This window comes from Nerophis lumbriciformis, linkage group LG04 (assembly GCF_033978685.3).
Source record: "Nerophis lumbriciformis linkage group LG04, RoL_Nlum_v2.1, whole genome shotgun sequence".
Taxonomy (NCBI): Eukaryota; Metazoa; Chordata; class Actinopteri; order Syngnathiformes; family Syngnathidae; genus Nerophis; species Nerophis lumbriciformis.
In genome coordinates this window covers 65,929,176-66,052,500 of record NC_084551.2, presented here as the reverse complement: position 1 = coordinate 66,052,500, position 123,325 = coordinate 65,929,176, and the positions used below count along the sequence as shown (strand labels likewise).

Genomic DNA, 123,325 nt, shown 5'->3' with positions numbered 1-123,325 from the left:
CTTTTGCCGACTTTTCTCCACGCCTTCCAGTGCGACTTGGCTGGGTGAATTTTGGACATTTTTGGGCACCCGGGGACTTGCGCAGCGGGACTCGAACCTTGGTAGGTATTTTGAACATTTTTGAGACTTTTGCCGACTTTTCTCACTTTTCTCCCCGCCTTCCAGTGCGACTTTGCTGGGTGCGTTTTGGACATTTTTGGGCATCCCAAAACTTGCGAGACTGGAACCTGGGTAGGTATTTTGAAAATTTTTGGGACTTGCCGACTTTCTCACTTTTCTCCCCGCCTTCCAGTGCAACTTTGCTGGGTGCGTTTTGGACATTTTGGGCATCCCGGGACTTGCGTGGCCGGCGGCAGGACTTGTGGGACTCGAAACTGGGTGTGATGTTTGAACATTTTTTGGACTTTTGCCGACTTTTCTCCCCGCCTTCAAGTGCAACTTTGTGGGACTTGGCTGGGTGAGTTTTGGACATTTTGGGCATCCCGGGACTTGTGGGACTCGAACCTGGGTGTGATGTTCGAACAATTTTTGTACTTTTGCCGACTTTTCTCACCTTTCTCCCTGCCTTCCAGTGCAACTTTGCTGGGTGCGTTTTAAACATTTTTGGGCATCCCGGGGCTTGTGCAGCTGGACTTGTGGGACTCGAACCTGGGTAGGTATTTTGAAAATTTTGGGGTCCTTTGCCGACTTTTCTCCCCGCCTTCCAGTGCGACTTGGCTGGGTGAATTTTGGACATTTTTGGGCACCCGGGGACTTGCGCAGCGGGACTCGAACCTTGGTAGGTATTTTGAACATTTTTGAGACTTTTGCCGACTTTTCTCACCGCCTTCCAGTGCGACTTTGCTGGGTGCGTTTTGGACATTTTTGGGCATCCCAAAACTTGTGGGACTGGAACCTGGGTAGCTATTTTGAAAATTTTGGGGACTTTTGCCGACTTTTCTCACTTTTCTCCCCGCCTTCCCGTGGGACTTGCCTGGGTGCGTTTTGGACATTTTTGGGCATCCCGGGACTTGCGTGGCCGGCGGCGGGACTTGTGGGACTCGAACCTGAGTAGGTATTTTGAACATTTTGGGGTCCTTTGCCGACTTTTCTCCCCGCCTTCCAGTGCGACTTGGCTGGGTGAATTTTGGACATTTTTGGGCACCCGGGGACTTGCGCAGCGGGACTCGAACCTTGGTAGGTATTTTGAACATTTTTGAGACTTTTGCCGACTTTTCTCACCGCCTTCCAGTGCGACTTTGCTGGGTGCGTTTTGGACATTTTTGGGCATTCCAAAACTTGTGGGACTGGAACCTGGGTAGCTATTTTGAAAATTTTGGGGACTTTTGCCGACTTTCTCACTTTTCTCCCCGCCTTCCAGTGCGACTTTGCTGGGTGCGTTTTGGACATTTTTGGGCATTCCAAAACTTGCGGGACTGGAACCTGGGTAGCTATTTTGAAAAAAAATTGGGACTTTTGCCGACTTTCTCACTTTTCTCCCCGCCTTCCAGTGCGACTTTGCTGGGTGCGTTTTGGACATTTTTGGGCATCCCAAAACTTGCGGCACTGGGACCTGGGTAGCTATTTTGAAAATTTTTGGGACTTTTGCCGACTTTCTCACTTTTCTCCCCGCCTTCCAGTGCGACTTTGTTGGGTGCGTTTTGGACATTTTGGGCATCCCGGGACTTGCGTGGCCGGCGGCAGGACTTGTGGGACTCGAAACTGGGTGTGATGTTTGAACATTTTTTGGACTTTTGCCGACTTTTCTCCCCGCCTTCAAGTGCAACTTTGTGGGACTTGGCTGGGTGAGTTTTGGACATTTTGGGCATCCCGGGACTTGTGGGACTCGAACCTGGGTGTGATGTTCGAACAATTTTTGTACTTTTGCCGACTTTTCTCACCTTTCTCCCTGCCTTCCAGTGCAACTTTGCTGGGTGCGTTTTAAACATTTTTGGGCATCCCGGGGCTTGTGCAGCTGGACTTGTGGGACTCGAACCTGGGTAGGTATTTTGAAAATTTTGGGGTCCTTTGCCGACTTTTCTCCCCGCCTTCCAGTGCGACTTGGCTGGGTGAATTTTGGACATTTTTGGGCACCCGGGGACTTGCGCAGCGGGACTCGAACCTTGGTAGGTATTTTGAACATTTTTGAGACTTTTGCCGACTTTTCTCACCGCCTTCCAGTGCGACTTTGCTGGGTGCGTTTTGGACATTTTTGGGCATCCCAAAACTTGTGGGACTGGAACCTGGGTAGCTATTTTGAAAATTTTGGGGACTTTTGCCGACTTTTCTCACTTTTCTCCCCGCCTTCCCGTGGGACTTGCCTGGGTGCGTTTTGGACATTTTTGGGCATCCCGGGACTTGCGTGGCCGGCGGCGGGACTTGTGGGACTCGAACCTGAGTAGGTATTTTGAACATTTTGGGGTCCTTTGCCGACTTTTCTCCCCGCCTTCCAGTGCGACTTGGCTGGGTGAATTTTGGACATTTTTGGGCACCCGGGGACTTGCGCAGCGGGACTCGAACCTTGGTAGGTATTTTGAACATTTTTGAGACTTTTGCCGACTTTTCTCACCGCCTTCCAGTGCGACTTTGCTGGGTGCGTTTTGGACATTTTTGGGCATTCCAAAACTTGTGGGACTGGAACCTGGGTAGCTATTTTGAAAATTTTGGGGACTTTTGCCGACTTTCTCACTTTTCTCCCCGCCTTCCAGTGCGACTTTGCTGGGTGCGTTTTGGACATTTTTGGGCATTCCAAAACTTGCGGGACTGGAACCTGGGTAGCTATTTTGAAAAAAAATTGGGACTTTTGCCGACTTTCTCACTTTTCTCCCCGCCTTCCAGTGCGACTTTGCTGGGTGCGTTTTGGACATTTTTGGGCATCCCAAAACTTGCGGCACTGGGACCTGGGTAGCTATTTTGAAAATTTTTGGGACTTTTGCCGACTTTCTCACTTTTCTCCCCGCCTTCCAGTGCGACTTTGTTGGGTGCGTTTTGGACATTTTGGGCATCCCGTGGCCGGTGGCGGGACTTATGGGACTCGAACCTCGGTAGGTATTTTGAACATTTTGGGGACTTTTGCCGACTTTTCTCCCTGCCTTCCTGTTTACATTTTTATTGTACTTAAAATCTCTCAATAATTCAAACCCTAAACCAGGTGTGAATGAATGATGGGTTCCCACTTCTCTGTGAGCACTTTGAGTATCTAATAATAGAAAAGCATGATATAAAATCTAATCCATTATTATTATTTTTTTTAAAAAGTCAAACAAGTTGTTTTTTTGTTTTTTTAACCCTTTAGATCAAATGTCACAGTTTTCAGTTAATATTAATCTGCATTAGTTATTGTAATAAAATTTTCAAAATAAAAGTTTTTGTAAAACGTCAATGTCCTGTCACGTGCAGGTGTTCTTGATGACGCGCGCTTCCTTCTGACCCCGCCCCTGGCTGTGACGTCACGGTCCTCCCCCGGGAGTCACGTGTGATTAGTCAAGTTCCCTCGCAAGTCCCAACAACATCACTTTTTTTTTTCTTTTTTTTTTATGGAAGCCGGAAGTCCTCCTGAACATCCTGTTTGCGTCCTGCCATATGTCGGCGAGGTGACGCGCCCGGCCGCCCTCCATCGTTTCCCGCCCACCTGCGTCCGAGTGGCCGGATGGACCCCACCTTGTGGCAGTACCAGTTCCGGGTGATCATGCTGGGAGACTCCACGGTGGGCAAGTCGTCGCTGCTGAAGCGCTACACGGAGGACGCCTACCTGGAGACCCTCGACGAGACGGTGGGCGTGGACTTCTACGTGCACTTCCTGCAGGTGGAGCCCGGGGTGAGGGTCAAGCTACAGTTCTGGGACACCGCCGGACAGGAGCGCTTCCGGTGAGCGGGGAGGGGGCGTGGCCTAACTCGTGTACTGTATGTATTGAATTACCAATCATTCACACTTATTTTGTTATTGATACGCACACACAAACTATAAATATATCATCAAATATAAAGAAGAAACACTAAATAATTGCGTGAATAAAACGAGAAAGAAAATATATAATGAAAAAGAACATTTTATGCTGAAGTTGAACTGAAATGCTGACAGGATGTAGAATGATTGTTGGAATGTTGAAGAGTTTGAATTTCCAGGAAAACTGGAATTTGGTTTGGAACTTGGGAAAGTTGTTAGTTTGAATGTCCAGGACGAGTGGAATGTGTTGATGTTGGAATGGTTTGAATCGGTTGAAAACTGTGGGATTTGTGGACGTTTGAAAAATGGATAATTCATTTTATATGGGGAAAATGTTCTTAAAAACTGGGAATTTTAGGAAAACTGGGAATTTTTGGAAATTGTTCGTAGGATGAGTGAAATGTGTTGATGTTGGAATGGTTTAAAAAGGTTGGGGGGAAAACAGAAATTCCAGGAAATTTGTTGAACCTGGTGTTTCAATTTCCAGGATGAATTGAATGTGTTGATGTTGGAATGGTTTGAATCGGTTGCAAAATGTGGAGTTTGTGGAAGTTTGAAAAATGGATAATTCATTTTGAGTGGGGAAAATGTTCTTAAAAACTGGGAATTTTAGGAAATCTGGGAATTTTTGGAACTTGGGAAATTGATAGTAGGATGAATGGAATGTGTTGATGTTGGAATGGTTTAAATAGGTTGAAAAATGTGAAAGGAGTCATCGCGCTAAAAAAAAAGGTTAGGAATAAGGTTGGGAAAAAAACAGAAATTCCAGGAAATTTGTTGAACGTGGAAAAATGGTTGTTTCCATTTCCAGGATGAATTGAATGGGTTGAAGGTATAAAAGTTTGAAAAATGGCTAATTCATTTTGAGTGGGGAAGATGTTCCTAAAAACTGGGAATTCTAAGAAATCTGGGAATTTTGTGTTGATGTTGGAATGGTTTGAATAGGTTAAAAAAAGTGAAAGGGGTCATCGCTCTAAAACAAAAAAAAGGTTGGGAAAAAACAGAAAGTCCAGGAAATTTGTTGAACATGGAAAAATTGTTTCAATTTCAGGATGAATTGAATGTGTTGAAGGTTTGAATCGGTTGCAAAATGTGGGAATTGTGGAAGTTTGAAAAATAGATAACTCATTTTGAGTGGGGAAAATGTTCTTAAAAACTGGGAAATCTGGGAATTTTTGGAAATTGGGAAATTGTTAGTAGGATGAGTGAAATGTGTTGATGTTGGAATGGTTTGAATCGGTTGGGGAAAAAAACAGAAATTCCAGGAAATTTGTTGAACGTGGTGTTTCAATTTCCAGGATGAATTGAATGTGTTGAAGGTTTGAATCGGTTGCAAAATGTGGGAATTGTGGAAGTTTGAAAAATAGATAACTCATTTTGAGTGGGGAAAATGTTCTTAAAAACTGGGAATTTTAGGAAATCTGGGAATTTTTGGAAATTGTTAGTAGGATGAGTGGAATGTGTTGATGTTGGAATGGTTTGAATCGGTTGAAAAATGTGGGATTTTTGGACGTTTGAAAAATGGATAATTCATTTTGAGTGGGGAAAATGTTCCTAAAAACTGGGAATTCTAGGAAATCTGGGAAATTTTGGAAATTGTTAGTAGGATGAGTGGAATGTGTTGATGTTGGAATGGTTTGAATAGGCTGAAAAATGTGAAAGGAGTCATCGCGCTAAAAAAAGGTTAGGAATAAGGTTGGGGGAAAAAACAGAAATTCCAGGAAATTTGTTGAACGTGGAAAAATTGTTGTTTCAATTTCCAGGATGAATTTAATGGGTTGAAGGTATACAAGTTTGAAAAATGGGTAATTCATTTTGAGTGGGGAAAATGTTCCTAAAAACTGGGAATTCTAGGAAATCTGGGAATTTTTGGAAATTGTAAGAAGGATGAGTGGAATGTGTTGATGTTGGAATGGTTTGAATCAGTTGAAAACTGTGGGATTTTTGGACGTTTGAAAAATGGGTAATTCATTTTGAGTGGGGAAGATGTTCTTAAAAACTGGGAATTTTAGGAAATCTGGGAATTTTTGGAACTTGGGAAATTGATAGTAGGATGAATGGAATGTGTTGATGTTGGAATGGTTTGAATAGGTTGAAAAATGTGAAAGGAGTCATCGCGCTAAAAAAAAGGTTAGGAATAAGGTTGGGGAAAAAAACAGAAATTCCAGGAAATTTGTTGAACGTTGAAAAATGGTTGTTTCAATTTCCAGGATGAATTGAATGGGTTGAAGGTATAAAAGTTTGAAAAATGGGTAATTCATTTTGAGTGGGGAAAATGTTCCTAAAAACTGGGAATTCTAGGAAATCTGGGAATTTTTGGAAATTGGGTCATTGTTAGTAGGATGAGTGGAATGTGTTGATGTTGGAATGGTTTGAATAGGTTAAAAAAAAGTGAAAGGGGTCATCGCTCTAAAACAAAAAAAAGGTTGGGAAAAAACAGAAATTCCAGGAAATTTGTTGAACATGGAAAAATTGTTTCAATTTCAGGATGAATTGAATGTGTTGAAGGTATAAAAGTTTGAAAAATGGGTCATTCATTTTGAGTGGGGAATATGTTCCTAAAAACTGGGAATTCTAGGAAATCTGGGAATTTTTGGAAATTGGGAAATTGTCAGTAGGATGGGTGGAATGTGTTGATGTTGGAATGGTTTGAATAGGTTGGGAAAAAAACAGAAATTCCAGGAAATTTGTTGAACGTTGAAAAATGGTTGTTTCAATTTCCAGGATGAATTGAACGTGTTGAAGGTATGAAGGTTTGAATCGGTTGCAAAATGTGGGAATTGTGGAAGTTTGAAAAATTGATAATTCATTTTGAGTGGGGAAAATGTTCTCAACAACTGGGAATTTTAGGGAATCTGGGAATTTTTGGAACTTGGGAAATTGATAGTAGGATGAGTGGAATGTGTTGATGTTGGAATGGTTTGAATAGGTTGAAAAATGTGAAAGGAGTCATTGTGCTAAAAAAGGTTAGGAATAAGGTTTGGGGAAAAAACAGAAATTCCAGGAAATTTGTTGAACGTGGAAAAATGGTTGTTTCAATTTCCAGGATGAATTTAGTGGGTTGAATGTATAAACGTTTGAAAAATGGGTAATTCATTTTGAGTGGGGAAAATGTTCCTAAAAACTGGGAAATCTGGGAATTTTTGGAAATTGGGAAATTGTTAGTAGGATGAGTGGAATGTGTTGATGTTGGAATGGTTTGAATTGGTTGAAAAATGTGAAAGGAGTCATCGCGCTAAAAAAAAGGTTGGGAAAAAACAGAAATTCCAGGAAATTTGTTGAACGTGGAAAAATGGTTGTTTCAATTTCCAGGATGAATGTAATGGGTTGAAGGTATAAAAGTTTGAAAAATGGGTAATTCATTTTGAGTGGGGAAGATGTTCCTAAAAACTGGGAATTCTAGGAAATCTGGGAATTTTTGGAAATTGTTAGTTTGAATGTCCAGGATGAGTGGAATGTGTTGATGTTGGAATTGTTTGAATAGGTTGAAAAATGTGTAAGGGGTCATTGCGCTAAAAAAAAAAGGGAAAATAACAGAAATTCCAGGAAATTTGTTGAATGTGGAAAAATGGTTGTTTCAATTTCCAGGATGAATTGAATTTGTTGAAGGTATGAAGGTTTGAATCGGTTGGAAAATGTGGGATTTGTGGACGTTTGAAAAATGGATAATTCATTTTAAGTGGGGAAGATGTTCCTAAAAACTGGGAATTCTAGGATATCTGGGAATTTTTGGAAATTGGGAAATTGTTAGTTTGAATGTCCAGGATGAGTGGAATGTGTTGATGTTGGAATTGTTTGAATAGGTTGAAAAATGTGTAAGGGGTCATTGCGCTAAAAAAAAAAGGGAAAATAACAGAAATTCCAGGAAATTTGTTGAATGTGGAAAAATGGTTGTTTCAATTTCCAGGATGAATTGAATTTGTTGAAGGTATGAAGGTTTGAATCGGTTGAAAAATGTGGGATTTGTGGACGTTTGAAAAATGGATAATTCATTTTGAGTGGGGAAAATGTTCTTAAAAACTGGGAATTTTAGGGAATCTGGGAATTTTTGGAAATTGTAAGTAGGATGAGTGGAATGTGTTGTTGGAATGGTTTGAATAGGTTGAAAAACGTGAAAGGGGTCATCACTCTAAAAAAAAAAAGTTGGGAAAAAAAACAGAAATTCCAGGAAATTTGTTGAACATGGAAAAATGATTGTTTCAATTTCCAGGATGAATTGAATGTGTTGAAGGTATAAAAGTTTGACAAATGGGTAATTCATTGTTAGTGGGGTATATGTTCTTAAAAACTGGGAATTTTTGGAAATTGGGAAATTGTTAGTAGGATGAGTGGAATGTGTTGATGTTGGAATGGTTTGAATAGGTTGAAAAATGTGAAAGGAGTCATTGTGCTAAAAGAGGTTAGGAATAAGGTTGGGGAAAAAAACTGAAATTCCAGGAAATTTGTTGAACGTGGAAAAATGGTTGTTTCAATTTCCAGGATGAATTTAGTGGGTTGAATGTATAAACGTTTGAAAAATGGGTAATTCATTTTGAGTGGGGAAAATGTTCCTAAAAACTGGGAAATCTGGGAATTTGGAAATTGTTTGTAGGATGAGTGAAATGTGTTGTTTGAATAGGTTGGGGAAAAAACAGAAATTCCAGGAAATGTGTTGAACGTGGTGTTTCAATTTCCAGGATGAATTGAATGTGTTGAAGGTATGAAGGTTTGAATCGGTTGCAAAATGTGGGAATTGTGGAAGTTTGAAAAATAGATAACTCATTTTGAGTGGGGAAAATGTTCTTAAAAACTGGGAATTTTAGGAAATCTGGGAATTTTTGGAAATTGTAAGTAGGATGAGTGGAATGTGTTGATGTTGGAATGGTTTGAATCAGTTGAAAAATGTGGGATTTGTGGACGTTTGAAAAATGGATAAATCATTTTGAGTGGGGAAAATGTTCCTAAAAACTGGGAATTCTAGGAAATCTGGGAATTTTTGGGATTTGTTAGTAGGATGAGTGGAATGTGTTGTTGTTGGAATGGTTTGAATAGGTTGAAAACGTGAAAGGGGTCATCACCCTAAAAAAAAAAAGGTTGGGGAAAGAAACAGAAATTCCAGGAAATTTGTTGAACATGGAAAAATGGTTGTTTCAATTTCCAGGATGAATTGAATGGGCTGAAGGTATAAAAGTTTGAAAAATGGGTAATTCATTTTGATTGAGGAATATGTTCTTAAAAACTGGGAATTCTAGGAAATCTGGGAATTTTTGGAAATAGGGAAATTGTTAGTAGGATGAGTGGAATGTGTTGATGTTGGAATAGGTTGTGAAAATATCAAATTCCAGCAAACTGTGTGTTAATCTTATTCTACAAGATTGGCTAAAAGCAAACTAAAGTCTGACATTCCATTCCAGGTCCGTGACCCGCTCTTATTACCGTAACTCAGTGGGAGCCCTGCTGGTGTTCGACCTGGCCAACCGGGCCTCCTTCCAGCACGTCCGGGAGTGGCACGCCGAGGTGTGCGAGCGAGTGCAGCCTCACCGGGTCCTCTTCGTCCTGGTGGGCCACAAGAGCGACCAGGCGGAGCGGGCGGTGAGTCGGGAGGAGGCGGAGGAACTGGCCCTGCTTTTAGGGACGCCCTACGTGGAGGCCTCGGCCAAGACGGGGCAGAACGTCAAGGCCGCCTTCGAGACGCTGGCTCGCGGGGTCTACCAGGGTCTGGTGAGCGGGGAGGTGGAGCTGCAGGAGGGCTGGGACGGGGTTAAATGTGCTGCCCCGCTGGCTCTGCACAGGACCGCCCAGCCTGGTGTGGAGCGCGAGGGAAAACACAAGTGCTGTAAATAAAAGACAGCTAAAATGATCACTGTTAAAGTCACGATGTTTTTTTTGGTCTGACATTTTAATAAATATTAGCCGTCGATTAAATATTTCTGTATTTTTCAGTCACATTTTAAAAAAATGACATTGCTTTGAAATGTAAATACTCAACTTACATTGGATACATAATAAATAAGAAGTATTTTATAGTATATTTTGCATTTAACAATAATTTAGTGATGGTAAATTATTATTTACCGTATTTTCCGCACTATTAGCCGCACCTAAAAACCACAAATTTACTCAAAAGCTGACAGTGCGGCTTATAACCCGGTGCGCTTTATATATGGATTAATATTAAGATTCATTTTCATAAAGTTTCGGTCTCGCAACTACGGTAAACAGCCGCCATCTTTTTTCCCCGTAGAAGAGGAAGTGCTTCTTCTTCTACGCAAGCAACCGCCAAGGTAAGCACCCGCCCCCATAGAACAGGAAGCGCTTCTTCTTCTACTGTAAGCAACCACCCGCCCCCATAGAAGAAGAAAAAGCGCGCGGATATTACGTTTCATTTCCTTTGTGTGTTTACATCTGTAAAGACCACAAAATGGCTCCTACTAAGCGACAGGTTTCCGGTTCATGAAAAGACGCAATCTCTCCATCCGCATACGGACTACTATTTCACAGCAACTGCCTAAAGACTTTCAAGAAAAGCTGGCTACTTTCCGTGCATATTGTAAAAACAAGATAGCTGAAAAAAAGATCCGGCCAGAGAACATTATCAACATGGACGAGGTTCCACTGACTTTTGATATTCCTGTGAACCGCACTGTGGATACAACGGGAGCACGTACGGTGAATATTCGCACCACAGGGAATGAGAAGTCATCCTTCACTGTGGTTCTAGCTTGCCATGCTAATGGCCAGAAACTTCCACCCATGGTGATATTCAAAAGGAAGACCTTGCCAAAAGAGACCTTTCCAGCCGGCGTCATCATAAAAGCTAACTCGAAGGGATGGATGAAGAAAAGATGAGCGAGTGGTTAAGGTAAGTTTATGCGAAGAGGCCGGGTGGCGTTTTTCACGCAGCTCCGTCCATGTTGATATACGACTCCATGCGCGCCCACATCACGCTGGTTTTAATATATTATTAAAGTTTGACTGACCTATCTGACTGTTTTTTTGACATTCCTTTAGCGCAGTTAGATGCGGCTTATAACACGGGGCGGCTTATAGGTGGACAAAGTTTTGAAATATGCCGTTCATTGAAGGCGCGGCTTATAACCCAGGGCGCCTTATGGTGCGGAAAATACGGTAGTTTGTCGCTACATCTGTAAGTCCAAGTTAAAACTCTTACTATGCAAAGCGAAAGCAATTTATCAACAACACCCAGAAACGCCGCCGGCTTCGCTGGGCCCGAGCTCATCTAAGATGGACTTACGCAAAGTGGAAAAGGGTTCTGTGGTCTGACGAGTCCACATTTCAAATTGTTTTTGGAAACTGTGGACGTGGTGTTCTCGGGAACAAAGAGGAGAAGAACCATCGGCGCAAAGTGTAAAAGCCAGCATGTGTGATGGTATGGGGGTGTATTAGCGCCCAAGACATGGGTAACTTACACATCTGTGAAGGCACCATTAATGCTGAAAGGTACATACGGGTTTTGGTGCAACATATGGTGCCATCCAAGCAACGTTATCATGGACGCCCCTGCTTATTTTAGCAAGACAATGCCAAGTTACGTGTTACAACAGCGTGGCTTCATAGTAAAAGAGTGCGGGTACTAGACTGGCCTGCCTGTAGTCCAGACCTGTCTCCCGTTGAAAATGTGTGGCGCATTACGAAGCCTAAAATAGCACAACGGAGACCCCCGGACTGTTGAACAACTTAAGCTGTACATCAAGCAAGAATGGGAAAGAATTCCACTTGAGAAGCTTAAAAAAATGTGTCTCCTCAGTTCCCAAACGTTTACTGAGTGTTGTTAAAAGGAAAGGCCATGTAACACAGTGGTGAACATGCCCTTTCCCAACTACTTTGGCACGTGTTGCAGCCATGAAATTCTAAGCTAATTATTGTTTGCAAAAAAAGTTTGAACATCAAATATGTTGTCTTTGTAGTGCATTCAATTGAATATGGGTTGAAAAGGATTTGCAAGTCATTGTATTCCGTTTATATTCACATCTAACACAATTTCCCAACTCATATGGAAACGGGGTTTGTATTATGAAATTTCTTATATATCGTGCAGGTGTACCTAATGTAGTGTCCAGTCACTAATTTGCTCGGCATCCGACGACGCCGGCGAGCGATGGTTTCGCGCTTCGATGTTGACAATTATTTAAAAAAAAGAGCGCCCCCGGGGTGCATTTGGATATCGTGGCGGAGTGATGTTTGAGAAGTCTTCAAGGCAATTACTGTCGCTCGGCGTGACGAACGAGCCTCCCGCGTCCCCGCAACCAATTTATTTTGCCTGGAAGACACCTTCTCCCCGAAGACTCGCTGGAGCTGCTGTGCTGTGCAAGATGGCTCTTTGTAAATAAACAGCAAGTGAAGTGATTAAATGTCACTTGATGCCCCTTAAAGTCACTCCAAACACCAATGAAGCCCCCGTGTGGTACATTAGTCCACTACTTTTACCTTAACAAGCTTTTCTGGTGGACACAGGCCAACGCTACGTCTCACAACTTCTTAGATATCCACTTCCTGTTTATGCATTTTTAATCTAATTCATGCTTACTGGTCGTTTTGTTATATTGCAAATGCATCCTGACAATAGAAGTACAGATCTGAAAAGGTCTTGCTTTTTAATCGCTACCAAACGCTATCTACCTACCGGTACTATATCGCCCCCTGCTCTGGAGATGTGTGCTTCTACCATTACATCATCATTTGAAGATAAACGTATTCGGAAAACATTTGCAGATTTGAAACGCTCTCACCACAACCTTTAATTTCAGGTATGACTCGATATGTTTTGTCTCAAGTTGTTTTTTTATTGCTACCAAATGCTAGTTAGTTGCTATCTACCTACTCTATCGCCACCAGCTTTGGAGATGTGTGCTTCTACCTTTACATCATTTGAAGATGAACGTATTCGGAAAACATTTGCAGATTTGAAACGCTCCAACCACAACTTTTAATTTGAGGTATGACTCGATATGTTTTGTCTCCAGTTGTTTTTTGATCGCTACCAAATGCTAGTTAATCGCTATCTACCACTTTGAAGATAGACGTATTAAGAAAACATTTGCAGATTTGAAACGCTCTCATCACAACCTTTAATTTGAGGTATGACTTGATATGTTTTGTCTCAAGTTGTTTTTTGATCGCTACCAAACGCCAGTTAGTCGCTATCTACCTACTCTATCGCCGCCAGCTTTGGAGATGTGTGCTTCTACCATTACATCATCATTTGAAGACATATTAGGAAAACATTTACATATTTGAAACGCTCTCACCACAACCTTTAATTTGAGGTATGACTCGATATGTTTTGTCTCCAGTTGTTTTTTGATCGCTACCAAATGCTAGTTAATCGCTATCTACCACTTTGAAGATAAACGTATTAAGAAAACATTTGCAGATTTGAAACGCTCCAACCACAACCTTTAATTTAATGTATGACTTGATATGTTTTGTCTCCAGTTGTTTTTTGATCGCTACCAAACGCCAGTTAGTCGCTATCTACCTACTCTATCGCCGCCAGCTTTGGAGATGTGTGCTTCTACTATTACATCATCATTTGAAGACGTATTAGGGAAACATTTGCAGATTTGAAACGCTCTCACCACAACCTTTAATTTGAGGTATGACTCGATATGTTTTGTCTCAAGTTGTTTTTTGATCGCTACCAAACGCTAGTTAGTCGCTATCTACCTACTCTATTGCCGCCAGCTTTGGAGATGTGTGCTTCTACCATTACATCATCATTTGAAGACATATTAGGGAAACATTTGCAGATTTGAAACGCTCCAACCACAATCTTTAATTTGAGGTGTAACTCGATATGTTTTGTCACCAGTTGTTTTTTGATTGCTACCAATTGCTAGTTAGTCGCTATCTACCTTCTTTATTGCCACCAGCTTTGGAGATGTGTGCTTCTACCTTTACATCATCATCATTTGAAAACAAACATATTAGGAAAACATTTGCAGATTTGAAACGCTCCCACCACAACCTTTAATTTGAGGTCTGACTCGATGTTTTGTCTCCAGTTGTTTTTTGATTGCTACCAAATGCTAGTTAGTCGCTATCTACCTACTATATCGCTGCCAGCTTTGGAGATGTCTGCTTCTACCATTACATCATCATTTGAAGACATATTAGGGAAACATTTGCAGATTTGAAACGCTCCAACCACAACCTTTAATTTGAGGTGTAACTCGATATGTTTTGTCACAAGTTATTTTTTGATCGCTACCAAACGCTAGTTAGTCGCTATCGACCTACTCTATTGCCACCAGTTTTGGAGATGTGTACTTCTACCATTACATCATCATTTGAAGACATATTAGGGAAACATTTGCAGATTTGAAACGCTTCAACCACAACCTTTAATTTGAGGTATGACTTGATATGTTTTGTCTCAAGTTGTTTTTTGATCGCTACCAAACGCTAGTTAATCGCTATCGAACTACTCTATTGCCACCAGTTTTGGAGATGTGTGCTTCTACCATTACATTATCATTTGAAGACATATTAGGAAAACATTTACAGATTTGAAACGCTCCAACCACAACCTTTAATTTGAGGTATGACTCAGTATGTTTTGTCTCAAGTTGTTTTTTGATCGCTACCAAATGCTAGTTAGTTGCTATCTACCTACTCTATCGCCACCAGCTTTGGAGATGTGTGCTTCTACCTTTACATCATCATTTGAAGATGAACGTATTCGGAAAACATTTGCAGATTTGAAACGCTCTCACCACAACCTTTAATTTCAGGTATGACTCGATATGTTTTGTCTCCAGTTGTTTTTTGATCGCTACCAAATGCTAGTTAATCGCTATCTACCACTTTGAAGATAAACGTATTAAGAAAACATTTGCAGATTTGAAACGCTCTCATCACAACCTTTAATTTGAGGTATGACTTGATATGTTTTGTCTCAAGTTGTTTTTTGATCGCTACCAAACGCCAGTTAGTCGCTATCTAGAGATGTGTGCTTCTACCATTACATCGTCATTTGAAGACATATTAGGGAAACATTTGCAGATTTGAAACGCTCCAACCACAATCTTTAATTTGAGGTGTAACTCGATATGTTTTGTCTCCAGTTGTTTTTTGATTGCTACCAAATGCTAGTTAGTCGCTATCTACTGTCGGAGGCAGATATTTACATATATCCGTATTTAAGTGTTACTTCTTTATTTTCATAATCATATTACAAAACAGCTAGTGTTTTTCTTCCAATTGTGGTCTTTTGGTTGTCTGCAAATACTGTGTGCTAACCTTGACTTTGGAATGTAAGGAGGAGAGATACTCCTTTTCCTTATCTGTTCTTGTGTCCAGCTGCGGAGGACAATGGGCATGTGTTTGGGCTGGAAAGACAAGACAACGAGGGTGGGAGGGAGAGAGACTTTATAGAAGAGAAGGTTTCCATTTTTTAGATCAGACCATCTTAGCTGCGCGATTGAATGTTCTATGCTGGACTGGTCTAATTTTATCTCCAAAGCTTTGGAAATATATAAGCTACCTTCTTTATTGCCACCAGCTTTGGAGATGTGTGCTTCTACCATTACATCATCATCATTTGAAAACAAACATATTAGGAAAACATTTGCAGATTTGAAACGCTTCAACCACAACCTTTAATTTGAGGTATGACTTGATATGTTTTGTCTCAAGTTGTTTTTTGATTGCTACCAAACGCTAGTTAGTCGCTATCTACCTACTCTATTGCCACCAGTTTTGGAGATGTGTGTTTCTACCATTACATCATCATTTGAAGACAAACGTATTAGGAAAACATTTACAGATTTGAAACGCTCCAACCACAACCTTTAATTTGAGGTATGACTTAATATGTTTTGTCTCAAGTTGTTTTTTGATTGCTACCAAACGCTAGTTAGTCGCTATCTACCTACTCTATTGCCACCAGTTTTGGAGATGTGTGTTTCTACCATTACATCATTATTTGAAGACAAACGTATTAGGAAAACATTAACAGATTTAAAACGCTCCAACCACAACCTTTAATTTGAGGTATGACTTGATATGTTTTGTCCAAATTTGTTTTTGATCGCTACCAAACGCTAGTTAGTCGCTATCTACCTACTATATCGCCCCCAGCTTTGGAGATGTGTGTTTCTACTATTACATCATCATTTGAAGACGTATTAGGGAAACATTTGCAGATTTGAAACGCTTCAACCACAACCTTTAATTTGAGGTATGACTTGATATGTTTTGTCACAAGTTGTTTTTTGATTGCTACCAAACACTAGTCGCTATCTACCTACTCTATTGCCACCAGTTTTGGAGATGTGTGTTTCTACCATTACATCATCATTTGAAGACAAACGTATTAGGAAAACATTTACAGATTTGAAACGCTCTCACCACAACCTTTAATTTGAGGTATGACTCGATATGTTTTGTCACAAGTTGTTTTTTGATTGCTACCAAACGCTAGTTAGTCGCTATCTACCTACTATATCGCCCCCAGCTTTGGAGATGTGTGCTTCTACTATTACATCATCATTTGAAGACATATTAGGGAAACATTTGCAGATTTGAAACGCTCCAACCACAATCTTTAATTTGAGGTGTAACTCGATATGTTTTGTCACCAGTTGTTTTTTGATTGCTACCAATTGCTAGTTAGTCGCTATCTACCTTCTTTATTGCCACCAGCTTTGGAGATGTGTGCTTCTACCTTTACATCATCATCATTTGAAAACAAACATATTAGGAAAACATTTGCAGATTTGAAACGCTCCAACCACAACCTTTAATTTGAGGTCTGACTCGATGTTTTATCTCCAGTTGTTTTTTGATTGCTACCAAATGCTAGTTAGTCGCTATCTACCTACTATATGGCCCCCTGCTCTGGAGATGTGTGCTTCTACCATTACATCATCATTTGAAGACATACGTATTAGGAAAACATTTGCAGATTTGAAACGCTCTCACCACAACCTTTAATTTGAGGTATGACTCAGTATGTTTTGTCTCAAGTTGTTTTTTGATCGCTACCAAATGCTAGTTAGTCGCTATCTACCTACTCTATCGCCACCCGCTTTGGAGATGTGTGCTTCTACCATTACATCATCATTTGAAGACATATTAGGGAAACATTTGCAGATTTGAAACGCTCCAACCACAATCTTTAATTTGAGGTGTAACTCAATATGTTTTGTCTCATTGTTTTTTGATTGCTACCAATTGCTAGTTAGTCGCTATCTACCTTCTTTATTGCCACCAGCTTTGGAGATATGTGCTTCTACCTTTACATCATCATCATTTGAAAACAAACATATTAGGAAAACATTTGCAGATTTGAAACGCTCCAACCACAACCTTTAATTTGATGTATGACTTGATATGTTTTGTCTCCAGTTGTTTTTTGATCGCTACCAAACACTAGTTAGTCACGATCTACCTACTATATCGCTACCAGCTTTGGAGATGTGTGCTTCTACCTTTACGCCATCATTTGAAGATAAACGTATTAGGAAAACATTTGCAGATTTGAAACGCTCTCACCACAACCTTTAATTTGAGGTATGATTTGATATGTTTTGTCTCAAGTTGTTTTTTGATCGCTACCAAATGCTAGTTAGTCGCTATCTACCTTCTTTATTGCCATGGTAGAAGCACCAGATGTGTGCTTCTACCATTACATCATAAACATTTGCAAATTTGAAACGCTCCAACCACAACCTTTAATTTGAGGTATGACTTGATATGTTTTGTCACGAGTTGTTTTTTGATCGCTACCAAACGCTAGTTAGTCGCTATCTACCTACTATATCGCCCCCAGCTTTGGAGATGTGTGCTTCTACCATTACATCATCATTTGAAGACAAACGTATTAGGAAAACATTTACAGATTTGAAACGCTCCAACCACAACCTTTAATTTGAGGTATGACTTGATATGTTTTGTCACAAGTTGTTTTTTGATTGCTACCAAACACTAGTCGCTATCTACCTACTCTTTTGCCACCAGTTTTGGAGATGTGTGTTTTTACCATTACATCATCATTTGAAGACAAACGTATTAGGAAAACATTTACAGATTTGAAACGCTTCAACCACAACCATTAATTTGAGGTATGACTTGATATGTTTTGTCTCAAGTAGTTTTTTGATCGCTACCAACGCAAGTTAGTCGCTATCTACCTTCTTTATTGCCACCAGCTTTGGAGATGTGTGCTTCTACCTTTACATCATCATCATTTGAAAACAAACATATTAGGGAAACATTTGCAGATTTGAAACGCTCCAACCACAACCTTTAATTTGAGGTATGACTCGATATGTTTTGTCTCAAGTTGTTTTTTGATCGCTACCAACGCAAGTTAGTCGCTATCTTACTACTATATCGCTACCAGCTTTGGAGATGTGTGCTTCTACCATTACATCATCATTTGAAGACATATTAGAGAAAAATTTGCAGATTTGAAACGCTTCAACCACAACCTTTAATTTAAGGTATGACTCAATATATTTTGTCACAAGTTGTTTTTTGATCGCTACCAAACGCTAGTTAGTCGCTATCTACCTACTATATCGCTGCCAGCTTTGGAGATGTGTGCTTCTACCATTACATCATCATTTGAAGACATATTAGGGAAACATTTTTAGATTTGAAACGCTTCAACCACAACCTTTAATTTGAGGTATAACTTGATATGTTTTGTCTCAAGTTGTTTTTTGATTGCTACCAAACGCTAGTTAGTCGCTATCTACCTACTATATCGCCCCCAGCTTTGGAGATGTGTGCTTCTACCATTACATCATCATTTGAAAATAATACTTGCAGATTTGTAAAGCGCTCACCGGCACCTTTAATTTGAGGTGTGACTCGATATGTCTTGTCGTAACTTGAATAGCAGCGAGTTAGCAAAGTCGCAAACTACTTACTGTGTGGCCAAGGAGCAGCAGCACAAACACAGATGATTAATGTTTAATAACACGAACTGAAACAAAAATAAAGAGTCAAAGGAGATACATTAGTACGGGAGCGGGTTGGCAATACAAAATGAGGAAGACGATGAAATGCTAACGTCAACAAATACAAATCTCCTTCGCCAATCCTTGATACTTTACCTGGGAAAACAAAACCAACAAAGGGGGGGGGGGTGTAAATTGACGCAGAGAAAAAAAAAAAAAGGGACCCTTGCTATTTTTTGGTCGTCTTGCGAATCAGAGCCATCCTCTGAAATAACAGAACATGCAAAATATAAGGAGGAGTTATCCACAGTTGTTATTATTACCATTAATAATGGTGTTACCTGTTTGTGAGCCTCTGTGGTGCACGCCTTCTTAAACGGCCGGATCTCGTCTGAGCCGTAACCCGGAATCCACATGTTCCACTGGCGCTCTTAGGGGAAGCGGGAAACGAATGGTTTTAACATTCCCAGAACCAACTGACCACACTCATCCATAGACACTGAACACAAATATAAACATTTTTGGTTTTGCTCCCATTTTTCATGAGTTGAACTCAAAGATCTAAAACGTTTTAAACACAATACCTTTTCCTCTCAAATATTTGCCCACAAATCTGTCCACACCTATGTTAGTGAGCATTTCTTCTTTGCCAAGATAATCCATCCCACCTCACACAGGTGTGGCATATCAAGAAGCTGATTAAACAGCATGATTATTCCATAGGTGTGCCTAATGCTGCCCACAATAAAAGGCCAGTCTGAAATGTGCAGTTTTATCACACAACACAATGCCACGGATGTCGCACGTTTTGAGGGAGCGTGCATTTGGCATGCCGACTGCAGGAATGTCCACCAGAGCTGCCCGTGACTTGAATGTTAATTTCTCTACCATAAGGCGTTTCAGAGAATTTGGCAGTACATCCAACCGGCCTCACAACCAGCCCAGGAGTTGCGCCACCATGATCGTCTGAGACCAGCCACCAGGACAGCTGCTGCAACAATTGGTTTGCATAATCAAATAATTTATTCACAAACTGCATGCTCCTCGTCACTCATCGGGGTCTTGACCTGACTGCTGTTTGTCGACTTGGGTGTGCAAAATGCTCACGTTCGATGGCGTCTGGCACGTTGGAGAGGTGTTCTCTTCACGGATGAATCCCGATTTTCATTGTTCGGGTTAGGGATGTCCGATAATATCGGCAGTCCGATACAATCGGACATCCCTAACCCGCTTTAAAATGCAATATCGTAAATTATCGGTTTCAAATTTATCGGTATCAAAAAGTGAAATGTAGGACTTTTTAAAACGCCCGTAGGGAGAAGTACAGAGCACCAATAAACCTTAAAGGCACTGCCTTTGCGAGCCGGCCCAATCACACAATATCTACGGCGTTTCACACACACAAGTGAATGCAATGCATACTTGGTCAACAGCCATACAGGTCACACTGAGGGTGGCCGTATAAACAACTTTAACACCGTTACAAATATGCGCCACACTGTGAACCCTCACCAAACAAGAATGACAAACACATTTCGGGAGAACATCCGCACCGTAACACAACATAAACCCAACAGAACAAATACCCAGAACCCCTTGCAGCACTAACTCTTCCGGGACGCTATGATATACACCCCGCTATTCCCCCCCCCCCCCACCTCAACCTCCTTATGCTCTCTCAGGGAGAGCATGTCCCAAATTCCAAGCTGCTGTTTTGAGGCATGTTAAAAAAAATAATTGAGTGTGCTTTTATCGTGGGCAGCCTAAGGAAAACCTGTGGAATAATCATGCTGTTTAATCAGCATCTTGATATGCCACACCTGTGAGGCGGGATGGATCGTCTTGGCAAAGAAGAAATGCCAGTAAACTAAAAGCCATCTAGTGGTAATGTAAGACATGACATGTGTTCCTAGTAAAACGGTAAGAAAGAGCAACTCACCGAGATGCAACTGCACATCTTTCACCTCCAAGGTGTTGGACTTGCGATGGCGTGCCAGTTGACAGGCGGCCGTCACCACGCTCTCGATGAAGTCGTCTGCGATTTGCAGCAGCATCTGTTGAAGGCACGTTCAATCTTATAGATACATACTGTGTGTGTGTATATATATATGTATATATATATGTTCTTTTAAAAACAGTCTTAAAATCATGCGACACGTGTGAGTTGAGCAGGCTTTACCTCCTCCACGTCCTCATCCAGCTGCTCGTTGGGGTCGATTTCTCTCACCAGGTCTTGTAGCTTTTTCTTGCTAAGAACCTGAGACCAATGTGGGGTTAATAACAAATACACAATTATTAACAAACAACGACAAATGGTGCCTCTATATATATATATATCCATCCATCCATCCATCCGAGGTCGGGTCGCGGGGGCAGCAGCCTAAGCAGGGAAGCCCAGACTTCCCTCTCCCCAGCCACTTCGTCCAGCTCCTCCCGGGGGATCCCGAGGCGTTCCCAGGCCAGCCGGGAGACATAGTCTTCCCAACGTGTCCTGGGTCTTCCTCGTGGCCTCCTACCGGTCGGACGTGCCCTAAACAACTCCCTAGGGAGGCGCTCGGGTGGCATCCTGACTAGATGCCCGAACCACCTCATCTGGCTCCTCTCCATGTGGAGGAGCAGCGGCTTTACTTTGAGCTCCCCCCGGATGGCAGAGCTTCTCACCCTATCTCTAAGGGAGAGCCCCGCCACCCGGCGGAGGAAACTCATTTGGGCCGCTTGTACCCGTGATCTTGTCCTTTCGGTCATAACCCAAAGCTCATGACCATAGGTGAGGATGGGAACGTAGATCGACCGGTAAATTGAGAGCTTTGCCTTCCGGCTCAGCTCCTTCTTCACCACAACGGATCGATACAGCGTCCGCATTACTGAAGACGCCGCACCGATCCGCCTGTCGATCTCACGATCCACTCTTCCCTCACTCGTGAACAAGACTCCGAGGTACTCGAACTCCTCCACTTGGGGCAAGATCTCCTCCCCAACCCGGAGATGGCACTCCACCCTTTTCCGGGCGAGAACCATGGACTCGGACTTGGAGGTGCTGATTCTCATCCCAGTCACTTCACACTCAGCTGCGAACCGATCCAGTGAGAGCTGAAGATCCTGGCTAGATGAAGCCATCAGGACCACATCATCTGCAAAAAGCAGAGACCTAATCCTGCAGCCACCAAACCGAATCCCCTCAACGCCTTGACTGCGCCTAGAAATTCTGTCCATAAAAGTTATGAACAGAATCGGTGACAAAGGGCAGCCTTGGCGGAGTCCAACCCTCACCGGAAACGTGTCCGACTTACTGCCGGCAATGCGGACCAAGCTCTGACACTGATCATACAGGGAGCGGACCGCCACAATCAGACAGTCCGAAACCCCATACTCTCTGAGCACTCCCCACAGGACTTCCCGAGGGACACGGTCGAATGCCTTCTCCAAGTCCACAAAGCACATGTATATATAGAGGCACCATAAAAAAAGACTTCGATCACCGAAAACAGCGAATGTTGTTGTGACGACGTAAACGAGACGCACGCGATTGTCTGTAGTGATGGGATCGGCAGTTCTTTTGACTGTACTGAATCACTAGAATCAGTTCCTTAAATTGATTCGTTCAAAAAATTCGTTCACCGAATCACTTCTGCAGCAGCAGTTCTGTGGGCAGGTCGGCGAATCATGAGTCAGTCAGTAACAGCTTCCCCAGCGGCAGATCTCGGTGTGTGTCAGTTCGTGAACGACACAAGCCCTCAGCACCCAATGAACGACGCGCACAGTGACTGAACGAGAGCCTCAATGTGACGTCCTCCTCCGCGACACAGTCACTTCTCTGTGTCAGTAGGTTCGCGAGTCCTGTTGTTAAATATGTTTTATTGCACTGAAATGAAAATAAGAAATAAATAAAAGTGGGAAATAAAAAAAATAGTTATAGCCTACTAAAATGCTTGCAATCAACAGTTAAATAAATAGGCCTCGTTTGTTTAGTGCAAAAACAAATATTAAATTAAGAAACCCTTAACAAATGCCAACATAAAAACTAAATGTTCTGTAGCAAAGAAAATGTAAACTTAAATATGCAAACAAAAAGAAAAAAAATACCTTCAAAATAAAACAAATAAATTAGGAGCCAGAAATGCCAACATAAAAACTAAATGTTCTATAGCCTACGTTTAAAAATATAACAAAGAAAATATTAACTTAAATGTGCAAACAAAAAGAAAATAAATAGGCTACCTTAAATAAAACAAAACAAATATTAAACCAAGTGCCAGAAAAGCCAACATTAAAACTAAAATTTCTGTAGCTTACATTTAAAAATATAAAAATGGAAATATCAACTTAAATGTGCAATAAAAAAGAAAATAAATAGCTTAAATAATATAAAAATCAAGATAAATAATAGCCTATGTATGTACATACACTAGTTATTATTTTTATTTTAAATCTTCTCAAACAGCCTGCCCTACACTTTACCCCCCGCCCCTCCCCCTCGCGTCGCTGCTGCTCAGCCTTGCCCTGCACTGACTTTCTTTCTGTCTCCTCTACTCTCATAACGTTATGTGTTGAGATAATGGGGACGGTGTTTGTTTTCATGTGGCTTGAGTCAACATTAGCCGTTAGCTTGGAGAATGAATGGAGAACGGATGCCAATGGCATGAAACATATCCCCGCGACGGGAGGAGAATCACTCGCGGCATTGGGGCAAGCAGAGCAGAGAGTGAGAGCGTTGTCGTTCACTGAGTGATTCATGTCGTTAATCCGCGGTGAACGAATCGTTCACTCAGTCCCTCCCCCCGCCCCCATGATGAGTAGCTGGCTGCGTCGTTCGCCGACGTCACAGAATGCGCCAGTTCCACTCATACCGGCATGGTCGCGGCGGAGCTCAACTGAACTGAGAAAGGAACGAATCAGTTCATGAAGTGATTCGGTTCAGTACGTTCACTCAAAAGATTTGTTCGTTCGAACGAATCGTTCGCGAACGACACAACATTAATTGTCTGGCACGTAGTCAGCATGTCTGCTGTGTGGATGGAACTTCAATATTCCCAGATAAAACCGCAGACAGCCATCTACAAAATGTGCAACCGTTAAGGGGACAGTGGCGACTTTTAAAGCGAGAACGTCCAACTAGAGTAGCGGCGCGAAAGCAAGTGTGACGTCAAGCACGCTGCAGCTTGCTTTTTGTCGCGGACATCGAGGGACAGAAGCAGAGTCTCTAAACACCGAGTGCATTCTATAATGACGGCAGAAAAAGATGCTAGATTTGTTGCTAGTACTTTTAAATGATTAAAAAAATACTCTTGACACTTGAAAAAATATGATATAAAATATATATGTTAGGTCAGGAAAAAACACAGAGGCCATATCATCCCTACAAGCCTGTTTTGCAGCTTTCCCTGCTCGCCGGGGGATTTTATTAAAATAATAAAATAAAATAAAATCCCCTGACGGGCAGGGAAACCTGCAAAACAGGCTTGTAGGGATGATATAGCCTCTGTGTTTTTTCCTGACCTAAAGTATATTCCGCTCCACCCTGGCATTGAGCACTGTATAACGGATAAACCACAGAAACCTCGACTAATATAAAATATATGTAATATTGATTAATAATAACAGATTTGTTTTGAATGTATGCAAGCCTCGAATTTGAACTTTATGGTCAAGGCAAGTGTTGCCTTAAAGGAGGGCTCATATCATAGTGCACCAAGGCAAACATTATTTTCTTTCAAGGCAGGAGATATATATATATATATATATATATATATATATATATATATATATATATATATATATATATATAATATATATATTAGGGATGTCCCGATCCAGGTTTTTGCACTTCCGATCCGATACCGATATTGTTTTTGCACTTCCGATCCGATACCGATACTGACCGATACTGGCCTATCCGAGCATGTATTAAAGTTTAAAGTTATTTATCCTACTTAGTTGTCAGAATCATGTTGAAAAGAGTTTTAGTACTCTTGATAACAACTAGCCAGCTGAATTAGGGGAGTTTGAATAATACACAATGGTTGGTAACAAGAAACTGACCTGTTTATTCAAGGAGAAACACAAAATAGACAAAATTATACATGGCAAACAGAAATGGCATCATTGAAACTAGGGCTGGGCGATATGGCCTTTTTTTAATATTTTAAGGCCATATTGCGATACACGATATATATCTCGATATTTTGCCTTAGCCTTGAATGAACACTTGATGCATATAATCACAGCAGTATGATGATTCTATGTGTTTTGATTGATTGATTGAGACTTTTATTAGTAGGTTGCACAGTGAAGTACATATTCCGTACAATTGACCACTAAATGGTAACACCCCAATAAGTTTTTCAACTTGTTTAAGTCGGGGTCCACTTAAATTGATTCATGATACAGATATATACTATCAGATATATATATACTATCATCATAATACAGTCATCACACAAGATAATCACATTGAATTATTTACATTATTTATAATCCAGGGTGTGGAGGGGGGCGCCGGATGTAAGTGTCAAAAAGACGGCCAAAAGAGTTTGATATGAGAATAAAACTAAAGTTAAAATATAGGGTAGAAATGCACCCATTTGCAGGAAATGTAGTCTTGATTTTCAACATTTTCTTTTAAGGCTTGCATGTCTACATTAAAACATTCTTCTTCATACTGCATTAATATATGCTACTTTTAAACTTTCATGCAGAGAAGGAAATTACAACTAAAAAAATCACTAATTTTTTCATACGGTGTTGATCTGGAAATTTTTGCCTCTGCATTTTGATGGTGTGGACGTGTGGCACCGAACGGAGATAAGCGTCTCGACAGACGTTATAATATTTGAACAATGATGACGAAAACTGTTTTCTCTGTCGTGTCCGTGTGTCGAAAATTGTTATGCGCTTATTTTTTTATTTGATTTTGTGCGTGGCATGTAATTGCTATGCGCAGAGGACGTTTAAACAGTGCGCAATTGCACAAGCGCGCACCTTAGAGAGAACGTTGGTCACACGGCTGCGCTAGCATCACAGCTAACGTTAGCCATGCTGCTACCTCTCTGCTCGGGGAGGGCTTATACGTATGTGACGTATGACGTGACAGTATGTGACGTATGTCGTAACAGTATGTGACGTGTGTAAGAAGGTGCGCTTGCTGTCTGTAAGAGGGAGACACAGGAAAGAGTGAGAAGAGCCTGTCGTGTAATGCCAGCAGCTAAAAGCAACTGAGTTAGAATTCACAGACCTGTGGATGTGTTGAAGGTGTGCTGGAAAATGCGGAACGGAAATTATAGGGAGCAGCAGAAAAGTGGAATGTACTATTTAAATAGGTGCGTTGGAAAACACGGAGCAGAGTTTTTTTTTAACTGGATCTGGATCGGCATTTTCCCATGCCTTGCCGATACGCATTTTTTTGCAAATATCGGTGGCCGATCCGATCCAAATATCGGATCAGGACATCCCTAATAATATATATATATATATATATATATATATATATATATATATATATATATATAACCTCCACCTGATGGGACAACTTTGACAAGCAAGACTTTTTGCTCTGGGTCATAAGAAAGGTGCAACATTATATTATGTTTTTAGTCCTTGTTTAACGACAAATCATGAACTTAACTTACGTGTCTTGCTTGCATTCTTGGAGATGACCGTACTCACACGTAAAAAGCGACCAAGCAAAAAAAAAAAAAACATAATGTAGCGTCCTCCCTGTAGTGTGTACTGATGTTAAAGACAATATACACTTCATTGCACCTGTACCATATCGCTATATTGATGATTAAATGCTTTATAATTCCATGAGAGTTTTGCAGCGGCACACACAAGTCCGTGTGTGCAAACATGCAAAAGGGATTCCTTGGCTCGTTAGTGCGTGCTGATTTTAGAAATAATGTAGACTTCACTGCACACGTAATACATCACCATGTTGCTGAACATGTTATAAGTAGAAATATCCGATAATGGCTTTTTTGCCAATATTCCGATATTGTCCAACTCTTAATTACCGATTCCGATATCAACCGATACCGATATATACAGTCGTGGAATTAACACATTATTATGCCTAATTTTGTTGTGATGCCCCGCTGGATGCGTTAAACAATGTAACAAGGTTCTCCAAAATAAATCAACTCAAGTTATGGAAAAAAATGCCAACATGGCACTGCCATATTTATTATTGAAGTCACAAAGTGCATTATTTTTTTTAACATGCCTCAAAAACAACAGCTTGGAATTTGGGACATGCTCTCCCTGAGAGAGCATGAGGAGGTTGAGGTGGGCGGGGTTGAGGGGGCGGTGTTGAGGTGGGGGGTAGGGGGTAGCGGGGGTGTATATTGTAGCGTCCCGGAAGAGTTAGTGCTGCAAGAGGTTCTGGGTATTTGTTCTGTTGTGTTACGGTGCGGATGTTCTCCCGAAATGTGTTTGTCATTCTTGTTTGGTGTGGCGCATATTTGTAACAGTGTTAAAGTTGTTTATACGGCCACCCTCAGTGTGACCTGTATGGCTGTTGACCAAGTATGCGTTTGCATTCACTTGTGTGTGTGAAAAGCCGTAGATATTACGTGACTGGGCCGGCACGGAAAGGAAGTGCCTTTACGGTTTATTGGCACTCTGTACCTCTCCCTACGTCCGTGTACACAGCGGCGTTTTAAAAAGTCATACATTTTACTTTTTGAAACCGATACCGATAATTTCCGATATTACATTTTAAAGCATTTATCGGCCGATAATATCGGCAGTCTGATATTATCGGACATCCCTAGTTATAAGTGTTGGGTTTCAGCAGCACAGCCGTGCACATCTGCACCTTAACACAACATAAACACAACATAACAAATACCCAGAATCCCATGCAGCCCTAACTCTTCCGGGCTACATTATACACCCCTGCTACCAACAAACCCCGCCCCCACCCCAACCCTGCTCCCCCACACATCACCCCCCCCTCTCCGTGCGTCGGTTGATGTGGGCGGGGTTTGGTAGCGGGGTGTATAATGTAGCCCGGAAGAGTCAGGGCTGCATGGGATTCTGGGTATTTGTTCTGTTGTGTTTGTGTTGTGTTACGGTGCAGATGTTCTCCCGAAATGTGTTTGTCATTCTTGTTTGGTGTGGGTTCACAGTGTGGCGCATTATTAGTAAGAGTGTTAAAGTTTAAACCGCCACCGTCAGTGTAACCTGTGTGGTTGTTGACCAACTATGCCTTGCTGTCATTTACGTGAGTAAGCAGAAGTCTCATACCACGTGTGGCTGGGCCGGCACGCTGGATGTAGTGGGCGCTAAATGCTGTACCATTCGTGAGAATAGTTGCCTTGAATTTCGTAGTATGCTGGAAAATTGGGAGGTTGACAAGTATGACGCTGTCAAGCGCCATTCATACAAAACTCGAAACCCTTGGTTTATACACAGCACAAAGCAAAAAAAAATGTGTATGCAGTGTCATTTCATTTTAAAATTATAAAGAATATAGTGGCTCCCATTGATTTCTTTGATTTGTGAAACTGGTCAAAATGGCTCTTTGACTGGTAAAGGTTGCCGACCCCTGATCTAGTATATCAAAATAAACACAATAGGTGATGTAATGCCACCAACTCAGCTATTGCAGCTTTTTTCAGGCTTCTGATTGGACAAAATGTGCATGACATGAATGTGTAGACGGCGACAGTTTTGAAACCACACTTGTGTGGATGGAGATTGTTTTAACCCCAAATACGTGTTTTTGAAACTTTCCCGTGTTCGTGTGGACGTAGCCTTAGTTTGAAGGGTGAGGACGTCAGAGGAGGGTACGTCATACTGACCTGGGATCCTTCGGGGCTGCTTCTGCCTGCAGGACCCGGAGCCCCGATGACCTTCACGGCCGTGTTGGTACTGTTGGCCATGCTCGGGGCCTCACTCAGGAAGATTGATGCAAAACTTGTCGTCGTCCTCTTTCACGTTTAGAATCGACACGGTGGTGGATTATCTTCGAAGCAGGACCGCGTCCATATACACCTGTGGACCAAGACATGTCGACGTAAGGTACAATACGTCATATAACTGGTGTTAAGTCCATGCAGCGTAGCTCGGGTCGGTGGAGCGGCCGTGCCAGCAACCTGAGGGTTCCAGGTTCGATCCCAGCTTCTGCCATCCTCGTCACAGCAAGACACTTCACTGCTCCCAGTGCCACTGGTTTAAAAATGTAACTTAGATAATGGCTTTCATTATGTAAAGCGCTTTGAGTCACTAGAGAAAAGCGCTATATAAATATAATTCACTTCACTAAATTGAGTTGAGCACCTGCTGCAAAATATCGTAAGATCCTCATAAGTGCCACGGTTTAGTTATGTTTATTCAGTGTGCGGTTAAAAAAAAGTATTGAATTTGATTAAAAATACATGAAAAACGTGCAAGTAAATGTGTAATTAGTGCAAAGAGCGACTGTCTTATGCTAAAAACAATAGCAACTGCTTAGCTTCGACGTTAGCCTGCTAAGCTAACATTAGCATCCACTATAACGTCTCGTCTCAAAGCGTCGCACTGATTTCATCCACTTACCCAGCTACGCAAACATCATCTCTCCATGTTTTATCGTCGCCTTTGACGATAGTAACGTTATCTAAAGACACAAAAATAAACGGCTTGAAAGTAGAGGAAGTCGCGAGTATTTTTTTTTTACCCTAACTTCCGGTCACTGGATTGGTCGTGACGTCACTTCCGTTGGCTTGGAAAGCGTTGTTTTCGCCTGTGGAAATGGTTTTAATGAGGATTTTGGTAAGACTTAAGTGTATAATTCATAAAATATTCCGTAATTATAGAAAACAAGATGTTGAAGCGACAAAAAAAAAAAAAAAAAAAAAAAAAACCGCAGGGAAGATAGCTGTAGTGCCATGAATTGATTAACGTCGACCCCGACTTAAACAAGTTGAAAAACGTATTTGGGTGTTACCATTTAGTGGTCAATTGTACGGAATATGTACTGTGCAATATACTAATAAAAGTTTCAATAAGTCGCTCGCCCGAGTCTTCAACGCTTGTCAAGAAAACCTCGTTAATATAAACTAAAATACATATTTCATATGCTGCATATTCCATTGCGACCACTTTTGAAAATTCTAATTTCAAACCGACTTTACTATTTTTTGTTTTTTTAAAACAGAAAAAGCAAAATGTAGCGAGTATTTTTTTTTACCCCACTTCTTGTCTACTTCCGGTGATTGAAATAGCTGTATTGGACGTGACGTCACTTCCGTTTTCTCCGTACGATAGACCAGAAAGTCAAGTGAAAGCTGTTTTCGCCTGTGGAAATGGTTTTAATGAGGATTTTGGTAAGACTTAAGTGTATAATTCATAAAATATTCCGTAATTATAGAAAACAAGATGTTGAAGCGAAAAAAGAAAAAAAAAAAAACGCAGGGAAGATAGCTGTAGTGCCATGAATTGATTAACGTCGACCCCGACTTAAACAAGTTGAAAAACGTATTTGGGTGTTACAATTTAGTGGTCAATTGTACGGAATATGTACTGTGCAATATACTAATAAAAATAATAAATAACTAATAAATCAATCAATCAGTCGCTCGCCCGAGTCTTCAACGCTTGTCCAGAAAACCTCGTTAATATAAACTAAAATACATCTTTCATATGCTGCATATTCCATTGCGACCACTTTTGAAAATTCTAATTTCAAACCGACTTTACTTTTGTTTTTGTTTTTAAAACAGAAAAAGCAAAATGTAGCGAGTATTTGTTTTTTTACCCCACTTCTTGTCTACTTCCGGTGATTGAAATAGCTGTATTGGACGTGACGTCACTTCCGTTTACTCCGTACAATAGACCAGAAAGTCAAGTGAAAGCTGTTTTCGCCTGTGGAAATGGTTTTAATGAGGATTTTGGTAAGACTTAAGTGTATAATTCATAAAATATTCCGTAATTATAGAAAAAAAAGATGTTGAAACGACAAAAAAAAAAAAAAAAAACGCAGGGAAGATTGCTGTAGTGCCACGAATTGATTTTACGTGGACCCCGACAAGTTGAAAAACGTATTCGGGTGTTACCATTTAGTGGTCAATTGTACGGAATATGTACTGTACTGTGCAATCTACTAATAAAAGTTTCAATAAATCAATCAATCAATCAATCAGTTGCTCGCCCGAGTCTTCAACGCTTGTCAAGAAAACCTCGTTAATATAAACTAAAATACATCTTGCATATGCTGCATATTCCATTGCGACCACTTTTGAAAATTCTAATTTAAAACCGACTTTACTATTGTTTGTTTTTTTAAAACAGAAAAAGCAAAATGTAGCGAGTTTTTTTTTAACCCCACTTCTTGTTTACTTCCGGTGATTGAAATGGCTGTATTGGACGTGACGTCACTTCCGTTTACTCCGTACAATAGACCAGAAAGTCAAGTGAAAGCTGTTTTCGCCTGTGGAAATGGTTTTAATGAGGATTTTGGTAAGACTTAAGTGTATAATTCATAAAATATTCCGTAATTATAGAAAAAAAAGATGTTGAAACGACAAAAAAAAAGAAAAAACGCAGGGAAGATTGCTGTAGTGCAGTGATCCTCAACAGGCGGACCGCGGTCCATGTCCGGACCCAGCGACGTGTCCGTCCGGACCCAGCACAAATTAAAGTAAAAAAAAATAATAATAATAATAATAATTTTTTTTATAATTATAATTATTATAAAAATATATAATAATTGTATTTATCTTTGAGTTATTGCTAGCGCAAGTCAACGTTATTTGTTGTTTTTAGTCAAATATCTCCACGTTTCGTTTACACTTCTCCGTGTCTCACTCACTCCGTCTCTCTCTCTCTCTCTCTGAGAGAGAGAGAGAGAGAGACGGAGTGAGAGCGAGAGAACGCCACTCTGATTGGTTGATTCCGGGGTATGGGTTGTCATCTCTATCACAACGACGCGCTGATAGGCTGTTACCACCTGGGTCATACACATGTGCACAGTGCATGGAACCTTTCGCTGCAGGCACACAGTTGTCTCGTATCGCTACTTCGCTAACTGTTCACTCGTCAGTCACTGAATGTGAATCAAATCACAATGGCATGCTCCAAGTTGGCTCAGGCTGGTAAAAGAAAGGTGGACAGGGAAAACCGACGTTTCAAGGAAGAATGGACAGAGCAATATGTTTTCATCCTACCTACTGCAAGTACCAGACCAATGTGTCTAATATGCAACAGTACTGTTGCTCTGGTGAAAAGTGAAAATCTGAAACGTCACTATCTGAAAGAGCACCGCGAATTTGAAGAGACATTTCCTCATGATTCAGAGCTAAGAAAAAAAGAAATCACGAGGCTGAAAAAGTCATATGAAACATCAAGCAAGATTTTTGTTAAATCTATGACACAACAACAAATAGCAACAGAGTGCTCACTCAGAGTGGCATGGGTTTTGGGTAAACACAAGAAGCCATTCTCTGATGCAGAAATAATTAAAGAATGCTTGACTGAAGTGATGGGTGCCATGTTTGAAGGCAAAGAAAATGAGGAAATGACAGCTAAAATAAATCAAATCCCACTCTCTGATGCCACAGCTACCAGACGTCTTGGCTTCAACCCCAAGAGCCCAATTCTCCCATTGAGCAGCTGTGTTTTACACAATGGGGATGTACTGTACCATAATTATATTTGCACATGAATGAGATCTGTTGAGGTCATTTGTTTACCAGGGATAGGAGGGTTGTGTTTAAAAGTATTTATTTTTTGTTAAAACTGAAAGTTTTATTTAAGTTCTTATTTATTTTTGTTTCAAACAAAATCTTTCATGTATTTTATTGGATATTTATTTTATTTTTGTTAATTTTAAGAAAATGTTAAACTACTACCTACCTCCTGCTACTATATAAGCTTGACCGATAATAAACGGACCCAGCCTGTTTCAAAAAAACATTTGTGGACCTTCAAGATATGTACTTGAGGACCCCTGCTGTAGTGCCACGAATTGATTTTACGTGGACCCCGACAAGTTGAAAAACGTATTCGGGTGTTACCATTTAGTGGTCAATTGTACGGAATATGTACTGTACTGTGCAATCTACTAATAAACGTTTCAATCAATCAATCAATCAATCAATCAGTCGCTCGCCCGAGTCTTCAACGCTTGTCAAGAAAACCTCGTTAATATAAACTAAAATACATCTTTCATATGCTGCATATTCCATTGCGACCACTTTTGAAAATTCTAATTATAAACCGACTTTACTATTGTTTGTTTTTTAAAACAGAAAAAGCAAAATGTAGCGAGTATTTTTTTTTTTACCCCACTTCTTGTCTACTTCCGGTGATTGAAATAGCTGTATTGGACGTGACGTCACTTCCGTTTTCTCCGTACAATAGACCAGAAAGTCAAGTGAAAGCTGTTTTCGCCTGTGGAAATGGTTTTAATGAGGATTTTGGTAAGACTTAAGTGTATAATTCATAAAATATTCCGTAATTATAGAAAAAAAAGATGTTGAAACGACAAAAAAAAAAAAAAACGCAGGGAAGATTGCTGTAGTGCCACGAATTGATTTTACGTGGACCCCGACAAGTTGAAAAACGTATTCGGGTGTTACCATTTAGTGGTCAATTGTACGGAATATGTACTGTACTGTGCAATCTACTAATAAAAGTTTCAATCAATCAATCAATCAGTTGCTCGCCCGAGCCTTCAACGCTTGTCAAGAAAACCTCGTTAATATAAACTATATTAATACATCTTTCATATGCTGCATATTCCATTACGACAACTTTTGAAAATTCTAATTTCAAACCGACTTTACTATTTGTTTTTTAAAACAGAAAAAGCAAAATGTAGCGAGTTTTTTTTTTTACCCCACTTCTTGTCTACTTCCGGTGATTGAAATGGCTGTATTGGACGTGACGTCACTTCCGTTTTCTCCGTACAATAGACCAGAAAGTCAAGTGAAAGCTGTTTTCGCCTGTGGAAATGGTTTTAATGAGGATTTTGGTAAGACTTAAGTGTATAATTCATAAAATATTACATAATTAGAGAAAAAAGATGTTGAAGCGACTCAAACAAACGCAGGGGAGATTGCTGTTGTGTTGAACCTGTTGGTCTGTCGAATGGGGCTCGAGTCTTCAACGCTTGTGAAGAATATATATATATATATATATAAACTAGATTAATACATCTTTCACATGCTGCAAATTCTAATGTCAAACTGGCTTACTATTGTTTCCGTTCCAAAACAGAAAGGTTTCTTAAAAATTTGAGTAGGTATTTGCTCAAGTCATATTTTAAGTGTATAAGACAGACTTCCCCAAACTACGGCCCGCGGGCTGGAGACAGCCCGCCAGCGTCCAAAATCTGTCCCGCGGGAAGTCCCAAGTTGACATTTTTTTAAATTAGATTATTGTTTCTCAGTCTTTTTTGCCGCATGTGCCAGCTTTTTTGAAACATGTTGCAGGCATCAAATTCCGAATGAGCTAATATTTGCAAAAAATAACAAAGTTTTCCAGTTAGAATGTAAAATATCTTGTCTTTGCTGTCTATTCAATTGAATATAAGTTGAAAAGGATTTGCAACTTCACTGGTTTTGGGTTTTGTAAACGTTACTACCCGCCTCTGCGTGTGGCCCACTGCTTTTTTTTGTCTCTACTTTGCAACAAGAAAAGTCCAAGTCAGCAAAACGTAGTTGACGAAGTGTCATTGTGTCCTTACACAAACATATCAAATTAAAACACAAAGTTTGTGATGCTTCTCAACTTTCACTACTGTCAAGGGTTTTATTTAGTGTTGTCACCATTGTTTGCCATGAATTGATTTACGTGGACCCCGACTTAAACAAGCTGAAAAACTTATTGGGGTGTTACCATTTAGTGGTCAATTGTACGGAATATGTACTGTACTGGGCAATCTAATAATACAAGTTTCAACCAATCAAGCAAAGTCAGAGCAGGTTTGACAGCTTGTCATGCGTGGGTGCATTTGCAGTTTTGTTTTCAGTCTTCCAGAAGGTCTTATCTACGTCATCATACTGCAGGTCTACATATATATATGCCTGACATCCGTTGGGACATATTTAGTGGAATGGGACAAAAGGATCGGGTTGTCTACGTTGTACTGACCACCCTGACTCGCAGCCTCTTTGGTAAATATACTTGAGTTAATATTCAGTGTTTTACGCTTAATAGTCGAGTCTTCTTGTTGTTGTTATATTCTGCAATGTATTTCCCATTTGTTGTGTGTGCATTTTGTGTGGTTTGGTTGTTTACTGCAGACCATAAGGTCTCCAAAGCTTGGGGTCCTCACCCCTAACCGGGCTCTGCGGCAATTTGAATATGGTCGCAAATCGTTGCTGGACAATTCTGTAAGCTATTTGAAATCGTTAAGGAGGCGATTTAAACAAAAATATAAAAATGCAGTTGCAGACAAGATATTTAACGTTTGAACTGAGAAACTTAATTTTTTTTTCTCTCAAATAATCATTAACTTAGAATTTAATGGCAGCAACACATTGCAAAAAAAAGTTGGCACAGGGGCATTTTTACCACTGTGTTACATGGCCTTTCCTTTTAACAACACTCAGTAAACGTTTGGGAACTGAGGAGACACATTTTTGAAGCTTCTCAGGTGGAATTCTTTCCCATTCTTGCTTGATGTACAGCTTAAGTTGTTCAACAGTCCGGGGGTCTCCGTTGTGCTATTTTAGGCTTCATAATGCGCCACACATTTTCAATGGGAGACAGGTCTGGACTACAGGCAGGCCAGTCTAGTACACTCTTTTACTACGAAGCCACGTATATAACACGTGGCTTGTCATTGTCTTGCTGAAATAAGCAGGGGCGTCGATGATAACGTTGCTTGGATGGCAACATATGTTGCTCCAAAACCTGTATGTACCTTTCAGCATTAATGGTGCCTTCACAAATGTGAAACTAATTAGCGTTTTCTGCAGGTGATCAGCATTAAGGACAACGACAACCTGGCAGCGCGTCTCGCCGTGGAGATGAGGGCCGACCTGCTAATTGTGCTCTCTGATGTGGAAGGTATGTGTTACCCATGTCTTGGGCACTAATACACCCCCATACCATCACAGATGCTGGCTTTTCAACTTTGCGCCTATAACAATCCGGATGGTTCTTTTCCTCTTTGTTCTGGAGGACACAACATCCACATTTTCCAAAAACAATTTGAAATGTGGACTCGTCAGACCACAGAACACTTTTCCACTTTGCATCAGTCCATCTTAGATGAGCTCGGGCCCACGGAAGCCGCCGGCGTTTCTGGGTGTTGTTGATAAATGGCTTTGGCTTTGCGTAGTAGAGTTTTAACTTGCACTTACAGATGTAGCGAAGAACTGTAGTTACTGACAGTGGTTTTCTAAAGTGTTCCTGAGCCCATGTAGTGATATCCTTTACACACTGATATCGCTTTTTGATGCCTGAGGGATCGAAGGTCCGTAATACCATCGCTTATGTGCATGGATTTCTCCAGATTCTCTGAACCTTTTGATGATATTACGGACCGTAGATGGTGAAATCCCTAAATTCCTTGCAATAGCTCGTTGAGAAATGTTGTTCTTAAACTGTTGGACAATTTGCTCACGCATTTGTTCACAAAATGGCGACCCTCGCCCTATCCTTGTTTGTGAATGACTGAGCATTTCATGGAAGCTGCTTTTATACCCAATCATGGCACCCACCTGTTCCTAATTAGCCTGTTCACCCGTGGGATGTTCCAAATAAGTTTGATGAGCATTCCTCAACTTTCTCAGTCTTTTTTGCCGCATGTGCCAGCTTTTTTGAACCATGTTGCAGGCATCAAATTCCAAATGAGCTAATATTTGCAAAAAATAACAAAGTTTTCCAGTTCGAACGTAAAATATCTTGTCTTTGCAGTCTATTCACTTGAATATAAGTTGAAAAGGATTTGCAACTTCACTGGTTTTGGGTTTTGTAAACGTTACTACCCCGCCTCTGTGTGTGGCCCACTGCTTTTTTTTGTCTCTACTTTGCAACAAGAAAAGTCCAAGTCAGCAAAACTTAGTTGACGAAGTGTCATTGTGTCCTTACACAAACATATCAAATTAAAACACAAAGTTTGTGATGCTTCTCAACTTTCACTACTGTCAAGGGTTTTATTTAGTGTTGTCACCATTGTTTACCATGAATTGATTTAGGTGGACCCCGACTTAAACAAGTGGAAAAACTTATTGGGGTGTTACCATTTAGTGGTCAATTGTACGAAATATGTACTTCACTGTGCAACCTACTAATAAAAGTTTCAACCAATCAAGCAAAGGCAGAGCCGGTTTGACACCATGTCATGCGTGGGTGCATTTGCAGTTTTGTTTTCAGTTTTCCAGCAGGTCTTATCCAGGTCTACATGTATATATCCCTGACATCCGTTGGGCCATATTTAGTGGAATGGGACAAAAGGATCGGGTCGTCTTCGTTGTACTGGCCACCCTGACTCGCAGCCTCTTTGGTAAATATACTTGAGCTAATATTCAGTGTTTTACGCTTAATAGTCGAGTCTTCTTCTTGTTGTTATATTCTGCAATGTATTTCCCATTTGTTGTGCGCGCATTTTGTGTGGTTTGGTTGTTTACTGCAGACCATAAGGTCTCCAAAGCTTGGGGTCCTCACCCCTAACCGGGCTCTGCGGCAATTTGAATTTGGTCGCAAATTGTTGCTGGACAATTCTGTAAGCTATTTGAAATCGTTAAGGAGGCGATTTAAACAAAAATATAAAAACGCAGTTGCAGATTTTGCAATAAACTGCTATTTATTAAAAAGTGTTGTGCAAGTCTACTCTTAAACAAACACCGAATGTGACAAAACCGGTTGAACAACCTGTCCTCGCTGTCAAGTTACAGTTGGTTTATTTATAATTTTAGTTGTTTGCAAATGTACCAAATCATTGCATTTCAATATTTTTGATTCAATAACTAAATGGTTTGTATGTTCTTGGTATCCAAAAGTATGTATTGTTCTAAGTGACCTCTTTTGTAAACACTGTCAGTGAATGACGCATACTCTAGTGTTTATTTCCTCATATTTCGACACACTCCACAGCTTGTTGATAATGAAAGTTTGTCTAAGTCTAAGAGAATATGCAGTGATTTTTGGTCCAGAACATATTCAGCTTTGTTTTTTAGTGAACTATTTATTGCCACTTTGTGTTGTCTTGTTTTTTTTTACATAAAATTTCCAGTTCATTTTTATCATCTATTAGAATGGTTTTCAAACTTTGTTTCACCAAGTACTAGGGATGTCCCGATCCAGGTTTTTGCACCTCCGATCCGATATTGTTTTTGCACTTCCGATCCGATACCGATACTGACCGATACTGGCCTATCCGAGCATGTATTAAAGTTTAAAGTTATTTCGCCTACTTAGTCGTCAGAATCATGTTGAAAAGGGTTTTGGTACTCTTGATAACAACTAGCCAGCTGAATTAGGGGAGTTTGAATAATACACAATGGTTGGTAACAAGAAACGGACCTGTTTATTCAAGGATAAACACAAAATAGACAAAATTATACATGACAAACAGAAATGGCATCATTGAAACTAGGGCTGGGCGATATGGCCTTTTTTTAATATTGCGATATTTTAAGGCCATATTGCGATACACGATATATATCTCGATATTTTGCCTTAGCCTTGAATGAACACTTGATGCATATAATCACAGCAGTATGATGATTCTATGTGTTTTGATTGATTGATTGAGACTTTTATTAGTAGGTTGCACAGTGAAGTACATATTCCGTACAATTGACCACTAAATGGTAACACCCCAATAAGTTTTTCACACTTGTTTAAGTCGGGGTCCACTTAAATTGATTCATGATACAGATATATACTATCAGATATATACTATCATCATAATACAGTCATCACACAAGATAATCACATTGAATTATTTACATTATTTATAATCCAGGGTGTGGAGGGTAAGTGTCAAAAAGACAGCCAAAAGAGTTTGATATGAGAATAAATCTAAAGTTAAAATATAGGGTAGAAATGCACCCATTTGCAGGAAATGTAGTCTTGATTTTCAAAATTTTCTTTCAAGGCTTGCATGTCTACATTAAAACATTCTTCTTCATACTGCATTAATATATGCTACTTTTAAACTTTCATGCAGAGAAGGAAATCACAACTAAAAAAATCACACGGTGTTGATGTGGAAATGTTTGCCTCGGCATTTTGATGGTGTGGACGTGTGGCACCGAATGGAGATAAGCGTCTCGACAGACGTCACAATATTTGAACAATGATGACGAAAACTGTTTTCTCTGTCATGTCCGTGTGTCGAAAATTGTTATGCGCTTATTTCTTTATTAGATTTTGTGCGTGGCATATAATTGCTATGCGCAGAGGACGCTTGAGCAGTGCGCAATTGCACAGGCGCGCACCTTAGAGGGAACGTTGGTCACACGGCTGCGCTAGCATCACAGCTAACGTTAGCCATGCTGCTACCTCTCTGCTGGGAGAGGGGGCGTATACGTATGTGACGTATGACGTGACAGTATGTGACGTGTGTAAGAAGGTGCGCTTGCTGTCTGTGAGAGGGAGACACAGGAAAGAGTGAGAAGAGCCTGTCGTGTAATGCCAGCAGCTAAAAGCAACTGCGTGGGAATCCATAGACCTGTGGATGTGTTGAAGGTGTGCTGGGAAATGCGGAACGGAAATTAGGGAGCAGCGATTATTTAAATAGGTGCCTTGGAAAACACGGACCGGAGTTTTTTTTAAAACTGGATCTGGATCGGCATTTTCCCATGCCTTGCCGATACGCATTTTTTGGTAAATATCGGCGGTCGATCCGATCCAAATATCGGATCGGGACATCCCTACCAAGTACCGCCTCAGAAAAAACTTGGCTCTCCAAATACTACCATATAGACCAACATTAAAATACAGTAGCGTAGTAGACCTTCCTATCCATTAAAAACAAGGCAGAGGTTTTATTTTACAAGTATATTTAATATGTTTGGCCACTGTAACATTACACAAAGTTTGAATATAGTAAAATAAAACTCTGTACTTTAATCAAGTGATTCTAGATGGAGCCAGCGTACCACTAGATCAGTTTGAGAATTACGAATCTACAAGACCCAAAACCAGTGAAGTTGTCACGTTGTGTAAATGGTAAATAAAAACAGAATACAATGATTTGCAAATACTTTTCAACCTATATTCAATTGAATAAACTGCAAAGACAAGGTATTTAACGTTCGAACTGGAAAACGTTGTTATTTTTTGCAAAAATTAGCTCATTTGGAGTTTGATGCCTGCGACATGTTTCAAAAAAGTGCCAAAAAAGACTGATAAAGTTGAGGAATGCTCATCAAACTTATTTGGAACATCCCACGGGTGAACAGGCTAATTGGGAACAGGTGGGTGCCATGATTGGGTATAAAAGCAGCTTCCATGAAATGCTCAGTCATTCACAAACAATGATGGGGCGAGGGTCACCACTTTGTCAACAAATGCGTTTAAGAACAACATTTCTCAACGAGCTATTGCAAGGAATTTAGGGATTTCACCATCTACGGTCCGTAATGTCATCAAAAGGTTGAGAAAATCTGGAGAAATCACTGCACGTAAGCAGCAAGGCTGAAAACCAACGACCTTTGATACCTCAGGCGTTACTGCATCAAAAAGTGACATCAGTGTGTAAAGGATATCACCACAAGGGCTCAGGAACACTTCAGAAAACCACTGTCAGTAACTAAAGTTCGTCGTTACACCTGTAAGTGCAAGTTAAAACTCTCCTATGCAAAGCCAAAGCCATTTATCAACAACACCCAGAAACGCCGCCGGCTTCTCTGGGGCCAAGCTCATTTAAAAATGACTGATGCAAAGTGGAAAAGTGTTCTGTGGTCTGACGAGTCCACATTTCAAATCATATTTATAGAAACTGTGGACGTGGTGTCCTCCGGAACAAAGAGGAAAAGAACCATCCGGATTGTTATAGGCGCAAAGTTCAAAAGCCAACACAACGCGCCAACTTCACTGGTTTTGGGTTTTGTATTATTATACCTGGAAATTTGGTTTCTTGTACCCTTTCAACGTCTACTATTTGTCCCCTAATTCAGTGGTTCTCAAACTTTTTTTTGTCATCCCCCACTTTGGACAAGGGGGAGTTTTCAAGCCCCACCTGCCCCCATCGCCCCAACAGAGCGCTAATGCCAAGCTTTAACATTTTCAAATTTATTGAACATCAAGTTGTATACATTCAAACTCAATAACATAAAATAACATCAAGTTCAATAATAAATAACATAACTGTGCAGCTGTGGTATAACTTGCATCAAGTTCAATAATAAATAAAATAACTTCCATCAAGTTCAATAATAAATAAAACAAAAGTGTTATAACTTGCATCACGTTCAATAATAAATCAAAAAAAGTGTTATAACTTGCATCAAGTTCAATAATAAATCAAAAAAAGTGTTATAACTTGCATCACGTTCAATAATAAATCAAAATAGTGTTATAACTTGCATCAAGTTCAATAATAAATCAAATAAAAGTTTTATAACTTGCATCACGTTCAATAATAATAATAAAAAGTGTTATAACTTGCATCAAGTTCAATAATAAATCAAAAAAAGTGTTATAACTTGCATCACGTTCAATAATAAATCAAAAAAAGTGTTATAACTTGCATCAAGTTCAATAATAAATCAAATAAAAGTGTTATAACTTGCATCACGTTCAATAATAAATCAAAAAAAGTGTTATAACTTGCATCACGTTCAATAATAAATCAAAACAAGTGTTATAACTTGCATCAAGTTCAATAATAAATCAAATAAAAGTGTTATAACTTGCATCAAGTTCAATAATAAATCAAATAAAAGTGTTATAACTTGCATCAAGTTCAATAATAAATCAAATAACTTGCATCAAGTGCAATAATAAATCAAAAAAAGTGTTATAACTTACATCAAGTTCAATAATAAATAAAACAAAAGTGTTATAACTTGCATTAAGTTCAATAATAAATCAAAAAAAGTGTTATAACTTGCATCAAGTTCAATAATAAATCAAATAAAAGTGCCACTTTGCAATCTTTGCAAAAAAAAAAAAGGAGGAGCTATGCATTTGGCAAGACAGGGCAAGTGACAGCACTTTTCCCCGGGAGAGGGAAAAGTGGGCAAAAGACACACACAAACACCACCTTGCTTCACTGTGAAACAGCACGGCTGTATGATCAGCTCCCATTTCCTCACACAGTGCAGAGAACAGTCGCACTTTCAGTGGTCGTGTTTTGATCAAATTTACCGCGCTCACAACATCTGTTAAAACCTCATTGAGTTCGGGGCTGAGCTGCCTTGACGCGAGTGCTTCCCGGTGAATGACACAGTGTGTGCCCGTCACATTTTAGTTTCTCTGCAGGCGCTGGCTCTGGCTCGACGACCTTTGAGGTGCGAGTCACAAATGTATATATTTGTGTGATTGTGGTCCACACATTAGCCTGCTACCTATCCGCGCGAAAGTTTGTTCCGCTTAGCCCCGCCCCCATTAGTTACTGTTGCTATGTCTGTCAAACTTTCGCTCCTACCGAGAAATTTAAAGCCTACAGTAAAAATAAGTACCGGTAATTTCCATTTATTTATATAGCGGATTTCACAGACAAACTCACAAAGTGATTTACAGTGTGTATAAAAAAATGAAAGCATAGTAAAAAAAAAATCTAAGAATATAATAATAAAAAAAATGTTTTAAGTGAAATTTCCTCCCGTTCCTCGCGCCCCACCTGTCATGTCTCTATTCCCCACCAGTGGGGCGCGCCCCACACTTTGAGAAACGCTGCCCTAATTGTTGAAAATTATTTTAGTTTTGTCCTGGGATTGACTGACGACGAGTCCAAGGTGTACTCCGCCTCTCGCTGCTCCAGGACTGCAGTTCTTGGGGAAGCTGACAATGTTGTTGTTCAATTTTTGTGTGACCTAGTGGTTACCATGTAGTCCACAAAGTCAGGACATTTGGTTTAAAATCGTAGTTTTTGCACGTTTTTTTTTCTGCATACTCCAGCTTTCTCCCACATTCTAAAAATATCCCTGTTGGGTACAGACTGTATAAAGTAAAACTAGGCCATGTCAGCGTTTACTCACAAACGAGGAACTAGAACATTTATATTATGCGCTCTGTGTCAGTAGAAATGTTCACATTTCAGCCGACAAAAACTCCTCTTCTATTTAGAGAAATCATGTTGCAATAAGTTGTAGGTTTTATTTTTTTAGAGTAGAGTCAAGTAGAGTCAAAAGTGTTCCTGAGCCCTTGTGGTGATATCCTTTACACACTGATGTCACTTTTTGATGCAGTACCGCCTGAGAGATCGAAGTATTCAGGGCAGAATCACGTTTTAATCACGTGACTAAATTTGTTAACAACTTCTACCATCAACTATAGTGACCCAGTGAAGTTGGCACGTTATGTAAATGGTAAATAAAAACAGAATACAATGATTTGCAAATCCTTTTCAACTTATATTCAATTGAATAGACTACAAAGACAAAATAATTAACGTTCGAACTGGAAAATTGTGTTATTTTTTGCAAATATTAGCTCATTTGGAATTTGATGCCTGCAACATGTTTCCAAAAAGTTGCCACACGTGGCAAAAAAGACTGAGAAGGTTGAGGAGTGCTCATCAGACACTTATTTGGAACATCCCACAGGTGAACAGGCTAATTGGGAACAGGTGGGTGCCATGATTTGGTATAAAAGCAGCTTTCATGAAATGCTCAGGCATTCACAAACAAGGACGGGGCGAGGGTCACCACTTTGTGAACAAATGCGTGATCAAATTGTTTAAGAACAACATTTCTCAACCAGCTATTGCAAGGAATTTAGGGATTTCACCATCTACGGTCCGTAATATCATCAAAAGGTTCAGAGAATCTGGAGAAATCGCCGCACGGAAGCGATGATATTACGGACCTTCGATCCCTCAGGCGGTACTGCATCAAAAAGTGACATCAGTGTGTAAAGGATATCACCACAAGGGCTCAGGAACACTTTAGAAAACCACTGTCAGTAACTACAGTTGTCGCTACATCTGTAAGTGAAAGTTAAAACTCTACTATGCAAAGCGAAAAGCCATTTATCAACAACACCCAGAAACGCCGCAGGCTTAGCTCGGCCCCGAGCTCATCTAAGATGGACTGATGCAAAGTGGAAAAGTGTTCTGTGGTCTGACGAGTCCACATTTTAAATTGTTTTCAGAAACTGTGGACTTCGTGTCCTCCGGACCAAAGAGGAAAATAACTATCCGGATTGTTATAGGCGCAAAGTTCAAAAGCCAGCATCTGTGATGGTATGGGGGTGTATTAGTGCCCAAGACATGGGTAACTTACACATCTGTGAAGGTTTTAGAGCAACATACAGGTAAAAGCCAGTAAATTAGAATATTTTGAAAAACTTGATTTATTTCAGTAATTGCATTCAAAAGGTGTAACTTGTACATTATATTTATTCATTGCACACAGACTGATGCATTCAAATGTTTATTTCATTTAATTTTGATGATTTGAAGTGGCAACAAATGAAAATCCAAAATTCCGTGTGTCACAAAATTAGAATATTGTGTAAGGCTAATACAAAAAAGGGATTTTTAGAGATGTTGGCCAACTGAAAAGTATGAAAATGAAAAATATGAGCATGTACAATACTCAATACTTGGTTGGAGCTCCTTTTGCCTCAATTACTGCGTTAATGCGGCGTGGCATGGAGTCGATGAGTTTCTGGCACTGCTCAGGTGTTATGAGAGCCCAGGTTGCTCTGATAGTGGCCTTCAACTCTTCTGCGTTTTTGGGTCTGGCATTCTGCATCTTCCTTTTCACAATACCCCACAGATTTTCTATGGGGCTAAGGTCAGGGGAGTTGGCGGGCCAATTTAGAACAGAAATACCATGATCCGTAAACCAGGCACGGGTAGATTTTGCGCTGTGTGCAGGCGCCAAGTCCTGTTGGAACTTGAAATCTCCATCTCCATAGAGCAGGTCAGCAGCAGGAAGCATGAAGTGCTCTAAAACTTGCTGGTAGACGGCTGCGTTGACCCTGGATCTCAGGAAACAGAGTGGACCGACACCAGCAGATGACATGGCACCCCAAACCATCACTGATGGTGGAAACTTTACACTAGACTTCAGGCAACGTGGATCCTGTGCCTCTCCTGTCTTCCTCCAGACTCTGGGACCTCGATTTCCAAAGGAAATGCAAAATTTGCATGGTTGGGTGATGGTTTGGGGTGCCATGTCATCTGCTGGTGTCGGTCCACTCTGTTTCCTGAGATCCAGGGTCAACGCAGCCGTCTACCAGCAAGTTTTAGAGCACTTCATGCTTCCTGCTGCTGACCTGCTCTATGGAGATGGAGATTTCAAGTTCCAACAGGACTTGGCGCCTGCACACAGCGCAAAATCTACCCGTGCCTGGTTTACGGATCATGGTATTTCTGTTCTAAATTGGCCCGCCAACTCCCCTGACCTTAGCCCCATAGAAAATCTGTGGGGTATTGTGAAAAGGAAGATGCAGAATGCCAGACCCAAAAACGCAGAAGAGTTGAAGGCCACTATCAGAGCAACCTGGGCTCTCATAACACCTGAGCAGTGCCAGAAACTCATCGACTCCATGCCACGCCGCATTAACGCAGTAATTGAGGCAAAAGGAGCTCCAACCAAGTATTGAGTATTGTACATGCTCATATTTTTCATTTTCATACTTTTCAGTTGGCCAACATTTCTAAAAATCCCTTTTTTGTATTAGCCTTACACAATATTCTAATTTTGTGACACACGGAATTTTGGATTTTCATTTGTTGCCACTTCAAATCATCAAAATTAAATGAAATAAACATTTGAATGCATCAGTCTGTGTGCAATGAATAAATATAATGTACAAGTTACACCTTTTGAATGCAATTACTGAAATAAATCAAGTTTTTCAAAATATTCTAATTTACTGGCTTTTACCTGTATGTTGCCATCCAAGCGACGTTATCACGGACGCCCCTGCTTATTTCAGCAAGACAATGCCAAGCCATGTGTTACAACAGCGTGGCTTGCAATAAATTATTTTTTTCCTGTCAAAATGGAAAGAAAGAAGTGAATTATGTTTATATATAGCGCTTTTCTCTAGTGACTTTACATAGTGAAACCCAATATCTAAGTTACATTTAAACCAGTGTGGGTGGCACTGGGAGCAGGTGGGTGAAGTGTCTTGCCCAAGCACAGTGAACAGGATGGCGGAAACGGGGATCGAACCTGGAACCCTCGGGCCTTGAGTTTGACACATGCGCACTAAGTAGAGGCACGCAAAATACGAGCCTGCGTGCTTGAGACTAGGGCTGCAGCTAACGATTATTTTTCTATCGATTAATCTATAGATTATTTTTTCGATTAATCGGTTAATCTATAGATTATTTTTTTCGATTAATCTATAGATTATTTTTCCTTTTACCGATTTTTTTTTTTTAATTTAAAATGAAGAGGAAAAAATAAATGTAGGCCAGTTTTTTCAAAAGGCATGGCTTTTATTTACAAAAAAAAAAGTATGGCCACTCAGTCAACATTGACAACAACATGACAAAATATTCTGTAACAATGTAAACATTTCAAACTTTTAACATTTAACAAAATTAAAAGTAGCTTATTTGCTTTTTAATGTGCAAATATAAAAGTAAACATCCAGTGCAAATCTTAATATTCTGGAATAGTATAAGCATTTAAAAAGTAAAAGTATTGCTTATTTTACTTTAAAATGTGCAAAAATAAAGATAAACATCCAATACAAAAAAGTGCAAAACGGAAATATTCTGTAACAAGTGTAAACATTTCAACAAAAGTAAAAGTATTGCTTATTTGCTAAAATGTGCAAAAATAAAGCTAAACATCCAATACAAAAAAGTGTACAGTGTAAACATTTCAACAAAAGTAAAAGTATTGCTTATTTTGCTTAATAACACAACAATGATAGTATGATTAAAGTGAAAGTTAATTGTTGGTTTGTACATAGTATATGTAACTGTTAATGTTGTAAAAGGTATTTGCACAACTAATTAACGTTAGCGTTTGTGACACGTCTTGTGCCGTGGGGTTCTTTCAGGACCGACAGACTGAACGCCAGACGGCTTTGCCAGGTTTACAATCTTTTAATTTTACACAAAGTCTTTTCTCTTCCAACTCTTTTCTCTTTCTTTCCTCGCTTTTCAGCTCCTCTTCCTCGCTCGCTCGTCGTCCCCTGTCTCTTGCGGCGTCGCTCCCGGCGCGCCCCGCCTCGCCGCTCGCTCGCCGCCGCCGCCGCCTCTCCACAGCGTTAAAGAGGAGCGCGTCTTTGTAAACACTGAACAGGCACGCCAAACGCGCCTCTCAGAGCGAAACGGTGCTTTAGTTTATGAATTTACAACGCAGATACAAATGTCACATTCATGTTTTTGTGTAATGATGACAACGTATACGCACGCGGACGATTGACTTGTTGATGGTGATGGCAAGAACGCTGTCGGGGGTTTTCTTTTCAAATGTTCGTTCATAGCCGTTGTGCTGCTATGATAGGCCATTTCCGCTCGACACAGTGTGCATACAACAACATTATTAGGCCGTTTATTGAAATACTCCCACACTTTTGGCGTGCTTTTTTCCCCTCGCTCGCATCGTCTGCTTTGCGCTCCGCCATGACAGTAGTGTGACGTAAATATGCGACGCGCCGACGCACAAAAACGGCGTCGACGTATTTACGTAACCGATGACGTCGACGCGTCGTTTCAGCCTTACTTGAGACCCCTACTCTAAAGTAGCGTAGTCTTGCTTAAGTACAATTTTTTGGGGCTACTCTACACACCTCTACAAGCGGTGCAGGAAATGAATGAATGCATTTTTTGTGCAGGCGATTTGCTGATAAAAGGACAGAAGAAGGTCATCTTGGAGGACGACAGCACCCGGCTGGAGTGTGTCTACTCCAACAAAGCATACGACATCAGCAAAGTCCAATTCGAAGTTTTCTCTGAGGTACACACAACAAACACTGTGACTACAACTGTCTAACAAGCATTTGTTGCAAGGGTCCGGGGATTCTAATACCATCTTCTGGAGCTACCGGTAATTGAAAACTACTACACCGTGATGTTGCCTACAGCCACAAATGTCTATGTTTTTTGACCTGGTGCTAACTCAGGGGTGTTGAACTAGTTTTCATCGAGGGCCGCTTGTAACAGTGAATGTAAGAATATAAAAGTACAATTGCCTCATTACATTATTGCCTATGCATTTGGTTATTTGATTTTTGTACGTACAAATTGATGGATAACTTGCTTTGACATCGTAAGTCAAGTTGACAAGCAGATATTTAGGTATTTATTGTGATTTTTACAAACTATCTCATGGTATATAATAACTAGGGGTGCTAATTTTTTTTTTTTTTATCACATTCGAATCCCGATTTTGTTTTAGTAATTTTCAAAAATCGAATTTGTTTTTTTTGACGAATTAATAAAAAAAAAATAAAAATTTAGGCCATCTCTTTGCTTACTTGGTGCACATACTGTTTGTCATACATCGCAGATATTAAGATATTTATTGTTATTTTTACAAACTATCATACGGTATATAATAACTAGGGGTGCTAAAAAATGTTTTTTTTTTATCACATTCGAATCCCGATTTTTTTTAGTAATTTTCAAAAATCAAATTTATTTTCTATATATTGACGAATTAATTATTATTATTTTTTTATGGCCATTTCTATGCTTACTTGGTGCATATACTGTAAGTGTCATACGTCGCAGATATTTAGGTATTTATTGTTATTTTTACAAACTATCATACGGTATATAATAACTAGGGGTGCTAAAAAATGGTTTTTTTTAATCACATTCGAATCCCGATTTTTTTTTAGTAATTTTCAAAACTTGAATTCATTTTTTTTGACAAATTAATAAAAAAATTAAAAATGTTTAGGCCATCTCTATGCTTACTTGGTGCACGTACTGTATGTGTCATACGTCGCAGATATTTAGGTATTTATTGTTATTTTTACAAACTATCATAATAACTATGGGTGCCAAAAAATGTTGTTTTTTTTATCACATTCGAATCCCGATTTTTTTTAGTAATTTTCAAAAATCAAATTAATTTTTTTTGACGAATTAATTAAAAAATAAACATTTTTTAGGCCATCTCTTTGCTTACTTGGTGCACATACTGTATGTGTCATATGTCGCAGATATTTAGGTATTTATTGTTATTTTTACAAACTATCATACGGTATATAATAACTAAGGGTGCTAAAAAAATTTTTTTTTATCACAATCGAATCCCGATTTTTTTTTAGTAATTTTTAAAAATCGAATCCATTTTTTTTGACGAATTATTTAAAAAAAAAAAAAATTTTAGGCCATCTCTATGCTTACTTGGTGCACATACTGTAAGTGTCATACATCGCAGATATTTAGGTATTTATTGTTATTTTTACAAACTATCATACGGTATATAATAACTAGGGGTGTTAAAAAATGTTTTTTACTTGGTGCACATACTGTAAGTGTCATACATCGCAGATATTTAGGTATTTATTGTTATTTTTACAAACTATCATACGGTATATAATAACTAGGGGTGTTAAAAAATGTTTTTTTTAATCACAATCGAATCCCGATTTTTTTTAGTAATTTTCAAAAATCAAATTAATTTTTTTGGATGAATTGATTAAAAAATAAACATTTTTTAGGCCATCTCTATGCTTACTTGGTGCACATACTGTATGTGTCATACGTCGCAGATATTTAGGTATTTATTGTTATTGTTACAAACCATCATACGGTATATAATAACTAGGGGGTGCTAAATATATATATATTTTTTTATCACATTCGAATCCCGATTTTTTTTTTAGTAATTTTTAAAAATCGAATTCATTTTTTTTGACGAATTAATTAAAAAATTAAAAAATTTTTAGGCCATCTCTATGCTTACTTGGTGCACATACTGTAAGTGTCATACGTCGCAGATATTTAGGTATTGTTATTTTTACAAACTATCATACGGTATATAATAACTAGAAGTGCTAAAATAATTTTTTTTTTATCACATTCGAATCCCAATTTTTTTTAGTAATTTTTAAAAATCGAATCCATTTTTTTTGACGAATTATTTAAAAAATAAAAAATGTTTAGGCCATCTCTATGCTTTCTTGGTGCACATACTGTATGTGTCATACGTCGCAGATATTTAGGTATTTATTGTTTTTTTTACAAACTATCATACGGTATATAATAACTAGGGGTGCTAAAAAATGTTTTTTTTTAATCACATTCGAATCTCGATTTTTTTTTAGTATTTTTTAAAAATCGAATTAATTTTTTTTGACGAATTAATTAAAAAATAAACATTTTTTTAGGCCATCTTTATGCTTACTTGGTGCACGTACTGTATGTGTCATACGTCGCAGATATTTAGGTATTTATTGTTATTTTTACAAACTATCATAATAACTATGGGTGCCAAAAAATGTTTGTTTTTTTATCACATTCGAATCCCGATTTTTTTTAGTAATTTTCAAAAATCAAATTAATTTTTTTTGACGAATTAATTAAAAAATAAACATTTTTTAGGCCATCTCTATACTTACTTGGTGCACATACTGTATGTGTCATACGTCGCAGATATTTAGGTATTTGTTGTTATTGTTACAAACTATCATACGGTATATAATAACTAGGGGTGCTAAAAAATGTTTTTTTTTAATCACATTCGAATCTCGATTTTTTTTAGTAATTTTCAAAACTCAAATTAATTTTTTTTGACGAATTAGTTAAAAATTGAAAAATGTTTAGGCCATCTCTATGCTTACTTGGTGCACATACTGTATGTGTCATACGTCGCAGATATTTAGGTATTTATTGTTATTGTTACAAACTATCATACGGTATATAATAACTAGGGGTGCTAAATATATATATATTTTTTTATCACATTCGAATCCCGATTTTTTTTAGTAATTTTCAAATATCGAATACATTTTTTTTGACAAATTAATTAAAAAATTAAAAGATTTTAGGCCATCTCTGTGCTTACTTGGTGCACATACTGCATGTGTCAAACGTTGCAGATATTTAGGTATTTATTGTTATTTTTACAAACCATCATACGGTATATAATAACTAGGGGGTGCTAAATATATATATATTTTTTTATCACATTCGAATCCCGATTTTTTTTTTAGTATTTTTTAAAAATCGAATTAATTTTTTTTGACGAATTAATTAAAAAATAAACATTTTTTTAGGCCATCTTTATGCTTACTTGGTGCACATACTGTATGTGTCATACGTCGCAGATATTTAGGTATTTATTGTTATTTTTACAAACTATCATAATAACTATGGGTGCTAAAAAATGTTTTTTTTATAACAATCGAATCCCGATTTTTTTTTAGTAATTTTCAAAAATCGAATTTGTTTTTTTTGACGAATTAATTAAAAAATAAAAAAATTTTAGGCCATCTCTATGCTTACTTGGTGCACATACTGTATGTGTCAAACGTCGCAGATATTTAGGTATTTGTTGTTATTTTTACAAACTATCATACGGTATATAATAATTAGGGGTGCTAAAAAATGTTTTTTTTTTATCACATTCGAATCCCGATTTTTTTTAGTAATTTTCAAAAATCAAATTTATTTTCTATATATTGACGAATTAATTATTATTTTTTTTTATGGCCATTTCTATGCTTACTTGGTGCATATACTGTAAGTGTCATACGTCGCAGATATTTAGGTATTTATTGTTATTTTTACAAACTATCATACGGTATATAATAACTAGGGGTGCTAAAAAATGGTTTTTTTTAATCACATTCGAATCCCGATTTTTTTTTTCGTAATTTTCAAAACTTGAATTCATTTTTTTTGACAAATTAATAAAAAAATTAAAAATGTTTAGGCCATCTCTATGCTTACTTGGTGCACGTACTGTATGTGTCATACGTCGCAGATATTTAGGTATTTATTGTTATTTTTACAAACTATCATAATAACTATGGGTGCCAAAAAATGTTTGTTTTTTTATCACATTCGAATCCCGATTTTTTTTAGTAATTTTCAAAAATCAAATTAATTTTTTTTGACGAATTAATTAAAAAATAAACATTTTTTAGGCCATCTCTATGCTTACTTGGTGCACATACTGTATGTGTCATACGTCGCAGATATTTAGGTATTTATTGTTATTTTTACAAACTATCATACGGTATATAATAACTAGGGGGTGCTAAATTTTTTTTTTTTTTTATCACATTCGAATCCCGATTTTTTTTAGTAATTTTTAAAAATCGAATTAATTTTTTTTGACGAATGAATTAAAAAATAAACATTTTTTTAGGCCATCTCTATGCTTACTTGGTGCACGTACTGTATGTGTCATACGTCGCAGATATTTAGGTATTTATTGTTATTTTTTACAAACTATCATACGGTATATAATAACTAAGGGTGGTAAAAAAATTTTTTTTTATCACAATCGAATCCCGATTTTTTTTTAGTATTTTTTAAAAATCGAATTCATTTTTTTTGACGAATTAATAAAAAAAATAAAAATTTTAGGCCATCTCTATGCTTACTTGGTGCACATATTGCATGTGTCATACGTCGCAGATATTTAGGTATTTATTGTTATTTTTACAAACTATCATACGGTATATAATAACTAGGGGTGCTAAAAAATGTTTTTTTTAATCAAATTCGAATTTCGATTTTTTTTTTAGTAATTTTCAAAAATCGAATTTTTTTTTTGACGAATTAATTTAAAAAAATAAATATTTAGGCCATCTCTATGCTTACTTGGTGCACATACTGTATGTGTCATACGTCGCAAATATTTAGGTATTGTTATTTTTACAAACTATCATACGGTATATAATAACTAGAAGTGCTAAAATAATTTCTTTTTTATCACATTCGAATCCCAATTGTTTTTAGTCATTTTCAAAAATCGGATTCATTTTTTTTGACGAATTAATAAAAACAATAACATTTTTAGGCCATTTCTATGCCTACTTGATGCACATACTGTATGTGTCATACGTCGCAGATATTTAGGTATTTATTTTTATTTTTTTTTAACTATCATACGGTATATAACAACTAGGGGTGCTAAAAAATGTTTTTTTTATCACATTCGAATCCCGATTTTTTTTAGTAATTTTCAAAACTCGAATTCATTTTTTTTGACGAATTAATAAAAAATAAAATATGTTTAGGCCATCTCTATGCTTACTTGGTGCACATACTGTATGTGTCATACGTCGCAGATATTTAGGTATTTATTGTTATTTTTTTCAAACTATCATATGGTATATAATAACTAGGGGTGCTAAAAAATGTTTTTTTTAATCAAATTCGAATTTCGATTTTTTTTTAGTAATTTTCAAAAACCTAATTTTTTTTTTTGACGAATTAATTTAAAAAAATAAATATTTAGGCCATCTCTATGCTTATTTGGTGCACATACTGTATGTGTCATACGTCGCAGATATTTAGGTATGTATTGTTATTTTTACAAACTATCATAATAACTATAGGTGCTAAAAAATGTTTTTTTTCATCACATTGGAATCCCGATTTTTTTTTGTAATTTTCAAAAATCACTTCTTTTTTTTTGACGAATTAATAATAAAAAAAAATGTTTAGGCCCTATCTATGCTTACTTGGTGCACATACTGTATGTGTCATACGTCAGCAACCAAAAGGACGTTTTGTAACATGTAAACCAGGGTTGTCCTGTATATCACAGTTCAAAACATATGAAATTTCATGTCTGTCAGAATGGAAACAATTAAAACATTCAGTAAGAAAAGAAAGTATCCACATTACTACCAACCAGGCTTTCACAAGTCGGGCCGGATCTGGCCCCCCTGGGGCCTTGAGTTTGACACCTTTCTGCTAACTTATTTGCTTGTTTTGTTATTTATTCATGCCTGCGTCAACAGTGGCTCCAGCTTTGGCAGCCGGTCACGCAGTCCTCTTGGAGCCCGTACTCGCTGGAGGTGGAGCGAGCCCAGGACAGGATGGTGCTGAAGATCCCCCGAGCGTCCAGCTTCTCCGAGAGCCTCTTCCGCTGCGTTTCCAGCGACGAGACGCTGAAGGGCTCCAACAAAACCTCCGAGAACCTCTCCTTCAAAGTACACTGTGAGTGCATCTGGGGACAGTGTACTGAGGGGGGCGGGGGGGGTTGATCAGTGCACTGCACTTTTTTGCGTGAAACAGCATCCATGGCACAGCCGCTCAGACTATCGGCGTCCTCCATCATCCGCGATCGACCTCAAACGGCGCTGTGGGGGCTCCTGGCGGCAGTAATCAATAAGAGGCATAGAGATTAGAAAGGAGGAGCTGGACCAGCGAGGGTCTTCCATTAAGATGGAAAAGAGGAAAAAGAGCCATCATTCACAACACGGCGTATCAATAAGTCTATTACTGTATCATTATTATTGATTATGGTGGACAGTGAGCCACCGAGAGGCTTTCTTTTTTTACTATGTCAAACTCAAAGTGAGGTTTATTCTTGCTCCATAGACCCATCTTTGGTTGTAAAGCAGAACTCACCTCTAGGGTAATACCAAAGACTATAAAAATGGGACCCATTACCTCCCTGCTTGGCACTCAGCATCAAGGGTTGGAATTGGGGGTTAAATCACCAAAAATTATTCCCGGGCGCGGCCACCGCTGCTGCTCACTGCTCCCCTCACCTCCCAAATGCAGAGAATAATTTCGCCACACATAGTGTGTGTGTGTGTGACAATCATTGGTACTTTAACTTGAACTTCATGTGATGATACACCCTTTTTATGATGTCCAATGAAATGCATGTACCGTATTTTCCGCACCATAAGGCGCCCTGGGTTATAAGCCGCGCCTTCAATGAACGGCATATTTCAAAACTTTGTCCACCTATAAGCCGCCCCGTGTTGTAAGCCGCATCTAACTGCGCTAAAGGGAATGTCAAAAAAAACAGTCAGATAGGTCAGTCAAACTTTAATAATATATTAAAAACCAGCGTTCTAACAACTCTGTTCACTCCCAAAATGTACGGTAATGTGCAAATGTGCAATCACAAACATAGTAAAATTCAAAATAGTGCAGAGCAATAACATCAATAACTTAATGTTGCTCGAACGTTAATGTCACAACACACAAAATAAACATAACGCTCACTTTCTGAAGTTATTCTTCATTCATAAATCCCTCGAATTCTTCTCCTTCGGTGTCCGAATTAAAAAGTTGGGCGAATACGGGATCCAAAATCTCGTCGAAGTCATTGCCTTCCGGAAAGCTCGGACCACAGTTGTGACCGAAATATCCGCCCAGGCATTTACGATCCACTGGCAGATGTTGGCGTATGTCGTCCGGCGCTGTCTCCCTGTCTTAGTGAAGGTGTGTTCGCCTTCGGTCATCCATTGTTCCCACGCCGTTCGCAGTCGTGCTTTAAATGCCTTGTTGACACCAATATCGAGCGGTTGGAGTTCTTTGGTTAATCCACCCGGAATGACGGCGAGTGTTGTATTTGTGTGCTTCACTTGTTTTTTGACACCATCTGTGATGTGGGCGCGCATGGAGTCGTATATCAACATGGAACACACAAAGGAAATGAAACGTAATACCCGCGCCCTTCTTCTTCTACGGGGGCGGGTGGTTGCTTACCGTAGAAGAAGAAGCGCTTCCTCTTCTACGGGGAAAAAAGATGGCGGCTGTTTACCGTAGTTGCGAGACCGAAACTTTATGAAAATAAATATTTATATTAATCCATATACAGGTAAAAGCCAGTAAATTAGAATATTTTGAAAAACATGATTTATTTCAGTAATTGCATTCAAAAGGTGTAACTTGTACATTATATTTATTCATTGCACACAGACTGATGCATTCAAATGTTTATTTCATTTAATTTTGATGATTTGAAGTGGCAACAAATGAAAATCCAAAATTCCGTGTGTCACAAATTTAGAATATTACTTAAGGCTAATACAAAAAAGGGATTTTTAGAAATGTTGGCCAACTGAAAAGTATGAAAATGAAAAATATGAGCATGTACAATACTCAATACTTGGTTGGAGCTCCTTTTGCCTCAATTACTGCGTTAATGCGGCGTGGCATGGAGTCGATGAGTTTCTGGCACTGCTCAGGTGTTATGAGAGCCCAGGTTGCTCTGATAGTGGCCTTCAACTCTTCTGCGTTTTTGGGTCTGGCATTCTGCATCTTCCTTTTCACAATACCCCACAGATTTTCTATGGGGCTAAGGTCAGGGGAGTTGGCGGGCCAATTTAGAACAGAAATACCATGGTCCGTAAACCAGGCACGGGTAGATTTTGCGCTGTGTGCAGGCGCCAAGTCCTGTTGGAACTTGAAATCTCCATCTCCATAGAGCAGGTCAGCAGCAGGAAGCATGAAGTGCTCTAAAACTTGCTGGTAGACGGCTGCGTTGACCCTGGATCTCAGGAAACAGAGTGGACCGACACCAGCAGATGACATGGCACCCCAAACCATCACTGATGGTGGAAACTTTACACTAGACTTCAGGCAACGTGGATCCTGTGCCTCTCCTGTCTTCCTCCAGACTCTGGGACCTCGATTTCCAAAGGAAATGCAAAATTTGCATGGTTGGGTGATGGTTTGGGGTGCCATGTCATCTGCTGGTGTCGGTCCACTCTGTTTCCTGAGATCCAGGGTCAACGCAGCCGTCTACCAGCAAGTTTTAGAGCACTTCATGCTTCCCGCTGCTGACCTGCTCTATGGAGATGGAGATTTCAAGTTCCAACAGGACTTGGCGCCTGCACACAGCGCAAAATCTAACCGTGCCTGGTTTACGGACCATGGTATTTCTGTTCTAAATTGGCCCGCCAACTCCCCTGACCTTAGCCCCATAGAAAATCTGTGGGGTATTGTGAAAAGGAAGATGCAGAATGCCAGACCCAAAAACGCAGAAGAGTTGAAGGCCACTATCAGAGCAACCTGGGCTCTCATAACACCTGAGCAGTGCCAGAAACTCATCGACTCCATGCCACGCCGCATTAACGCAGTAATTGAGGCAAAAGGAGCTCCAACCAAGTATTGAGTATTGTACATGCTCATATTTTTCATTTTCATACTTTTCAGTTGGCCAACATTTCTAAAAATCCCTTTTTTGTATTAGCCTTAAGTAATATTCTAATTTTGTGACACACGGAATTTTGGATTTTCATTTTTTGCCACTTCAAATCATCAAAATTAAATGAAATAAACATTTGAATGCATCAGTCTGTGTGCAATGAATAAATATAATGTACAAGTTACACCTTTTGAATGCAATTACTGAAATAAATCAAGTTTTTCAAAATATTCTAATTTACTGGCTTTTACCTGTATAAGGCGCACCGGGTTATAAGCCGCACTGTCAGCTTTTGTGAAAATTTGTGGTTTTTAGGTGCGGCTTATAGTGCGGAAAATACGGTAGGTATTTTGTTGTATATTCTCAAAGCTTTGCCAATATACATTTTGATTGAGACCAGTCTAACCCTCGAACATTCTATCGCGCCTCCCAAAAATGGCCTGTCTTCCCCCAACGCCAAAAACCTCTCTTTCCTTCCCCCTCCCTAGCCATAACACAAGCACAACGTCTCCCCTAGCCATAATACATTCCAAAGAACTCAAGGTTAACACACACAGTCTGCTTGCTGACAGAGCATCAAGAGAAGAAGTGGAAAACACGAGCTGTTTTCAAATATGACGAAGAAATGGAAGAAGTACAACTTAAATTCGGATATATGTAAATATCTGCCTCCGACACTACAAGTGTGTGATCTCATGTCCTCCTTGTAGATTTAAGGGAGCCGCAGCTGTTCCGAGTGGGCCTTGGCAGATTGTTCAGCCTCCAACAGCAAATCAAAGTGCGGCGCGGGGACGACGTGGCGCTGAAATGCTACGCCAGCTCCTCGGAGGAACCTACCTATTATTGGTTCAGGGAGGTGAGGAAATTAATCATTTTCATTTGCTTTTTTTGTTTTTGTTTCACTTTCTCTTTTTCCTCCAGCTTTTGTTTTGGCAATGTTTCATCCCCTTTGTCCAATATGTCCCCCCCTTTTTAGTTGCTCTTTGTCATTCTTCTTTAGCTTAGAACGGGCCTCTTTGCTTGGGGTTTCCAGCTTGCCTACTTGTGAAAAAGGGATGGAGTAATGAGGTCTAGATATGATTCATAAACGTCTCATGATTTGTCCTTCGTTGACAAACTGCTTTGCTCGACACCCTCCCAAAGGACGTTCATCTCACATGACAGCCCGACGGGCCAAGCTGAGAAAATGCGATGAGTCGACAGATGAGTTCAGGCAATTTTTGGTCAGGAAACAGATTAACATATGACATCAACATCCCTAGCTGAGACCCTATTGATTCTGAATTTTATTGATTTAATTCATTATTTTCCTCCTGGTATTAAAGTTTGTGCAGGAAATCATTTGAGAAATACAACACAGTATATTATAGGTGTAGTGGTAGTACATTATATACATTAATAATACAAAAATGTAAAAAAAAAACATGTGTATTTAATGTTTAAATGTATGTTATACAAATATAAAACAATACATTGAACAGAAGACATAAAATTAGGTTGAAAAATTTTTTCCTGCATGAAAGTGTGTACCGTATTTTCCGCACTATTAGCCGCACCTAAAAACCACAAATTTACTCAAAAGCTGACAGTGCGGCTTATAACCCGGTGCGCTTTATATATGGATTAATATTAAGATTCATTTTCATAAAGTTTCGGTCTCGCAACTACGGTAAACAGCCGCCATCTTTTTTCCCCGTAGAAGAGGAAGTGCTTCTTCTTCTACGGCAAGCAACCGCCAAGGTAAGCACCCGCCCCCATAGAACAGGAAGCGCTTCTTCTTCTACTGTAAGCAACCACCCGCCCGCGTAGAAGAAGAAAAAGCGCGCGGATATTACGTTTCATTTCCTTTGTGTGTTTACATCCGTGAAGACCACAAAATGGCTCCTACTAAGCGACAGGTTTCCGGTTCATGAAAAGACGCAATCTCTCCATCCGCACACGGACTACTATTTCACAGCAACTGCCTAAAGACTTTCAAGAAAAGCTGGCTACTTTCCGTGCATATTGTAAAAACAAGATAGCTGAAAAAAAGATCCGGCCAGAGAACATTATCAACATGGACGAGGTTCCACTGACTTTTGATATTCCTGTGAACCGCACTGTGGATACAACGGGAGCACGTACGGTGAATATTCGCACCACAGGGAATGAGAAGTCATCCTTCACTGTGGTTCTAGCTTGCCATGCTAATGGCCAGAAACTTCCACCCATGGTGATATTCAAAAGGAAGACCTTGCCAAAAGAGACCTTTCCAGCCGGCGTCATCATAAAAGCTAACTCGAAGGGATGGATGGATGAAGAAAAGATGAGCGAGTGGTTAAGGGAAGTTTATGCGAAGAGGCCGGGTGGCTTTTTTCACGCAGCTCCGTCCATGTTGATATACGACTCCATGCGCGCCCACATCACGCTGGTTTTTAATATATTATTAAAGTTTGACTGACCTATCTGACTGTTTTTTTGACATTCCTTTAGCGCATTTAGATGCGGCTTACAACACGGGGCGGCTTATAGGTGGACAAAGTTTTGAAATATGCCGTTCATTGAAGGCGCGGCTTATAACCCAGGGCGCCTTATGGTGCGGAAAATACGGTATAGATATAATAATATATAATATAATATGAATAGGCAATTAACAAAACAAAACAATCAAACAAACATTAAAAAGATACATTAAAATAATACTTGATACATTTAAAAAATACAACATAGTATATTATAGGTGGAGTAGTAGTACATTATATAAATTAATAGTACAAAAATGTAAAAAAAAAAACGTGTAATGTATTGTATAAATGTATATTATACAAATACAAAACAATAAATTGAACAGAAGACATAAAATTCGGTTTAAAAAAAATATCCTGCATGAAAATTGGTATAGATATAATAATATATAATATAATATGACTAGGCAATTAAACAAACATTTAAAAAAATACATTAAAATAATACTTGATACATTTTAAAAATACAACATAGTATATTATAGGTGGAGTGGTAGTACATTATATAAATTAATAATACAAAAATGTAAAAAAAACAAAACGTGTAATAATGTATTGTATAAATGTATATTATACAAATACAAAACAATACATTAAAAAGAAGACATACAATTTATTACATACATTTTTTTCCTGCATGAATGGTATATCCAATAAAAAAGGAGATAATGAAAATATATAATATTATATGAATAGGCAATTTAAAAAAACAAAAATTAAACAAATATAAACAAAATAAATTAAAATAATACTTGATACATTTTAAAAACATTTGCAATTTTAAAAGTGTTGACATTTTTGTTCATCATAAAAATCACAATAAAAAATGCATCACACAAAATATTTGTGCAATTATTAAAATGTATAGTTAGCTTGTTATCTTTGACAGCCCTAATGTATACATATATATATATATATATATATATTTATATATATATATATATATATATGTTTATATATATATATATATATATATATATATATATATTTATATATATATGTGTGTGTGTGTGTGTATGTGTATATGTATATATATATATATATATATATATATATATATATATATATATATATATATATATATAAAATACAAACACAAAATAAGATTTTTTTCTTTTTACTTAGTAAAGTGTAAATAATAGAATATCGTAAATACTGTACATATAAAATGTATATATTTTCGAATTATTATTTAAAAAATGAAATCAAATAAAATTATACATATATACAATTGTTTTAATAAAGTGACATAAAATTATTACATTAATACATTTTGTTACATTAATTAATTGTATTATATGAATTTTCTTTTGTGATGAAAATCAAATGTATATTATTGTTATATTTTCTAAAAAATCATAATATATTTATACTAAAACAGGTAATTATATGGTTTTTTTTTTGTATTACATAGGCTTGATCACATGCATCCTTAAGAGAATAAAATGTGCCTCGTTAATCAAATGAAAATGAATTCCCAAAAAAACTGTGTATAAATAAGAAATGTTTTTAAATAACCTAACATAAATAAATTATTCTCAAATAAATGAAAGTAAATGAAATTAATCTCAGATAAACACTTACTGAATGCAGGGGTGTACAAAGCGCAGCCGGGGGCCATTTGTGGCCCACAGCACATTCATTTAAAATAATTTTACTACAAAAATTAAATAAAAAGGGGAATAAAAGAGCAAACAGGTGTTGACACTAATAACACAAACGAACATCAGGACTGCAGTTCCTGGAGGAGTTCAGGTCAAGAAAATGAGGCACTACTAACTCATACTTGCCAACCTTGAGACCTCCGAATTTGGGAGATGGTGGGCGGGGTTTGGTGGTAGCGGGGGTGTATATTGTAGCGTCCCGGAAGAGTTAGTGCTGCAAGGGGTTCTGGGTATTTGTTCTGTTGTGTTTATGTTGTGTTACGGTGCGGATGTTCTCCCGAAATGTGTTTGTCATTCTTGTTTGGTGTGGGTTCACAGTGTGGCGCATATTTGTAACAGTGTTAAAGTTGTTTATACGGCCACCCTCAGTGTGACCTGTATGGCTGTTGACCAAGTATGCTTTGCATTCACTTATGTGTGTGCAAAAGCCGCATATATTAAGTGACTGGGCCGGCACGCTGTTTGTATGGAGGAAAAGCGGACGTGACGACAGGTTGTAGAGGACGCTAAAGGCAGTGCCTTTAAGGCACGCCCCCAATATTGTTGTTCGGGTGGAAATCGGGAGAATGGTTGCCCCGGGAGATTTTCGGGAGGGGCACTGAAATTCGGGAGTCTCCCGGGAAAAAGTATGTCCTCACCAGAGGTGGGTAGAGTAGCCAGAAATTGTACTCAAGTAAGAGTACTGTTACTTTAGAGATTTATTACTCAAGTAAAAGTAAGGAGTAGTCACCCAAATATTTACTTGAGTAAAAGAAAAAGTATGTTGTAAAAAAACTACTCAAGTACTGAGTAACTGATGAGTAACATACACACACATATCATATATATATATATATATATATATATATATATATATATATATACACACACACACACATATATACGTATATATATATACACACACACATATATATATATATATATATATATATACATACATTGATATATACAGTATATAATTTTTTTATTTATTTTTTGCCGTTTTTGTTTACATGTTAAAGGTGTTTTAATGAATATACATGCATGTTTAACACATATAGATTCCTTTCTTTCATGAAGACAAGAATATAAGTTGGTGTATTACCTGATTCTGATGACTTACATTGATTGTAATCAGACAGTAGTGATGATAACGTCCACGTTTTCAAATGGAGGAGAAAAAAAGTTCCTCCTTTCTGTCTAATACCACATGAAAGTGGTTGGTTTTTGGCATCTTATTTGTCCAGCTTCCATATTCGTTTTTGTACACTTTACAAGAAATACATTGGCGGCAAACTCCGTAGCTTGCTAGCTTGTTTGCGCTGGCTTTCGGAGACTCTTATTTTGAAAGGGCAGGCGCGATGGAGCGGCACTTTTATTGTGAAGACAGGAACTGTGCAGTCAGTCTTTAGGCTTTTGACGGGGTGTACGGTTGAAATAAAAAATGGTCTTTTTTCCTTCCAACTTTTGATTGATTGATTGGAACTTGTATTAGTAGATTGCACAGTACAGTACCTATTCCGTACAATTGACCACTAAATGGTAACACCCCAATAAGTTTTTCAACTTGTTTAAGTCAGGTCATGTGACCCCTGGCTCTGTTTGATTGGTCCAACGTCACCAGTGACTGCATCTGATTGGTGGAACGGAGTGAACGTCACCAGTGACTGTATTTGTTGAAACGCAGGCACTATGAAGGTCTGTCTGACAGACCAAAACAAACAAAGCGTGCATTAACAGATCGATCAAAATTAGTAGCGAGTAGCGAGCTGAATGTAGATAAAAGTAGCGGAGTAAAAGTAGCGTTTCTTCTCTATAAATATACTCAAGTAAAAGTAAAAGTATGTTGCATTAAAACTACTCTTAGAAGTACAATTTATCCCAAAAGTTACTCAAGTAGATGTAACGGAGTAAATGTAGCGCGTTACTACCCACCTCTGGTCCTAACTTGGAGAAGCCAAACCATCAGTTTTTAGTCCTCCTTTCTGTCTCTGGGTGTGTGCGAAGTCAGGACCGTAAAAGAAGATGTAAGTGTCTGGAAAACAACTGCTTTAAGTCATAACTTAAATGTTGACGTCGAGCTAGACATGTAGTCTCTTCTCAAGGATAGGGCTATCACTTTTGCATTGCGAAGTCCCAATTAGGGCCTCTTTCCTACGAGAAGTGATCCAATCCACCCGCGAATGTCAAACTAAGCGGCCTTATCTTTTTTATGTGCTCAAACTGAAATACCACTATTTACTTCAACTTGGTGGTTTGCTTTCCCCAAGATGAATATGAGCATTCACCACTTGCACAACATAATTAATTAAGTTAATTAATTCACTTCACCTGCAAGGCATCGAAACATTATTTTGACATGTTGAGGTCGATCATTTAAAGGTCAATTTTCACCCAGGTTTTATTTGGATTCCCACGCTCCAATCCAGCGTGGAAAGATTATCATGTGTGATTATTTGCTAGACATTCCCACTACCTTTTGCGGTGCTCCCTCCCCTGTCAGTGTGACTGACACCTCGGCAGGAGCAGCTGTCAGCAAAGTGACAGCTGCTCCCCCCCCCCCCCCCCCCCTTTGACAGACAGCAGCCCTGCAGGACTGAAGAGACACAACCCAGTCAAAGATTTACATACCCGTATTGTCTGGACCGGCGCACCGGATAATAAGGCGCACTGCCGATGAGCGGGTGTTTCAGGTCTTTTTTCATACAAAAGGCGCACCGGATTATAAGGCGCATCAAAGGGGTATTATTATTATTTTTTTCCCCTAAATTTAAAACATTTCCTTGTGGTCTACATGATATGTAATGGTGGTCAAAATGTGACAAAAGTGACCGTTTTGTGGGCGGTCTTATTCTCGTGGCTCACCTTCGACAGCGTCTTCTCCCCGTCATCTTTTGTTGTAGCGGTGTAGCGTGCAAGGACGGGAGTGGAAGAAGTGTCAAAAGATGGCGCTAACTGTTTTAATGACATTCAGACTTTACTTCAATCAATAACGGAGCAGCATCTCCTCATCCGTGGCTCACTAGTGCACTCCCGTGAAAAACCGCCCGACCGGAACTCTCTAATAACTAAAGTTCCTTGGGTGAATAATGTAAACTCACTACACCGGTATGTTTTTAGCGCTTTCATAGCGAGATATAAGTTAGAACTTTACGCTACTTTATATTAGAAATGGCAACAGTGGAGGATGAATGTCACATAACAAGAAGATAGGGGGGAAAAAAACCAAACTTATCCACTACGGTGTCGGGACAGACTACAGTGGCGGACGTGCGCAAATTTTCAGGACTTATGCAGATCTCAAATACACATCAGCAGGTACCAGAAGGTAAGAAAGATTGGTTTGAAAAAAAAAAGATCCACTATGAACTGGAGTCTTACACTATTATGTTAGATCCACTATGGACTGGACTCTCACACTATTATGTTAGATCCACTATGGACTGGACTCGCACACTATTATGCTAGATCCACTATGGACTGGACTCTCACACTATTATGCTAGATCCACTATGGACTGGACTCTCACACTATTATGTTAGATCCACTATGGACTGGACTCTCTCACTATTATGTTAGATCCACTATGGACTGGACTATTACACTATTATGTTAGATCCACTATGGACTGGACTCTCTCACTATTATGTTAGATCCACCATGGACTGGACTCTCACAATATTATGTTAGATCCACTATGGACTGGACTCTCACAATATTATGTTAGATCCACTATTGACTGGACTCTCACACTATTATGTTAGATCCACTATGGACTGGACTCGCACACTATTATGCTAGATCCACCATGGACTGGAATATCACACTATTATGTTAGATCCACTATGGACTGCACTCACGATATTATGTTAGATCCACTTTAGACTGGACTCTCACACTATTATGTTAGATCCACTATGGACTGGACTCTCACACTATTATGTTAGATCCACTATGGACTGGACTCTCACACTATTATGTTAGATCCACTATGGACTGGACTCTCACACTATTATGTTAGATCCACAATGGACTGGACTCCCACTATTATGTTAGATCCACTATGGACTGGACTCTCACACTATTATGTTAGATCCACTATGGACTGGACTTCCACACTATTATGTTAGATCCACTATGGACTGGACTCACGATATTATGTTAGATCCACTTTAGACTGGACTCTCACACTATTATGTTAGATCCACTTTGGACTGGACTCTCACACTATTATGTTAGATCCACTATGGACTGGACTCTCACACTATTATGTTAGATCCACTATGGACTGGACTCTCACACTATTATGTTAGATCCACTATGGACTGGACTCTCACACTATTATGTTAGACCCACTATGGACTGGACTCTCACACTATTATGTTAGATCCACTATGGACTGGACTCTCACACTATTATGTTAGATCCACTATGGACTGGACTCTCACACTATTATGTTAGATCCACTATGGACTGGACTCTCACACTATTATGTTAGACCCACTATGGACTGGACTCTCACACTATTATGTTAGATCCACCATGGACTGGACTTTCACACTATTATGCTAGATCCACTATGGACTGGACTCTCACACTATTATGCTAGATCCACTATGGACTGGACTCTCACACTATTATGTTAGATCCACTATGGACTGGGCTCTCACACTATTATGTTAGATCCACTATGGACTGGACTCTCACACTATTATGTTAGATCCACTATGGACTGGACTCTCACACTATTATGTTAGATCCACTATGGACTGGACTCTCACTATTATGTTAGATCCACTATGGACTGGACTCTCACACTATTATGTTAGATCCACTATGGACTGGACTCTCACACTATGTTAGATCCACTATGGACTGGACTCTCTCACTTTTATGTTAGATCCACTATGGACTGGACTCTCACAATATTATGCTAGATCCATTATGGACTGGACTCTCACACTATTATGTTAGATCCACTATGGACTGGACTCTCACACTATTATGTTAGATCCACTATGGACTGGACTCTCACAATATTATGTTAGATCCACTTTAGACTGGACTCTCACACTATTATGTTAGATCCACTATGAACTGGACTCTCACACTATTATGTTAGATCCACTATGGACTGGACTCTCACACTATTATGTTTGATCCACTATGGACTGGACTCTCACACTATTATGTTAGATCGACTATGGACTGAACTCTCACTATTATGTTAGATCCACTATGGACTGGACTCTCACTATTATGTTAGATCCACTATGGACTGGAATATCACACTATTATGTTAGATCCACTATGGACTGGACTCACGATATTATGTTAGATCCACTTTAGACTGGACTCTCACACTATTATGTTAGATCCACTATGGACTGGACTCTCACTATTATGTTGGATCCACTATGGACTGGACTCACACTATTATGTTAGACCCACTATGGACTGGACTCCCACTATTATGTTAGATCCACTATGGACTGGACTCTCACACTATTATGTTAGATCCACTATGGACTGGACTCTCACACTATTATGTTAGATCCACTATGGACTGGACTCTCACACTATTATGTTAGATCCACTATGGACTGGACTCTCACACTATTATGTTAGATCCACTATGGACTGGACTCTCACTATTATGTTAGATCCACTATGGACTGGACTCTCACACTATTATGTTAGATCCTTTTTTCATACAAAAGGTGCACCGGATTATAAGGCGCATCAAAGGGGTCTTATTATTATTTTTTTCCCCTAAATTTAAAACAGTTCCTTGTGGTCTACATAATATGTAATGGTGGTCAAAATGTGACAAAAGTGACAGTCTCTTCAGGATGCGCCGTTTTTGTGGGCGGTCTTATTCTCGTGGCTCACCTTCGACAGCGTCTTCTCCCCGTCATCTTTTGTTGTAGCGGTGTAGCGTGCAAGGACGGGAGTGGAAGAAGTGTCAAAAGATGGCGCTAACTGTTTTAATGACATTCAGACTTTACTTCAATCAATAACGGAGCAGCATCTCCTCATCCGTGGCTCACTAGTGCACTCCCGTGAAAAACCGTCCGACCGGAACTCTCTAATAACTAAAGTTCCTTGGGTGAATAATGTAAACTCACTACACCGGTATGTTTTTAGCACTTTCATAGCGAGATATAAGTTAGAACTTTACGCTACTTTATATTAGAAATGACAACAGCAGAGGATGAATGTCCCATAACAAGAAGATAGAAGCTTATCCACTACGGAGTCGGGACAGACTACAGTGGCGGACGTGCGCAAATTTTCAGGACTTATGCAGATCTCAAATACACATCAGCAGGTACCAGAAGGTAAGAAAAGTTGGTTTGAAAAAAAAGATCCACTATGGACTGGACTCTCTCACTATTATGTTAGATCCACTATGGACTGGACTCTCTCACTATTGTGTTAGATCCACTATGGACTGGACTCTCTCACTATTGTGTTAGATCCACCATGGACTGGACTTTCACACTATTATGTTAGATCCACTATGGACTGGACTCTCACACTATTATGTTAGATCCACTATGGACTGAACTCTCACTATTATGTTAGATCCACTATGGACTGGACTCTCACTATTATGTTAGATCCACTATGGACTGGACTCTCACACTATTATGTTAAATCCACTATGGACTGGACTCACGATATTATGTTCGATCCACTTTAGACTGGACTCTCACACTATTATGTTAGATCCACCATTGACTGGACTCTCACACTATTATGTTAGATCCACTATGGACTGGACTCTCACAATATTATGTTAGATCCACTATGGACTGGACTCTCACACTATTATGTTAGATCCAATATGGACTGGACTCGCACACTATTATGCTAGATCCACCATGGACTGGACTCTCACACTATTATGTTAGATCCACTATGGACTGGACTCTCACACTATTATGCTAGATCCACTATGGACTGGACTCTCACACTATTATGTTAGATCCACTATGGACTGGACTCGCACACTATTATGCTAGATCCACCATGGACTGGACTCTCACAATATTATGTTAAATCCACTATGGACTGGACTCACGATATTATGTTAGATCCACTTTAGACTGGACTCTCACACTATTATGTTAGATCCACCATGGACTGGACTGTCACACTATTATGTTAGATCCACTATGGACTGGACTCTCACACTATTATGTTTGATCCACTATGGACTGGACTCTCACACTATTATGTTAGATCCACTATGGACTGGACTCTCTCACTATTATGTTAGATCCACTATGGACTGGACTCTCACAATATTATGTTAAATCCACTATGGACTGGACTCTCACACTATTATGTTAGATCCACCATGGACTGGACTCTCACAATATTATGTTAAATCCACTATGGACTGGACTCACGATATTATGTTAGATCCACTTTAGACTGGACTCTCACACTATTATGTTAGATCCACTATGGACTGGACTTTCACACTATTATGTTAGATCCACTATGGACTGGACTCTCACAATATTATGTTAGATCCACTATGGACTGGACTCTCACAATATTATGCTAGATCCACTATGGACTGGACTCTCACAATATTATGCTAGATCCATTATGGACTGGACTCTCACACAATTATGTTAGATCCACTATGGACTGGACTCTCACACTATTATGTTAGATCCACTATGGACTGGACTCACGATATTATGTTAGATCCACTTTAGACTGGACTCTCACACTATTATGCTAGATCCACTATGGACTGGACTCTCACACTATCATGTTAGATCCACTATGGACTGGACTCTCACTATTATGTTAGATCCACTATGGACTGGACTCTCACACTATTATGTTAGATCCACTATGGACTGGACTTTCACACTATTATGTTAGATCCACTATGGACTGGACTTTCACACTATTATGTTAGATCCACTATGGACTGGACTCTCACACTATTATGTTAGATCCACTATGGACTGGACTCTCACACTATTGTGTTAGATCCACTATGGACTGGACTCTCACACTATTATGTTAGATCCCCTATGGACTGGACTCTCACACTATTATGTTAGATCCACTATGGACTGGACTCTCTCACTATTATGTTAGATCCACCATAGACTGGACTTTCACACTATTATGTTAGATCCACTATGGACTGGACTTTCACACTATTATGTTAGATCCACAATGGACTGGACTCCCACTATTATGTTAGATCCACTATGGACTGGACTGTCACACTATTATGTTAGATCCACTATGGACTGGACTCTCACAATATTATGTTAGATCCACTATGGACTGGACTCTCACACTATTATGTTAGATCCACTATGGACTGGACTCTCACACTATCATGTTAGATCCACTTTAGACTGGACTCTCACACTATTATGCTAGATCCACTATGGACTGGACTCTCACACTATTATGCTAGATCCACTATGGACTGGACTCTCACACTATTATGTTAGATCCACTATGGACTGGACTCGCACACTATTATGCTAGATCCACCATGGACTGGACTCTCACAATATTATGTTAAATCCACTATGGACTGGACTCACGATATTATGTTAGATCCACTTTAGACTGGACTCTCACACTATTATGTTAGATCCACCATGGACTGGACTTTCACACTATTATGCTAGATCCACTATGGACTGGACTCTCACAATATTATGTTAGATCCACTATGGACTGGACTCTCACTATTATGTTAGATCCACTATGGAGTGGACTCTCACACTATTATGTTAGATCCACTATGGACTGGACTCACGATATTATGTTAGATCCACTTTGGACTGGACTCTCACACTATTATGTTAGATCCACTATGGACTGGACTCTCACACTATTATGTTAGATCCACTATGGACTGGACTCTCACACTATTATGTTAGATCCACTATGGACTGGACTCTCACACTATTATGTTAGATCCACTATGGACTGGACTCTCACACTATTATGTTAGATCCACTATGGACTGGACTCGCACACTATTATGTTAGATCCACCATGGACTGGACTCTCACACTATTATGCTAGATCCACTATGGACTGGACTCTCACTATTATGTTAGATTTACTATGGACTGGACTCTCACACTATTATGTTTGATCCACTATGGACTGGACTCTCACACTATTATGTTAGATCCACTATGGACTGGACTCTCACAATATTATGTTAAATCCACTATGGACTGGACTCTCACAATATTATGTTAGATCAACTATGGACTGGACTCTCACACTATTATGTTAGATCCACTATGGACTGGACTTTCACACTATTATGTTAGATCCACTATGGACTGGACTCTCACACTATTATGCTAGATCCACTATGGACTGGACTCTCACACTATTATGTTAGATCCACTATGGACTGGACTCTCACACTATTATGTTAGATCCACTTTGTGCAGCCCTTTGAGACACTCGTGATTCAGGGCTATATAAGTAAACATTGATTGATTGATTGATAGTCGGTACAAAATGCTGCCTTGGCCAGACCTGCGCTTAAATTTATTTTTTTTGGGGGGGGGAAATCCTCTTAATTCCATTCAAATTGAAAAGTACGTCCCTTGGCAGGAGTCTCAGCTCAGCTCGCCCAGAAGTCATTTGCATGGTTTTACGTCTTGTTTTCTTGTTGGTTTGTCTTCCCGCCGCCATGTTGCTCATAATAGTGATGCTATTTCCGTGTCTGCCATTCATCCCGCTCCCTTGCAGTCTCATTACGCCTCGTCGTCCTGCCGTCGCTCCCGCATCCTGGTGTTATCTGGGTTATTGACTTGTGTCAATGTGTGTACACGCGTGGGGATTAGCGCACTGGGGGGGAAATTGACTTCACTCGGGACTTAAAGGTTCTGTTTTTTTGTTGTTGTTATCATTCTCTCCCTTCAGGGTGACGACTGGCTGCTGCCTTCGCCTCTGCTGAGTTTGCGAGGAGTGAAGGCCTCCGATGCGGGAGTGTACGCCTGCAAGGCCGAACATCCCTCCGTGCCGCACAGACGCTCGCACAACGTCAGCGTCGTCGTTTTGCCTGGTAAGATCGTCTCATTTTGAGGTTAGAGTGTACTTACACAAAATAATGTCATGGCTGTCTTGAGTTCCCAATCATTTCTACAACTCTTACTTTTTTGTGATGGAGTGATCGGAGCACATACTTGTTGGTCACAAAAAAAACATTCGTGAAGTTTGGTTCTTTTATGAATTTATTATGGCTCGACTGAAAATGTGAGCAAATGTGCTGGGTCAAAAGTATACAGGTAAAAGCCAGTAAATTAGAATATTTTGAAAAACTTGATTTATTTCAGTAATTGCATTCAAAAGGTGTAACTTGTACATTATATTTATTCATTGCACACAGACTGATGCATTCAAATGTTTATTTCATTTAATTTTGATGATTTGAAGTGGCAACAAATGAAAATCCAAAATTCCGTGTGTCACAAAATTAGAATATTACTTAAGGCTAATACAAAAAAGGGATTTTTTAGAAATGTTGGCCAACTGAAAAGTATGAAAATGAAAAATATGAGCATGTACAATACTCAATACTTGGTTGGAGCTCCTTTTGCCTCAATTACTGCGTTAATGCGGCGTGGCATGGAGTCGATGAGTTTCTGGCACTGCTCAGGTGTTATGAGAGCCCAGGTTGCTCTGATAGTGGCCTTCAACTCTTCTGCGTTTTTGGGTCTGGCATTCTGCATCTTCCTTTTCACAATACCCCACAGATTTTCTATGGGGCTAAGGTCAGGGGAGTTGGCGGGCCAATTTAGAACAGAAATACCATGGTCCGTAAACCAGGCACGGGTAGATTTTGCGCTGTGTGCAGGCGCCAAGTCCTGTTGGAACTTGAAATCTCCATCTCCATAGAGCAGGTCAGCAGCAGGAAGCATGAAGTGCTCTAAAACTTGCTGGTAGACGACTGCGTTGACCCTGGATCTCAGGAAACAGAGTGGACCGACACCAGCAGATGACATGGCACCCCAAACCATCACTGATGGTGGAAACTTTACACTAGACTTCAGGCAACGTGGATCCTGTGCCTCTCCTGTCTTCCTCCAGACTCTGGGACCTCGATTTCCAAAGGAAATGCAAAATTTGCATGGTTGGGTGATGGTTTGGGGTGCCATGTCATCTGCTGGTGTCGGTCCACTCTGTTTCCTGAGATCCAGGGTCAACGCAGCCGTCTACCAGCAAGTTTTAGAGCACTTCATGCTTCCTGCTGCTGACCTGCTCTATGGAGATGGAGATTTCAAGTTCCAACAGGACTTGGCGCCTGCACACAGCGCAAAATCTACCCGTGCCTGGTTTACGGACCATGGTATTTCTGTTCTAAATTGGCCCGCCAACTCCCCTGACCTTAGCCCCATAGAAAATCTGTGGGGTATTGTGAAAAGGAAGATGCAGAATGCCACACCCAAAAACGCAGAAGAGTTGAAGGCCACTATCAGAGCAACCTGGGCTCTCATAACACCTGAGCAGTGCCAGAAACTCATCGACTCCATGCCACGCCGCATTAAGGCAGTAATTGAGGCAAAAGGAGCTCCAACCAAGTATTGAGTATTGTACATGCTCATATTTTTCATTTTCATACTTTTCAGTTGGCCAACATTTCTAAAAATCCCTTTTTTGTATTAGCCTTAAGTAATATTCTAATTTTGTGACACACGGAATTCTGGATTTTCATTTGTTGCCACTTCAAATCATCAAAATTAAATGAAATAAACATTTGAATGCATCAGTCTGTGTGCAATGAATAAATATAATGTACAAGTTACACCTTTTGAATGCAATTACTGAAATAAATCAAGTTTTTCAAAATATTCTAATTTACTGGCTTTTACCTGTATACCTTGATGTTGCAGAAAAAAGACCATATATTTTTTTAACCGATTTCCGAACTCTAAATGGGTGAATTGTGTGATAACTTACATACGGAAGTTTTTGGCAATTTTCCTAATTTCACGAGATTCAGAATTTGCGTTTTTTGTTAGCTTGTTTTTTGTTAGCTTATTTTTCACGCGATGCTAATACTCCCGCGGAGTGCTAATTTCATTACAACATTCCGGCTAATCCAATTAGGAACACGAGCAAAACAGAAATTTTTGGCAATTTTCATAATTTCACAAGATTCTGAATTAGATTTTTTCTCAGCTTGTTTTTTGTTATCTTATTTTTCACGCGATGCTAATACTCACACGGAGTGCTAATTTCATTACAACATTCCGGCTAATCCAATTAGGAACCACTGCTCTAAACGACCCTGGGTGATTTTTTTTTCCGAAGAGCGTGAAGAATGATAATAAAACCTGAAAGTAGTCCGAGAGTCTTCAATTAGGAGCTACTCGCTGTCTCGCCGGACTAACAGTTTTCATTCGTCCCACCAGGAAAACTGTCTTATTTTTCACGCGATGCTAATACTCCCGCGGAGTGCTAATTTCTTTACAACATTACGGCGAATCCAATTAGGAACACGAGCAATACGGAAGTTTTTGGCAATTTTCCTAATTTTACGAGATTCTGAAATTGCGTTTTTTGTTATCTTATTTTTCACGTGATGCTAATACTCATGTGGAGTGCTAAGTTCATTACAACATTCCGGCTAATCCAATTAGGAACACGAGCAAAACAGAAGTTTTTGGCAATTTTCATAATTTCACGAGATTCTGAATTTGATTTTTTGTTCGCTTGTTTTTTGTTAGCTTATTTTTCACGCAATGCTAATACTCACGTGGAGTGCTAATTTCATTACAACATTCCGGCTAATCCAATTAGGAACACGAGCAATACGGAAGTTTTTGGCAATTTTCCTAATTTTACGAGATTCTGAAATTGTGTTTTTTGTTATCTTATTTTTCACGTGATGCTAATTCTCACGCGAAGTGCTAATTTCATTATAACATTCCGGCTAATCCAATTAGGAACACGAGCAATACGGAAGTTTTTGGCATTTTTCCTGATTTTACGAGATACTGAATTAGATTTTTTGTTACCTTGTTTTTTGCTACCTTGTTTTTTGTTATCTTCTTTTTCACGCAATGCTAATACTCACGTGGAGTGCTAATTTCATTACAACATTCCGGCTAATCCAATCAGGAACACGAGCAATACAGAGGTTTTTTGGCAATTTTCCCAATTTTTATGAGATTCTGAATTTACGTTTTTTGTTATCTTATTTTTCACGTGATGCTAATTCACACGCGGAGTGCTAATTTCATTACAACATTACGGCTAATCCAATTAGGAACACAAGCAATACGGAAGTTTTTGGCAATTTTCCTGATTTTACGAGATACTGAATTTGATTTTTTGTTAGATTGTTTTTTGTTATCTTATTTTTCACGCGATGCTAATACTCACGTGGAGTGCTAATTTTATTACAACATTCCGGCTAATCCAATAAGGAACACGAGCAAAACAGAAGTTTTTGGCAATTTTCATAATTTCACAAGATTCTGAAATTGCGTTTTTTGTTATCTTATTTTTCACGTGATGCTAATTCTAACGCAGAGTGCTAAGTTCATTACAACATTCCGGCTAATCCAATTAGGAACACGAGCAATACGGAAGTTTTTGGCAATTTTCCTAATTTTACGAGATACTGAATTTGATTTTTTGTTAGCTTGTTTTTTGTTATCTTATTTTTCATGCGATGCTAATACTCACGTGGAGTGCTAATTTCATTACAACATTCCGGCTAATCCAGTTAGGAACACAAGCAATACGGAAGTTTTTGACAATTTTGCTCATTTCAAGAGATTCTGATTTTGCGTTTTTTGTTAGCTTGTTTTTTGTTAGCTTATTTTTCACGCGATGCTAATACTCACGTGGAGTGCTAATTTCATTACAACATTCCGGCTAATCCAATTAGGAACACGAGCAATACGAAATTTTTTGGCAATTTTCCTGATTTTACGAGATACTGAATTTGATTTTTTTGTTATCTTGTTTTTTGTTTAGCTTATTTTTCACACGATGCTAATACTCACGCGGAGTGCTAATTTCATTACAACATTCCGGCTAATCCAGTTAGGAACACAAGCAATACGGACGTTTTTGACAATTTTGCTCATTTCACGAGATTCAGAATTTGCGATTTTTGTTAGCTTGTTTTTTGTTATCTTATTTTTCACGCGATGCTAATACTCCCGCGGAGTGCTAATTTCATTACAACATTCCGGCTAATCCAATAAGGAACACGAGCAAAACAGAAGTTTTTGGCAATTTCCATAATTTCACAAGATTCTGAATTAGATTTTTTCTCAGCTTGTTTTTTGTTATCTTATTTTTCACGCGATGCTAATACTCACACGGAGTGCTAATTTCATTACAACATTCCGGCTAGTCCAATTAGGAACCACTGCTCTAAACGACACTGGGTGATTTTTTTTCCGAAGAGCGTGAAGAATGATAATAAAACCTGAAAGTAGTCCGAGAGTCTTCAATTAGGAGCTACTTGCTGTCTCGCCGGACTAACAGTTTGCATTCGTCCCACCAGGCAAACTGTCTTATTTTTCACGTGACTCACCTGGAGTACTAATTTCATTACAACATTCCGGCTAATCCAATGAGGCTCCCTCATCTGTCTCTATCATCTTTATTAGTGACCTATGAGAAGACTGCAGCATTGGAGCGCCTCACCCCCGTTTAAAACGCCGTCCTCTCTCCCCCCTCTGGAAGAGCCACTGTACGTTATTTATTGTGGGGGGGGGGATCGTACCACTGTACGTTATTTATTATGGGGGGGGGATCGTACCACTGTACGTTATTTATTATGGGGGGGGGATCGTACCACTGCGGCAGTTGACTCCCGGGTCGCAGACGTGCCAAAGTGTCTTTGCCTTCGTTCCCCTGGAGCGCATCTACTAATTAAACAGGAACTCATTCCGGGGGATGGCGCCAGTAATGATTCCTCATCCTTGAAGGGCTCTCCAAAGTCGCATGTTGTCGCTTCTGCTGTGAAATTGCGGGAAAAAATAACTCAACTTTCGACACAAAGGAATTGTCCATGTGTGCAAACAAAGTGCTTGGGAGAAGATAACCGTTTAAATGTCAGGCAAACTTCCGGAACACGGTCTTCAAAATGTTTCATTGAGGGCCACATCGCAGTTATGGCTCACCTGTAACAGCAAATAATATATGAATTTGCCACGCATTTGATTTATGTTTCTTTTACGTACAGTACAGGCCAGAAGTTTGGACACACCTTCTCATTCAATCTTTATTTTCATGACTATTTACATTGTAGATGGTCCCTGAAGGCATCAAAACTACGAATGAACACACGTGGAGTTATGTACTTGACACAAAAAAAGGGGAAATAACTGAAAACATGTTTTATATTCTAGTTTCTTCAAAATAGCCACCCTGTGCTCTGATTACTGCTTTGCACACTCTTGGCATTCTCTCGATGAGCTTCAAGAGGTAGTCACCCGAAAGGGTTTTCACTTCAAAGATGCGCTTGAAGCTCATCGAGAGAAAATCCTGGAATTTCTTTGAACTTGGAAAAAGGGTAGTTTGAATTTCCAGGATGGTGGAATGTGTTGTATGTGAAATGGTTTGAATAGGTTGAAAAATTTGGAAATGGTGGAAGTTTGAAAAAATGGCCAATTCAGTTTGAATGGGGAAAAATGTCCGGGAAAACCTGGAATTCTGGGATTTTTTGGGATTTGTCAAGAGAAAGCTTGTGATTCCCAAATAGGCTGAACAGTTGGAAGTTGGAACGGTTTGAATCGGATGAAAAATGACTGCTTTGCACACTCTTGGCATTCTCTCAATGAGCTTCAAAAGGTAGTCAGCTGAAATGGTTTTCACTTCACAGGTGCGCTTGGAGCTCATCGAGAGAAAATCCTGGAATTTTTTTTAACTTGGAAAAAGGGTAGTTTGAATTTCCAGGATGGTGGAATGTGTTGAATGTGAAATGGTTTGAATAGGTTGAAAAATTTGGAAATGGTGGAAGTTTGAAAAATGGGCAATTCATTTTGAATGGAAAAAAATGTCCCAGAAAACCTGGAATTCTGGGAAATCTGGGGAATTTTTGGAATTTGTCAAGAGAAAGCCCGCGATTCCCAAATAGGCTGAACAGTTGGCAGTTGGAACGGTTTGAATCGGATGAAAAATGACTGCTTTGCACACTCTTGGCATTCTCTCGATGAGCTTCAAGAGGTAGTCACCCGAAAGGGTTTTCACTTCACAGGTGTGCTTGAAGCTCATCGAGAGAAAATCCTGGAATTTTTTTGAACTTGGAAAAAGGGTAGTTTGAATTTCCAGGATGGTGGCATGTGTTGAAGGTGGAATGGTTTGATTCGGTTGAAAAATGTGGAAATGGTGGAAGTTTGAAAAATGGCCAATTCTTTTTGAATGGGAAAAATGTCCGGGAAAACCTGGAATTCTGGGAATTTTTGGAATTTGTCAAGAGAAAGCCCTCGATTCCTGAATAGGCTGAACAGTTTGAAGTTGGAACGGTTTGCATCGGATGAAAAATGACTGCTTTGCACACTCTTGGCATTCTCTCGATGAGCTTCAAGAGGTAGTCACCCGAATTGGTTTTCACTTCACAGATGTGCTTGAAGCGCATCGAGAGAAAATCCTGGAATTTTTTTGAACTTGGAAAAAGGGTAGTTTGAATTTCCAGCATGGTGGAATGTGTTGTATGTGGAATGGTTGTAATTGGTTGAAAAATGTGGAAATGGTGGCAGTTTGAAAATGGCCAATTCATTTTGAATGGGAAAAATATCCCGGAAAACCTGGAAATCTGGGAATTTTTGGAATTTGTCAAGGGAAAGCCCGTGAGTCCCCAATAGGCTGAACAGTTGGAAGTTGGAACGGTTTGAATCGGATGAAAAATTACTGCTTTGCACACTCTTGGCATTCTCTCAATGAGCTTCAAGAGGTAGTCACCCGAAAGGGTTTTCACTTCACAGGTGCGCTTGAAGCTCATCGAGAGAAATTCCTGGAATTTATTTGAACTTGGAAAAAGGGTAGTTTGAATTTCCAGGATGGTGGAATGTGTTGAAGGTGGAATGGTTTGAATCGGTTGAAAAATGTGGAAATGGTGGCAGTTTGAAAATGGCCAATTCATTTTGAATGGGAAAAATATCCCGGAAAACCTGGAAATCTGGGAATTTTTGGAATTTGTCAAGGGAAAGCCCGTGATTCCCCAATAGGCTGAACAGTTGGAAGTTGGAACAGTTTCAATCGGATGAAAAATAACTGCTTTGCACACTCTTGGCATTCTCTCAATGAGCTTCAAGAGGTAGTCACCCGAAAGGGTTTTCACTTCACAGGTGTGCTTGAAGCTCATCGAGAGAAAATCCTGGAATTTATTTGAACTTGGAAAAAGGGTAGTTTGAATTTCCAGGATGGTGGAATGTGTTGAAGGTGGAATGGTTTGATTCGGTTGAAAAATGTGGAAATGGTGGAAGTTTGAAAAATGGCCAATTCATTTTGAATTAGAAAAATGTCCGGGAAAACCTGGAATTCTGGGATTTTTTGGAATTTGTCAAGAAAAAGCCTGCGATTCCCAATTAGGCTGAACAGTTTGAAGTTGGAACGGTTTGAATCGGGTGAAAAATGACTGCTTTGCACACTCTCGGCATTCTCTCAATGAGCTTCAAGAGGTAGTCACCCGAAAGGGTTTTCACTTCACAGGTGTGCTTGGAGCTCATCGAGAGAAAATTCTGGAATTTTTTTCAACTTGGAAAAAGGGTAGTTTGAATTTCCAGGATGGTGGAATGTGTTGAAGGTGGAATGGTTTGAATAGGTTGAAAAATGTGGAAATGGTGGAAGTTTGAAAAATGGCCAATTCATTTTGAGTGGGAAAGATTTCCCGGAAAACCTGGAATTCTAGGAAATCTGGGAATTTTTGGAATTGGTCAAGGGAAAGCCTGTGATTCCCCAATAGGCTGAACAGTTGGAAGTTGGAACGGTTTGAATCGGATGAAAAATGACTGCTTTGCTCACTCTTGGCATTCTCTCAATGAGCTTCAAGAGGTAGTCACCTGAAAGGGTTTTCACTTCACAGGTGCGCTTGAAGCTCATCGAGAGAAATTCCTGGAATTTTTTTGAACTTGGAAAAAGGGTAGTTTGAATTTCCAGGATGGTGGAATGTGTTGAAGGTGGAATGGTTTGATTCGGTTGAAAAATGTGGAAATGGTGGAAGTTTGAAAAATGGCCAATTCATTTTGAGTGGGAAAAATGTCCCGGAAAACCTGGAATTCTGGGATTTTTTGGGATTTGTCAAGAGAAAGCCTGTGATTCCCGAATAGGCTGAACAGTTTGAAGTTGGAACGGTTTGAATCGGGTGAAAAAGGACTGCTTTGCACACTCTTGGCATTCTCTCGATGAGCTTCGAGAGGTAGTCACCCGAAAGGGTTTTCACTTCACAGGTGCGCTTGAAGCTCATCGAGAGAAAATCCTGGAATTATTTTAGAACTTGGAAAAAGGGTAGTTTGAATTTCCAGGATGGTGGAATGTGTTGAAGGTGGAATGGTTTGAATAGGTTGAAAAATGTGGAAATGGTGGAAGTTTGAAAAATGGCCAATTCATTTTGAATGGGAAAAATGTCCGGGAAAACCTGGAATTCTGGGAATTTTTGGGATTTGTCAAGAGAAAGCCTGTGATTCCCGAATAGGCTGAACAGTTTGAAGTTGGAACGGTTTGAATTGGGTGAAAAATGACTGCTTTGCACACTCTTGGCATTCTCTCCATGAGCTTCAAGAGGTAGTCACCCGAAAGGGTTTTCACTTCACAGGTACGCTTGAAGCTCATCGAGAGAAAATCCTGGAATTTTTTTAGAACTTGGAAAAAGGGTAGTTGGAATTTCCAGGATGGTGGCATGTGTTGAAGGTGGAATGGTTTGAATAGGTTGAAAAATGTGGAAATGGTGGAAGTTTGAAAAATGGCCAATTCATTTTGAATGGGAAAAATGTCCCAGAAAACCTGGAATTCTGGGAAATCTGGGGAATTTTTGGAATTTGTCAAGAGAAATTCCCAAATAGGCTGAACAGTTGGAAGTTGGAACGGTTTGAATCGGGTGAAAAATGACTGCTTTGCACACTCTCGGCATTCTCTCAATGAGCTTCAAGAGGTAGTCACCCGAAAGGGTTTTCACTTCACAGGTGTGCTTGAAGCTCATCGAGAGAAAATCCTGAAATTTGTTTTAGAACTTAGGAAAAAGGTAGTTTGAATTTCTAGGATGGTGGAATGTGTTGTATGTGGAATGGTTTGAATAGGTTGAAAAATGTGGAAATGGTGGAAGTTTGAAAAATGGCCAATTCATTTTGAATGGGAAAAATGTCCGGGAAAACCTGGAATTCTGGGATTTTTTGGAATTTGTCAAGAGAAAGCCTGCGATTCCCAATTAGGCTGAACAGTTGGAAGTTGGAACAGTTTGAATCGGATGAAAAATGACTGCTTTGCACACTCTTGGCATTCTCTCATTGAGCTGCAAAAGGTAGTCAGCTGAAATGGTTTTCACTTCACAGGTGTGCTTGGAGCTCATCGAGAGAAAATCCTGGAATTTTTTTGAACTTGGAAAAAGGGTAGTTTGAATTTCCAGGATGGTGGAATGTGTTGAAGGTGGAATGGTTTGAATAGGTTGAAAAATGTGGAAATGGTGGAAGTTTGAAAAATGGCCAATTCATTTTGAGTGGGAAAAATGTCCGGGAAAACCTGGAATTCTGGGAATTTTTGGAATTTGTCAAGAGAAACCCCTCGATACCTGAATAGGCTGAACAGTTGGTAGTTGGAACGGTTTGAATCGGGTGAAAAATGACTGCTTTGCACACTCTCGGCATTCTCTCAATGAGCTTCAAGAGGTAGTCACCCGAAAGGGTTTTCACTTCACAGGTGTGCTTGAAGCTCATCGAGAGAAAATCCTGGAATTTCTTTCAACTTGGAAAAAGGGTAGTTTGAATTTCCAGGATGGTGGAATGTGTTGAAGGTGGAATTGTTTGAATAGGTTGAAAAATGTGGAAATGGTGGAAGTTTGAAAAAATGGCCAATTCAGTTTGAATGGGAAAAATGTCCGGGAAAACCTGGAATTCTGGGAATTTTTGGGATTTGTCAAGAGAAAGCCCGCGATTCCCGAATAGGCTGAACAGTTGGAAGTTGGAACGGTTTGAATCGGGTGAAAAAGGACTGCTTTGCACACTCTTGGCATTCTCTCAATGAGCTTCAAGAGGTAGTCACCCGAAAGGGTTTTCACTTCACAGATGTGCTTGAAGCTCATCGAGAGAAAATCCTGGAATTTCTTTGAACTTGGAAAAAGGGTAGTTTGAATTTCCAGGATGGTGGAATGTGTTGAAGGTGGAATGGTTTGAATAGGTTGAAAAATGTGGAAATGGTGGAAGTTTGAAAAATGGGCAATTCATTTTGAGTGGGAAAAATGTCCCGGAAACCTGGAATTCTGGGAATTTTTGGAATTTGTCAAGAGAAAGCCCTCGATTCCTGAATAGGCTGAACAGTTGGTAGTTGGAACGGTTTGAATCGGATGAAAAATTACCGCTTTGCACACTCTCGACATTCTCTCAATGAGCTTCAAGAGGTAGTCACCCAAAAGGGTTTTCACGTCACAGGTGTGCTTGAAGCTCATCGAGAGAAAATCCTGGAATTTTTTTAGAACTTGGAAAAAGGGTAGTTTGAATTTCCAGGATGGTGACATGTGTTGAAGGTGGAATGGTTGTAATTGGTTGAAAAATGTGGAAATGGTGTACGTTTGAAAAATGGGCAATTCATTTTGAATGGAAAAAAATGTCCCAGAAAACCTGGAATTCTGGGAAATCTGGGGAAATTTTGGAATTTGTTGAGGGAAAGCCCGTGATTCCCGAATAGGCTGAACAGTTGGAAGTTGGAACGGTTTGAATCGGATGAAAAATGACTGCTTTGCACACTCTCTGCATTCTCTCGATGAGCTTCAAGAGGTAGTCACCCGAAATGGTTTTCACTTCACAGGTGCGCTTGAAGCTCATCGAGAGAAAATCCTGGAATTTCTTTGAACTTGGAAAAAGGGTAGTTTGAATTTCCAGGATGGTGGAATGTGTTGAATGTGAAATGGCTTGAATAGGTTGAAAAATTTGGAAATGGTGGAAGTTTGAAAAATGGCCAATTCATTTGAGTGGGAAAAATGTCCGGGAAAACCTGGAATTCTGGGAATTTTTGGGATTTGTCAAGAGAAAGCCTGTGATTCCCGAATAGGCTGAACAGTTTGAAGTTGGAACGGTTTGAATCGGGTGAAAAATGACTGCTTTGCACACTCTTGGCATTCTCTCAATGAGCTTCAAGAGGTAGTCACCCGGAAGGGTTTTCACTTCACAGGTGTGCTTGAAGCTCATCGAGAGAAAATCCTGGAATTTCTTTGAACTTGGAAAAAGGGTAGTTTGAATTTCCAGGATGGTGGAATGTGTTGAAGGTGGAATGGTTTGAATAGGTTGAAAAATGTGGAAATGGTGGATGTTTGAAAAATGGCCAATTCATTTTGAATGGGAAAAATGTCCCAGAAAACCTGGAATTCTGGGAAATCTGGGGAATTTTTGGAATTTGTCAAGGGAAAGCCCTCGATTCCTGAATAGGCTGAACAGTTGGTAGTTGGAACGGTTTGCATCGGATGAAAAATGACTGCTTTGCACACTCTCGGCATTCTCTCAATGAGCTTCAAGAGGTAGTCACCCGAAAGGGTTTTCACTTCACAGGTGTGCTTGAAGCTCATCGAGAGAAAATCCTGGAATTTCTTTGAACTTGGAAAAAGGGTAGTTTGAATTTCCAGGATGGTGACGTGTTGAAGGTGGAATGGTTGTAATTGGTTGAAAAATGTGGAAATGGTGTAAGTTTGAAAAATGGGCAATTCATTTTGAGTGGGAAAAATTTCCGGGAAAACCTGGAATTCTGGGATTTTTTGGGATTTGTCAAGAGAAAGCTTGTGATTCCCAAATAGGCTGAACAGTTGGAAGTTGGAACGGTTTGAATCGGGTGAAAAAGGACTGCTTTGCACACTCTTGGCATTCTCTCAATGAGCTTCAAAAGGTAGTCAGCTGAAATGGTTTTCACTTCACAGGTGCGCTTGAAGCTCATCGAGAGAAAATCCTGGAATTTCTTTGAACTTGGAAAAAGGGTAGTTTGAATTTCCAGGATGGTGGAATGTGTTGAAGGTGGAATGGTTTGAATCGGTTGAAAAATGTGGAAATAGTGGAAGTTTGAAAAATGGGCAATTCATTTTGAATGGAAAAAATATCCCGGAAAACCTGGAAATCTGGGAATTTTTGGAATTTGTCAAGAAAAAGCCTGCGATTCCCAAATAGGCTGAACAGTTGGAAGTTGGAACGGTTTGAATCGGATGAAAAATGACTGCTTTGCTCACTCTTGGCATTCTCTCAATGAGCTTCAAAAGGTAGTCAGCTGAAATGGTTTTCACTTCACAGGTGTGCTTGGAGCTCATAGAGAGAAAATCCTGCAATTTTTTTGAACTTGGAAAAAGGGTAGTTTGAATTTCCAGGATGGTGGAATGTGTTGAAGGTGGAATGGTTTGAATAGGTTGAAAAATGTGGAAATGGTGGAAGTTTGAAAAATGGCCAATTCATTTTGAGTGGGAAAAATGTCCGGGAAAACCTGGAATTCTAGGAAATCTGGGAATTTTTGGAATTTGTCAAGGGAAAGCCTGCGATTCCCAATTAGGCTGAACAGTTGGAAGTTGGAACGGTTTGAATCGGATGAAAAATTACTGCTTTGCACACTCTTGGCATTCTCTCGATGAGCTTCAAGAGGTAGTCACCCGAAAGGGTTTTCACTTCACAGGTGTGCTTGGAGCTCATCGAGAGAAAATCCTGGAATTTTTTTAGAACTTGGAAAAAGGGTAGTTTGAATTTCCAGGATGGTGACATGTGTTGAAGGTGGAATGGTTGTAATTGGTTGAAAAATGTGGAAATGGTGGAAGTTTGAAAAATGGGCAATTCATTTTGAGTGGGAAAAATGTCCGGGAAAACCTGGAATTCTGGGAATTTTTGGGATTTGTAAAGAGAAAGCCTGTGATTCCCGAATAGGCTGAACAGTTGGAAGCTGGAACGGTTTGAATCGGGTGAAAAAGGACTGCTTTGCACACTCTTGGCATTCTCTCAATGAGCTTCAAGAGGTAGTCACCCGAAAGGGTTTTCACTTCACAGATGCGCTTGAAGTTCATCGAGAGAAAATCCTGGAATTTTTTTAGAACTTGGAAAAAGGGTAGTTTGAATTTCCAGGATGGTGGAATGTGTTGAAGGTGGAATGGTTTGAATAGGTTGAAAAATGTGAAAATGGTGGAAGTTTGGAAAAATGGGCAATTCATTTTGAGTGGGAAAAATGTCCGGGAAAACCTGGAATTCTGGGATTTTTTGGAATTTGTCAAGAAAAAGCCTGCGATTCTAAAATAGGCTGAACAGTTGGAAGTTGGAACGGTTTGAATCGGATGAAAAATGACTGCTTTGCACACTCTTGGCATTCTCTCGATGAGCTTCAAGAGGTAGTCACCCGAAAGGGTTTTCACTCACAGGTGTGCTTGAAGCTCATCGAGAGAAAATCCTGGAATTTCTTTGAACTTGGAAAAAGGGTAGTTTGAATTTCCAGGATGGTGGAATGTGTTGAAGGTGGAATGGTTTGAATAGGTTGAAAAATGTGAAAATGGTGGAAGTTTGGAAAAATGGCCAATTCATTTTGAGTGGGAAAAATGTCCGGGAAAACCTGGAATTTTGGGATTTTTTGGAATTTGTCAAGAAAAAGCCTGCGATTCTAAAATAGGCTGAACAGTTGGAAGTTGGAACGGTTTGAATCGGATGAAAAATGACTGCTTTGCACACTCTTGGCATTCTCTCGATGAGCTTCAAGAGGTAGTCACCCGAAAGGGTTTTCACTTCACAGGTGTGCTTGAAGCTCATCGAGAGAAAATCCTGGAATTTTTTTGAACTTGGAAAAAGGGTAGTTTGAATTTCCAGGATGGTGGAATGTGTTGAATGTGTAATGGTTTGAATAGGTTGAAAAATGTGGAAATGGTGGAAGTTTGAAAAATGGGCAACGTTACCCTTCACGCTTGATGCTTCTGTTTCACAGAGGATGCTCGTTGGTACGAGTCCAACGCCAACCATGTTATACTGATGACCACACTGGCAGCGCTGGTCGTTGTCTCGGCTCCCATTCTCATCTTGACCCAACATTACTACCGCAGGTATAAGAAGGCCAAGGTCAACAAAGGACCCATGTAAGTTATACTGGAAATCCTTCTCCTGTCTCCTGCTTTCTCGTCACTGTGTTTTTCCACCTAGTACTAAAAAACTTTGTTCAAAGACCATATATTTTGGTTAAATATGACTTTTTTTTCCCTCTTACGTCCAAATGTTGTCATATATATTTGTATGGCCTGTCTCCTGCTTTCTCGTCACAGATTACCTGCCCCTCTCAAACAAACTCTTCAAAAATCATTTTGAGTAGATATTACTTTACCGTAACTGCCATTTAAGTAGGTTGTGGTTGTAAATAATTTTTCCTGTCTCCAAGTTTCTCTTCACTTAGTTTTTCCACCTATTTCAAAGACACTCTTTAAGGAAATTACAATTTGATTTCTTATATTACTTTACTGTAGCTCTTAGAAATGAGCTTTCTCCCCCTGTCTACTGCTTTCTCACTGGGTTTTTCCACTTTAAAAAAAATAAAAACTCTCTTCAAAGACAATTTAGTTTGATTAAATATTGCTTTTTTTCTCTCTTACCTCCAAAAATTGTCATATTTTTTTTATTGCTAGTTTCTGGCTTTCTTGTCACTGTGTTTTTCCACCTGGTACTGAAAAACTTTGTTCAAAGACAATTTATTTTGGTTGAATATGACTTTTTTTTCCTCTTACGTCCAAATGTTGTCATATATATATTTGTATGGCCTGTCTCCTGCTTTCTCGTCACTGTGTTTTTCCACCTAGTACTAAAAAACTTTGCTCAAAGAAAATATATTTTGGTTAAATATTGCTTTTTTTTTGCTCTGACGTCCAAATATTGTCATATATATTTGTATGGCCTGTCTCCTGCTTTCTCGTTACTGTGTTTTTCCACCTAGTACTAAAAAACTTTGTTCAAAGACCATATATTTTGGTTAAATATGAGTTTTTTTCCCCTCTTACGTCCAAATGTTGTCATATATATTTGTATGGCCTGTCTCCTGCTTTCTCGTCACTGTGTTTTTCCACCTAGTACTAAAAAACTTTGTTCAAAGAAAATATATTTTGGTTAAATATTACTTTTTTTGCTCTGACGTCCAAATATTGTCATATATATTTGTATGGCCTGTCTCCTGCTTTCTCGTCACTGTTTTTCCACCTTTACTAAAAAACTTTGTTCAAAGACAATATATTTTGGTTAAATATTACTTTTTTTTTGCTCTGACGTCCAAATGTTGTCATATATATTTGTATGGCCTGTCTCCTGCTTTCTCGTCACTGTTTTTCCACCTAGTACTTAAAAACTTTGTTCAAAGACAATATATTTTGGTTAAATATGACTTTTTTTCCCTCTTACGTCCAAATGTTGTCATATATATTTGTATGGCCTGGGTCCTGCTTTCTCGTCACTGTGTTTTTCCACCTAGTACTAAAAAACGTTGTTCAAAGAAAATATATTTTGGTTAAATATCACTTTTTTTTTGCTCTGACGTCCAAATATTGTCATATATATTTGTATGGCCTGTCTCCTGCTTTCTCGTCACTGTTTTTCTACCTAGTACTAAAAAACTTTGTTCAAAGACAATATATTTTGGTTAAATATTACTTTTTTTCCTCTTACGTCCAAATGCTGTCATATATATTTGTATGGCCTGTCTCCTGCTTTCTCGTCACTGTGTTTTTCCACCTAGTACTAAAAAACTTTGTTCAAAGACAATATATTTTGGTTAAATATGACTTTTTCCCCCTTCTTACGTCCAAATGTTGTCATATATATTTATATGGCCTGTCTCCTGCTTTCTCGTCACTGTGTTTTTCCACCTAGTACTAAAAAGCTTTGTTCAAAGAAAATATATTTTGGTTAAATATTACTTTTTTTTCCTCTTACGTCCAAATATTGTCATATATATTTGTATGGCCTGTCTCCTGCTTTCTTGTCACTGTTTTTCCACCTAGTACTAAAAAACTTTGTTCAAAGACAATATATTTTGGTTAAATATTACTTTTTTTTCGCTCTGACGTCCAAATATTGTCATATATATTTGTATGGCCTGTCTCTTGCTTTCTCGTCACTGTGTTTTTCCACCTAGTACTGAAAAACTTTGTTCAAAGACAATATATTTTCGTTAAATATGACTTTTTTTGCTCTGACGTCCAAATGTTGTCATATATATTTGTATGGCCTGTCTCCTGCTTTCTCGTCACTGTTTTTCCACCTAATACTAAAAAACTTTGTTCAAAGACAATATATTTTGGTTAAATATTACTTTTTTTTTGCTTTGACGTCCAAATATTGTCATATATATTTGTATGGCCTGTCTCCTGCTTTCTTGTCACTGTTTTTCCACCTAGTACTAAAAAACTTTGTTCAAAGACCATATATTTTGGTTAAATATGACTTTTTTTCCCCTCTTACGTCCAAATGTTGTCATATATACTTGTATGGCCTGTCTCCTGCTTTCTCGTCACAGATTACCTGACCCTCTCAAACAAACTCTTCAAAAATCATTTTGAGTAGATATTGCTTTACTGTATCTGCCCTTTTAGGAGGTTGTGGTTGTAAATAATTTTTTTCCTGTCTCCAAGTTTCTCTTCACTTTTTCCACCACTCTTTAAGGAAATTACAATTTGATTCAATATTACTTTACTGTAGCTCTTAGAAATTAGCTTTTACCCCGTGTCTACTGCTTTCTCGTCACTGGGTTTTTCCACTTAAAAAAAAAAAAAAAAACTCTCTTCAAAGACAATTTAGTTTGATTAACTATTACTTTTTTTCTCTTTAACCTCCAAAAATTGTCATATTTTTTTTGTTGCTAGTTTCTTGCTTTCTCGTCACTTGTGTTTTTCCACCTAGTACTAAAACACTTTGTTCAAAGACAATTTATTTTGGTTAAATATGACTTTTTTTTCCCTCTTACGTCCAAATGTTGTCATATATATTTGTATGGCCTGTCTCCTGCTTTCTCGTCACTGTGTTTTTCCACTAAAAAAAATACAAACTCTCTTCAAAGACAATTTAGTTTGATTAAATATTACTTTTTTTCTCTCTTACCTCCAAAAATTGTCATATTTTTTTTTATTGCTAGTTTCTTGCTTTCTCGTCACTGTGTTTTTCCACCTAGTACTGAAAAACTTTGTTCAAAGACAATATATTTTGGTTAAATATGACTTTTTTTCCCCTCTTACGTCCAAATATTGTCATAAATATTTGTATGGCCTGTCTCCTGCTTTCTCGTCACTGTTTTTCCACCTAGTACTAAAAACCTTTGTTCAAAGACCATATATTTTGGTTAAATATGACTTTTTTTTCCCTCTTACGTCCAAATGTTGTCATATATATTTGTATGGCCTGTCTCCTGCTTTCTCGTCACTGTGTTTTTCCACCTAGTACTAAAAAACTTTGTTCAAAGACAATTTATTTTGGTTAAATATGACTTTTTTTTTACTCTTACGTCCAAATGTTGTCATATATATTTGTATGGCCTGTCTCCTGCTTTCTCGTCACTGTTTTTCCACCTAGTACTAAAAACCTTTGTTCAAAGACCATATATTTTGGTTAAATATGACTTTTTTTTCCCTCTTACGTCCAAATGTTGTCATATATATTTGTATGGCCTGTCTCCTGCTTCCTCGTCACTGTGTTTTTCCACCTAGTACTAAAAAACTTTGTTCAAAGACAATATATTTTGGTTAAATATGACTTTTTTTTCCTCTTACGTCCAAATGTTGTCATATATATTTGTATGGCCTGTCTCCTGCTTTCTCGTCACTGTGTTTTTCCACCTAGTACTAAAAAACTTTGTTCAAAGAAAATATATTTTCAAGTTAAAGTTAAAGTTAAAGTACCAATGATTGTCACACACACACTAGGTGTGGTGAGATTATTCTCTGCATTTGACCCATCACCCTTGATCACCCCCTGGGAGGTGAGGGGAGCAGTGGGCAGCAGCGGTGGCCGCGCCCGGGAATCATTTTGGTGATTTAACCCCCAATTCCAACCCTTGATGCTGAGTGCCAAGCAGGGAGGTAATGGGTCCCATTTTTATAGTCTTTGGTATGACTCGGTTAAATATTACTTTTTTTTTGCTCTGACGTCCAAATATTGTCATATATATTTGTATGGCCTGTCTCCTGCTTTCTTGTCACTGTGTTTTTCCACCTAGTACTAAAAAACTTTGTTCAAAGACCATATATTTTGGTTAAATATTACTTTTTTTCCCCTCTTACGTCCAAATGCTGTCATATATATTTGTATGGCCTGTCTCCTGCTTTCTTGTCACTGTTTTTCCACCTAGTACTAAAAAACTTTGTTCAAAGACAATATATTTTGGTTAAATATTACTTTTTTTTCGCTCTGACGTCCAAATGTTGTCATATATATTTGTATGGCCTGTCTCCTGCTTTCACGTCACTGTGTTTTTCCACCTAGTACTAAAAAACTTTGTTCAAAGACAATATATTTTGGTTAAATATGACTTTTCTTTCCCTCTTACGTCCAAATGTTGTCATATATATTTGTATGGCCTGTCTCCTGCTTTCTCGTCACAGATTACCCGCCCCTCTCAAACAAACTCTTCAAAAATCATTTTGAGTAGATATTGCTTTACTGTATCTGCCCTTTTAGGAGGTTGTGGTTGTAAAAATTTTTTTCCTGTCTCCAAGTTTCTCTTCACTTTTTCCACCACTCTTTAAGGAAATTACAATTTGATTCAACATTACTTTACTGTAGCTCTTAGAAAGTCGGTTTTTTTTTCTCCCGGTTTACTGCTTTCTTGTCACTAGGGGTTTTCCCGCCTTTTTCCCCCCCAAAAAACTGTCCATTTGTGTTCTGTTAGCCTCATCATCGCACTGACCTCTCTTTTCCCTCCTTTTTTGCAGCGATGACCACTCGCAGATCTCGCCCATGTATGAAATGTCTTGTCTGCAGCAAAACAGTGAGGAACATTCCCTTCTAAACCAACGCGTGTGACGGCGCTGCGAATGGAATGGAAATGGATTGGCAAAAGATGGAGTGTGTGGCCAGAGAGCGAGGCTAAAAGGGAGAGCAGAAATACTCCGAAAAGAAAAGCAATGCTCTGCAGATGCCTACTTTTAGACCATTTAGCTTTTATGCGGCATCTACTTGACTGTCAATGCTCACTCGAAACCGCTTGGGCTGATTATCTTGTGTGTGCACTTTTGAGAAGGCTCGTATTTATTTGCTGAGCCAGCATTACTGACCTAGTGGCTAGAGTGTCCGCCCTGAGCATCGGTAGGTCGCGAGTCATACCGAAGACTATAAAAATGGGACCCATTGCCTCCCTGATTGGCACTTAGCATCAAGGGTTGGAATTTTGGGGGTTAAAGCATCAAAAATCATTCCCGGGCGTGGCCATTGCTGCTGCTCACTGCTCCCCTCACCTCCCAGGGAGTGAACAAGGGGATGGGTCGAATGCAGAGGACACGTTTAACCACACCGAGTGTGTGTGTGACAATCATTGGTACTTTAACTTTACCTAATTAAGTTCATTTTCTCCAAGTTGTCTTCATGCCGTATCAGCTTGAGGCAATTTTGAAGGCATCGACCGTGTGGTTAACCCCTACTTTTGAGTTGGACTCCTTATATTGTACATTAAATTACATACTGTATATTGGTTGAAAATAGCAGACTTTTGCGTCTTCTTGTCATGTACTAAAGAAGCGCTGATATTTTATTTATTTTTTAATTTTTTTTTACACACTGAAACTCTGTAAAGTAGAAAAACCAGCGATTTGTTTGACCATAATTATTATTAATATTAATCGTTGTGTTCAAGAAGAACTTTGAACATGTCACGAGGGAGGTGCTGGACATTGAGTCCGAGTGGACCATGTTCCGCGCCTCTATTGTCGAGGCGGCTGATTGGAGCTGTGGCCGCAAGGTGGTTGGTGCTTGTCGTGGCGGTAATCCTAGAACCCGTTGGTGGACACCGGCGGTGAGGGATGCCGTCAAGCTGAAGAAGGAGTCCTGTCGGGTTCTTTTGGCTCATAGGACTCCAGAGGCAGCGGACAAGTACCGACAGGCCAAGCGGTGTGCGGCTTTAGCGGTCGCAGAGGCAAAAACTCGGACATGGGAGGAGTTCGGTGAGGCCATGGAAAACGACTTCCGGACGGCTTCGAAGCGATTCTGGTCCACCATCCGCCGCCTCAGGAAGGGGAAGCAGTGCACTATCAACACCGTGTATGGTGAGGATGGTGTTCTGCTGACCTCGACTGCGGATGTTGTGGATCGGTGGAGGGAATACTTCGAAGACCTCCTCAATCCCACCAACACGTCTTCCTATGAGGAAGCAGTGCCTGGGGAGTCTGTGGTGGGCTCTACTATTTCTGGGGCTGAGGTTGCCGAGGTAGTTAAAAAGCTCCTCGGTGGCAAGGCCCCGGGGGTGGATGAGATCCGCCCGGAGTTCCTTAAGGCTCTGGATGCTGTGGGGCTGTCTTGGTTGACAAGACTCTGCAGCATCGCGTGGACATCGGGGGCGGTACCACTGGATTGGCAGACCGGGGTGGTGGTTCCTCTCTTTAAGAAGGGGAACCGGAGGGTGTGTTCTAACTATCGTGGGATCACACTCCTCAGCCTTCCCGGTAAGGTCTATTCAGGTGTACTGGAGAGGAGGCTACGCCGGATAGTCGAACCTCGGATTCAGGAGGAACAGTGTGGTTTTCGTCCTGGTCGTGGAACTGTGGACCAGCTCTATACTCTCGGCAGGGTCCTTGACGGTGCATGGGAGTTTGCCCAACCAGTCTACATGTGTTTTGTGGACTTGGAGAAGGCATTCGACCGTGTCCCTCGGGAAGTCCTGTGGGGAGTGCTCAGAGAGTACGGGGTATCGGACTGTCTGATTGTGGCAGTCCGCTCCCTGTATGATCAGTGCCAGAGCTTGGTCCGCATTGCCGGTAGTAAGTCGGACACGTTTCCAGTGAGGGTTGGACTCCGCCAAGGCTGCCCTTTGTCACCCATTCTGTTCATAACTTTTATGGACAGAATTTCTAGGCGTTGAGGGGATCTGGTTTGGTGGCTGCAGGATTAGGTCTCTGCTTTTTGCAGATGATGTGGTCCTGATGGCTTCATCTGGCCAGGATCTTCAGCTCTCACTGGATCGGTTCGCAGCTGAGTGTGAAGCGACCGGGATGAGAATCAGCACCTCCAAGTCCGAGTCCATGGTTCTCGCCCGGAAAAGGGTGGAGTGCCATCTCCGGGTTGGGGAGGAGATCTTGCCCCAAGTGGAGGAGTTCAAGTACCTCGGAGTCTTGTTCACGAGTGGGGGAAGAGTGGATCGTGAGATCGACAGGCGGATCGGTGCGGCGTCTTCAGTAATGCGGACGCTGTATCGATCCATTGTGGTGAAGAAGGAGCTGAGCCGGAAGGCAAAGCTCTCGATTTACCGGTCGATCTACGTTCCCATCCTCACCTATGGTCATGAGCTTTGGGTTATGACCGAAAGGACAAGATCACGGGTACAAGCGGCCGAAATGAGTTTCCTCCGCCGGGTGGCGGGTCTCTCCCTTAGAGATAGGGTGAGAAGCTCTGTCATCCGGGGGGAGCTCAAAGTAAAGCTGCTGCTCCTCCACATGGAGAGGAGCCAGATGAGGTGGTTCGGGCATCTGGTCAGGATGCCACCCGATCGCCTCCCTCGGGAGGTGTTTAGGGCACGTCCAACCGGTAGGAGGCCACGGGGAAGACCCAGGACACGCTGGGAAGACTATGTCTCCCGGCTGGCCTGGGAACGCCTCGGGATCCCCCGGGAGGAGCTGGACGAAGTGGCTGGGGAGAGGGAAGTCTGGGCTTCCCTGCTTAGGCTGCTGCCCCCGCGACCCGACCTCGGATAAGCGGAAGAAGATGGATGGATGGATGGATGGTTCAAGAAATACACTACGACTAATATAAATGTTGCACAAATAATCATTCAAGCAATGTCAATCTAAAGTCTCTTTTTTATTTTTGTTTTTATTTTTTTTTATGATTCATCACTGTAACGTTGTCATCAGTCACCACATTTCATTTTTTTCAAGTGTAAAATTCCCAAATCCAATGTTTGTAATTGTGTTGTATGTTGATTGTGTTGTATGGAAATGTTTTGCTGCTGACTTGTGACGTTTATTCCATCTATAAAGTTTAACGGAAACTGGACTTTGTATTTTTTGCCTCACACATAACATCAAATATTTTTAATCTTACTCCATATTGTCAAGCTTGTTACTGACCGTTTTGTAATGTTTGTGTTTATTTCCTGTCAGCGCTCTTATTTTGGTTTCATTTCCTGCGTGTCTCCCTGCGCACTCGTTTCCCTCACCTGTCCCTGATTGGCAGCCTGGCACACCTGGTTGCAGTTGTCAATCAGACTACTATTTATGCCTGCCTCGCCCTCCAGTCAGGGCTCAATGATTGTATCCTGTTATTCTGGTTTCTGGTTCCTGTTGGCTGTTTCCTGGTTCCTGGTTCCTGTTTTCTCTGCATGTGCACTTACCAGTTGCACTATTTGTTGTTTTTTTTTACATTGAAGTCATGTTTTCCTGCGCTATGCCTGTCATCTCTGCATCTTGGGGTTCGTCTCCAGAAGTTCCTGACAGAATCATCGAGCCAAGTACGGAACCCGCAATTGTAAAAATACGAAACAAAAAAAAATTATAATATTGTTTTTCTATACACGAAACTAAAAAAATGTGTAATATTGTTTTTCCATTTACAGTAATACACCGTAAAAACACGAAACAAAAAAATGCGTAACATTGTTTTTCCATTTACGGTAATACATCGTAAAAACACAAAACAAAAAAATGTGTCATATTGTTTTTCCATTTACAGTAATACACCGTAAAAACACAAAACAAAAACAAATTGTAATATTGTTATTCCATTTACAGTAATACACTTTAAAAACACGAAAGAAAAAAATGTGTAACATTGTTTTTACATTTACGGTAATACACCGTAAAAACACGAAACAAAAAAATGCGTAAAATTGTTTTTCCAATTACAGTAATACACCGTAAAAACACAAAACAAAAACATGTGTAATAGTTTTTCCAATTACAGTAATACACTGTAAAAACATGAAACAAACAAAAACAAACTATGTGTAATATTGTTTCTCTATTTACAGTAATACATTGTAAAAACACGAAACAAAAAAATCAGTACTATTGTTTTTCAATTTACAATAAAACGTAAAAACACAAACCAAAAAATGTGTAATATTGTTTTTCCATTTACAGTAATACACCGTAAAAACACAAAACAAAAAAATTGTAATATTGTTTTTACATTTACAGTAATACACAGTAAAAACACGAAACAAAAAATGCGTAAAATTGTTTTTCCAATTACAGTAATACGCCGTAAAAACACAAAACAAAAACATGTGTAATAGTTTTTCCATTTACAGTAATACACTGTAAAAACATGAAACAAAAAATGTGTAATATTGTTTCTCTATTTACAGTAATACATTGTAAAAACACGAAACAAAAAATCAGTATTATTGTTTTTCCATTTACAGTAATACACTGTAAAAACACAAAACAAAAAATGTGTAATATTGTTTTTCCATTTACAGTAATACACCGTAAAAACACAAAACAAAAACAATTGTAATATTGTTTTTACATTTACAGTATTACACAGTAAAAACACGAAACAAAAAATGTGTAATATTGTTTTTCCATTTACAGTAATACACCGTAAAAACACTCAACTAAAAAAATTTGTAAAATCGTTTTTCCATTTACAGTAATACACCGTAAAAACAAAACAAAAACATGTGTAATAGTTTTTCCAATTACAGTAATACACTGTAAAAACATGAAACAAACAAAAACAAACAACGTTTAATATTGTTTCTCTATTTACAGTAATACATTGTAAAAACACGAAACAAAAAAATCAGTACTATTGTTTTTCAATTTACAATAAAACGTAAAAACACAAACCAAAAAATGTGTAATATTGTTTTTCCATTTACAGTAATACACCGTAAAAACACAAAACAAAAAAATTGTAATATTGTTTTTACATTTACAGTAATACACAGTAAAAACACGAAACAAAAAAATGCGTAAAATTGTTTTTCCAATTACAGTAATACGCCGTAAAAACACAAAACAAAAACATGTGTAATAGTTTTTCCATTTACAGTAATACACTGTAAAAACATGAAACAAAAAATGTGTAATATTGTTTCTCTATTTACAGTAATACATTGTAAAAACACGAAACAAAAAATCAGTATTATTGTTTTTCCATTTACAGTAATACACTGTAAAAACATGAAACAAAAAATGTGTAATATTGTTTCTCTATTTACAGTAATACATTGTAAAAACACGAAACAAAAAATCAGTATTATTGTTTTTCCATTTACAGTAATACACTGTAAAAACACAAAACAAAAAATGTGTAATATTGTTTTTCCATTTACAGTAATACACCGTAAAAACACAAAACAAAAACAATTGTAATATTGTTTTTACATTTACAGTATTACACAGTAAAAACACGAAACAAAAAATGTGTAATATTGTTTTTCCATTTACAGTAATACACCGTAAAAACACTCAACTAAAAAAATTTGTAAAATCGTTTTTCCATTTACAGTAATACACCGTAAAAACAAAACAAAAACATGTGTAATAGTTTTTCCAATTACAGTAATACACTGTAAAAACATGAAACAAACAAAAACAAACAACGTTTAATATTGTTTCTCTATTTACAGTAATACATTGTAAAAACACGAAACAAAAAAACAGTAATATTGTTTTTCAATTTACAATAAAACGTCGTAAAAACACAAACCAAAAAATGTGTAATATTGTTTTTCCATTTACAGTAATACACCGTAAAAACACAAAACAAAAAAATTGTAATATTGTTTTTACATTTACAGTAATACACCGTAAAAACACGAAACAAAAAAATGCGTAAAATAGTTTTTCCAATTACAGTAATACACCGTAAAAACATGAAACAAACAAAGTGTAATATTGTTTCTCTATTTACAGTAATACATTGTAAAAACACGAAACAAAAAAACAGTATTAGTGTTTTTCAATTTACAATAAAACGTCGTAAAAACACAAACCAAAAAATGTGTTATATTGTTTTTCCATTTACAGTAATACACCGTAAAAACACAAAACAAAAAAATTGTAATATTGTTTTTACATTTACAGTAATACACCGTAAAAACACAAAACAAAAAATATTGTTTTTTCATTTACAGTAATACACTGTAAAAACACGAAATTAAAAAAATGTGTAATATCGTTTTTCCATTTACACCGTAAAAACACAAAACAAAAAAGTTTTAATATTTTTTTCCTTTTACGGTAATACACCGAAAAACACTAAACAAAAAAAATGCGTAATATTGTTTTTCCATTTACACTAATACACCGTAAAAACACGAAACAAAAAATGTGTAATATTGTTTTTCCATTTACAGGAATACACTGTAAAAACACTCAACTAAAAATTGTTTAATTACGTTTTTCTATTTACAGTAATACACTGTAAAAACACAAAACAAAAAAATGCGTAATATTGTTTTTCCATGCCCTGCGATGAGGTGGCGACTTGTCCAGGGTGTACCCCGCCTTCCGCCCGATTGTAGCTGAGATAGGCTCCAGCGCCCCCCGCGACCCCAAAGGGAATAAGCGGTAGAAAATGGATGGATGGATTGTTTTTCCATTTACAGTAATACACCGTAAAAACACAAAACAAAAAAATTGTAATATTGTTTCTCTATTTACAGTAATACACCGTAAAAACACGAAAGTAAATAAATGTCAATTTAGGATTTATTATATCAGTAAAAAGTTCTCCACAATGTTGCACAGCTGTCATAGTAAGAGGGTGTAATAGCGCGGTTTTACCACAAGAGGGCGGCTCCGGCCAAATGGGCACCATTGCTGTTTGGCGCTCAGAAGAAGAACACATTTCCTGCCCTTCATTGAGACGCTTGTTAACAAACAATGTGACAAAAATATGAATCTGCTATTTCTTTGTTACAGGTAAGATGTAAATGGCTGAGTATGATACACACTTAGCAGGACTAATGGGATGAAAGTGGGCCGTTTATCGGTCAAATTATTAATTTTTTAATATTGGTCGACTTCAAAGTAATGGACTTTCCGGTACAGTTTCTTCAATTTTGATTTGCCGAAAGTTTTATTGATCACAAATACTGCATTTGATTTATTTTCTTATTTTTGAAATAATTTAAGTAACGTTTATGACAACCTTTTTTCTAAAACACAATATAGACTGTGAGGTATAACAGGATAATGCATACATTTATCATTTGTTTTCAAAACGCTTACAAAAAAGTGGGACCCCAAATATTTACTGTGGGACCCCATTTTTATGACTTGATGGGGTCCCGGGGACCCCATTTTGAAGATTCCTAGCCCCAACACTGTAATATGACCCCTTTAATGCGCCTTGTAATCCGGTGCGCCTTTTGTATGAAAAAAACCTGAATAGACCTGCTCATGGGCAGTGCACCTTATAATCCGGTGCGCCCTATGGTCCGTAAAATACGGTATATTTGCCGGGGTCAAATTATGAATTATTTATTATTGGTCGACTTCAAAGTAATGCACTTTCCGGTACAGTTTCTTCAATTTTGATTCGCCGAAAGTTTTATTGATCACAATTACTGCATTTGATTTATTTTCTTATTTTTGAAATAATTTAAGTAACATTTATGACAACCTTTTTTCCAAAACACGATATAGAATGTGAGGTATAACAGGATAATGCATACATTTATCATTTGTTTTCAAAACGCTTACAAAAAAGTGGGACACCAAATATTTACTGTGGGACCCCATTTTTATGACTTGATGGGGTCCCGAGGACCCCATTTTGAAGATTCCTAGCCCCAACACTGTAATATGACCCCTTTAATGCGCCTTGTAATCCGGTGCGCCTTTTGTATGAAAAAAACCTGAATAGACCCGCTCATAAGCAGTGCGCCTTATAATCCGGTGCGCCCTATGGTCCGAAAAATACAATATATTTGCCGGGTCAAATTATTAATGTGAGGTATAACAGGATAATGCATACATTCATCATTTGTTTTCAAAACGCTTACAAAAAATTGGGACCCCAAATATTTACTGTGGGACCCCATTTTTATGACTTGAAGACCCGCTCATGGGCAGTGCGCCTTATAATCCGGTGCGCCCTATGGTCCGAAAAATACAATATATTTGCCGGGTCAAATTATTAATGTGAGGTATAACAGGATAATGCATACATTTATCATTTGTTTTCAAAACGCTTACAAAAAATTGGGACCCCAAATATTTACTGTGGGACCCCATTTTTATGACTTGAAGACTCGCTCATGGGCAGTGCGCCTTATAATCCGGTGCGCCCTATGGTCCGTAAAATACAGTATATTTGCCTGGGTCAAATCATGAATTATATATTATTGGTCGACTTCAAAGTAATGCACTTTCCGGTACAGTTTCTTAAATTTTGATTCGCCGAAAGTTTTATTTTATTTGGTCACAAATACTGCATTGGTTGTCTTTTGTTATTTTCTAAATAAATTAAGTAACGTTTATGACAACCTTTTTCCAAAACACGATATAGAATGTGAGGTATAACAGGATAATGCATACATTTATCATTTGTTTTCAAAACGCTTACAAAAAAGTGGGACCCCCAATATTTACTGTGGGACCCCATTTTTATGACTTGATGGGGTCCAGGGGACCCCGTTTTGAAGATTCCTAGCCCCAACACTGTAATATGACCCCTTTAATGCGCCTTGTAATCCGGTGCGCCTTTTGTATGAAAAAAACCTGAATAGACCCGCTCATGGGCAGTGCGCCTTATAATCCGGTGCGCCCTATGGTCCGGAAAATACAATATATTTGCCGGGGTAAAATGATTAATTATTTATTATTGGTTGACTTCAAAGTAATGCACTTTCCGGTACAGTTTCTTCAATTTTGATTCGCCGAAAGTTTTATTGATCACAAATACTGCATTTGTTTTCTTTTGTTATTTTTTTTTTTTATAAATTAAGTAACGTTTATGACAACCATTTTCCAAAACACAATATAGAACGTGAGGTATAACAGGATAACGCATACATTTATCATTTGTTTTCAAAACCCCATTTTTATGACTTGAAGACCCGCTCATGGGCAGTGCGCCTTATAATCCGGTGCGCCCTATGGTCCGAAAAATACAATATATTTGCCGGTTCAAATTATTAATGTGAGGTATAACAGGATAATGCATACATTCATCATTTGTTTTCAAAACGCTTACAAAAAAGTGGGACCCCCAATATTTACTGTGGGACCCCATTTTTTTGACTTGAAGACCCGCTCATGGGCAGTGCGCCTTATAATCCGGTGCGCCCTATGGTCCGAAAAATACAATATATTTGCCAGGTCAAATTATTAATGTGAGGTATAACAGGATAATGCATACATTTATCATTTGTTTTCAAAACCCCATTTTTATGACTTGAAGACCCGCTCATGGGCAGTGCGCCTTATAATCCGGTGCGCCCTATGGTCCGAAAAATACAATATATTTGCCGGGTCAAATTATTAATGTGAGGTATAACAGGATAATGCATACATTCATCATTTGTTTTCAAAACGCTTACAAAAAATTGGGACCCCAAATATTTACTGTGGGACCCCATTTTTATGACTTGAAGACCCGCTCATGGGCAGTGCGCCTTATAATCCGGTGCGCCCTATGGTCCGAAAAATACAATATATTTGCCGGGTCAAATTATTAATGTGAGGTATAACAGGATAATGCATACATTTATCATTTGTTTTCAAAACGCTTACCACGCTTTTTTGTAAGCGTTTTGAGAACAAATGATAAATGTATACATTTTCCTGTTATACCTCACATTCTATATTGTGTTTTGGAAAAAGCTTGTCATGAACGTTACTGCTGTTATTCATTAAAGAAAATAATACAAAAGAAAACAAATGTTTATGAATATGTTCGGGCTTTCTGCTCCGCCGCTCCCCGTCTGTGGAGCGCTCTCCCTGACCACCTGGGGGCGCCACAGACTGTGGATGCTTTTAAAGGGGGCTTAAAAACCCTTCTTTTATTGGACTGTTCTAGTTTTTTATTTTGGTTTATTTATTTTATTACCTTTTTGGGTTTTTTTGATACACTGTGGCACTTTGGGTTTGTTTGCTCAATGTAAAGTGCTTTTTACAAATAAAATCTATTATTATTACTATTATTATGTAAAATTATTCAGTTATATTTTTATTGTAATATTTTTCAGAATGTGTTTGTTCTATTATCGACAATGACGCCCCATTGGGGTTGTGAGTTTTTCCTTGCCCATGTGTGGGCTCTGTGCCGCGGACGTCGTTGTGGCTTGTGCAGCCCTTTGAGACACTTGTGATTTAGGGCTATATAAATAAACATTGATTGATTGATTGAAAAAAGTGGGACCCCCAATATTTACTGTGGGACCCCATTTTTATGACTTGAAGACCCGCTCATGGGCAGTGCGCCTTATAATCCGGTGCGCCCTATGGTCCGAAAAATACAATATATTTGCCGGGTCAAATTATTAATGTGAGGTATAACAGGATAATGCATACATTCATCATTTGTTTTCAAAACGCTTACAAAAAAGTGGGACCCCCAATATTTACTGTGGGACCCCATTTTGAAGATTCCTAGCCCCAACACTGTAATATAACCCCTTTAATGCGCCTTATAATCCGGTGCGCCCTATGGTCCGTAAAACACGGTACATGACGTTCTGCAGGTGGAATGACACATAAACAAAAAAATAACACAAAAGCCAGTTACCCTTGAAAATAAAGCAATTTATTAGCAGTGGCGGCGACTAAACTCGCTTGTTCCAATTTCCTTCCGACCCCCAAAATAACCGTCACGGGCGACAAACTCATCAGCCCCCCCCCCCCGCCGCCGCGTCTGCTTTGCATCGCTTATTAACGCCAGCGTAGGCCGCATTTCGCTGGGCCTGTCTGCTGAAGTTATGTCTGCTTTTTATGTGCTTTTATTATCAGCGCACGGCTGACCGTGGGCCCGCCGTTAATAAACGGGCGAAGTGGCAGTTTAACAATGACACTTCATTATGCACCGCCGAGCGACGCCGTGGTAATGTTATTAAACTGATTATTCAAGCGGCCGCGCTTTTGCCCAATGTTTTACACACTCCGCTCAAACTATACCGACTCGTCGCGGCCTGATGCCTCGGGGGCGCTAACAGAAAAGTCCCGAAGAAGTTTTATGTCTTTTTAAGCCAGTGTTTTTCAACCGCCGTGCCGCGGCACACTGCTGTGCCGTGAGATACAGCCTGGTGTACAGTTACAGTAATACACCTTAAAAACACGAAACAAAAAAACGTGTAATATTGTTTCTCTATTTACAGTAATACACCGTAAAAACACGAAACAATAAAATGTGTAATATTGTTTTTCCATGTACGATAAAACATTGTAAAAACACGAAACTAAAAAATGTGTAATATTGTTTTTCCATTTACAGTAATACACCGTAAAAACACGAAACAAAAACATTTGTAATATCGTTTTTACATTTACAGTAATACACTGTAAAAACGTGAAACAAAAAATGTGTAATATCGTTTTTCCATTTACAGTAATACACTGTAAAAACACGAAAATAAAAAAAATTGTAATATTGTTTTTCAATTTAAAGTAATACACCTTAAACACACGAAACAAAAAAAACGTGTAATATTGTTTCTCTATTTACAGTAATACACTGTAAAAACACAAAAGAAAAAAATGTGTAATATCGTTTTTCCATTTAAAGTAATACACCGTAAAAATACAAACACTGTAAAAACGTGAAACAAAAAAATTGTAATATTGTTTTTCAATTTAAAGTAATACACCTTAAAAACACGAAACAAAAATAATTTTAATATAGTTTTTACATTTACAGTAATACACTGTAAAAACACGAAACTAAAAAAAATGTGTAATATCGTTTTTCCATTTAAAGTAATACACCGTAAAAACACAGAACAAAAAATGCGTAATTTAGTTTTTCCATTTACAGTAATACACTGTAAAAACGTGAAACAAAAAATGTGTAATATTGTTTTTCCATTTACAGTAATGCACCTTAAAAACACGAAACAAAAAAACGTGTAATATTGTTTCTCTATTTACAGTAATACACCGTAAAAACACGAAACAAAAAAATTTGTAATTTGTATTTCCATTTACGATAAAACATTGTAAAAACACGAAACTAAAAAATGTGTAATATTGTTTTTCCATTTACAGTAATACACCGTAAAAACACGAAACAAAAACATTTGTAATATCGTTTTTACATTTACAGTAATACACTGTAAAAACGTGAAACAAGAAAATGTGTAATATCGTTTTTCCATTTACAGTAATACACTGTAAAAACGTGAAACAAAAAATGTGTAATATTGTTTTTCCATTTACAGTAATACACTGTAAAAACACGAAAATAAAAAAAATTGTAATATTGTTTTTCAATTTAAAGTAATACACCTTAAACACACGAAACAAAAAAAACGTGTAATATTGTTTCTCTATTTACAGTAATACACCGTAAAAACACGAAACAAAAAAATGTGTAATATCGTTTTTCCATTTACAGTAATACACTGTAAAAACGTGAAACAAAAAAATTGTAATATTGTTTTTCCATTTACAGTAATACACCGAAAAACACGAAACAAAAACATTTGTAATATCGTTTTTACATTTACAGTAATACACTGTAAAAACGTGAAACAAAAAATGTGTAATATTGTTTTTCCATTTACAGTAATACACCGTAAAAACACGAAACAAAAACATTTATAATATCGTTTTTCCATTTGCAGTAATACACTGTAAAAACACGAAAACAAAAGAAATTGTAATATTGTTTTTCCACTTACAGTAATACACCTTAAAAACACGAAACAAAAAAACGTGTAATATTGTTTCTCTATTTACAGTAATACACCGTAAAAACACGAAACAAAAAAATGTGTAATTTGTATTTCCATTTACGATAAAACATTGTAAAAACAGGAAACTAAAAAATGTGTAATATTGTTTTTCCATTTACAGTAATACACCGTAAAAACACGAAACAAAAACATTTGTAATATCGTTTTTACATTTACAGTAATACACTGTAAAAACACGAAAATAAAAAAAATTGTAATATTGTTTTTCAATTTAAAGTAATACACCTTAAAAACACGAAACAAAAAAACCGTGTAATATTGTTTCTCTATTTACAGTAATACACCGTAAAAACACGAAACAAAAACATTTGTAATATCGTTTTTACATTTACAGTAATACACTGTAAAAACACGAAAATAAAAAAAATTGTAATATTGTTTTTCAATTTAAAGTAACACACCTTAAAAACACGAAACAAAAATCATTTTAATATAGTTTTTACATTTACGGTAATACACCGTAAAAACACGAAACTAAAAAAATGTGTAATATCGTTTTTCCATTTAAAGTAATACACTGTAAAAACACAAAACAAAAAATGCGTAATTTAGTTTTTCCATTTACAGTAATACACTGTAAAAACGTGAAACAGAAAATGTGTAATATTGTTTTTCCATTTACAGTAATACACTGTAAAAACGTGAAACAAAAAAATGTGTAATATTGTTTCTCTATTTACAATAATACACCGTAAAAACACGAAACTAAAAAATGTGTAATTTGTATTTCCATGTACGATAAAACATTGTAAAAACACGAAACTAAAAAATGTGTAATATTGTTTTTCCATTTACAGTAATACACCGTAAAAACACGAAACAAAAAATGTGTAATATCGTTTTTCCATTTACAGTAATACACTGTAAAAACGTGAAACAAAAAATGTGTAATATCGTTTTTCCATTTACAGTAATACACTGTAAAAACACAAAACAAAAAATGCGTAATTTTGTTTTTCCATATACGGTAATACAGTGTAAAAACACAAAACAAAAACATTTGTAATATCGTTTTTCCATTTACAGTAACACACTGTAAAAACACGAAAAAAAAAAAAATGTAATATTGTTTTTCAATTTAAAGTAATACACCTTAAAAACAAGAAACAAAAAAACGTCTAATATTGTTTCTCTATTTACAGTATTACACCGTAAAAACACGAAACTAAAAAAATGTGTAATATCGTTTTTCCATTTAAAGTAATACACCGTTAAAACACAAAACAAAAAATGCGTAATTTAGTTTTTCCATTTACGGTAATACACCGTAAAAACACGAAACAAAAAAATGTGTAATATTGTTTTTCCATTTACAGTAATACACTGTAAAAACGTGAAACAAAAAATGTGTAATATTGTTTTTCCATTTACAATAAAACATTGTAAAAACACGAGACAAAAAAATTTGTAATATTGTTTTTCCACTTACAGTAATACACCGTAAAAACACAGAACAAAAATAATTTTAATATAGTTTTTACATTTACAGTAATACACTGTAAAAACACGAAACTAAAAAAATGTGTAATATCGTTTTTCCATTTGAAGTAATACACCGTTAAAACACAAAACAAAAAATGCGTAATTTAGTTTTTCCATTTACAGTAATACACTGTAAAAACGTGAAGCAAAAAACGTGTAATATTGTTTTTCCATTTACAGTAATACACCGTAAAAACACGAAACTAAAAAATGTGTAATATCGTTTTTACATTTAAAGTAAAACACCGTAAAAACACACAAAAAAAAATGCGTAATTTTGTTTTTCCATTTACGGTAATACAGTGTAAAAACACAAAACAAAAACATTTGTAATATCGTTTTTCCATTTACAGTAATACACTGTAAAAACACGAAAATAAAAGAAATTGTAATATTGTTTTTCAATTTGAAGTAATACACCTTAAAAACACAAAACAAAAAAAGTGTAATATTGTTTCTCTATTTACAGTAATACACCGTAAAAACACGAAACAAAAACATTTGTAATATTGTTTTTACATTTACAGTAATATACTGTAAAAACGTGAAACAAAAAATGTGTAATATTGTTTTTCCATTTACAGTAGCACACTGTAAAAACACGAAAATAAAAAAATTGTAATATTGTTTTTCAATTTAAAGTAATACACCTTAAAAACACGAAACAAAAAAACGTGTAATATTGTTTCTCTATTTACAGTAATACACCGTAAAAACACGAAACAAAAAAATGTGTAATATCGTTTTTTCAATTTACAGTAATACACTGTAAAAACGTGAAACAAAAAATGTGTAATATTGTTTTTCCATTTATAGTAATACACTGTAAAAACACGAAAATAAAAAAAATTGTAATATTGTTTTTCAATTTAAAGTAATACACCTTAAAAACACGAAACAAAAATAATTTTAATATAGTTTTTACATTTACAGTAATACACTGTAAAAACACGAAACTAAAAAAAAATGTGTAACATCGTTTTTCCATTTAAAGTAATACACCGTTAAAACACAAAACAAAAAATTCGTAATTTAGTTTTTCCATTTACAGTAATACACTGTAAAAACGTGAAGCAAAAAACGTGTAATATTGTTTTTCCATTTACAGTAATACACCTTAAAAACACGAAACAAAAAAACCCGTGTAATATTGTTTCTCTATTTACAGTAATACACCGTAAAAACACGAAACAAAAAAATGTGTAATATCGTTTTTCCATTTACAGTAATACACTGTAAAAACGTGAAACAAAAAATGTGTAATATTGTTTTTCCATTTACAGTAATACACTGTAAAAACACGAAAATAAAAAAAATTGTAATATTGTTCTTCAATTTAAAGTAATACACCTTAAAAACACGAAACAAAAAAACTTGTAATATTGTTTCTCTATTTACAGTAATACACCTTAAAAACACGAAACAAAAAAATGTGTAATTTGTATTTCCATTTACGATAAAACATTGTAAAAACACGAAACTAAAAAATGTGTAATATTGTTTTTCCATTTACAGTAATACACCGTAAAAACACGAAACAAAAACATTTGTAATATCGTTTTTCCATTTACAGTAATACACTGCAAAAACGTGAAACAAAAAATGTGTAATATTGTTTCTCTATTTACAATAATACACCGTAAAAACACGAAACAAAAAAATGTGTAATTTGTATTTCCATGTACGATAAAACATTGTAAAAACACGAAAATAAAAGAAATTGTAATATTGTTTTTCAATTTAAAGTAATACACCTTAAAAACACGAAACAAAAAAAGTGTAATATTGTTTCTCTATTTACAGTAATACACCGTAAAAACACGAAACAAAAAAATGTGTAATATTGTTTTTCCATTTACAGTAATACACTGTAAAAACGTGAAACAAAAAATGTGTAATATTGTTTTTCCATTTACAATAAAACATTGTAAAAACACGAGACAAAAAAATTTGTAATATTGTTTTTCCACTAACAGTAATACACCGTAAAAACACAAAACAAAAATAATTTTAATATAGTTTTTACATTTACAGTAATACACTGTAAAAACACGAAACTAAAAAAATGTGTAATATCGTTTTTCCATTTAAAGTAATACACCGTAAAAACACAAAACAAAAAATGCGTAATTTAGTTTTTCCATTTACAGTAATACACTGTAAAAACGTGAAACAAAAAATGTGTAATATTGTTTTTCCAATTACAATAAAACATTGTAAAAACACGAAAACATTTTTTTTGTAATATTGTTTTTCCATTAACAGTAATACACCGTCAAAACAAAAATAATTTTAATATATTTTTTACATTTACAGTAATACACTGTAAAAACACGAAACTAAAAAAATGTGTAATATCGTTTTTCCATTTAAAGTACTACACCGTTAAAACACAAAACAAAAAATGCGTAATTTAGTTTTTCCATTTACAGTAATACACTGTAAAAACGTGAAGCAAAAAACGTGTAATATTGTTTTTCCATTTACAGTAGCACACTGTAAAAACACGAAAATAAAAAAAATTGTAATATTGTTCTTCAATTTAAAGTAATACACCTTAAAAACACGAAACAAAAAAACTTGTAATATTGTTTCTCTATTTACAGTAATACACCTTAAAAACACGAAACAAAAAAATGTGTAATTTGTATTTCCATTTACGATAAAACATTGTAAAAACACGAAACTAAAAAATGTGTAATATTGTTTTTCCATTTACAGTAATACACCGTAAAAACACGAAACAAAAACATTTGTAATATCGTTTTTCCATTTACAGTAATACACTGCAAAAACGTGAAACAAAAAATGTGTAATATTGTTTCTCTATTTACAATAATACACCGTAAAAACACGAAACAAAAAAATGTGTAATTTGTATTTCCATGTACGATAAAACATTGTAAAAACACGAAAATAAAAGAAATTGTAATATTGTTTTTCAATTTAAAGTAATACACCTTAAAAACACGAAACAAAAAAAGTGTAATATTGTTTCTCTATTTACAGTAATACACCGTAAAAACACGAAACAAAAAAATGTGTAATATTGTTTTTCCATTTACAGTAATACACTGTAAAAACGTGAAACAAAAAATGTGTAATATTGTTTTTCCATTTACAATAAAACATTGTAAAAACACGAGACAAAAAAATTTGTAATATTGTTTTTCCACTAACAGTAATACACCGTAAAAACACAAAACAAAAATAATTTTAATATAGTTTTTACATTTACAGTAATACACTGTAAAAACACGAAACTAAAAAAATGTGTAATATCGTTTTTCCATTTAAAGTAATACACCGTAAAAACACAAAACAAAAAATGCGTAATTTAGTTTTTCCATTTACAGTAATACACTGTAAAAACGTGAAACAAAAAATGTGTAATATTGTTTTTCCAATTACAATAAAACATTGTAAAAACACGAAAACATTTTTTTTGTAATATTGTTTTTCCATTAACAGTAATACACCGTCAAAACAAAAATAATTTTAATATATTTTTTACATTTACAGTAATACACTGTAAAAACACGAAACTAAAAAAATGTGTAATATCGTTTTTCCATTTAAAGTACTACACCGTTAAAACACAAAACAAAAAATGCGTAATTTAGTTTTTCCATTTACAGTAATACACTGTAAAAACGTGAAGCAAAAAACGTGTAATATTGTTTTTCCATTTACAGTAATACACCGTAAAAACACGAAACTAAAATATGTGTAATATCGTTTTTACATTTAAAGTAATACACCGTAAAAACACGAAACTAAAATATGTGTAATATCGTTTTTACATTTAAAGTAATACACCGTAAAAACACAAAACAAAAAATGCGTAATTTTGTTTTTCCATTTACGGTAATACAGCGTAAAAACACAAAACAAAAACATTTGTAATATCGTTTTTCCATTTACAGTAATACACTGTAAAAACGTGAAACAAAAAATGTGTAATATTGTTTTTCCATTTATAGTAATGCACTGTAAAAACACAAAAGTAAAAACATTGCAATATTGTTTTTCAATTTAAAGTAATACACCTTAAAAACACGAAACAAAAATAATTTTAATATAGTTTTTACATTTACAGTAATACACTGTAAAAACACTAAAAAAATGTGTAATATCGTTTTTCCATTTAAAGTAATACACCGTAAAAACACAAAACCAAAAATGCGTAATTTAGTTTTTCCATTTACAGTAACACACCGTAAAAAACACAAAACAAAAAAACGTGTAATATTGTTTCTCTATTTACAGTAATACACCGTAAAAACACAAAACAAAAAAATGTGTAATTTGTATTTCCATTTACAATAAAACATTGTAAAAACACGAAACTAAAAAATGTGTAATATTGTTTTTCCATTTACAGTAATACACTGTAAAAACGTGAAACAAAAAATGTGTAATATTGTTTTTCCATTTACAATAAAACATTGTAAAAACACGAGACAAAAAATTTGTAATATTGTTTTTCCACTTACAGTAATACACCGTAAAAACACAGAACAAAAATAATTTTAATATAGTTTTTACATTTACAGTAATACACTGTAAAAACACGAAACTAAAAAAATGTGTAATATCGTTTTTCCATTTGAAGTAATACACCGTTAAAACACAAAACAAAAAATGCGTAATTTAGTTTTTCCATTTACAGTAATACACTGTAAAAACGTGAAGCAAAAAACGTGTAATATTGTTTTTCCATTTACAGTAATACACCGTAAAAACACGAAACTAAAAAATGTGTAATATCGTTTTTACATTTAAAGTAAAACACCGTAAAAACACACAAAAAAAAATGCGTAATTTTGTTTTTCCATTTACGGTAATACAGTGTAAAAACACAAAACAAAAACATTTGTAATATCGTTTTTCCATTTACAGTAATACACTGTAAAAACACGAAAATAAAAGAAATTGTAATATTGTTTTTCAATTTGAAGTAATACACCTTAAAAACACAAAACAAAAAAAGTGTAATATTGTTTCTCTATTTACAGTAATACACCGTAAAAACACGAAACAAAAACATTTGTAATATTGTTTTTACATTTACAGTAATATACTGTAAAAACGTGAAACAAAAAATGTGTAATATTGTTTTTCCATTTACAGTAGCACACTGTAAAAACACGAAAATAAAAAAATTGTAATATTGTTTTTCAATTTAAAGTAATACACCTTAAAAACACGAAACAAAAAAACGTGTAATATTGTTTCTCTATTTACAGTAATACACCGTAAAAACACGAAACAAAAAAATGTGTAATATCGTTTTTTCCATTTACAGTAATACACTGTAAAAACGTGAAACAAAAAATGTGTAATATTGTTTTTCCATTTATAGTAATACACTGTAAAAACACGAAAATAAAAAAATTGTAATATTGTTTTTCAATTTAAAGTAATACACCTTAAAAACACGAAACAAAAATAATTTTAATATAGTTTTTACATTTACAGTAATACACTGTAAAAACACGAAACTAAAAAAAAAAGTGTAACATCGTTTTTCCATTTAAAGTAATACACCGTTAAAACACAAAACAAAAAATTCGTAATTTAGTTTTTCCATTTACAGTAATACACTGTAAAAACGTGAAGCAAAAAACGTGTAATATTGTTTTTCCATTTACAGTAATACACCTTAAAAACACGAAACAAAAAAACCCGTGTAATATTGTTTCTCTATTTACAGTAATACACCGTAAAAACACGAAACAAAAAAATGTGTAATATCGTTTTTCCATTTACAGTAATACACTGTAAAAACGTGAAACAAAAAATGTGTAATATTGTTTTTCCATTTACAGTAATACACTGTAAAAACACGAAAATAAAAAAAATTGTAATATTGTTCTTCAATTTAAAGTAATACACCTTAAAAACACGAAACAAAAAAACTTGTAATATTGTTTCTCTATTTACAGTAATACACCTTAAAAACACGAAACAAAAAAATGTGTAATTTGTATTTCCATTTACGATAAAACATTGTAAAAACACGAAACTAAAAAATGTGTAATATTGTTTTTCCATTTACAGTAATACACCGTAAAAACACGAAACAAAAACATTTGTAATATCGTTTTTCCATTTACAGTAATACACTGCAAAAACGTGAAACAAAAAATGTGTAATATTGTTTCTCTATTTACAATAATACACCGTAAAAACACGAAACAAAAAATGTGTAATTTGTATTTCCATGTACGATAAAACATTGTAAAAACACGAAAATAAAAGAAATTGTAATATTGTTTTTCAATTTAAAGTAATACACCTTAAAAACACGAAACAAAAAAAGTGTAATATTGTTTCTCTATTTACAGTAATACACCGTAAAAACACGAAACAAAAAAATGTGTAATATTGTTTTTCCATTTACAGTAATACACTGTAAAAACGTGAAACAAAAAATGTGTAATATTGTTTTTCCATTTACAATAAAACATTGTAAAAACACGAGACAAAAAAATTTGTAATATTGTTTTTCCACTAACAGTAATACACCGTAAAAACACAAAACAAAAATAATTTTAATATAGTTTTTACATTTACAGTAATACACTGTAAAAACACGAAACTAAAAAAATGTGTAATATCGTTTTTCCATTTAAAGTAATACACCGTAAAAACACAAAACAAAAAATGCGTAATTTAGTTTTTCCATTTACAGTAATACACTGTAAAAACGTGAAGCAAAAAACGTGTAATATTGTTTTTCCATTTACAGTAATACACCGTAAAAACACGAAACTAAAATATGTGTAATATCGTTTTTACATTTAAAGTAATACACCGTAAAAACACGAAACTAAAATATGTGTAATATCGTTTTTACATTTAAAGTAATACACCGTAAAAACACAAAACAAAAAATGCGTAATTTTGTTTTTCCATTTACGGTAATACAGCGTAAAAACACAAAACAAAAACATTTGTAATATCGTTTTTCCATTTACAGTAATACACTGTAAAAACGTGAAACAAAAAATGTGTAATATTGTTTTTCCATTTATAGTAATGCACTGTAAAAACACAAAAGTAAAAACATTGCAATATTGTTTTTCAATTTAAAGTAATACACCTTAAAAACACGAAACAAAAATAATTTTAATATAGTTTTTACATTTACAGTAATACACTGTAAAAACACTAAAAAAATGTGTAATATCGTTTTTCCATTTAAAGTAATACACCGTAAAAACACAAAACCAAAAATGCGTAATTTAGTTTTTCCATTTACAGTAACACACCGTAAAAAACACAAAACAAAAAAACGTGTAATATTGTTTCTCTATTTACAGTAATACACCGTAAAAACACAAAACAAAAAAATGTGTAATTTGTATTTCCATTTACAATAAAACATTGTAAAAACACGAAACTAAAAAATGTGTAATATTGTTTTTCCATTTACAGTAATACACTGTAAAAACACGAAAATTAAAAAAATTGTAATATTGTTTTTCAATTTACAGTAATACACCGTAAAAACACGAAACAAAAAAATGTGTAATATCGTTTTTCCATTTACAGTAATACACTGTAAAAACGTGAAACAAAAAATGTGTAATATTGTTTTTCCATTTATAGTAATACACTGTAAAAACACGAAAATAAAAAAATTTTAATATTGTTTTTCAATTTAAAGTAATACACCTTAAAAACACGAAACAAAAAAACGTGTAATATTGTTTCTCTATTTACAGTAATACACCGTAAAAACACGAAACAAAAAAATGTGTAATATCGTTTTTCCATTTACAGTAATACACTGTAAAAACGTGAAACAAAAAAAATTAAATATTGTTTTTCCATTTACAGTAATACACCGAAAAACACGAAACAAAAACATTTGTAATATCGTTTTTACATTTACAGTAATACACTGTAAAAACGTGAAACAAAAAAATGTGTAATATCGTTTTTCCATTTACAGTAATACACTGTAAAAACACGAAAATAAAAAAAATTGTAATATTGTTTTTCAATTTAAAGTAATACACCTTAAACACACGAAACAAAAAAATTTGTAATATTGTTTCTCTATTTACAGTAATACACCGTAAAAACACGAAACTAAAAACATTTGTAATATCGTTTTTACATTTACAGTAATACACTGTAAAAACGTGAAACAAAAAAATGTGTAATATCGTTTTTCCATTTACAGTAATACACTGTAAAAACACGAAAATAAAAGAAATTGTAATATTGTTTTTCAATTTAAAGTAATACACCTTAAAAACACGAAACAAAAAAACGTGTAATATTGTTTCTCTATTTACAGTAATACACCGTAAAAACACGGAACATGAAAACAAGTGTCAGAAATGTACAGAGCATAAATGTGAGGATGTCGCCAGAACGACAAACTGAAAACAATGAACTTAAATACTATAGACATGATTAACGAAAACAGGTGCGTGACTCAAAATGTGAAACAGGTGTGTGACGTGACAGGTGAAAACTAATGGGTTGCTATGGTGATAAACAAGAGTGCACAATGAGTCCAAACGTGGAACAGGTGAAACTAATGGGTAATCATGGAAACAAGACAAGGGAGTGAAAAGCCAGAAACTAAAGAGTCCAATAACTAAACAAAACATGACTAAGACAAAACATGATTACACAGACATGACAAAGCCGCTGAAATCCGAGTCTGAATCCGAGCTAATGTCGCTATAGCTTGCTGTTCTTTCCGTCATGTTTGTTTGTGTTGGCTTCACTATGTGACGTCACAGGAAAATGGACGGGTGTATATAACGATGGTTAAAATCAGGCACTTTGAAGCTTTTTTTAGGGATATTGCGTGATGGGTAAAATTTTGAAAAAAACTTCGAAAAATATAGTAAGCCACTGGGAACTGATTTTTAATGGTTTTAACAATTCTGAAATTGTGATAATGTTCCCCTTTAAGAAGGAGGCCAGGAGTAGAAGCAGCAGAGCAGGGGCCAGGACATTAAAAACTTTTTTTTCTAAGGATGGTGAGAGACTAAAACTACCGATTTAATGTCTGTAACATTACCTTTAACGGGGCGCAGTCTTGACTCTGGAAAAGAACAAACTAAAGGCGCGCACAAGGCGGAAGTACAAACCTGACAAATGAAACCAATACTTGCACTTTGGCAAAAAACTAAGGACATGAACAAAAGTCGCTAACTGTGGCATGAATCGAAAAAACTTACTTGGACAGGGCATGAAGTACGCAGAGGTAAACAGAGTGTGACAGGGGTATGAATGCGGGATGTCACCAGAACGACAAACTGAAAACAATGAACTTAAATACTATAGACATGATTAACGAAAACAGGTGCGTGACTCAAAATGTGAAACAGGTGCGTGACGTGACAGGTGAAAACTAATGGTTGCTATTGTGACAAAAAAAAAAGTGCACAAAAAGTCCAAAAACCAAAACGAACATGACCTAAACAAAAACATGAGCACACAGACATGACAGTTTGATGAGCATTCCTCAACTTTATCAGTCTTTTTTGCCAGCATTTTTGAAACATGTTGCAGCCATCAAATTCCAAATGAGCTAATGTTTTCAAAAAATGACAAAGTTTTTCAGTTCAAATGTTAAGTATCTTGTCTTTGCAGTCTATTCAATTGAATATACCGTATTTTCCGCACTATTAGCCGCACCTAAAAACCACAAATTTACTCAAAAGCTGACAGTGCGGCTTTTAACCCGGTGCGCTTTATATATGGATTAATATTAAGATTCATTTTCATAAAGTTTCGGTCTCGCAACTACGGTAAACAGCCGCCATCTTTTTTCCCCGTAGAAGAGGAAGTGCTTCTTCTTCTACGCAAGCAACCGCCAAGGTAAGCACCCGCCCCCATAGAACAGGAAGCGCTTCTTCTTCTACTGTAAGCAACCACCCGCCCGCGTAGAAGAAGAAAAAGCGCGCGGATATTACCGTACGTTTCATTTCCTTTGTGTGTTTACATCTGTAAAGACCACAAAATGGCTCCTACTAAGCGACAGGGATCCGGTTCATGAAAAGACGCAATCTCTCCATCCGCACATGGACTACTATTTCACAGCAACTGCCTAAAGACTTTCAAGAAAAGCTGGCTACTTTCCGTGCATATTGTAAAAACAAGATAGCTGAAAAAAAGATCCGGCCAGAGAACATTATCAACATGGACGAGGTTCCACTGACTTTTGATATTCCTGTGAACCGCACTGTGGATACAACGGGAGCACGTATGGTGAATATTCGCACCACAGGGAATGAGAAGTCATCCTTCACTGTGGTTCTAGCTTGCCATGCTAATGGCCAGAAACTTCCACCCATGGTGATATTCAAAAGGAAGACCTTGCCAAAAGAGACCTTTCCAGCCGGCGTCATCATAAAAGCTAACTCGAAGGGATGGATGAAGAAAAGATGAGCGAGTGGTTAAGGTAAGTTTAAGTTTACGCGAAGAGGCCGGGTGGCTTTTTTCACGCAGCTTCTGCCATGTTGATATACGACTCCATGCGCGCCCACATCACGCTGGTTTTAATATATTATTAAAGTTTGACTGACCTATCTGACTGTTTTTTTGACATTCCTTTAGCGCAGTTAGATGCGGCTTATAACACGGGGCGGCTTATAGGTGGACAAAGTTTTGAAATATGCCGTTCATTGAAGGCGCGGCTTATAACCCAGGGTGCCTTATGGTGCGGAAAATACGGTAAGTTGAACAGGATTTGCAAATCATCGTATTCTGTTTTTATTTGCGATTTTTTATTTGCCAACTTCACACAGAATTAGGACAGAGAGACAGAGAGACCAACACATACTTAAAAATTACTCCTATAAAAAAACGCATTAAAGTTTTTTTCCCAGCATAGTGCCATCTGCTGGATCTGACAGGGCACTACCACTAACTACCACTCAGTTCTTTCCCAAGCCATCCACTCACAGGAGGTCTGGCTTCTGCCTAAGTAGCCCTCTTTCCAACCTTCGTGTTCTGCTGAATTAAACCCATCAGGAGGTTTTTCGGGCACACGGAAAAGTGGCGGCGGGGGCCGGTGCAGCGGCACGCCGCGGCTGCCAAAGCCGCCGCCGTCACGGTCACTTTGCTTTGTATGTGTACGCCACATATGTTGTGTTCAAACGACAGGGGGAAATGGAGGAGAGGAGCTCGCTGGAGAAGAAGCAGGTGTTTGCCACTCATTACTCTCTGACAATGACCCATCTGCTGCTGGAAAGAGCGGGCGTTTAGCGGCGGGGGTGGCCGACTCCCTGCCAAAGAGCGAACAAACACTTTCGGTGAGAGACCGACGCTGGGGTAAAAATGGGGACAGAATGGTACTCTGACCGATAGTGAACTGCTAGTGAGGCTATAAAAGAATGATCCCGAGGGTTCATAGTAAGGACGTGAAGGATCAATACGCATATTAATGAGAACAGACTGTTTCAGTAAAGCTGATCTCCAGGGTAGCCACTGGTGAAATATCACTTTGGCTTTACTGCAGTTTTGACACATTCCACTCAAATGGAGAATAAGGGCAGAGAGAAAACTGGACACCTTTGTTCGAAGTTTTATTCAAGAAAATGGAAATGGCATCAGACAAAAATAAAGGAAAGAGAGGACCTCCTATTTTGTCCATCTATCTATCCATCTTCTTCCGCTTATCAGAGAAGCCCAGACTTCCCTCTCCCCAGCCACTTCGTCCAGCTCTTCCCGGGGGATCCCGAGGCGTTCCCCAGGCCAGCCGGTAGACATAGTCTTCCCAACATGTCCTGGGTCTTCCCCGTGGCCCTCCTACCAGTCGGACGTGCCCTAAACACCTCCCTAGGGAGGCGTTCGGGTGGCATCCTGACCAGATGCCCGAACCACCTCATCTGGCTCCTCTCGATGTGGAGGAGCAGTGGCTTTACTTTGATCTCCCCCCGGATGACAGTGTCATGACTTGGTCTTGGGTGTTAGCTTTTCCGGGATGCAACGGAAAGTTGGCTCGGGCGAGACGGGAATGAAGGTACATGATTTATTTTAATATACCAAAAAAAGTACAAACGAAAAACGCGCACAGTGGCGGAGAATAAACTATGAAACCAAAAGACTGTAGCAAAAAAGTACAAATGAAAAGCACGCACAGTGGCGGAAACTATGAACAATTAAACAAAACATTAACTGTGGCTTAATAAACTTACTTGGCATGGAACCGGCATGAAAAAAGAGCAGCAAGGATCATAAGGGTGTGGAGAGTGTGCAGAAGCATATATGGGGGGGTCGTCAGAACGACAAACTGAAAAGAATGAACTTAAATACTATGGACATGATTAGTGAAAGCAGGTGCGTGACTCAAAACGTGAATCAGGTGCATGACGTGACAGGTGAAAACTAATGGTTGCTATGGTGACAAAACAAAAGTGCACAAAAAGTCCAAAACCCAAAACGAACATGACCAAAACAAAAACATGATCACACAGACATGACAGACAGAGCTTCTCACCCTATCTCTAAGGGAGAGCCCCGCCACCCCGCGGAGGAAACTCATTTGGGCCGCTTGTACCCGTGATCTTGTCCTTTCGGTCATGACCCAAAGCTCATGACCATAAGTGAGGATGGGAACGTAGATCGATCGGTAAATTGAGAGCTTTGCCTTCCGGCTCATCTCCTTCTTCACCACAACGGATCGATACAGCGTCCGCATTACTGAAGACGCCGCACCGATCCGCCTGTCGATCTCACGATCCACTCTTCCCTCACTCGTGAACACCTTTGTTCGAAGTTTTATTCAAGAAAATGGGAATGGCATCAGACAAAAATAAAGGAAAGAGAGGACCTCCTATTTTGTCCATCTATCCATCCATCTTCTTCCGCTTATCAGAGGTCGGGCCTAAGTAGGGAAGCCCAGACTTCCCTCTCCCCAGCCACTTCATCCAGCTCTTCCCGGGTGATCCCGAGGCGTTCCCCAGGCCAGCCGGTAGACATAGTCTTCCCAACATGTCCTGGGTCTTCCCCGTGGCCTCCTACCAGTCGGACGTGCCCTAAACACCTCCCAAAGAAGGCGTTCGGGTGGCATCCTGACCAGATGCCCGAACCACCTCATCTGGCTCCTCTCCATGTGGAGGAGCAGTGGCTTTACTTTGAGCTCCCCCCGGATGACAGAGCTTCTCACCCTATCTCTAAGGGAGAGCCCCGCCACCCGGCGGAGGAAACTCATTTGGGCCGCTTATACCCGTGATCTTGTCCTTTCGGTCATGACCCAAAGCTCATGACCATAGGTAAGGATGGGAACGTAGATCGACCGGTAAGTTGAGAGCTTTGCCCTCCGGCTCAGCTCCTTCTTCACCACAACGGATCGATACGGCGTCCGCACTACTGAAGACGCCGCACCGCAAGTATTATGAGTAATTATTAAAACATTTTAATAATTGTAACTGGATAATGACATTTGTCAGATGCTCATTATTAATAATTATGAGCATCTGATGTGTTTCATGATGTGTTCAATGCGGTTTTATATAATGTGTTTTTAGTGGGAAATTTGAATAGCTTAAATACAAAAAAGTTAAACGACAACTAAAAATACATCATTTACATAATACTCTTATAGGGCTAATCGTAAAAAAAAGGAAACAAATTGGGTGTACTACACATGGCAAGTACAGTAACTTCAGCAAAATTAAGCCATTAAGCCAAATCCAAAAGATAGGTCTTTAAAGGGGAACATTATCACAATTTCAGAATTGTTAAAACCATTAAAAATCAGTTCCCAGTGGCTTATTATATTTTTCGAAGTTTTTTTCAAAATTTTACCCATCACGCAATATCCCTAAAAAAAGCTTCAAAGTGCCTGATTTTAACCACCCGTCCATTTTCCTGTGACGTCACATAGTGAAGCCAACACAAACAAACATGGCGGAAAGAACAGCAAGCTATAGCGACATTAGCTCGGATTCAGACTTCGGATTTCAGCGGCTTAAGCGATTCAACAGATTACGCATGTATTGAAACGGATGGTTGTAGTGTGGAGGCAGGCAGCGAAAACCAAATTGAAGAAGAAACTGAAGCTATTGAGCCATATCGGTTTGAACGAGCGAAACCGAGGAAAACGACACGACAGCCAGCGACACGGGAGAAAGCGAGGACGAATTCGGCGATCGCCTTCTAACTGTCATGACTTGGTCTTGGGTGTGTGCTTTTCCGGGATGCAACGGAAAGTTGGCTCGGGCGAGACGGGAATGTGAGTACATTTTTTTATTGAAACACTAGAACTACAAAAAAAGGATCAAACAAAAGCGCGCACAGTGGCGGAGAATAAACTATGCAACCAAAAGACTATAGCAAAAAAGTACAAATGAAAAGCGCGCACAGTGGCGGAGAACAAACTATGAAAAACAAAAAGACTATAAACATGGAACAAAAACTTACTTTGACAAGGGACATGAAGCAGGATCTTAGAGGATGAAGAGAGTACATAAGCATAAATGTGGGGATGTCGTCAGGACGAACAACAGAAAATGAAAAGCTTAAATAACACAGACATGATTAACGAAAACAGGTGCGTGACTCAAAACGTGAAACAGGTGCGTGACGTGACAGGTGAAAACTAGTGGTTGCTATGGTGACAAACAAGAGTGCACAATGAATCCAAACGTGGAACAGGTGAAACTAATGGGTAATCATGCAAACAAGACAAGGGAGTGAAAAGCCAGAAACTAAACAAAACATGACTAAGACAAAACATGATTACACAGACATGACACTAACCAACGATTGGTATGTGTTTGTTTGGCATTAAAGGAAACTAACAACTATGAACTAGGTTTACAGCATATGAAAGACATTTGGCAACAACATGCACTTTGAGAGTGCAGACAGCCCAACTTTCATCAATTAATATATTCTGTAGACATACCCTCATCCGTGCTCTTTTCCTGAAAGCTGATCTGTCCAGTTTTGGAGTTGATGTCAGCAGGCCAGGGAAGCTAGGGTCGATAGGGGGTTTAGCTCGCTCGTCTGCGGGAACAAACTGCCGCCATTGCTTGCCGTGCTACCGAGGTCCTTTGTCCCTGAATTGCTCACACACTCCGGCAGATTCAATGGGGGTCTGGCGGCAGATTTCTTTGACTTTATCGTTGGAAATGTATCTGCTTTGAGTGTCGCAGGATATCCACACATTCTTGCCATCTCTGTCGTAGCATAGCTTTCGTCGGTAAAGTGTGCGGAACAATTTCTTGCCACTTTGGCATCTTTGGGCCACTGGTGCAACTTGAATCCGTCCCTGTTCGTGTTGTTACACCCTCCGACAACACACCGACGAGGCACGATGTCTCCAAGGTACGGAAAACAGTCGAAAAAACGGAAAATAACAGAGTTGATTTGACTCGGTGTTTGAGAAAATGGCGGATTGAGTCCGAGAGCGAATATTAGAAAGGCGTTTAATTCGCCAAAATTCACCCATTTAGAGTTCGGAAATCGGTTAAAAAAAAATATGGTCTTTTTTCCTGCAACATCAAGGTATATATTGACGCTTACATAGGTCTGGTGATAATGTTCCCCTTTAAGCCTGTTCTTAAAATAAATGTTAGAGCACAGGTGTCAAACTCAGGGCCCCGGGGGCCCCAGATCTGGCCTGCCACGTCAATTTGTGTGGGTGGAAATAACGTGTTAATAAAGTACTTTATCTTTTCTTAATAAACGTATTACAAACATAAATGTACTGTGTGCAATTACATATATTTACACTTTAATCATCTCTAAAAATAAAACAAAATATATCATCGTACATTCCAATACAATGTTTTTGTTAAAATAATGATACATACTTAAATATATGCTTGACTTTAGATTTTAATCCAACAAATTGTTCATGCAAAAATTTTCTTTTTTACAGTAAAATCCACTTTTGTACCGTTATTCAATATAGAGTAATAATACACTATAAAAACACAACAACCGTAGATTTTACAGTATAAAAAACTAGCATGGAAAAAATAGTGGTGTCATGTCTGTGTAATCATGTTTTGTTTTAAGTCATGTTTTGTTTAGTTATAGGACTCTTTAGTTTCTGTCTTTTCACTCCCTTGTCTTGTTTCCATGATTACCCCATTAGTTTCACCTGTTCCACGTTTGGACTCATTGTGCACTCTTGATTGTCACCATAGCAACCTATTAGTTTTCACCTGTCACGTCACGCACCTGTTTCACGTCTTGAGTCTCGCACCTGTTTTCGTTAATCAAGTCTGTAGTATTTAAGTTCATTGTTTTTAGTTTGTCTTTCTGGTGACATCCCCATATTTATGCTTCTACACACTCTCCACACCCTTATGATCCTTGCTGCTCTTTTTTCATGCCGGTTCCATGCCAAGTAAGTTTTTGTTTATTAAGCCACAGTTAGTGTTTTTTGTTGTTCATAGTTTTTGCCTTTGTGCAAGTGTTTGGTTTCATAGTTTGTTCTCCGCCATTGTGCGCGCCTTTTGTTTACTTCCTTGTTTTGTATTCGTAGTCTTTAAATAAAAAATGTATCTTCATTCCCGTCTCGCCCGAGCCAACTTTCCGTTGCCTTCGAGAAAAACTAAACCCCAGGACCAAGTCATGACAAGTGGTACCGTTTTTTTCCATTCCATTTAATTTAATTCCATTTATTTATTGTATCTGCTGTAAAAAAATAAATTTAAAAAAAATGCTAATATTACGGTAACATTGCGGCGACAGCTGCCAGTTTTGAACAGTACAATCCAAACATTTTGTTTTGTACAGCGTACATAAAAAAATACATAATAATCCAATACATAGACAATTATACACATGTTTTACATACGCACATTTCTACTCATACTGTATATTATTCCCTGTCAAAAGCGGCCCTCTGAGGGCAACCATAACTGCGATGTGGCCCTCATTGAAAACCAGTTTGACACGCCTGTTGTGTTAGAGCAGAGTTTTTCAACCACTGTGCCGCGGCACACCGGTGTACCGTGAGATATTGTTTGGTGTGCCGTGGGAAATGATGCAATCCCACCTAATTGGGTCAAACAAATATTGTTTGCAAACTAATAAAACGTTTGAAAGGTTTGAAACAGTAGCCTATATATATTATTCACATGGGAATAATGCTATCTATTGTCTATTGTGAGCGAACCGTGGTGCTGAATTTACTTTCTATTCTATTCTATTCTATTTTATGCAGTGACGTGCGGTGAGGTTGATGGCTGGTGAGGCACTGACTTCATCACAGTCAGATTTACAAACATATGAACCCTAAAGAGTATCTTATTCACCATTTGATTGGCAGCAGTTAACGGGTTATGTTTAAAAGCTCATACCAGCATTCTTCCCTGCTTGGCACTCAGCATCAAGGCTTGGAATTGGGGGTTAAATCACCAAAAATGATTCCCGGGCGCGGCGCCGCTGCCGCCCACTGCTCCCCTCACCTCCCAGGGGGTGAACAAGGCGATGGGTCAAATGCAGAGGACAAATTTCATTACACCTAGTGTGTGTGTGACAATCATTGGTACTTTAACTTAACTTTAACTTTACACATACAAACTGTAGCACACAAAAAAGCACATTTAATAAAAAAACGTTATTATGGTCTTACCTTTACTTAGAAATGCGCCGCTGTTGTGCTGGATTAATGAACCTCCTGATGGGAGTGTTATATCAACTAAAGCCCTCACTTCAACTTTCCACGTGCAAGATTGAATCTATTTAAAAAAGTGTAACCGAGGGTTTATAAATGTCGCCTATACTGTATGAAACTACAAAATAACAAACACGGAGGCTCCAGTTTACATGAGGACCACTTTATTTACCCTCTTTCAAAAACTTCCGTTCCACTCCAACGTGTCAAAATTCCGCTCTTAGCGCCTTCAAAATAAGAGCTCAAGGCATATACTGTATAACAGCGCATAACAGGAACTTAACATCACAAAGACGAAAGCCCATAAAAATAGGTTGCAAAAGTTATTTAATAAGAAGCCAAAAAGTGCAAAAACAATAATGTTCGTGTTGGAGGAGTTGTGAATTAGATACACCTGCAGTCTGCAGGTGTACCTAATGTTGTGGCCCAGCAGTCATTCGCAACTCCTCCAACACGAACATTATTGTTTTTGCACTTTTTGGCTTCTTATGAAATAACTTTTTTAAATAGATTCAATCTTGCACGTGGAAAGTTTAAGTGTGGGCTTTAGTTGATACAACACTCTCGTCAGGGGTTGCCGTGCATTCTACGGCGGGGGTGCAGGAGGCGAGCCTCAGCCAGTGCGTCTTTTTCAGCCATTTTATGATTGCTCAGCACAAGAAATACGTTACACACATACAGTTGTTGACAAAATACACTGTACATTATATACCTCAGCTAACTAAACTATGGAAATGTATAATATAGTTCATATAGCAATACGGTCTCACTGCACAGCAGACCAGCAGTTAGCCAAGTCCGTCCATGTTGAGGCACTAAGTGACGTGCCTCAACTGGCTGCTGTTCACCGCACCGTCTCTTCTCAGTATTTGAACGGCAAATATGAAAATTCAGCGATTTTGA

The 123,325-nt window shown here is 38.0% G+C and overlaps 3 protein-coding genes across 5 annotated transcripts; 2 read left to right on the top strand and 1 right to left on the bottom strand.

Annotated features, from left to right (window-relative positions):
* The first annotated feature begins 3,306 nt into the window (after window positions 1-3,306).
* Window positions 3,307-9,810, top strand: rab42b (RAB42, member RAS oncogene family). The gene is made up of 2 exons (XM_061958784.1): window positions 3,307-3,846; window positions 9,319-9,810. The coding sequence occupies exons 1-2, from the start codon at window positions 3,629-3,631 to the stop codon at window positions 9,746-9,748; spliced, it is 648 nt and encodes a 215-aa protein (XP_061814768.1). The 5' UTR covers window positions 3,307-3,628; the 3' UTR covers window positions 9,749-9,810.
* A 9,021-nt stretch (window positions 9,811-18,831) lies between these two features.
* On the bottom strand, window positions 18,832-29,533 carry taf12 (TAF12 RNA polymerase II, TATA box binding protein (TBP)-associated factor). Its single transcript, XM_061946594.1, has 6 exons — window positions 29,371-29,533; window positions 28,635-28,827; window positions 21,014-21,091; window positions 20,774-20,888; window positions 19,176-19,264; window positions 18,832-19,099 (listed from the first exon to the last, which is right to left on the bottom strand). The coding sequence occupies exons 2-6, from the start codon at window positions 28,713-28,715 to the stop codon at window positions 19,064-19,066; spliced, it is 399 nt and encodes a 132-aa protein (XP_061802578.1). The 5' UTR covers window positions 28,716-28,827; window positions 29,371-29,533; the 3' UTR covers window positions 18,832-19,063.
* A 4,195-nt stretch (window positions 29,534-33,728) lies between these two features.
* LOC133593836 (uncharacterized) lies at window positions 33,729-90,792 on the top strand. 3 transcript variants are annotated; one of them, XM_061946560.1, is made up of 8 exons: window positions 33,729-33,787; window positions 35,739-35,829; window positions 47,689-47,810; window positions 53,788-53,986; window positions 57,650-57,795; window positions 71,032-71,173; window positions 85,210-85,357; window positions 90,182-90,792. In XM_061946560.1, exons 1-8 carry the CDS (start codon window positions 33,767-33,769, stop codon window positions 90,270-90,272), a joined length of 960 nt encoding a protein of 319 aa, XP_061802544.1. In that variant the 5' UTR covers window positions 33,729-33,766; the 3' UTR covers window positions 90,273-90,792. The 3 variants fall into 3 exon arrangements, with proteins under 3 accessions (XP_061802544.1, XP_061802565.1, XP_061802555.1); XM_061946581.1 differs by lacking the exon at window positions 33,729-33,787 and adding an exon at window positions 34,809-34,931; XM_061946571.1 differs by lacking the exons at window positions 33,729-33,787; window positions 35,739-35,829 and adding an exon at window positions 37,166-37,270.
* The last annotated feature ends 32,533 nt before the right edge of the window (window positions 90,793-123,325 follow it).

Bases quoted from the DNA above. Each gene is read 5' to 3' on its own strand.
- taf12 (XM_061946594.1), bottom strand. From the start codon at position 28,715: ATGGCCAACAGTACCAACACGGCCGTGAAGGTCATCGGGGCTCCGGGT. The intron at 19,265-20,773 runs GTGAGTTGCTCT...GCTTCCCCTAAG, and splicing joins AGATGTGCAGTTGCATCTCG to AGCGCCAGTGGAACATGTGG. The intron at 19,100-19,175 runs GTAACACCATTA...CTGTTATTTCAG, and splicing joins CCACAGAGGCTCACAAACAG to AGGATGGCTCTGATTCGCAA.
- rab42b (XM_061958784.1), top strand. From the start codon at position 3,629: ATGGACCCCACCTTGTGGCAGTACCAGTTCCGGGTGATCATGCTGGGA. The intron at 3,847-9,318 runs GTGAGCGGGGAG...ATTCCATTCCAG, and splicing joins GCCGGACAGGAGCGCTTCCG to GTCCGTGACCCGCTCTTATT.
- LOC133593836 (XM_061946560.1), top strand. From the start codon at position 33,767: ATGGTTTTAATGAGGATTTTG. The intron at 33,788-35,738 runs GTAAGACTTAAG...CGTTTTCTGCAG, and splicing joins TGGTTTTAATGAGGATTTTG to GTGATCAGCATTAAGGACAA. The intron at 71,174-85,209 runs GTAAGATCGTCT...TCTGTTTCACAG, and splicing joins CAGCGTCGTCGTTTTGCCTG to AGGATGCTCGTTGGTACGAG.